This window comes from Silene latifolia, chromosome 5 (genome assembly GCF_048544455.1).
Source record: "Silene latifolia isolate original U9 population chromosome 5, ASM4854445v1, whole genome shotgun sequence".
In the NCBI taxonomy this organism is placed as follows: Eukaryota; Viridiplantae; Streptophyta; class Magnoliopsida; order Caryophyllales; family Caryophyllaceae; genus Silene; species Silene latifolia.
Genome location: NC_133530.1, coordinates 9,539,484 through 9,662,870, shown reverse-complemented (window position 1 = coordinate 9,662,870; position 123,387 = coordinate 9,539,484). Strand labels below are relative to the sequence as shown.

Here is a 123,387-nt window from a genome sequence, read left to right as displayed (position 1 = left end):
CTTTTATGATGGTAAGACACATAGTAAGCCGCGGAATTTTGGCTTCGTAATTATGGGAACGAATCCAATCATTCCATCTATGCATGTAATCATGAAAGTTCCCATCTTCACCCTGTAGAAACTCGATGGAAAACATTAGAACGGTCTCAAGGAACTGATGTTCCCTGAGACAAAAGACAAACTAAACAAAAACAAACAGAAAAATTGTTGCCTCCCCGGCAACGGCGCCAAATTTGATAAGGCTAAAGTCGTATCACCTTAATCAAAGTAAACCTAAACTACTACTAACAAAATAGCTAGCGGTAAGTCAGGGTCGAATCCACAGGGAGGCGGTGATTATCTAGTTTGTTTATATTTAAATCTGTCTTAAAGTAACCAATTGTGGGGGTTTGTTTTGTTTGTAAGCTAACCAACTAATTGCAAGTAATTTAAAGGGCAAATAACAATAATATTAAAGGTCTAGGATTTCCGGTTCACTAGGTCAATTATATGGGGTCTATTAATCAATTGCTAGATCTGTCAAGCTGTCTAAGGTCATAAGATCGGTCGACTCTATTATGCCCTTTAGATCGATTCTAACATGCGGTCGCTATAATTAGATACAATCTATTTGATTATCGCAGCCTATATTAATTCTAACCCGGTCGGTGAAATGATTAATTCGCTACACTAATTAACAACTCAGGCCTAAGTTAATTAACTAGAATAAGAACAATAATCAAACGGCAACTTAAACGATTTCACTAGCAAATAACCAATTTTCCCTTTCTAATTAACCTAGATCCCCTTTCATCCTAGATGATGAATTTAGCTACTCATAACTAAAGCAATAACAACAATAATAGTAATGAAAAGCATGATGAACAATAATAAAGATGAACAAGTAATTGAAATAGTAATTATTGAAAGATTAGAATAATACCGTAAAATAGCAATGTTTAGATCCGGAAGGAAGAACAATAAATAAACTAAACTAAGTATTTGAGAGAGTTTTCTAAGGTAGTTATATTAAACCTACTGAAAATAAAGCATCCCATAACTTAGGGTACGAGTTTTGGTATTTATAGCAATACATAACCGACTTAAGGAAAGTTGCGGGAATTATAAAACTGGAAGGTTCCTCGATCGAGTCGAGAGTGACTCGATCGAGGCACCAAAGTTCAAGAACACCCAACTCTCGACATTGCGAAATTTATTGATTAGGTTGGTTCCTCGATCGAGTCGAGAGTGACTCGATCGAGCATGAAGTTCCTCGATCGAGTCAAGGTTGACTCGATCGAGGCACCAATTTCCTGCTTCGCGCACTGAACTTCAAACGGCCGCCATTTCTTCGTTACTTGTCAGAAACAAGCGATTTTCGCGGCGTTGGAAAGATAAGAGGATAGGCTTTCACCTCCAATTGGAATCACTTGAAAATATGTTGTAGAACTCGAGATATGGCTCTTCAAAGTAGGCACTTGTAATAAGAAGCTCTTTTCTTCGTGTTTTCTTCTTAACTTCTCTTCCTTCATTCTTATGGATTCTCGTGCCATGCTTCGTGTATCCCTTAATGCTCACTCCACGATGCCCATTTCATTACTTTACTCCTCAAATGCATCATTCCTGCATCAAACATCAAAAGGCGGAAGTATCGACATTCTAACTTAAAAGGCATGTAAATGCTATAAACTAGCACGAAAACCGTATCAAAAGCAATTAAGGGGAGGCATAAACATGTATATAATTATGACTCATCATTTGCCACTTTGAGGGATTGCATGTTGCATCCTCTGGCAGCTATCTGGACGTTGACCACCTCGTCATTCTCGTCTTTGGAGACGAGCTTATGCGCTTCCCCCCGGTCCGAGACATACATCAGTGTTAGGGCCCGGATGGACATCACTGCGTCAGCCTCGCTCAGTGTAACTCGGCCTATGAGAACGTTGTAGGCGGACGAGCCGTCGATGACCACGAACTCAGCCAGGACATTCTTAGCCGCATTCTTTTCGCCGAACGTCACCGGGAGTCTGATTGATCCCAGTGGTACCAGGCCGGCCCCAGAGAAGCTGTATAGTGGGTTGGTGCAGGGGCTCAAGTCCTTGACTTTCAGGCCGAGGCTGAGGAAGCACTCCCTGAACATGATGTTCGTGTATGCGCCGGTGTCAATCAGGTACCTCTTGACCAGGTGGTTGGATATGTCCAAATTGACTACAAGTGGGTCGCTGTGAGGAGCGATGACTCCTTCGTAGTCCTTCCTTCCAATGGTTATATCGGGGATGTTGGAAGCGGGGATCGCTGCGTTGGGCACAAAGTTGATGGCCTGATATAGTTCGTTCAGATGCCGTTTGTGCCCATGAGCGGACCCTCCGTTCTCGTTGCCCCCGATGACAACATGGATCACTCCTATCCGCTCGAAGACGGATTTCTTACCTGAACTGTCGGCGTCGGTCTTTTGGCCTTTGGCAACGTACTTGCCGAGGCTTCCTTTCCGGATCAGCTCTTCAATGGCATTCTTCAGATGCCGGCAGTCGTTGGTTAAATGGCCGGTGTGGCCGTGGTACTCACAGTACTGGCTCGTGTCACCGTCGCTTTTTGGCTTGGGGGGTCTTTCCCACTTCTGGCCCTCGTTTTTGCTCAGGGCGAAGACCTCGGCGGCTGATACGACGAGAGGGGTTTTGTCATGATACCGCCTCTGGTGGTACGTTCCTGAACTCCACCCGGCGCCCGTCGAGTCCTGTTTCCTGGCAGACTTGTCCGACCGTGACCTATTATTCTCACGGCGTCTTTCATCGGACCGTGACCCGTTGTGGTCACGGCGTCTTTCATCCGGGTTGTCCTCCCGGTGGCTCTTCTCTTCTGAGTGCTCGGCCTCGCTGGGGCCTACCCAGGTTTTGTGATAGTCTTCTACCTTGATTGCTTGGTCGGCCATCTTCCTGGCGGCATCCAAGCCCAGGCCTCCGCATTTGATGAGCTCATTTTTTAAGTCTCCCCTTGGGAGGCCCTTCATCAGCGCGAAGGCCGCCAGTTCGGGATTAATTTCTCGAATCTGCTGGACCTTTCCATCGAACCTCTTCACATAGCTCCATAGAGACTCGCCCCCCTCCTGTTTGATAGTTAGGAGGTCTGATGTCTCCACGGCCCTTCTCTTGTTGCAAGAGTACTGGGCTAGAAAGGCGTCCCTTAGGTCGGCGTAATAGTATACCGAGCCGTCGGGAAGCCCCTTGTACCAACTTTGAGCCATCCCATGCAAAGTTGTTGGGAAAACTCGCACTGAGACCTCATCGGGCTGCTCCCATACCGACATGTAAGACTCGAAAGCCTCAGCGTGGTCGGCTGGATCACCTTCTCCTTTGTATGATATGGGTGGCAACTTGAGCTTAGTTGGCACCTGGACTTCTAGGACGTAGGCGTTGAGGGGCTGTCTGACCACGTGCCGAACGACACGTGGCGATCGGCTCCTTACGTTCCTAATCCGGCTCCTCCCCTCGCAGCGGGAAGGACTCCTTCTTCGACTCGGACTTCTTCTCCAACTCTGCTGAGTCGGACTCCTCTGGCTCCTTTGGGGTAAGCCTCGTTCGTGCTGCGGGGACGCTGTCCTCCCACGAGTACGGGAAGGACTTAGGTCTACCACGCCCACTTTGGGCTCCCCCGGCGACTTGGCTGGGTCAGCTTCTCCTAGTGCTCCGTTCAAATTTCTCGGAGTCACATTTTGGGCCCTGGTTTCCTGGACGGTTTCTGCCGCTCTTGTCGGCGTGACAGTGTGAGCGGGCGTATTACTGATTAAGTCCAGGACCATTTTCAGTTTTGCTACGTCGACCACATGTCCCATGATGGTGACCTGGTTGGGTGGCAGCGGCGTGTCCGGTATTATTGGCATCCCGAACTCCGGTTGGATTACTCCGCCGGTGGAGGGCTGCACGACTCCAGAATTGTTGAAAGTATCATCGTGGTAGAATGCGGTTTCGTCGGTCACGACTGCGTCTTGTTGTTTCGACATCTTAGCTTTTTGGGTGGGTTTTTGTTGTTGTTTTGGGGGTCACGACTATGTGATTTTTTTTCTAACATGTACGAATTTAGTCAAATTCTTGAATATTTTATCCCGTGCAATTTTTGCACGGGTTTAAAACTAGTTAGATAATCAAAGTTAGGTACATACAGTATGTTTTTAGAGTTTCTCAGCTTTTAAAAAATTTTGAAAAATCATACAGTATATAATTTTTTATTTTGTAAAGAACTGTTAGGAAAATATATTCATTTCTTTTATAAAACATAAATATTTTGTTTTTTTATAAAATAATTTAAAATATTCTCTAATTGATATTAATTCATTTTAAATTTCGATTCATTTGTTAACTTTTTTTTTTCTTGTATATTCTGTAAAGGGTATTGCTTTTTCACATACGCATTTTACTCTTTCACATACGCATATTACTTTTTTAACCCTCTTATTTTCACAATCAATTTTCAATTCTCTCATTCTCCATACCAAAAGACACCAACCACCAATGACCCACGACTTACCACCTCTCACACCCACCATCAAACCATATACCAAACCACCTCTACCCAGCCACCCTAACTCCGGCTATCACTACTGGTCACATATCTGTCTAAAGCCCCTTCACACACGCACAATTCTCATCACCTACGCACAATAATTAAACTCCGCCACCTCCGACTCGCTGGTAAACACCCTCATTTCCGCATGGGGTCGTATATGCGGTCTCCTTTGATTTTACATTACCGAAAATTAACCACTTCTTAATCTCTCTTACTCATAATAAACTTGAAAACCTTAAATAAAGTTGAAAATATTAAATTGTCAAACAGAACAAAATTTGTTCAAAATTATCAATGATGATTACAAAAACTTCTTTATTATCTAATTGTAATTATATTCATAATGAAAAATATGTTCAATTTGAGTGCTTTATTGATAAAGATGGAGATGTGCTATGCTTTTTGGGTTTTTCTAAGGATTTGCAGCCCAATTTTTTAGGGGAAAAAGTATTCTATGGAGTAAAATAAGTAATAGGTATGATTAATTGATAATGGGGATCCATAATTGCAAATTATAGGAATAATTTGATCTGATTTTGAAGAAGGAGAAAAAACCCAATTTGAGTATGTTTTGGTTGAGAGGAGGGGTAAAGTATGGAAAATTTATGAGAAAAAGTATGCGAAAGAGTAAAATGCGTATGTGAAAGAGTAACACCGTTCTGTAAAAAGTATAATCACTTTAAATTTTGTGATATTATATATTGCATTTCTCATGAGATTTTGATTAAGGTGCTTAATTTCACTTTTTGTAAAAATAATGGAGCCTAATCACCACAATTTAAACTTAAGGGGTTTAATCTCATGACTAGTTTAGACCGCGTGCGTGCATTATATGCACGGTGCTTAAAGTTTAATATTCTTATAAAATTACTTATATAATAGGGTTATTTCATAACAATAATCCATCCTATTGGTGGTCTGCAATAATCACTTCATCCTATCAATAATCCCAATTAAATCCAACCTAAACACCATACCTTCTAATAACGAACCAGTTGATATTTTTTTTAAGTTTATGTTGGAATATTTGATAGTTTTTGGACAATCTAGCTGGTATATGTGATATTTATGTGTAATATTTTCAAGTGATGAATCATGTACTTGGTTTATTTGATACACATAAACATAAAAAAATATCAGCTGGTTCGTTATTAGAAGGTATGGTGCTTAGGTTGGATTTAAATGAGATTATTGAAAGGATGGAGTGATTATTGCATACCACCAATATGATGGATTATTGTTATGAAATAACCCTATATAATATTGATACCTTATAATTGTTTACATTTATAATCATTGTATTTTGCTTTAATAAATAAAAGTTAGAATTGAAAATTAGTTAAGAGAATTGACTAATGAATTGAAATATATTTCAATGAAAATATTTTTATAGCATAAAGCTAATGAGTTTCAACTTTATATATTTTTTTGTCTCGAAAGTAATAACAACAATTTCTAGTTTTGGTTTTATACAAATATGGGTCAACTCATCTAATAATGGGATCAATATAAAAAATTTAACAATTTATAGTTTTTTGTCAATTTTATATTATTTTAATTAAAATATTATTTATACTTTAGACTTTAGTGAAAATAATATAATTTGATGAAAAGATTAATTTTAATGAAAATATAATAGATGAATTAAATTGTAATTGCTAGTTTCCTTATTTAATGAATGAAGATAATTATCATTAGTTTCCTTTTTTTTTTAAAATGCTTTTTGGCGAGAAAATGATAAAGACCACTTATTCTTTTACTAGATAGGGGATTAACCAAAATAAGAGGGGTTCAATCACCACTTTCGCGTTCCACAAAAATACAAAACGTAAACAAATAACCACTACAGACTTATTCACTTTGTCACAATTACTTATTTATCTTTAATTAAAATACCCCTCCCAAAAGATACAAAACGTAAATAAATAAATATGACAAAGAGAGTATATATTATGGATTTCAAAAGAAATTACTTAAATATTACAAAATGTAAAATACAATTATAGATTTGTAAAATATGACAACAAATTTGGATGGCATTAATAGTACCATGCCTAATTTCAAGATCAAGTCCCAAACCAAGATATAATAAGGAACTACGAAGTACAAAAGATAATGTTGCGACTGTAAATTAATCAGTTTGATGTAAAAGTGCAGAGAAATAACCAAAGTACTCGCTTCATCTCAATCATTTATTTATATTTTATTAAAATATTTCTCAAAAAGAATAAAAACGTAAACAAATGATAAGAAAGTTCATCCTAAATTTCCCGAGCTGGATAAATTTAGAGCCCGCAGGTGTGATTATTTACCTGCAGGAGCGCGCGGGCCATTAAAACGTCACAGACAATGCATAATTTCAGCAGTAAACAAAACAGCAGAAAATTCTCTATGACAGGAATCAAACCATGAAGAATATTACTCAGCTCGGCAAATCATAGATCACACTATCACAGATTCACAGGTATAATAATATCTCATGCCAAAATGCTGAGTAATGCCCAGCATCAGGGTATAGACCAAATGCTAACTGAACAGTTACATATTTTCATGAAAACATTACAACGCTAGACCGCCTACAAGCCAAAAGCGAAACAAGATAGAAGCGGATATTGATAGTGCTATCACTCAAAGTGTCGCCTTCGAATTCGGACCAACATGAGAGCAACCAGCACGTAAAGCTTATCATAACCATGAATCCAAGCACGAAAATAGGCAACCCTCCAGGATCTCTTTAACACCAGCACACCACAAAACGCCCAAAAGCCTGTTATAAAACCCAGTGCAATACTGATGCATAACCCTAGATCAAATGCATGGTCTTTACGTTTTTTATCAATTTCATTTATGCTAGATCCTTTTCCGTCTCCATCACCAGGACACTTATTCGGAAGTGGTTCACCACAAAGCCAAGGATTCCCAGCAAATGCAGAAGCATTGAAACCTTGAATCTGAGTTCCTGCCGGAATACTTCCTGAAAAGTTATTGTTTGCCAAGCTCAAGGTCCCTAAGAAATTCAAGTCTGAAATGGTTGACGGGATATTTCCAGAAAGATGATTATTCGATAAATCCAAGGACTCTAAAGACTTCAAGCTACCTATCTTGGAAGTGACAGACCCAGTTAAATTATTTCCTGAAAAGTTCAGAGAAATCAATCCTGTCAGACATGAAATTTCACCTGGAATGCTCCCTCTTAAATTGTTGCCTGAAAGATCCAAGCTTTTAACAAGTTCCAGATGATTAGCATCATTGTACAAGTATCCTTTCAGTACAAGGGAGATATAATCTTTGTATGGAGCGCGGATGGTTGAAAATGTCCCAATAGAATCATACCTAACAATAAGAAGGCTCTTTTTCTGTGTCATTGCTTGAAGCATGCATAAGCATTGTGGTATGACACCAGAAATATTATTCATAGATAAATCAAGAATTTGAATAGAGGGATGGCAGATTTCTGGAGGTATGCTTCCTGAGATGGAGTTGTGTCGAAGACTGAGAACAGTCAGATTGTTTAGCATACGCCCCAAGCATCGCGGTATCTCTCCAGAAAATAAGTTGTCTCCAAGATCTAAAAATGACAACAAAGTTAACTTACACAAGGACAGAGGTAGCTTCCCTGAAAACTTATTATGTCCCAAATGCAAACTCTGCAAGTAAGATAGCTTAGCCAATGAGCTAGGAAGCTGTCCCGAAAAGCTGTTATTTGATAAATCCAAAACAGAAATACGCCCAACGGCCTCAGACCAGCAATCAGGAAGCTCGCCTGACAAGTTGTTATGTGAGAGGTCGATATCGAACTGAAAGGAAGGTTGACATAGAAAAGAAACGGGACCAGAGAAGCCATTTCTTGAGAGATTCAAATATTCTGCCTTACTGAAAAAAGATGGGATGGTTCCTTCAAGAAAGTTACAGCTCAAGTCTATGGCAGGAAACATGTCAAACACAAATGGGAAATCAGTAGGCAATTCACCGTGAAGTCGATTATGGGAGAGAATGATAAAAGTAGCAGTTGAGGAAAGGTTCCAGAACCAAAACGGAATTGTGTCTGAAATCCCGGTATTTGACAAATCCAACATAGAATAGTTAGTTTGCGTTCTAAGCCATCCTGGAAACCGAGAACCTAAGCCACAAGAAGCAAGACCTATAGTGTCCAAATGAAATGGAGGAACCCAACTAGAGCCCACGTCCAAGGTCAACGAGTTTAAGGAAATATCAAAGTAACGTAAGTTAGAAAGATTTGCAAGATGGCTAATACTAAGATGCCTTTAATGAGTTGGAAGAAATATCCAAGTCTCGAGCATCAAAAGTGACCTAGGCCTCGGGATGCACACTACCATTTTAATTTGTTGTTTTGAAGTTGCAACACTTTCAAAGACCTAAATCACGAAAGATCGGGAATAGGTCCGATTAGTTGATTGTTGTCCACATCAAAGATGGAGAGACTTAAAGGTCTCAAAAATAAGATGGAAGTGAACCATTCACTTGTTTGAGTGGAGTCTAAGTTTACTAAGGCTAGAAAACTTAGTGAAATCAGCGATGAAATTGAAAAGGTTCTTGTACATGTAGAGGGTTGTAAGTGACTCGTTTGCACAGGACAAGGACCGAAAAATGCTCATAAGATCACCCTGGAGGCGATGATTTTGGGACACATCCAAACTACATAAGCGGCAACAACCCCCCAAAGAACTGGGAAGCCGACCTTCTAGTTTATTATAAGAAAGATCAAGATGTGAAAGAGAACGCATTCCTCTCAATCTATTTGGGATTGAGCCATTTAAGTGATTGTTAGATATGAACAAGCTGATCAGAGAGCTATGATTGAAAATCCAAGACCAACTAGGCGAAGATTCAAGATTGTTGTGCGAAAGATCAAGGTACGCAAGCGACTTGGAGGAATTAACATTGAGTTGAGAGTGACGTATAACATTAGGGAGACTGCATTCACTCAAGTCCAGGTGCTCAAGGTGAGGTAGGTTGCTCACAACCTGGAGCCAATCTGTGGCTTTACTGAGATTAACACTATTGAGAACTAGGCGCTTTAATGAAGTGAGACGTGAAAGCATGCTAAGTGAACTTGCGTCTATTGAGTTGTAAAGGGTTACCTCAAGTGTTTCCAGTCTTGTAAGATTTCTGAGTTCTTGAGGAATCACCCTTCCTGGGTCATTATAAGAGAAGAGATAAAGATGTCTTAAATTGGTGAAAGATCGAATGAAACTTAGGAATCCTTTAGTGAAAGATACTACATCCAAGTCCAAAGAAGAAAGGCTAGCCAAGTTATCTATAAAGCGGTGAAGGTTCTCGTAAACGGAGAGAATGCGTCAACACATAAATTAGAGTCGAATATATTCATAGATAGATCAAGGCCGATTATTCGCGGTGAGGTTTCTTGCATGAAATGCCAGGCCTATTATTCAGTGATCAAGGTAAAAGGAGTAAGCTATGCGTCTCGTGCACTCTGGAAGCATTTCGAGAAGAAATTTCTATCATTCTCATTACACATTGTCGTGTTAAGCTTTGAGCTAAAACAAGGGTTAGTTGAGAAATGCAGGAGCATTCCAACCAGAAAAAGCAAGCAAAAAAATCGCCTTCCATGAATATAAGGGATTTCTAGCATTTTTTAAGGAAATATAATAATATATAAGTATTTGCAACAAGTGAGAGATGATTATTTGCAACAAGTGTTCTTAAGGCCATTTATAAAAAAAATGAAGAAGAAACAAACAGCCTCCAACTTGGAAAGATGAACAGTTAAGAGATAAAAAAATCAGTGAAGTGCAGTTGACTGACTTGACCCATCATTTCAAAAGGCCATGGCACTGAACGGCACTACCACACTAATGTACTGTAAGAGACATTTTTTTCTACTCAATCAACCCCCTTCCATACGTTGCACTTGAAACATCCACGGTCCACCCAATCCCGCCGCGTCATCTTCTCAAAAGGTCAAAGTCAATTATCCAACACAAGTTTGGTTCAATGTCACAAGATGTTACATGTACATTCACTAAAAGGTTACAATGTACATTCATTGGATTAGCTATGGACAATGGGGACTAATATCTTTATTAAATATGTTAGTACATGAAAGGATGGATTTGATTTGGAAAATAACACATAACAATCTCACAAAATATAATCACACAAGGTGACTTGACAAATAAAAATACAGTCGGGGGGGTTTGAGGGTGAGTGGCAGTATAACGGGTGTTTTTATACAATATACTCGTAACTAGAGGCGGATCAGCTACTGGCTGTATGGGCTACAGCCCAACCCATTTTCAGAGTTAAAAAATTATAGTTCATTAGACATTCAGCAAAATGGAGTAGTATAGTTGGTAAAATGTGCTGCCATAAGGTTGTCACTGGTTGCGGGATAGGATGTTAGGCGCTAGTTCGATACCTATAATACTCAATTTTTGCTTATTTTTGTCCTTTCAAAACTCTTTGTATTTAACTTGTGTTTTTCAAAGCTTTATGCACTAACACTGTCCACATTTTCCTATTTTTTTTGTTGCTACATTAATTAAATCGTAACAATATGGTCTTTGTAAAGAAAGATAATGATAAATACTTGCATCACTAAGTTGAATTCCAAAAAAGTTAGTATTAGTCATTTTGACAATTAGAAAAACACGAGTACTCCGTATTTCAAAAAGGTAGGCGGGATCCTAAGATAAGATGGTTTGTTAATTTAATTTACTAAGCAACTATTAACAAAATTGTGGGCAGCATTGAAAAATATTTTTATACGAGTAAATACTTTTTAAAAATTTGCTCGGATATTTTTATAAGAAAAAATTAGTATCCTGTAATTCTAATTAAAGTGGTTTAGGCTACAACAATAAACTAGGTGGAGTTTACATACATACAACCATATAATTTCGCATGACAACTGACCACCGACTTCGACCTAACCCTACATACTTTTAATTCCTGGATCCGCCCCTGCTCGTAACACTAATTAATAAATCAACCTTGACAATATCAGAAGCTAGTACTTCAAGTCCAAACTTACAAAATTCTACTCCCTCCAGACGGGATACCTTCATCTTAAGGGAAACTAATATTGCTCTATGCTTAAAAGCATAATAAAAGTCTAACAATTTGCGCAAACTGCCGCAATCAGTAAAATCACCTGAATTGGGTCGATTAATAGACGAAGGATAAATCAATTAAACAGGCAATTAACAGAAGAAAAAGTAATGAGAGTAACTGAGTACCTTAAGCTTAATTAGCTACTTCATCACCGGAAGAATAGTTTATTTCTTCACCCTTCGAGAAAGCTACTCCGGCTATTAAGAGATAATGAGTTACCGTGACGGGCCTGTAGAGTCGAGCACGAGTCGGATTAGTTTGAATTGGATCGATCAAGTCCAATTATTTCAGATACGGATCAATTAGAACCGTGTTATTTTCAAGTTAGGGGTTTAAGGAGGGTATCGCGAAATACAAAACGTAAACAAATAACCGCTACAAACTTATTCCCTTCGTCACAATCACTTATATATCTTTAATTAAAATACTCCTTCTAAAGGTTACAAAATGTAGGTAAATAAATAAATACAACGAAGGAAGTATATATTATGGATTTCAAAAGAAATTACTTAAATATTACAAATGTAAACTACAATTATAGATTTGCAAAATATGAGACTAACAAATTTTGATGGCATTAATAGTACAATGCTTAATTTCATGATCAAGTCTCAAACAGAGATATAATAAGGAATTACAAGAGATATGTTGCGGACTGTAAATTAATCAGTTTGATGTAAAAGTGGAGAGAAATAACCAAAGTACTCCTTTCATCTCAATCACGTATTTATATTTGATTAAAATATCTCTCACAAAGAATAAAAACATAAACAAATGATCAAGGAAGTTCATCTTAAATTTCCCGAGCTGGATAAATTTAGAGCAAGTGTGATTATTTACCTGCAGAAGTAAAGTAAACAAAACAGCAGAAAATACTGAATAATGCTCGGCAAATCACAGATATAAATATCACAGGTATAATATCTCATGCCATAATGCTAACTGAATAATGCTCTGCATCAGGATATAGACCAAATAACAAAACACAAAATCCCAAGAAGCCTTTCGAAAGTTTATTGATTTAGATGTAAAGTAACATTATAGTTACATATTTTCATCAAAACATTACAAAGCTAGACCGCCTACAAGCCAAAAGCGAAAATAGATAGATGCGGATATTGATAGTGCTATCACGCTAAGTGATGCCTTCGAGTTCGGATCAACATGAGAGTAACCAGCATGTAAAGCTTATCATAAGCGTGAATCCAGGCACGAAAGTAGGCAACCCTCCAGGATCTCTTTAACACCAGCACACCACAAAACGCCCAAAAAGCCTGTTATAAAACCCAGTGCAATACTGATGTATAACCCTAGATCAAATGCATGGTGTTTGGGATTCTGATGATCTACATTTATGCTAGACCCTTTCCCGTCTCCATCATCCGGACACTTATTCGGAAGTGATTCACCACATAGCCAAGGATTCCCAGCAAATGCAGAGGAGTTGATGACCAACTTAGTTACCGTAAATGTTTGACTACGAAAAGTGGTGGAGCTAGGGGCAAACAGGACAGTTTAGTCCCTGAATAACGAAAATTTTAGTACTTTCAGTCAAAAAAATTCAGAATGTTTCTCTGCTTTAACATTACAAATTCTGTTCCCCTGAAAATTTTCACCTTCTAACGACAAAATTTGGATATGCCAATAATCACGAAGTTTACTATATCCGTATATTCAAGGATCCAGCCTTAGACCTCTACGCAACGCCACTACTTGACTGACTTCATTCATCATTTCAAATAAGGCCATGGTGTAAGAGACTTGGTCTACTTTAATCCCCCCTTTCATACGTTGCACTTGGAACAACAACACAATCCCGCCACATCATCTTCCCAAAAGGTTAAAGTCAAGGTCAAAGTCCACGATGTAATTAAATGTCATTGCTACCCAACAAAGCTAATCAATAAACTTATAAACTAATAAACCAACACTGACAATGTCAGAAGCTAATATTTGAGGTCCAAAATTGACATGCTAATTTTTAAGGATAGTTTTCTTTCTTTTTCTTTTCAATGTCCGATAATTTAGGACGGTAAAATATGAAACAAGATAAAAAAAAAAAAAAAAACCTAGGTACACCCTCTTTACTACGGGATTATACTTCCTAACCAGTTGAAATCATAAAATACAAGAGGAAGAAGGAATTCAAACTTACGAGTTACGACCTAATTTCAAAGTTAAGGAATTTGTCCGGGAATATAAATTTTTTTGATATAACCACATTAGTTTGTATTTTGTACAGTTTGAGTTTGTTATATTAGTAAGGTTGTTAAAAGAACGACCACTGCAAATCTGCAATTGCTCAAAGCGTAAAGGCATAATAAAAATCTACACTTTGCGCAAAAAGAAATTAATTTGGAAAGTAAAATGAACATTAGGGACAAGATAAATAATATAGGGGCGATCTTTAGTAATTTTGAAAAAAAATCAGTGAAGTGCAGTTGACTGACTTGACCCATCATTTCAAAAGGCCATGGCACTGAACGAGTGAACGGCACTACCGCACTAATGTAAGACACATTTTTTTCTACTCAATCAACCCCCTTCCATAGGTTGCACTTGAAACATCCACCCAATCCCGCCGCGTCATCTTCTCAAAAGGTCAAAGTCAATGTCAAAGTCGTTTACGGTTTTTAGTTAAATGTCTAGCTATTTAAATCATGCTTAAAAATACCTAACAAACTAATTGTTGGTTAACACCCAATTATCCAATACAAGTTTGGTTCAATGTCACAAGATATTACATCTTTATTAAATAGGGTCAATTAATTTTTACATCCTTACAAATATCAGTTTTCAAAAATTACTACCTTATTAAAAAAAACTCCTAAAATTACTACCTTATTAAGTATTAGTGCATACAAATTAATACCAATTCCCTTTTTTCGGTCACTTAAAAGAGAATATTCCGTCAATATTTAAAATTTCCCTCCAAAACTTAAAAATTATGAACAAATTACTCCTCTTGTTATTTCTATTTATTTTTGCCATCTCTCTCCTTTCTTATTCTTACTTTACCTATCGTCTTCATCTGCTTGTTTATTTTCTTCCACTAGACCCTTAATTTTTAATTGCACAAAAAAGAGGATTAAATTGCAAGAAATTAGGGATGCGTACTTTATCGGCAAATTATAGAAGAAATCCAGACCTTCATTTGATTATTTAGTGGAGATAGAGAAATTAGAACGAGGAGTGCGTGAGTTAAAAGAGGAGAGACAAGGTTTAAATGAAGAGGAGTGTGTTTAGTGAGTACGAGAAGGGACCAATCTACTTAATTGAAAGGGTATTTTCGTCAGCTAAAATAAAAACACACCGGAAAAGGGAATTGGTAGCAATTTGTATGCACTAATGGTTAGTAAGGTAGTAATTTTAGGAATTTTTTTTTATAAGGTAGTAATTTTTGAAAACTGGTATTTATAAAAGTGTAAAAATTAATTGACCCTTAAACCTATTAAATATGTTAGTACATGAAAGGATACATAATTTCAGCAGTAAACAAAACAGCATAAAATTGTCCATGAGGACAGGAATAAAAAACATGAAGAATATTACCCAGCTCGGCAAAAACATGTAAAATAGTACCTGAATAATGCTCTGCATCAGGTATAGATTAAGAAACAAAATACGATATTCCATATTATACAAACAATAACAAACATACAAGCCGTTCGAACGTTTATTGATTTAGATGTAAAATAACATTATAGTTGCATATTTTCATGAAAACATTACAAAGCTAGACCGACTACAAGCCAAAAGCGGAACAAGATAGAAGCGGATATTGATAGTGCTATCACGCTAAGTATCGCCTTTGAATTCGGACCAACATGAGAGTAACCACCACGTAAAGCTTGTCATAAGCATGAATCCAGGCACGAAAATAGGCAATCCTCCAGGATCTTTTACCACGACGCCACAAAACGCCCAAAAGCGGTTATAAAACCCGGTGCAATCTTGATGTATAACCCTAGATCAAATGCATTGTCTTTGCGTTTATGATGAATTTCATTTATGCTAGATCCTTTTTAGTCTCCATCACCAGGACACTTATTGAAGTGGTTCACCACAAAGCCAGGATTCCCAAACAAATGCGGAGGCATTGAAACCTTGAATCCGAGTTCTGACGGAATTCTTCTGAAAAGTTGTTGTTTGCCAAGCTCAAAGTCCCTAAGAAATTCAAGTCTGCAATGGTTGAAGGGATCGCTCCAGAAAGATGGTTATTCGAGAAATCCAGGGACTCGAGAGACTTCAAGCTACCTATCTTGGAAGTGATTGACCCACTAAGATTGTTCCCTGAAAAGTTCAGGAAATCAACCTGTTAGGCATGAAATTTCACTGGAATGCTCCCTCTTAAATTGTTACCCGAAAGATCCAAGCTTTTCACAAGTTCCAGATGATTAGCATCATTGTACAAGTATCCTTTCATTACAAGGGAGATATAGTCTTTGTATGAGCCGCTCATGGTTGAAAATGTCCCATTATAATCATCTGTCACAATCGGACGGCTCTTTTTCTCTGTCATTGCTTGAAGCTTGCATAGGCACAGTGGTATGACACAGAGATATTATTCATAGATAAATCAAGAATTTGAATAGAGGGTTGGCGAGTTCGGAGGTATGCTTCCGAGATGGAGTTGTGTCGAAGGCGAGAACAGTCAGATTGTTTAGCATACGCCCCAAGCATTGCGGTATATCTCCAGAAAATAAGTTGTCTCCAAGATCTAAAAATGACAAGAAAGTTAATTTACACAAGGACAGAGGTAGCTTCCACGAAAACTTGTTATTTCTCAAATGCAAACTCTGTAAGAAAGATAGATTAGCCAGTGAACTAGGAAGTGTCCCGAAAAAGTGTTATTTGATAGATCGAAAATAGATATGAAGCGAAACACGGACAAAGAATCGGGGAGCTCACGAAAAGTTGTTATGTGACAGTCTATAGCGAGCCCTGGATTTTGACACAAAAGGAAACAGGACCGGAGAAACTATTTCTTGAGAGATTCAAATATCTGTATTCATGAAAAAAAGATGGGATGGTTCCTTCAAGAAAGTTCTGACTCAAATCTATGCCAGATTCAAGTCAAACACAAATGGGAAATCAGAGGCAATTTCCGTGAAGTCTATTATGGGAAAGAATGATATAAGTAGCACTTGAAGAAATGTTCCAGAACCAAAATGGAATTGTGTCTCGAAATCCCCTGTATTTGACAAATCCAACCTAGAATAATAAATTTGCGTTCTAAGCCATTCTGGAAAACGAGAACCTACGCCACAAGAAGCAAGACTTATAGTGTCCAAATGAAATGGAGGAACCCAACTAGAGCCCACGTCCAAGGTCAATGAGTTAAAGGAAATATCAAAGTAACTTAAGCTAGACAGATTTGCGAGATGGCTAATATTAAGATTGCCTTCTAATGAGTTGGAAGAAATATCCAAGTGTCTGAGCAACGAAAGCGACCTAATTTGAGATGCACGCTACCATTCAATCTGTTGTTTTGAAGTTGCAACACTTTCAAAGACCTAAATACGAAAGATCGGGAATTGGTCCGATTAGTTGATTGTTGTGCACATCAAATATGGAGAGACTTGAAGGTCTCGTAAAATAAGATGGAAGTGAACCATTGGCTGTTTGAGTGGACACTAAGTTTATTTAGGCGGAAAAACATAGTGAAATCGGGAAGTGAGCCCGAAAAGGTTCTTGTGTAAGGAGATGACGTAAGTGACTCATTTGCGCAAGTTAAGGACATGAAGATGCTAGAAATATCACCCCACGGACGCGATGATTTAGGGACACATCCAAACTACCTAAATGGCAACAACCTCCCAAGGAATCGGGAAACGGACCTTCTAGACTATTCTCGAGAAAGGTCAAGATCGAAAGAGAGTGCATTTCTACGAATCTATTTGGAATTGAGCCATTTAAGCGATTGTTAGATATGAACAAGCGATCGAGATTTGTGATTGAAAATCCAATACCAACTAGGCGAAGATTCAAGATAGTTGTACGAAAGATTAATGTACGCAAGTGACTTGGAAGAATTAGCATTGAGTTGAGAGTGACGTATAACATTAGGGAGACCGCATAGACTCAAGTCCAGATGCTTAAGGTGAGGTAGGTTGCTCACAACCTGGAGCCAATCTGTGGCTTTCTTGAGACTAACACCATTGAGAACTAGGCGCTTTAATGAAGTGAGACGTGAAAGCATGCTAAGTGAACTTGCGTACATTGAATTGTAAACGTTTACCTCAAGTGTTTCCAGTCTTGTAAGATTTACGAGTTCTTGAGGAATCACCCTTCCGGATCCTCATCGGTGAAGAGAAAAAGATGTCTTAAATTGGTGAAAGATCGAATGAAACTTGGGAATCCTTTAGTGAAAGATACTACATCCAAGTCCGGTGCGAGGCTAGCAAGTCATCTACCGAATGCGGTGAAGGTTCTCGTAAGACCAGAGATAATGCGTCACCACATAAATTAGAGGGGAATATTACAGGTAGATCAAGGCCGATTATTCGCGGTGAAGGAGGTTTCTGCATGAAATGCCAGGCGATTCGGCGATCGGGAAAAGGGAGTAATTGTAGCGTCTCGTGCACTCGGAAGCATTTCGAGAAGAAACTTTCTATCATTCTCATTACACCCTGTCATGTTAAGCTTTGAGCTAAAACATGGGTTAGTTGAAATGCGGGAGCATTCCAACCAGAAAGAGCAAGCAAAAATACTGCCTTCCATGAATATAAGGGATTTCCAGCATTTTCTAAGGAAATATAATAATATATAAGTATTCTGAGAGATTATTTGCAACAAGTGTTCCTAAGCACATTTATAAAAAAAATGAAGAAGAAACAAACAGCCACCAACTTGGAAAGATGAACAGTTAAGAGATAAAAAAATCAGTGAAGTGCAGTTGACTGACTTGACCCATCATTTCAAAAGGCCATGGCACTGAACGACACTACCGCACTAATGTAAGACACATTTTTTTCTACTCAATCAACCCCCTTCCATACGTTGCACTTGAAACATCCACGGTCCACCCAATCCCGCCGCGTCATCTTCTCAAAAGGTCAAAGTCAATTATCCAACACAAGTTTGGTTCAATGTCACAAGATGTTACATGTACATTCACTAAAAGGTTACAATGTACATTCATTGGATTAGCTATGGACAATGGGGACTAATATCTTTATTAAATATGTTAGTACATGAAAGGATGGATTTGATTTGGAAAATAACACATAACAATCTCACAAAATATAATCGGACAAGGTGACCCGACAAATAAAAATACGGTCGGGAGGGTTGAGGGTGAGTGGCGATAACGGGTGTTTTTATACAATATACTCGTAACTAGGGGCGGATCACCATCGGGTGTATATGGGCTCTGACCAACCCATTTTTGAGTTAAAAATTATAGTTCATTAGACATTGACAAAATGGAGTAGTATAGTTGGTAAAATGTCTTGCCATAAGGTTGTCTTTGGTTGCGGGATAGGATGTTGGCGCTAGTTCGATACCTATAATACTCAATTTTTGCTTATTTTTGTCCTTTCAAAACTCTTTGTATTTAACTTGTGTTTTTCAAAGCTTTATGCACTAACACTGTCCACATTTTCCTATTTTTTTGTTCTTTGCATTAATTAAATCGTAACAATATGGTCTTTGTAAAGAAAGATAATGATAAATACTTGCATCACTAAGTTGAATTCCAAAAAAGTTAGTATTAGTCATTTTGACAATTAAAAAAACACGAGTACTCCGTATTTCAAAAAGGTAGGCGGGATCGTAAGATAAGATGGTTTGTTAATTTAATTTACTAAGCAACTATTAACAAAATTGTGGGCAGCATTGAAAAATATTTTTATACGAGTAAATACTTTTTAAAAATTTGCTCGGATATTTTTATAAGAAAAAATTAGTATCCTGTAATTCTAATTAAAGTGGTTTAGGCTACAACAATAAACTAGGTGGAGTTTACATACATACAACCATATAACCGCATGACAAGCGACCACCGACTTCGACCTAACCCTACATACTTTTAATTCCTGGATCCGCCCCTGCTCGTAACACTAATTAATAAATCAACCTTGACAATATCAGAAGCTAGTACTTCAAGTCCAAACTTACAAAATTCTACTCCCTCCAGACATGATACCTTCATCTTAAGGGAAACTAATATTGCTCTATGCTTAAAAGCATAATAAAAGTCAACAATTTTAAAGCGCATGAATCGGTAAAATCACCTGAATTGGGTCGATTAATAGAGCGAAGGATAAATCAATTAAACAGGCAATTAACAGAAGAAAAAGTAATGAGAGTAACTGAGTACCTTAAGCTTAATTAGCTACTTCATCACCGGAAGAATAGTTTATTTCTTCACCCTTCGAGAAAGCTACTCCGGCTATTAAGAGATAATGAGTTACCGGTGACGGGCCTGTAGAGTCGAGCACGAGTCGGATTAGTTTGGATTGGATCAATCAAGTCCAATTATTTCAGATACGGATCAATTAGAACCGTGTTATTTTCAAGTTAGGGGTTTAAGGAGGGTATCGCGAAATACAAAACATAAGCAAATAACCGCTACAAACTTATTCCCTTCATCACAATCACTTATATATCTTTAATTAAAATACTCCTTCTAAAGGTTACAAAAAGTAGGTAAATAAATAAATACGACGAAGGAAGTATATATTATGGATTTCAAAAGAAATTACTTAAATATTACAAATGTAAACTACAATTATAGATTTGCAAAATATGAGACTAACAAATTTTGATGGCATTAATAGTACAATGCTTAATTTCATGATCAAGTCTCAAACAGAGATATAATAAGGAATTACAAGAGATATGTTGCGGACTGTAAATTAATCAGTTTGATGTAAAAGTGGAGAGAAATAACCAAAGTACTCCTTTCATCTCAATCACGTATTTATATTTGATTAAAATATCTCTCACAAAGAATAAAAACGTAAACAAATGATCAAGGAAGTTTATCTTAAATTTCTCGAGCTGGATAAATTTAGAGCCTAGCATGCAAGTGTGATTATTTTACCTGCAGAAGTAAAGTAAACAAAACAGCAGAAAATACTGAATAATGCTCGGCAAATAACAGATCACACTATCACAGGTATAATATCTCATGCCAAAATGCTAACTGAATAATGCTCTGCATCATGATATAGACCAAATAACAAAATCCCAAGAAGCCTTTCGAAAGTTTATTGATTTAGATGTAAAGTAACATTATAGTTACATATTTTCATCAAAACATTACAAAGCTAGACCGCCTACAAGCCAAAAGCGAAAATAGATAGATGCGAATATTGATAGTGCTATCACGCTAAGTGATGCCTTCGAGTTCGGACCAACATGAGAGTAACCAGCACGTAAAGCTTATGTAACACCCCAAGTTATTGAGAGTAAGGTTGTTCCACATCGGGGAATTGAGGAGGTTGTGATATGTTTATAAGGGATTCCACCTACCACTTAGTAACAAGGCCTCGTGCTTTTGGGCTTAAGTGAGGACAAGTAATGGGTCCAAAGGTACATATCCCATCTTATATTTATAACAACCCGACCCACCACGGTCGTAACACAACCCAATAAGATGGGATATGTACCTTTGGGCCCATTACTTGTCCTCACTTAAGCCCAAAAGCACAAGGCCTTGTTACTAAGTGGTGGGTGGAATCTCTTATAAACATATCACAACCTCCTCAATTTCCAGATGTGGGACAACCTTACTCTCAATAACTTGGGGTGTTACAATCTCCCCCACTTAAAGAACACAACGTCCTCGTTGTGCCTCCAACTTGACCGCAGCCAAGCCCAGAATCCTCCCCCGCTAGGTGTGTGACCCGGGTACTCCCAACCACGGGTTCACCACACAGTGGCAGGGTCGCTCTGATACCATTTATAACAACCCGACCCGCCACGTCGTAACACAACCTCAATAAGATGAGATCTGTACCTTTGGGCCTATTATTTGTCCTCACTTAAGCCCAAAAGCACAAGGCCTTGTTATTAAGTGGTGGGTGGAATCTCTTATAAACATATCACAACCTCCTCAATTTCCAGATGTGGGACAACCTTACTCTCAATAACTTGGGGTGTTACATTGTTGGTGCTTGAATTCGAACCACTTGCTTCCAATGTGTCGTTTTTTGACCAAGATAACGATTTGTTCAAGTCACTTGTTCCATATTCTGCCCTGCCCTGTGCTTCAACTTTTAAACTCAAACCGCAAAGAGTATCAAAATCTGAATATGGCTGTAACTCCACAATGTGAGCAATGTTTTGATTCAAACCCCCATAAAAATCGTGCCATCTTGACTCCTCGTTTTCCTCCAACTCTCCCATCATAGCCAACTTCTCGAACTCATTTATATACTCCTCCACGCTCAACTTTCCTTGCGTCAAATCCGCTATCTTTCGATATAAGTCCAATCTATGAGTAGTGGGTACATACCTCTTTCTTAATTTACGTTTCAAAGAGTCCCAAGAAGTGATTTTCGCCTTGTTTGACCGTGCCCTCTGGGATTTTAGATTCTCGAACCAAAGAGATGCTCCTCGACTCAGCTTGAGTATAGCATATTTGCAACGCTTCTCGTCCTCCAAGTCTTTAAAATCGAACATCCGGTCTATCTTCCGTTCCCAATCCAAGTAGTCTTCCGGATCAGTTCCGCCAACAAACTCTGTGGGAGTTCTGTAATCTTGAACTCATCCACCGGCCCGGATGGTTCACCTCGTCGTGGCTGCCGCCGTGGATTAGCCTCATGAATACTCTCCAACGCCCTACGGACGCTATTCATAAATTCAGGATTGGAAAAATCCATATCGTTGCCGAAGCTCTGATACCACTAATGATACGAGTAGCGGAAGCTTAACGAATTTTAACGAACTTGAAACTTGTCACGTGATAAGCGTGACAATCTAACAGAAAATAACGAACACAAAAGGGGGTATTTGCTCAGATTAGACCTATAATCCGAACAATGGTGAATAACGATGGCGGAACGAAAACACGTCGAACCTGTGCTTACAATTGTAAACGTGCAAACTGGCTTTTTATTTATCACTTGAATACCTAATTGAGATACAGGCAGATGATATTTATAGCTAATTAAAACTGACTCCTAATTGACGTATAAAACTCCTACTGCTAAAAAAACATCCTACTTAGGACTCCTAACCAACCTAATAACAATTAAAATAATAAACTTTAATAACTAAGATTAATCTAACAGTTAATTAATCTAATCTTAGGATTAGTTTTATTTGACTAAACTACTAAATAATTAACTAACATGCTGCTTCGAAGACGGGTAGTTATTTTACTTAGTCCCGAGTTCGAGCCTTGCCCCCTGCAACCATGTTCTTCACGACACTTGTATCACAAACACCATGCATTTGATCTAGGGTTATACATCAGTATTGCACTGGGTTTTATAACAGGCTTTTGGGCGTTTTGTGGTGTGCTGGTGTTAAAGAGATCCTGGAGGGTTGCCTACTTTCGTGCCTGGATTCACGCTTATGATAAGCTATAACAACCCGACCCACCACGGTCGTAACACAACCCAATAAGATGGGATATGTACCTTTGGGCCCATTACTTGTCCTCACTTAAGCCCAAAAGCACAAGGCCTTGTTACTAAGTGGTAGGTGGAATCCCTTATAAACATATCACAACCTCCTCAATTCCCCGATGTGGAACAACCTTACTCTCAATAACTTGGGGTGTTACAAACTCCCCCACTTAAATAACACAACGTCCTCGTTGTGCCCGGAGGCTGACCGCAACCAAGCCCAGAATCCTCCCCTGCTAAGTGTGTGACCCGGGTACTCCCGACCACAGGCTCACCACACGGTCGCAGGGTTTCTCTGATACCATTTATAACAACCCGACCCGCCACGTCGTAACACAACCTCAATAAGATGAGATCTGTACCTTTGGGCCTATTATTTGTCCTCACTTAAGCCCAAAAGCACAAGGCCTTGTTACTAAGTGGTGGGTGGAATCCTTTATAAACATATCCCAAGCCTCCCACTTTCCCGATGTGGGACAAGTTTTTCTCTCAAACTCTTGGGGTATTACAAACTCCCCCACTTAAATAACACAACGTCCTCGTTGTGCCTCCAACTTGACCGCAGCCAAGCCCAGAATCCTCCCCCGCTAGGTGTGTGACCCGGGTACTCCCAACCACGGGTTCACCACACGATCGCGAGGTCGCTGACGATACCATTTATAACAACCCGATCCACCACGGTCGTAACACAACCCAATAAGATGGGATATGTACCTTTGGGCCCATTACTTGTCCTCACTTAAGCCCAAAAGAACAAGGCCTTGTGCTTTTGGGCTTAAGTGAGGACAAGTAATGGGCCCAAAGGTACATATCCCATCTTATTGGGTTGTGTTACGACCGTGGTGGATCGGGTTGTTATAAACAAGGTTTTGCCGCAATCACCCGAGCGGCTCTGCGGCAAAAACAGTTGCACCTCCAAGAGAACAAAGTCTAATGAAGGTTCGTTGTTTTAAATGTCAAGGTTTCGGGCATTACAAAAACGCTTGTCCTAATAAACGAAACATCACTTTGCGTGAAGCGATTTCTGTTCGGGATGAATTAATGGAAGAGGAGGCAGTAGGTGGAATTTTTACATTCAAGGAGGTTGAGGAGGAAGAGGAGGGCGTGGAGGTTTATGAGGCGCCTATTTACGACACGACCTTGGTTGTTCGTTCCTTACAAGTTGTACCAGAGCCTGTTATTAGCGCGGAACAACGAAATCAACTCTTCTATACAAAGTGTCAGGTAAATGATCGTTGGTGTAGCCTGATAATCGATGGCGGAAGTTGTACCAACGCAGCTTCAAGTGAGATGGTGTCTAAACTGTCTTTGCCAACCACGGCTCATCCCAAGCCTTATGCTTTACATTGGCTCGATGACGGAAGCAAGGTGAAGGTATCAAGGCAAGTTCAAGTGGGTTTGACGATGGGATCATACCAGGATGAGGTTTTGTGCGATGTCATACCAATGGAAGCTTGTCACATTCTTTTAGGTCGTCCCTGGCAGTTCGATCGTGATGTAGTGCACCGAGGTAGGAGCAATGAGTATGAGCTACTAGATAAAGGAAAGAAGGTCATCTTGAAGCCTATGACACCCGGGGCAGGCCGTAATATGCATTCTGACCGTGGGAAAAAACCTAGTCGACATTACCGACAATGGAGGATGAAATTGAACCATTCTTTGGATGAGGAGATAAAGTTTGAAAATGACAAAGATACTGTTTTAAATAATATACCAGATAGCAGGAAGGGTGATAAAAACCCATTAGGTTCCTACTTAGTTCGAGCTTTCAGAGTGGAGAGTGATGCAATGGTTAAAAGACCGTCTTATCAATTCAGTTTTGTCTACACGGTTGGTGACAAAATTTCAAGACTTGTGCACGGAGGGTGGAGGGGTGGCTGGCACAAGGGGAGTTTGAAAATAAAAGGGGCGAACAAGCTGCAAATTAACATCAAGAATGGTTCAACGTGTTCAAAATTGTTGCTAATTTTCGTCATCAGTTACGCGCCGATATCTGTCAGATTAGTCTTTGATCCCGGTGGGTTGGGTCTTCAAGAATTGAGGACAATTCCTTCTCAAGAGGGAGGGGATGATACAAGTGTCGTGAAGAACATGGTTGCAGAGGGCAAGGCTCGAACTCGGGACTAAGTAAAATAACTACCCGTCTTCGAAGCAGCATGTTAGTTAATTATTTAGTAGTTTAGTCAAATAAAACTAATCCTAAGATTAGATTAATTAGCTGTTAGATTAATCTTAGTGATTAAAGTTTATTATTTTAATTGTTGATTAGGTTGGTTAGGAGTCCTAAGTAGGATGTTTTTTTAGCAGTAGGAGTTTTATACGTCAATTAGGAGCCAGTTTTAATTAGCTATAAATATCATCTGCCTGTATCTCAATTAGGTATTCAAGTGATAAATAAAAAGCCAGTTTGCACGTTTACAATTGTAAGCACAAGTTCGACGTGTTTTCATTCCGCCATCGTTATAGTTTGACGCGTTTTCAAACTTTAACACGAGTTATAGTCAATAGGTCTTGACTATAATTCACCATTGTTCGGATTATAGGTCTAATCTAAGCAAATACCCCCTTTTGTGTTCGTTATTTTCTGTTAGATTGTCACGCTTATCACGTGACAAGTTTCAAGTTCGTTAAAATTCGTTAAGCTTCCGCTACTCGTATCAGTTTGGGATTCTGATGATCTACATTTATGCTAGACCCTTTCCCGTCTCCATCATCCGGACACTTATTCGGAAGTGATTCACCACATAGCCAAGGATTCCCAGCAAATGCAGAGGAGTTGATGACCAACTTAGTTACCGTAAATGTTTGACTACGAAAAGTGGTGGAGCTAGGGGCAAACAGGACAGTTTAGTCCCTGAATAACGAAAAATTTAGTACTTTCAGTCAAAAAAATTCAGAATGTTTCTCTGCTTTAACATTACAAATTCTGTTCCCCTGAAAATTTTCACCTTCTAACGACAAAATTTGGATATGCCAATAATCACGAAGTTTACTATATCCGTATATTCAAGGATCCAGCCTTAGACCTCTACGCAACGCCACTACTTGACTGACTTCATTCATCATTTCAAATAAGGCCATGGTGTAAGAGACTTGGTCTACTTAATCCCCCCTTTCATACGTTGCACTTGGAACAAAAAACACAATCCCGCCACATCATCTTCCCAAAAGGTTAAAGTCAAGGTCAAAGTCCACGATGTAATTAAATGTCATTGCTACCCAACAAAGCTAATCAATAAACTTATAAACTAATAAACCAACATTGACAATGTCAGAAGCTAATATTTGAGGTCCAAAATTGACATGCTAATTTTTAAGGATAGTTTTCTTTCTTTTTCTTTTCAATGTCCGATAATTTAGGACGGTAAAATATGAAAAAAGATAAAAAAAAAACCTAGGTACACCCTCTTTACTACGGGATTATACTTCCTAACCAGTAGAAATCATAAAATACAAGAGGAAGAAGGAATTCAAACTTACGAGTTACGACCTAATTTCAAAGTTAAGGAATTTGTCCGGGAATATAAATTTTTTTGATATAACCACATTAGTTTGTATTTTGTACAGTTTGAGTTTGTTATATTAGTCAAGTTGTTAAAAGAACGACCACTGCAAATCTGCAATTGCTCTAAGCGTAAAGGCATAATAAAAATCTACACTTTGCGCAAAAAGAAATTAATATAATTTCTTCCCTGATTATGGCAAGGCTCACTGCAGCAATCACGCCAATCAGTGAAATCGCTGAACTAGGTCGATCAAGTGAAAAATTTATAAATTATACAGGCAATTAACAGAAGAAAAAAGTAGTGGGGTAAGGAAATCATAAATTATAAGGTTGAAAAATTGCGGAGAAAGGAAATTATTAGAATAATAAAAGTTTGGGGTAAATGTAAAGTACCTTAAGCTTAGCTTCACCCTTTGAGAAAGCTACTCCGGACATTAAGTTGAAAATTAGAACCGGCAAATGGGTTAGTCGGATCGGGATCCAATCAGATTAGTTTGGATTTGTAATGATGGTGATGAAGTAACTTGATCAAAATATTTGTTCATGGCCCTATAGACATGATTTAAAACTTCTGTTAAACCAGATCTAATTTAAACTATCAAAGATAAGGCTCGCGGATTGTAAATTTATCAGTTTAATGTAAAAATTGAGAAAATACCAAATTATATCATCAACTTCCACTCTTCCAGGCAGGAAAAACAGAGCAGTTAGAAAGTGTGATTATTCACCTGCATGCCATTGAAATGTCATTGAATGAGACAACACATTACTTATGCAAAAAAAAAACGAAGATGTCTTAGTTTAGTGGTTAAGTTGGAGTATAATGGACATTATCACAGGTAATGCCTTCGTGTCTCATTTTACACCAAAAAGTAAAAAACACGAAGATTGAAAAATATTACCTACCTCAGAAAATCAAGATCACACTATCACAGGTAATCAGGTAATAATAGACCAAGAAATAAAATCCATATAATCGCAACAAGCCTTTCAAATATTTACTGATGTTTATTTGAAGCAACATACAGGTTCCATATTTCCATAATAACATTACAAAGTTAGACAGACGAAAAGCCAAAAACTAGTAGAGATGGACGCGGATAAGATAGTACTATCAAGCTAAGTATCGTCTTCGAATTCGAACCAACATGAGAGTAACCAGAACGTAAAGCTTGTCATAAACATGAATCCAGACACGAAAGTAGGCAATCCTCCAGGATCTTTTTAGTACCAGTACACCACAAAACGCCCAAAAGCCGGTAATAAAACCCAGTGCAACACTGATGTATAACCCCAAATCAAATGCATTGTCTCTGGGGTTCTGATCATCTTTATTTATGCTAGATCCTTTTCTGTCTCCATTACCCGGACACTTATTAGGGAGTGGTTCACCACAAAGCCCAGGATTCCCAGCAAATGCAGATGCATTGAAGCCTTGAATCTGAGTTCCTGTTGGAATTCTTCCGGAAAAGTTGTTGTTTACCAAACTCAAAGTCCCTAGAAAATTCAAGTCTGAAATGGTTGAAGGGATTGCTCCAGAAAGATGGTTATTTGATAAATCCAAGGACTCTAAAGACTTCAACCTACCTATCTTGGAAGTAATAGACCCACTTAGATTGTTTCCGGAAAAGTTCAGGGAAATCAACCCTGTTAGGCATGAAATTTCACCTGGAATGCTCCCTCTTAAATTGTTACCCGAAAGATCCAAGCTTTTAACAAGTTCCAGATGATTAGCATCATTGTACAAGTATCCTTTCAGTACAAGGGAGATATAATCTTTGTGTGGGACACCGATGGTTGAAAATGTCCGATTAGTATCATTCATAACAATAGGAAGGCTCTTTTTCTGAGTCATTGCTTGAAGCTTGCATAAGCATTTTGGTATGACACCAGAGATATTATTCATAGATAAATCAAGGATTTGGATAGAGGGATGACAGAGTTGTGGAGGTATGCTTCCAGAGATAGAATTGTTTCGAAGACTGAGAACAACCAGATTTTTTAGTGCATGCCCTAAACATCCTGGTATCTCTCCGGAAAACAAATTGTCTCCAAGATCTAAATATAACAAAAATGTTAAGTTACACAATGACAAAGGTAGCTTCCCTGAAAACTTGTTATTTCTCAAATGCAAACTCTGCAAGTAAGATAGATTAGCCAGTGAGCTAGGAAGCTGTCCCGAAAAGCTGTTATTTGATAGATCGAAAACAGAGATGAACGATAACACAGACCAGCACTCAGGGAGCTCACCTGATAGGTTGTTATGTGACAGGTCTATAGCGAGCCCTAACGGATTTTTACACAAAAAGGAAACATGACCAGAGAAATTATTTCTTGAGAGATTCAAATAGAGTGCATTACTGAAAAAAGATGGGATGGTTCCTTCAAGAAAGTTAAAGCTCAAGTCTATGGCAGGATTCATGTCAAGTACAATTGGGAAATCTGTAGGCAATTTACCGTGAAGTCGATTATGGGAGAGAATGATAAAAGTAGCAGCGGAAGAAAGATTCCAGAACCAAAATGGAATTGTGTCTTTAATCCCTGTATTTGACAAATCCAATTTAGAATAATTGGTTTGCGTTTGAAGCCATCCTGGAAACCGAGAACCTAAGCCACAAGAAGCAAGAGCTATAGTGTCCAAATGAAATGGAGGAACCCAACTAGAGGCCACGTTCAAAGTCAATGAGTTAAAGGAGATATCAAAGTAACGCAGACTAGAAAGATTTGCGAGATGGCTAATACCAAGATCGCCTTTTAGTGAGTTTGAAGAAATATCCAAGTGTCCGAGCATCGAAAGTCTGTCCTAGGCCACGGATGCACACTACCATTTAATTTGTTGTTTCGAAGTTGCAATACTTTCAAAGACCTAAATACAGAAAGATCGGGAATTGGTCCAGTTAGTTGATTGTTGTGCACATCAAAGATGACGAGACTTGAAGGTCTCCTAAAATAAGATGGAAGAGAACCATTCAGCTTGTTTGAGTGGAGTTTAAGTTTGCTTAGGCTAGAAAACACGGTGAAATCGGGCGGTGAACCACCGAAAAGGTTCTGTGCATGGAGAGGGTTGTAAGTGACTCATTTGCACAGGACAAGGACCAAACAATGCTCATAAGATCACCCTGGAGACGATGATTTCCAGACACATCCAAACTACGCAACCCACAAAGACCACCAAAAGAATTGGGGAGATGACCTTCAAGTCTGTTATAAGAAAGATCCAGATGTGAAAGAGAAGTCATTCCTCTAAAACTATTTGGAATTGGGCCAGTTAAGAGGTTGTTAGATATGAATAAGCTGACAAGAGAGCTATGGTTGAAAATCCAAGACCAAGTGGACAAGGTTTCAAGATTGTTGTACGAAAGATCAAGGAACGCAAGCGACTTGGAGTAATTAACATGGAGTTGAGAGTCACGTATACCATTAGGGAGACTGCATCCACTCAAGTCCAGGTGCTCAAGGTGAGGTAGGTTGCTCACAACATGGAGCCAATCTGTGGCTTTAGTGAGGGTAATACTATTGAGAACTAGGCACTTTAATGAAGTGAGACGCGAAAGCATGCCAAGTGTTTCTCCGTATGCTGTGTCATAAAGGTACAAGCCGTACAACTCAAGTGTTACCAATCTTGTAAGGTTTCCAATATCTCCCGCAATTACCATTCCTGGTTGTTCATTAGAGGAGAGATAAAGATGCCTTAAATTGGGGAAAGAACGAATGAAACTTTGGAATCCGTTCGTCAAAGACACTTCATCAAAGTCTAGACGAAGGCTAGCCAAGCCTTCTAATGTAAGAAGTGTAGAATTTAGAACGACCGGCGACTCCTCAAAACAAAAATTGGAGTAGACTAACACAGATAGATCAAGGCCGATTATTACGCAGTGAGACTCTTGCAAGAAATGCCGGGCCAATTGCAGCAGTCGATGGTAGAGGAGTAATTGTAGAGTTTCGTGCACTCCGAAAACATATCGAAAATAAACTTTCTATCATTTTCATTACACCTTGTCGTGTAAAGTTTTGAGCTAGAGGAAGGGTGGGTTGAGAAATGCAGGAGCATTCCAACCAGAAAGAGAAAGCAAAAATACCGCCTTCCGTGAATAGAAGGGATTTCCGGCATTTCTAAGGAAATACAAGTTATCTGGGAGATTGTTTGCCGCAAGTGTTATTAAGGGCGGGCACTTGACATCTATATAAGGAGCAATCACACTAGCAAATATTTTAAAAAAAAGAACAAGACAGAAACAGCCATCAACTTGGAAACATGAGCAAAGATCAATAACAAATTCACAATTAATTTAGTTAAGTGTGGATAAGAGTGAAGACTCTTTTTGGTCAAAGCTATTGTGTATAAAGGTGATGATAAAAGTGACATCATACCAATTTAATCACAGTAATGTTTGACTACGAAAACTGGAGGAGCTAGGGGAAAACAGGAACGGTTGCTTCCCGAACAGTGAAAATTTTGAAGTTTTTAGTTAAAAATTTAAGAATTTTTCTACTACCAACTTATTCCATTAAAAATTCAATTTTCCAGGAAATTTTCACCTCCTAACAACAAAATCTGGATCTGCCAATAACCACGAAGTAGAGCTGATCAAGTGCGGGCCGACCCGTTCGGCCCGCTAAAATAGCGGGCTTGGACAAGAAAAATAAAAAATTATACGGGTAACGGACAAGAAAACTAGGCCCGCTAGAATAAATGGACGGGCTTGGACTAAACAAAATTGCCCATGGGCGGCCCGCTAGGCCCGCTATTAATAGTAACCTCATAAAAGTCCTCAAACCCTCAATCCTCGTACGTTCTCTGCTCATTTTATTTGCAATTTGTACACTAGACCAATTAGGTAGCGCAAAAAAATACTTATGCCTTACGTATAAGTGGAAGATTGTCGGTATTTACACTTGTCATATAAAGATTCTCCGAGAATGGACATGCTAACGGGATTGTCGTATAAAGATAGTACCTTTCAAATATATACACGGGAGTGTATGTACCCGCTAATAGTGCCGCACAAATACTGAGGCAAAAATGAACTTTTGATGTTTGTAGTAGAACATTGCCAAACTTGTGTTTTTTTCCAAAATCTAGTATACTTTTTTTAATAAAGACAATTGTTAAGATTTAGGAGGATGTAGCGATAACAAACTCGTGTTTTAATAGAAACACTGAATTTTGTATTTATTTTAGTCAGGCCCGCGGGCCGACCCGCTCTCTTGAAGTGGGCGGGTACGGACAATGAAAAATGGCCTGCTTAGTGGGCTCGGGCTATAAAATACGGCCCGCCGGACACTTTTTTAGCAGTTAAGCCCGGCCCATGTCCGGCCCAAGCCCGCTTTTAATCAGCTCTACCACGAAGTTTACTACATCCGTATAGCCAAGGATCGAACCTTAAACCTCATAGCTAAAAGACAAGGTTACAAAACCTCTGCGCCGCACCTATATTTAGTTATGCATGTGCTACTTAAATATTGTCCCCACCGGTAGTTGACGGACTTGACTCATACGTTGCACTTGAAAATCAACACAATCTAACCAAGGTCAAAGTCTACGGTGTAGTTAAATGTCATTGCTCTAATAAATGCTGAGGTCCAAATTTATGACATTCTAATTTTCAAGGATAGTTTTTTTTTTTTTTTTCTTTTCGGTGCCAGAGAATCCACAAGGACGGTAAAATATGAGAAATTCTTAAGTATACTGGGTGTTCAGTTAGATCCCCTTTGTTATTACTCCGTAATAGAAAATGTTTCAATTCTAAGTTTATCATTTGTCGAGGTGCATGATGGCATACTAGTGCAGCAGGCATACCTTAGAATTTCTCGTAAAATACAAGGGAAGAGGTAATTAGGGAATTAGCTACATCATCAGCGGAACAATAGTTTAATCTTGGGCATAACTCTTTTATATACATGATTTCTCAATCATCAGGTACAATACTAACCATTTCATATATACATATATATGAAATACTTGAATCCATCTCCCTTCAATATACCACCTTCCTAAGTCCCACCGCCTTATCCCCTTACCTCACCCGCCTTATCCCCTTACTCCACCCGCCTGCCGCCCTCTTCAAGATGTGATGTATAGTTGCAATAAAAAGACTTCACAACCAAAAATTGTAAGTGAGTAGTTTTGTGAAAATTTAAGAGTTCGTTTAAAACAATCTATAGGCCTTGTTTGGTTGTCACTCAAAAAATGGGGGAATTGAAAAATCCCATGAATTGGTAAAAATAGTGTTGTTTGGTTGCCTAAATTCCCATGATTTCTTTTTTCCTAGGAGTTGTCAACTCCTCCATAATTGGGGAGTTTAATTACCTAGCCCCCTCTAGGTAGTTGGAAACTCCTATGTCCATTTAATTCCGTCATGTCTACCAAACGAGTTTCAAGCAATTCACATGAATTCTTCAATTCACGTGTTTTTAAAATTAACGGGAGATTAATTCCACCATGGCAACCAAACGACACCTAAAATTCTTGGTCAAAAAAATGATACCATAAACAAACTCTTGACAATTACAAACTATTTAAAAAAACTTGAAAAACTACTACCTTGACAAATGCTCATGCGAAAATCTGGTACCTAACTGTAATCCAACGTCAATTATTCGGCCATTTTGAATTCCCCCTAAGAACATAACGCAGTACCATTGCTAGCCTTACCATAAACTTATAACATATCACTTCCAAAAAAAAGGGCAGCCCGGTGCACGATGGCGTCCCCGCTAAGCGAGGGTTTGGGAAAGGGTCCCAGCACAAGGGTGTAATAGGGGCAAGCCTTCTCTTGCCATTTTGGCAAGAGGCTGCTCCAAGGACTTGAACCCGTGACCTCACGGTCACAAAACAACACCTTAACCGGTGCGCCAAGGCTCCCCTTCAACATATCACTTCCAGAATTAAGAAAATTTTGAGCTTCATCCATCAATTGTTCCCAAATCTCATTCTCATTCTACATGTATTTTCGTTCTGTATAACTCTTCTTACTTTTTGGGTCGATTAATTGTATAGTGACTGCTAGTACGACACAATATTAAAGTGTCACTCAAAGTTCCCTGTAAACATGATTTAAACCTTCTTCAATCAAACCAAATCTGATTAACCGTCACAGATAAATTCTTGCAGAAAGTAAAAATGGAGAGGAATTACCGAATTATATCATAAACTTCCGGGCAGGAGAAACACAAGTAAGAAAGCGCGATTTCACCTGAAAGCCATTAAAATTTTAGTGAATGAGAGACAACTCGTTACTTCAGCAAAAAAAAAAAAAAATACAGAACAGCAGAAAAGACTCCATTACACAAATCAGAAACATGAAGATTGAAGATCACACTATCGCCGTATAATATCTTATGCCAAAATGCTAGCTAAATAATGCTCAACATCAGGATATAGACCAAGAAACAAATTCCCAAATTCAATATTATCCAAACAAGCCTTTCAAACATGTATTAATTCAGATGTGAAGCAAGTAAGAAACAACACAGCTCCATACTTCCATGAAAACATTACAAAGTTAGACCGACTACAAGCAAAACACGAGAAGATACGGAAGCAGATATTGATATTGCTATCAAGCTAAGTATCGCCTTCGAATTCGGACCAACATGAGAGTAACCAGCACGTAAAGCTTGTCATAAGCATGAATCCAGGCACGAAAGTAGGCAACCCTCCAGGATCTTTTTAACACCAGTACACCACAAAACACCCAAAAGCCTGTAATAAAACCCAGTACAACACTGATGTATAACCCTAAATCAAATGCATAGTCTTTGGGGTTCTGATCGTCTTCATTTATGCTATATCCTTTTCCGTCTCCATCACCCGGACACTTATTTGGAAGTGGTTCACCACAAAGCCCAGGATTCCCAGCAAATGCAGAAGCATTGAAGCCTTGAATCTGAGTTCCTGTCGGAATTCTTCCTGAAAAGTAATTGTTTGCCAAGCTCAAAGTCCCTAAGAAATTCAAGTCTGCAATGGTTGAAGGGATCGCTCCAGAAAGATGGTTATTCGAGAAATCCAGGGACTCGAGAGACTTCAAGCTACCTATCTTGGAAGTGATAGACCCAGTTAGACTGTTTCCTGAAAAGTTCAGGGAAATCAACCCTGTCAGACATGAAATTTCACCTGGAATGCTCCCTCTTAAACTGTTACCCGAAAGATTCAAGCTTTTAACAAGTTCCAGATGATTAGCATCATTGTACAAGTATCCTTTCAGTACAAGGGACACATAGTCTTTGTACGGGGTAGCGCCGATGGTTGAAAATGTCCCATTAAAATCTTCCATAACCACGGGAAGGCTCTTTTTCTGTGTCATGGCTTGAAGCTTGCATAAGCATTTTGGTATGACACCAGAGATATTATTCATAGATAAATCAAGAATTTGGATAGAGGGATGGCAGAGTTGTGGAGGTATGCTTCCTGAGAGAGAATTGTTTCGAAGACTGAGAACAACCAGTTTTTTGAGTGTATGCCCCAAACATCCCGGTATCTCTCCGGAAAACAAGTTGTCTCCAAGATCTAAATATGACAAAAATGTTAAGTTACACAATGACAAAGGTAGCTTCCCTGAAAACTTGTTATTTCTCAAATGCAAACTCTTCAAGTAAGATAGATTAGCCAGTGAGCTAGGAAGCTGTCCCGAAAAGCTGTTATTTGATAAATCCAAAACAGACATACTCGCAAACTCAGGCGAGCAATCAGGAAGCTCACCAGACAGGTTGTTATGTGAAAGGTCGATACTGAGCTTAGAGGAACTTGGGCACAAGAAAGAAACAGGACCAGAAAAACTATTTCTTGAGAGATTCAAATATATTGCATTACTGAAAAAAGGTGGGATGGTTCCTTCAAGAAAGTTAGAGCTCATGTCTATGAAAGGATTCATGTCAAACACAAACGGAAAATAAGTAGGCAATTTACCGTGAAGTCTATTATGGGAAAGAATGATATAAGTAGCACCTGAAGAAATGTTCCAGAACCAAAATGGAATTGTGTCTGAAAGCCCTGTATTTGACAAATCCAACCTAGAATACTTAGTTTGCGTTCTAAGCCATTCTGGAAACTGATATGCTAAGCCACAAGAAGCAAGACCTATAGTTTCCAAATGAAATGGAGGAACCCAACTAGAATTCACATTCAAGGTCAATGAGTTAAAGGAGATATCAAAGTAACGCAGGCTAGAAAGATTTGCGAGATGGCTAACACCAAGATCGCCTATTAATGAGTTTGAAGAAATATCCAAGTGTCTAAGCATCGCAAGCTGTCCTAGGCCTGGATGGACATTACCATTTAATTTGTTGTTTCGAAGTTGTAACACTTTCAACAACCTAAATACAGAAAGATCAGGAATTGGTCCAGTTAGTTGATTGTTGTGCACATCAAAGATGGCGAGACTTGAAGATCTCGTAAAATAAGAGGGAAGTGAACCATTCAGCCTGTTTGAGTGGAGTCTAAGTTTACTTAGGCTAGAAAACACAGTGAAATCAGGCAGTGAACCACTGAAAAGGTTCTTGTGCATGGAGAGGGTTGTAAGTGACTCGTTTGCACAGGACAAGGACCAAAAAATGCTCATAAGATCACCCTGGAGACGATGATTTCCAGACACATCCAAACTACGTAGCCTACAAAGACCTCCCAAAGAATTGGGAAGCCGACCTTCAAGTCTGTTATTAGAAAGGTCAAGATGTGAGAGAGAAAGCATTTCTCCGAATCTATTTGGAATTGAGCCAACTAACTGATTGTCAGATATGAGCAAGCTGATGAGAGAGCTATGATTGAAGATCCAAGACCAACTAGACAATGATTCAAGATTGTTGTGCGAAAGATCAAGGTACGCAAGTGACTTGGAGGAATTAACATTGAGTTGAGAGTGGCGTATAACATTAGGGAGACTGCATCCACTCAAGTCTAGGTGCTCAAGGTGAGGTAGGTTGCTCACAACATGGAGCCAATCTGTGGCTTTACTGAGGATAACACTATTGAGAACTAGGCGCTTTAATGAACACAGACGCGAGAGCATGCTAAGTGTACTTGTGTACATTGTGTTATAAAGGGGTACCTCAAGTGTTTCCAATCTTGTATGGTTTCCGAGTTCTTTTTGAATCACCACTCCCATTGTGTTATAAAGGGTTACCTCAAGTGTTTCCAATTTTGTAAGGTTTCCGAGTCCTTGAAAAATCACCATTCCTGGTTCCTCGTAAGAGAAGAGATAAAGATGTCTTAAATTGGGGAAAGAACGAATGAAACTTGGGAATCCTTTAGAGAAATATACTACATCCAAGTCCAGTTGCAGGCTAGCCAATTCATCTAGTGAAGGCAGAGAAGGTTCTGGAATGAACAGATCCGCCCCATGAAAATTAGATTTCATTAACAGAGATAGATCAAGGCTGATTATTCTGCCAGTGAGGTTGCTGCAAGATATGCCAGGCCAATTGCAACAGTCAATGCTAGAGGAGTAATTGTAGAGTATCGTTCTTTCTGATAGAATACCGAAAAGAAACGTTCTATCATCCTCATTACACCCTGCCGTGTTAAGCTTTGAGCTAAAAGATGGGTTAGTTGCGCAATGCAGGAACATTCCAACGAGAAAGAGCAGGCAAAAATACTGCCTTCCATGAATGAATAGAATGAATTTCCAGCATTTTTAGGGAAATATAAGTTATCTGAGAGATTATTTGCCAGTTGCCACAAGTGTTCTTAAAGGCACTTTAAATGTTATGACCACAAAGTGTTCTTAAAGGCATTTTTAGGGAAATATAAGTTATCTGAGAGATTAGTCTGACTTCACTCATATATCATCATTTCAAATGGCCATGGCACTACTGTAAGAGACTTGGTCTACTCAATTGCCTTCATACGTTGCAATTGAAAAATCAACATAATCCTGCCACGTCATCTTCCGGAAAGGTCAAAGTCAATGTCAAATACTGTAATCAATAAATCATGCTTAAAAATACCCAACAAAGCTAATCAATAAATCAACCTTGACAATGACAGAAGCTAGTACTTGACAAATCTACAGAATAAACTACAAAAAAATTAGGCCGAATTCTAGGCAGTAGAGTTTTAGGCAGGAAAATATATAACTCCGCCTAATATTTTACTGCTAAAAGTTTGATCACTGCTATTGCTTTAAGCTTAGGAGGCACAATAAAAGTCAACAATTTGCGCAAAAGAAATTACTACCTCCGACTCAACGTACTCTTTAACACCTTTATTCATTGCGAGGAGTATTTTAATAAAACGTAAAGAATCTGTTGAGTCGGAGATTTCCTCACTAATTAAGGCAAGGGTGACTGCTGCAATTAGTAAAATCGCTGAACTGGGTTGATTAATAAACGAAGGATTAATCAATTAAACAGACAATTAACAGAAGAAAAATTAATTGGAGTAAATCGTAAGACTAAGATTTTGGGGAAAATGTAGAGTACCTTGAGCTAAGTAAGCTACATCATCGTCGGAACAATAGATTATTTCTTCACTCTTCGAGAGAGCTACTCCGGTAATCAAGAGAGAATGAGTTATGGTAACGGGTCCGTAGAGTCGAGCACGAGTCGGGTTAGTTTGGATTGGGTTAGTTGGTGAAGGTTATATATTCTTGATCGGTCAGGTTGAGTTATTTCGGATTCAAATTAGTTAGAACCGTATTACTTATTTTTTAAGTTATGGGGTTTTAAAGTGTGTCATACTTAGTACCAGTTCATAGATTATACATTTAAGTAGTACCTCTTATTATTTATTTTCTGAATTTTTTAAAAAAATTGAGTTATGCTTTAGGGGTTGTTTGGTTACCCATTAAATAACACAGGAATTCCAATTCATGTGAATTGTAAAATGGGTAACTTGTTTGGTTACCCCAATTCACATGAAATAGAATTACCTTGGAACTCTAATTCCTCCATAATGGAGGAAGTTGCTTACCTAGGTCCCCCTAGGTAAGTGGGAATGCCTACATGAATTGCATTTCCTTTATGCAACCAAACAACTTTTCCTAATTCACATGAATTCTAAAATCATGTGATTTATCACTTCCTAGGTAATGCAACTTCCTACATGCAACCAAACGACCCCTTAGTATAAAGTTTTTAAGCACATTTACTAAAATAGTACACTAAAAAATATAATATTGCTCAAAAACTATATTTATAAATGATAACATGTTCAGAAAAAATGTGTATATTCTCAAAAACTACAATGTCTGAGGTATTATCTCAGATGCGTAATACTTTTTCTCTACTTCGTACTTGTATAATTTATTTGGGGGTGGTAAATTGGGTGATAGGGTGTCACGTAAGTCGGAATAATATCGAGATTGAATATTACCCAAAGTAAAATTTCATTAAGAGAGAATGATTGTTGAATTGTTCACAACCAAGTGAACAACAATGATGAATTCCGGTGATATTCTTAAACTATATTGTCTTTACTCGATTTCTTCAATTCTAAATTTTAACCTATTTTCAATTTTTCGGCTACCGTCTCCTTCCATGTTGCAACAAAAAATTGGGTATTTGGTAACAATAATTTTATTTCTTATATTATCCTTTTACGTGAAAAATTCAAAATAAAAAAATAGAAAAGGAAAATGAAAATGATATGTACAACCCTACAAGTACTTTACTAAATAACTCTGATGGTATTGAAGATGAGTAAAATTCGGTGCTATAACTGTAATCTCATTTTTCATTTTGTTATCTCTTTCTCAAAATTCGAGATTACTCAACTCTTGAATATCGAATACATCACTATCTTTTACCCATTATTCAAAAATTTATACAGAACATCAAAACACATTATGTTGATTGCCACAAACCATTAACCGATGGTAGTTCCCTAATTCTTTTTTTATTTATACAAAAGATGGAATTAATCTCAGGAGCAAACATTAACTAAGGCTGTGTTCTTTTGAACTTAATTTCAGCTCATTTTAGTTCAATTCAGCTTTATTCAGCTCCACTAAATTTAGTTCAGTTAGTTTCAGTCCAAAAGAACAGGGTCTAAGTATTATACGGAGAAGAAAACTCTAATAGCATCCTCTCGGAGAATAGTCCTAACTCCTAACACGTACTCCTAAGCTCTTATGGAGCTTGACCGGAAACCCGAATTATGAATGTTTACTATTGTGAACATATTATTATCCATGAATAATTTGTTAGTAGTCAACCCGAAAATGACCAAAACTCGAAATAACCCGATCCAACCCGAAGACAGCAAACCAAAACTAATCCAAGAAACCGATTTACTAGGCCTAAGTATACCCATCTTAAATGAAAATCTGCCGACCTAAATATACCTTCATTTGCATAAATTGTTGTCAATTAAGTCACACATGCCAATATTATCCGTTTTTATGTTAGTGACGATTCATTATTCTCTTAATTTTCCAATCCCTTCCTAACAGTTCCGGTTCCCTAGGGATGACAATGAGTCAGGTTGGATCGGTTTCTGCAAGATCCAAATTCGATCCACTTACTTATTGGATCATTGATTGATATCCAAACCCTATCCATATTGAAAATTTTAAAATCCATATCCGATCCATTAAACTTTTTTCAAATCCATATCCACTCCAAATCCATACCCGACCCACCATATAATCCAAAATCCAATCCGAAACTTGATTTACTATATAAAAAATACATCTTATATGAAAAAAATTGAAATTCCAAGCTTAATAAAGCCTAAATTTTCAAAAATATATGATTGGATTCGGTTCGGGTATAAATGGATCGAGTTTTTCAATAGTAGATTTGGATATGGGTTATTAAATAGCGGATCGGTTATGGATTTTTTAAAGGTGGATTTGGATCGAATTTTCATCTTCAGTTCGATTCGGGTTCGGTTGGTTATGACTTATGACCACAATTGCCATCCCTAAGTTCCCCCAATCATTTTACGGTTTTACCCCAATTGATTACTCCGTAAATCGTAATACATCAATCATTTACAATTCTGAACTTTTACTCATCCAATTTTTCTGGGATTCACAAATTTCAATCATCAATTGCAAATGAAGGAACTTGTGAAAATCTAATTATTTATATGATTCAATTCTGAATTATACTTCTTTTATTCTGTGTAATTAGTTATTTATGAAATCATCGTCGTCGTCTTCGTCGTCAATGAAGCTGTTGAATAACCTAAGATATACAAGCTTAATATTAGGGATTTCAAATTTAACTGTAATTATTCTGGGTTTAATTCTAATTGTTTTTGGTTACCTCAAATCATGCACTCGTCCCCAACTTGTGCCTTTCTATTTACTTATCTTTGCTTCTGCTATTCGCATTTTCGCCATGATTCGTTGCGCTATTGCTCAACAAGCTGCTGCTATTGCTATTATCGGTTCCTCTTCTTCTTCTTCACCTTCTCCTGTTTCTGCCCTTGATGATGACCGTTCTCGTCGCCAAAGACAGGTATTTCTTCAATTCTTCCTTGTTTTTTGGCATTGAATTGTGAATTTGGCATTGTAAGTTGCGTATTTGGTAATCTCGTGATGAATTCATGATTGATTGCAATCTCAACCACTTTGAATTAGTCCAATTTTGCTATATTAGCGGACGCAATGGGATTTGAGACTATGGAGTAGTGAGCAAATAAGTTCACCCTCAAATATGGGCGGGCACCCTCCTTTCCTCTCAATGCGCGGGGCACTGAGCAAATAAGTTCACCCTCAGGGCGGGCACCCTCCTTTCTTCTCAATGCGTTGTGGCACTGTGCAAATATGTTCACCCTCAAATATGGGCGGGCACCCTCCTTTCTTCTCAATGCGTTGTGGCACTGTGCAAATAAGTTCACCCTCAAATATGGGCGGGCACACCCCTTTCTTATGCGCTGGGGCACTGAGCAAATAAGTTCACCTCAAATTGGCACATTGATTGGTCAAACATGCTAAAAGCATTGAATATGCTAAAATTAGCACAAACATGCTGTTTACCAAATACCCCCAAAGCCTAAAATGTGTAATTTCCGAGGTTTGAGTCTATTGAGCGAAGTGGCTGTTATGATAATATACACCACTTCTTGTATAAGTAGTAATTTTTTTTTCGAGAATCAAAGAGGGCACTTACCCCGGTTCCCCCTAAATCTGCCCCCTTTGCTAGGAGAATTTGCCCAAATTTCACTGTTATTTGTCAAGGATCATGACCGAATATCTATTTCCGCTTAAGATAGAGGAGTCTGGGGTAAATTGGAAGCATAGTTGAGTTGATGAATTGCTTGCATTCTAATGATCTGTAAAATAGCTCGAAGAAACCTAATTGTAAGTTGTAGCCATGACTACATGCTCAACTAGGCCACCTTACCCTTAAATGTTGTCTCGTATTTTATCAAAAATCCTTATATGTTCCAATAATAAAGTCGCAAGCTAGATTATCGGATTAAAATAGTAAATATAAGAAACTCTATAAAAGCATATTACGAATTGGATGTTACTTGTATCAAATTACTCTAGCGTGGATTCAAACAGTAAGTTTGAGCACGGTCTATTGTTTAATGCTAGCTTAATCATCTTCTATTTGCAGTGACAAAGGTATTGGTATTATACGAATGTAGTGTGGTTTATTTGTTTATGACGCTCGATGAGCTTCTATATGCAATGACCAAATTGAAACTGTTATTATAATTGTGCACAGCTTAGCTATAAAAGATGGGTTTGGTGGACAAGATTTTCAACAATTATCATAGTGGTGCAATTTTTACTTGCAATGTACCTTGTCTATGGGTTGGCTAGAAAAGCTTCTCAGGATGGCACATCAAATTATTGTGGTGTAGGTATGATTCTCTTGTAATACAACATATGTTTGTTATTCTTGCTTGTAAAACCGGTAAAATCCTGAGCATTCTCAGAAGTCAATGCTTCGTAAGAAAACTTAGGTGTCGACAGAGCAAGTAAGCTATGTTAATAAACAGTTCAGTTAGCCACTATTATGTTTTTCTTTCTCAAAACTAATGTTGTTCGAATATTGGAAGCCGGAGTCTGGTTAATTTCCTAATGATGATATGTATCCCATAGCTTTTAGTTGACTGGCTATTACTCAGTAACCTGTGCCACATTGGTTGATACACGCATTGTTAATTTTTTTTTATGACTACACCTTTTTCTTTACCCGACGTGTGGTGGAGAATATATTTAAGCTTTCTGTCAAGGGATTCTTACATTATATTCTTTAAGTGATTCAAAAGGGTGGTCAGGGGAGTATGCTTTAGTTTCTTTTAACTGATTTACTTTCCAGTCCGACTCCATTTTCAGGTGACTATTTTAACAGAAAAAAGTAGACCTTTCTGAAGTTCTGGTTCTAATTGTAGGAAAATTAATCTTGAATTCTTGATCATAATAGACTTTGCATGCATGAAACATTTACGCTGCATAGGCTCGCAAAATCCAGACTGGAAGACGAATCATGTAGTGGGTCGTCAGAAATTTATTTTAATTAGGGGTCGTTTGGTTCGCAACCGGAATTGGAGTTCCAAGGAAGTACCAATTCACATGTTTTTGCAATTCACATGAAATGGGGAAAATTTGTTTGGTTGGAATGTGGGAAGTGAATATCATAGGAATTCCCTTTACCTAAGGGGGGATAGGTAAGCAACTTCCTCCATTATGGAGGACTTAGAGTTCCTATGAAACTTTAATTCATGGGATTTTGGGTAAACAAACAACCCACTTATTTTACAAATCACATGAATTACAATTCATGTGTTTTAAAAGGGGTAACCAACCCACTTATATTACAAATCACATGAATTAGAGTGCCGTTAAGATGCTCAATTTTGGCAAGCTTATTTTTCCCTATGTTTCATGCATTTGTTCTCAAAGTTCTTTTCAAGCTACTAATTGTTAGAGTCGAGGACTCATCTGGAGTGATTGTTCTTATACAGGATCGATTTCTTTTTTTTTTTTCTTATACAGGATCGATTTCTAATAATAAATGGTGGAACCAACATCTGTTGATCATCTTTCTGACAGTGGCGTCCTTCATAGCAATATTCCAATGCTTTTCTAGTTCTGATGTCCTAAGATGGAGATCCTTCTATGACGTCCAAGATAATGCCTGGAAAGCTCATTATCAGGAGGTATTCGACCACGGGATTCGCGAGGCTTTGTGCTGTCTGGGTCGTTTTAAATACTGGTAGGCATCCTTGCATATGATTTCCTCATAATTTTTCAGTCGTAGCAATTACAATGCCATTTTGGTTGGAACTATTCAGGGAAACAATGGAAGAAGATGAAGTTTACTCAGTGGCACAATTATTGGGCGATCTTGTAACCTATCGTGCGTCAGGAACGGGGCATCTAGAACTTTTGGCAGGTACTTCTTTGCTTTCTTTTTTTGTTGCTGGTTACCTTTCTGTGACTGAAGTATCTTTTGTTAGGCCACGATATAGGAAGTACACCATAGTTATGTGTTAGAGGTGTGAAGCTGCCAAACCTTGAACTAACAGTAACCAATGACAAAGGTAAAAATTATTTGCAATTGCAAATGCTGGCGTAATGTTGAGAGTTCCTTATCATAACAAAATACTGTTGTATTATTAGGACAAACCTATAATTATTGCTCCCAATTTCATCACATTAAAATAATAATGTCATACTTTTTCCCCTTCGGAAACTGCTACTCTCAATACTCAAGTTATCAGTATATAAAATTTGAGAATATTCGTAATTGCTCAAATCACAGTGTCAAATTTTTAAGAGTTAATCTTTTAGGATTCTTGTAGAAGACTAGTGACTACCTTAATGTAGATGACCACTTATTATATTCAAGTGACAACTTTTCATTGTTTTAAATCTCTTTGAGACCAATCTTTGAATCAATCATGACAGCCTGAGCTTGATTGTTTTGCCATAAGTGTGGTGTATCTCCTTAAAATTGCAATCACGATAACATACAAATTTTTCATATGACACGATTACGATTCGGTATAGGGGATTAGATTTAATAGCATACGAATTGCTCAAACCTCCATTAATAAAAATACACCTCAGTGCCTCAAGGAGTCCACCCAATGGTAAATAAAGGGCGTTGATTGTTTTGCCATAAGTGTGGTGTATCTCCTTAAAATTGCAATCACGATAACATTCAAATTTTTCATATGACACGATTACGATTCGGTATAGGGGATTAGATTTAATAGCATACGAATTGCTCAAACCTCCATTAATAAAAATACACCTCAGTGCCTCAAGGAGTCCATCCAATGGTAAATAAAGGGGGTTGAGGGTATGCACATTTACCTCTTTGTTCACAAAATAGGAAATGTTGTATCTGAATGACCCATAATGAAAAATTGCATAGAGAATTGCAACAATGACTACAACACAATAAAAAAGAATTCTACTAATTTTGTGAATTTTGCTTTCTTCCATTATAATCTATTGTGAGAGTATCGAGTCTTTGGTCTAGTGGAAATAATAACCTTCGGTAATCCCAATGTGGTTTTGCAACCTTGAGGTACCAAAGAGGATTTTTTTTGTTGTAAATAGTGGCGACTGCATATGTGGAATTGTACACACAACACATATAGTCTTTTCTTACTTCTTCCTTATTTCAATTTTGGTTTAGAACTTTATATTTATTTATTTTCATTTATGTGTAACAAGATGAGTCAGCTTCCTAAGAGTGTTATGGCTAACATTTAACAAAATTGTCTCCTACCCTAGATAACGGAATTATTTTTACTCATTGCTCTCTTTTCACTAAAACAATGTCTAATTATAATATATCTTGAAGTAGTGATTAAGTTGAAAAGATGTCCCCTATATTGCCCTTTCTTATTTGACCACATCATGCAGGCATCTCTTCACTATTTTCTTCAACATTTGTCAATAATGTAACACTGTCTTTAGCAAAGAAGAGGTATGACCAATGAATATTTGAAGTGATAAACCCTTACTCTATAATGTAATCTTTTCTAGAGTTTGTGTTGAACCAGTAGCTAGACAATATTAGTACAGCAGCAGCATCAACGTTATTATCTCAGCTCATGACCATGGCGGGGATGGGGATCAGATACACGCAACCGTACCCCTTAACAATAAAGAGAGGCTGTTTCCAGTATCTTTTTATTTTGTACTTTGACAAAAATTGTAAAACAGCCAATTCTTCTAATTGAAAACGACCTCTTTGCTTGCCTTCTAGGATTAAGGCGAATATGCGCTGTTCCTATGAGATCCCCTTGGGAAATGCTGTCACTTTGCAGTTTTATGTTCTGATGTTTGTCCTTCCAAGACTTTTTAACTACCTGATACTAACAGTACTTGCACATATAGGTCTAGCCTTGTTGCAAAGCCATAACCAGTCCCCCAAAGTGGATGAATGCTGTGCTGATGCACCTCTGGACAAGATCCAGGAGGCGACTACTTTTCACCCCTTTGCTGAGGCAGCATACACTGTATGTAGTGTACAATTGATGTTTCCGAGTATTGCCTATTTATTGATGAATATGAATCCTATGGTTACCTTGTATAGGGCCCATTACTCGATGTCGGAAGAAATCCATTATTATTTCCTTGTGCGTGGCTCTATAGACAAGGGGTTTTTACTTCGTGGAGTCGTAACAGGTCTATAATCTGCCGGGTATCTTGCTCGATGCAAATGTTCTCGATTTACTTTAATATCTTATTTGCAAATATTTAATGTGATAGGTCTTACAAGGGTCCATTGTTTATTGGTTTACTCTAGGCGACCAAAACTTGAAGGCGATAATTGGTGGAGGGGCCATGCAGCAGCCTTTCTTAGATATGCAAATTTACCCCCCGAGTCCCTTCGACGAGGTCGTGTGAATCAGGTCAGCTATTCTCTCTCTATTTATTATTATTTTTATTTCTTTTCACATTGATAATAGATGTGTCATGCACTCAAATCAAACAATGAAACAACAACGATACCTAAGCTAGGGGTAAGTCGAGTCGTGTCCATGGAGACGGGAGAGTCAAATTGCTGCTTGAGATTTAGTTCTAGTTTATGCTAAGACCCAATTGTTTGGTTTTGGATTTTGTTAAGTCTAAGACTAAGGATAATTAAATTAAATCGCAAAGAAACTACAACAAAACAAAAGCGAAACAAATGAATGACAAGAAATGTGAGATATAAGAATATAGGAAAAGCCTAGGATGGATCAGGTTCACAAGAATGTAATGGGTCAAACGAAAGATGATGTTAAAACTAAAGCATCGTCTAGCTAGCTTGAGTCCTCTTGGTCTTAGAACCATCATAGTTCAACGATAATGGGCTCTCGCAACTTATTGTGTTTCTCTGCCAAGTCTAGCATTTTCTATCTCCGAATAAAGCTTTCGATCTTATGTAATATAGTTGAGTTGAATGGAAAAGTCAAGCAAGACAGTTCAGCAAACATGTAATGAGCAATAACTTGGAGACAAAACTATAATTAATCACACAAGAAATAACTAATAAGCAGGATTAAGATAAAACAAAAGGAAAGAGAAGAATATTATACCTAACTCAAAGGGAATAACAAGGATTCAACCTAGCCAAGAATTAGAGTTGTCAATTTAAAATTTATAAAGTAAAACTCTCTACATATATCATGCATACGTTGCACGAGATTTATACTAGTCCTTTAATGTTAGTAATTACTCCGTGTTACAGACAATAAGCACCGGGAGTCTGGGAATATTTTATAGTCTGTAATATATACAGTATGCAAATAAGTTTTTTTGGAATGCTATATAAAATTACCTTTGAAAACATGTTCAAGATGAAATAGAATTGCTTTTCTTAAAGACAAATAACTCATGTGTTCCTTGTTTGGACAGAAAGTTACTTTGCATTTTACTTGTGATATTGCTCTTGCACATAATCTATGTTTTTTGTTCAGCAAAAGCCATTGTTATGTATTCAGTGTTGTTAGTGGTTCATTTCTATACAGTATGTTTTTTGGTTTATGATTAGTTCATTTAATTTGTAGCAGGCAAAGTGCCAGGCTTCATATTTTGTCGTGGTTCTGCACCACCTAAGTTCTTTAGTGATTGCAGTACGAGGTACTGAGACGCCTGAGGATCTTATAATTGATGGGCTATGCAGGGAAACTTCTCTCACGATAGAAGACTTGGATGGAATAATAAAGTAAGTTTTCTCCCTTTTCTTAGTATATCTTTCATCACAAGGTTTTCGGAGTGACGGTCTCTCAATAAGTTATTAAGAGACCATTTTTCGTATCCCTTTATGTATCTTCCGTAACTCTTTTATTTACTATTGATGGTGGCTTAAAATGACACTTTTATTTGGTACCTATTAAAAAAAAATACCCATTTTATCTACACCATTTTCTGTCATACATACCCATTTTATAACTTTGGTACCATGTTTACTTCAAATTGGATTGGTCTCTTCATAAATTTATTGAGAGACCGTCTCTCAGAAGACCGGGGAAGTGGTGATTGACCCCCATAACTTTGTGCAATTGTGAAATTAACCCCCACAACTTTCAATTGGAGTAATTTGGCCCCATAACTTACATAATAAGTGAAATTAAACCCCTTTATCAAAATCTCACGAGAAATTCAATTTATCATATCAAAAAAGTAAAAATGGTTATGTTTTTATGAAAATACAAAAAAAAAATAGCATAAATTAGATAGAAAAAATTTAAAATACTTTACAAAAATCAAACAATTTATTATTTTTATGTAAAGCACAGATTTTTCAACTTGTTTTTGCAATTTTTGTAAAAAAAAATTCAATTGCAAAATATTTTTTCAATTTTTTTTACATACGTATGTAATTCGGTATGATTTTTTGAAAAAAAAAACAATTAAAAATTTTTTGTGAATTTTTTTGAAATGTTGAAAAATAGAGTATTTTGAATATTGGTTTGCCCTTTTATTATATTGTTTATATTTTTTGTCATGAAAATCTTCTATTCCGACTTTTGATTTTAACACAACTACCTAACAAAATATTTTCCAATTGAAATTTTTTTACAAAAATTGTAAAAAAAAAGTTGAAAAATATGTACTTTATATAAAAATAATAATTGTTTGATTATCGTAAAATATTTTTAATTTTTTATCTAATTTATGCTTTTTTTAATTTATTTTTTGTAAACTTTTATTTTGTATTTTTCATAAAAACATAACCATTTTTACTTTTTTGATATGATAAATTGAATTTATCTTGAGATTTTGATAAAGGGGTTTAATTTCACTTATTAGGTAAGTTATGGGGCCAAATTACTCTAATTGAAAGTTATGGGGGTTAATTTCACAATTGCACAAAGTTATGGGGGTCAATCACCACTTCCCCCAGCTCCGCAGACCTACTCTTCTTTCGTTTTGTTCAATGTGAATTATATATATGACAATGACATTGGTAGTTATGCCCTATGTACGTAAATAAGGAAAAGAAAAATATAACACAGTAGAAGAGAAAACCTACTGTCCATTTTTATCATTTATTTTAAGGGGATGATGATAGGAAATTAGGAGTTATTTCATCTTGAAGCTATAAAATACACTTTAATTATAGATCAAAATTGACGAGATACAAGATTGTAAAAAAATCAAGCAAAAACATAAAAACAATGATAATGTTGTAGAATGATCCTATTCTTTGAAGAAAGGGTTTCAATAAACTGAATACCAATGGGAAGAACTTTATTTTAGAAGTTCTTATTGACAAACTCGAGACTAAGAACCTCCGTTGAACTTGATCTAAGGAATCACCAATGTGGATGTGACTGTATGCTACATCTTTAATGTTTACAGTGACCCAACTATAGGTGCTTCCATGAGAGAACATGTCCTTTCATCTTTCCCTCATTATGGACACTCCGGAATAATTGATGCTGCTCGGGAACTGTACAACCAAATTGAAGGGAACAACTCACGTGACTGTATGACCCTTACCATGAATCTTATTTGTTTTGTTTTACACTTCCATTTTTTAATTGCTGCAATATTTTTCATACTTTCTTCTCCGGGTCATTCATCTTTAGGTTTCCAAATTTCATCTGTCCACCCTTCGAAGGGTTTCATTGGGGTAAGATTACTAGATTAGTACTACAATATTACCTCAATATCTTAAGGGCTCTTCAAAATATGAGGTAAGGGGGATAAGGGAGGTCGAATATACACAACCATAACTTTACAATAAAAAGAAGCACAATTAGTTTAGTGAGCTAGTTTCATTTATTCTATCATAATCCAAATCCAGAAAATAGGGAGTCTGGTCGAATATACGTGGTAATGTGGATTAAGTATCCTTAATTTGAAAATATACAAATTGAAGCATGGTACTAAAACTCGATTTGACATGGTTATATCATTGGTCTTCAGGACTTAATTATGTCGTGTCATATACCGCCTCAAAATGTGTCGTGATAACTTTCAAAATGGTAAAGATGGCAAAAAATTCTTTCTTTTAGAACCCAATTGGTTTCTGGTTTCTATTTTTCGAAGATAGAAAATTAAAATCGCCTCAATAAGCTTACTACATGTGTTATTGCTCTTGAGGTAACACAGTATTATGTGCTTGAAGGTGAGAATGGTGTGGCTGGATCAGAAACTGGCGGTTTTCTTTCGTCTCTTATGGGAACTGGATGCGAATGCGAAGGTTATGCCATTCGGATAGTTGGGCATTCTCTTGGGGGTGCTATTGCAACTTTGCTTGGCATTAGGGTAATTTGCTAAATTTTTATTGTCCTTGCATTATGTTTTAAATGCTTTTGAAACTATGACTGATTTGTAAAGTCGAAACTTTGAAAATAACATGCAGTTTTAAATAGGTTTAGAACAACATTGTGATGCAACCTAGCATGGGAGAGTTTTATGGCTAGCAAGTTTAAATGAGAAGGCCCTTTTTTTTTTAATGGTAAAGAAGGCCTAAATTTTAAGTTGCCTTTGAAGTTATGTTATTTGGCTTTGAACGGTATAATATTGGCTCTCTTTGAGGTCGGTCTAAGTTTGTATGGATGAGTTTCTGCATTTTCTGACTATATGTAAGTATTTAGGTTGTATAGTCGTTTATTTATTCTTTTTCTTCTCTGACACCTTATGAGTCTTGTACTCTTTTGTAATAGAAGTATTATAAGCGGTAGTAGTTTTCTGTAATTATTATCTTAGGTAGTAATTTGTAAAAAAAGTATATGTGATAGGTAGTAAACATCATTTTTTCCTTGAAAAAACACGAGCATAAGAGAAAGTATGAAGAACAAACTCTTCTTAGATTCTGGACTTTAAACATGTGTTTGTGACCTCTAAATACCATTTTTTTCTAAAATCACAAGAGACTCTCTTGTTTACACGACACTCGTTGCCTCTTTTTGTATGTTTGAACAAGTGTTGAAAACTCTCTTCGATTTTCATCTTGAACTTGACGGAAAGTATAAATATCTTTTGCTTTGTTTTCATTGTTCGACTTCACTTGATCACAGTTACATGGTCGCTTTTCGGATTTGCACGTCTATGCATATGGGCCTCTTCCTTGTGTTGATCTAGTGATAGCAGATGCATGTTCAGGTTTCATCACAAGGTAAACTATTCATATAAATATATTTACATCTTATGTGAGCGAAGTGTTTGGGTTGGGTTTGTCTCTAAGTTACGGCAAATTCTTGTTCACACGGACTATTTTCGTCTGAAATTAAGACGGACTAAATGTCACCATTTTATATTCATGAAAACTAAACCGGACTGACGACTGTTCACCCTCTCTTTCAGCATTGTACACCACAGTGAGTTTTCATCGTATCTGTCGATTAACTCGATCTTAAGGCTACGAGCTGCTGCACTAACTACTATGTCACAAAGCAACTCAACCGATTCAGCTTTGATTTCCAAACTAGCACATTTATTCCTTTACCTAAGCAAATATCAGAATGGGAAGATGATGAGGCCTCTTTCAAATGCAATGGTTCGTAGTGAGGAGGAAACTTATAATAGATCTCAATATGAAACATCTGAAGGTACCTTTTTTTGGTTATTATATGTTATCTTTAGTTCATAGTTGATTAGTTCTTGCTCTCTTGTTGACCTCGTATTAATTTATTACACAAAAATTTAAAGAAGATGAATTTATGTGTGAGAACAACCCATTAATTATATAACTATATGAGAAATACATAGATATACGTTGTGGTTTTGAAAGGTACCTCGCAAACACACATGTCAGTGACGATATTAGCAGTAAGTGATTATACATCCGATGTACTACCACCAGTTTATACTTTCTGAGCATTATAATAAAGTTTTTGAGCTTTGTTTTAAAAATTATGAGTCTTATTATAAAGTTTGCGACCACAAATCATTGTTGTTGTCGTCATTAACCATATGGGTCAATGACGATATTAAAAGAGTTGCCATTGATATATATATATATATATATATTGGGTGTCTGAAGATTTTAAAAGAGAGAATATTGATATAAATAAGGTCAATGACGACATTAAGAGTTATTGATATATATAGGGTCTACCATCATAAATGAGAAATTTTCGTATATATTTGGATTGGTGATCTGTCTTATGTTAGAACATCTCGTACAAGATTTTGAGCTCATGAATTGGCAGGGCCTATTCAATCTGATGAGTACTCTTTCCTTCATGACAAGGATCGCACCAAAGAATCAGGCAGAACAAGCATGTCCAGTGAGTTCATAGACGATTTTATAAATCCTTTCGCCTCAAATGAAGACTCGGTAGAAGATCCCGTCTCTGAATTCTTAGAACGGGTCCCATCATCGGTAAGGGAGTCGAGTGATGACCCGTCCGAAGTCTTCCTTCCAGGCGTTATCATACACCTAATCAAGGTACACCGAGGCCTCAATTTGCCAATTTTGAAAGGTTGGGGAGTTCAGGCGAAAGAACCACCATATAGGGCAATTCTCGCTAACCGGGATGATTTCAAGGATATAATAATCTCACCTTCTATGTTCCTTGATCATCTTCCCTGGCGGTAGGTGTTTTAGCATGATTCGTGGTGAAAACTGTGTTTACAAGGAAATCTTTGTTAATTTTCATTTTTTGCCATTGTTTATCAAACTTTCAGGTGTCAGTATGCCTTGCAGAAAGTGTTGGAATACTGGAATGTTGAAAGAAGCCACGAGGGATTACAAGTAGTTTAAGCTCGGTAAAACGACTCAAGATCCTCTCCATTTCCTTTCTCTATTACTTAATCAGGTATTTTTAATCTGTATTAGAAGCGTGTAATTTGCATTTGGACATTTTGGGATCGTAAATATTAATGAGATGCAACTTTAAAAGTACTCTTAAATGACAAGTGCTAAGATGAAATTTAAGCAATATTTTGCCACAAAAAACCACAAAATATTTCGCGTTTCTAACATGACTTTTACCGCTATAAAATAGATCGTAAAAAACAAAAGGTTAATCGCCACAAAACATAAATAGATATTACTCCGTATTCTATAAAATGTGATACGTAGTTGCGATATGAAGATTAACAGCAAAATGTTGGTCATTAGTCTTGTTAACAATTTAACTTTCTAAGAGTTTTTTTTTTTTTTTTTTTTTTTTTTTTTTTTTGACAGTATGAAGAAACATTTTAAGAGTTTATCAATTACTTGAAAAAAGAGTTGATCCTAAAAATAATCTACAATTCTTAGTTAAAAATAAGAAAAGAAATCCTAATAATAATTTCACCGCGGTGACATGGTGGAATGACTACAAGTAGCACGAGATGAAGGATTTGTATTAATGGTGATGAAGGAACTTGAAACATCAACATCTCTTTTCATGGCTCTATAAACATGATCTAAACCTTCCTCTATCAACTCCAAAACTGTTTGTGGCATCGGTGGCATGTTGATATCGATTGTGCCTTCGAACATTTTCACCACTTCTCCCATCGAAGGCCTTGTCGAAACTTCATCTTGAATGCACCAAAAGGCGATTTTCAATGCCCTTGTGACCTCTTCCTCATCAATGGCTCCTCCAAGTCGCTTGTCGACGACTTTCATGCATTTGTCATCCACCATTTCCTAGAGCAAAACAATGGTTGTGTTAATTAGAGGTGTAATATTTATGAATTATATGATCTATGTTACTCAGACTCGATTCCAAGTGTCGTCGTGACATATACGAGATGAAGGATTAGTACTATGTACCTTGTAGGCCCAGCCAGGGAAAAAGAAATCCTCAGCACCATAGGACATGTCAAGGTTCCTCCTTCCACCAATGATCTCCAACAAAAGCATTCCATAACTGTAAACATCGGCTTTAACAGTTATCGGACGATTGCTAATCCACTCCGGAGCCAAGTACCCACGAGTACCTCGAACCATGGTAACAACTTGCGAGTTCTCCCTCGCCATCATTTTTGCTAGTCCAAAATCCGAGACTTTAGGGCAGAAATTCTCGTCAAGTAAGATGTTTTCTGGTTTTATATCACAGTGGATTATTCGGTTCCTACATTGCTCGTGGAAGTAGGCTATCCCTTGCGCCGTGCCCAAGGCTATGTTATATCGTGTTGGCCAATCGAGCACAATCTCTTTCGAGTAATTTGGAGCAAAGATCCATTTGTCCAATGACCCATTTGTCATGAACTCATAAACCAACAACCTACACACATATGAGCATTATTTCATGTCATTAGCTTACATGAAGGCCGGTGATATAAATTGACCCGTTAAATATCCGAATTTTGAATTAAGACGGATTTTATACCTTCGTGATCCCTCCGAGCAATAGCCACAAAGACGAACCAAATTCATATGATGCATCGAACCAATAACATTAACTTCGGTAATGAATTCTCGCTCTCCATGAGGCAATACTTTATCGAGTTTCTTAACTGCGATAAATGTCCCGTCTCCTACGTCTCCTTTGTAAACCGTCCCAAACCCGCCTGCCAATAAATCACACAACCATCATTAGCCAAAATAATTAACACAAGCCTCTAAAACAAAAGCACAAAACAGAGTCCCCTGTTTTTAGGGCTAATGAGTAATAAAAGAGAAAAAGGATTACGCATCTGAGGTAGTACCTCAGACCTTGTAATTTTTGAGCATATACATATTTTTTTCTGAGCATATTATCATTTATAAATATAGTTTTTGAGCAATATTATATTTTTTTAGTGTAATGTTTTAGTAGATGTGCTCAAAAACTTTATATTAAAGCAGAACTCAAAAACTTCAAAATAAAACTCAGAAAATAAATAATAAGAGTACTACCTCAGATGTATAGTCTATGAACTGGTAATAAAAGAAATTCATTACCTCTTCCTAACAATTGGGAGAAACTGCAAGTACAATGCTGCAAATCGCGGTAACTGAAACTAACCGGAGCACCCGAGAATATCAATGAACTCTCCATTGCCCTCGTTAACGATCTCCTCCGATGAACATTATAGTAAAGCAATAAGCATAGCAAGCCAATCAACACCCCCATGCTTAGGGTTATAGGAATGATCAACGCCTTCTCGTGTGCACTTTTATCATCTCCATCGTCACCACCATTTCTCGACAACTCTCCCCAACTCGACTCATTAGCCAATCCCTTAACAAAAAGAGTTGAACTCGGGTCTTGAAACCCGCCAAAATCCAACCTTCTTAACACCCAACAATAGGGTTTCTCCTCGCTTAACCCGTAAACTGAAGCAACACATTCACAGTCACCTAAACAAGCATCACCACATTTTGAAATTGTAGGCATGTCACTATAATTAGCAATAACCGACTCATCGGAGAAGTAATAATTCGCTTGTTGGACCGCGTTCATCTTGAAATCAGCCGTGTTATACTTACTCCCTCGTTTTCCATTACATTTCCCGGTCAATGTCGAGTTTTCAAAACACCTATCATCATTATTCCCTGCCCTTACTGTCCCAACTAAACAAGAACAAGAAAAATTAGTCTTAGTCCTATCTAAGACACATATACCATTCCCACATATTCCGGCAATGTCACACGGGTTAGACACCGCGGCCCACTCCGACACCCACTGGCGGGACCCATTAACATCGTTATCCCATTTATACAATCTCAAATTACCATTTTCCTCTAAAACCAACCGCCTTAAGGCGGTCACATAAGATGTTGACAACGACCTATTATACAATAGTCCGGTGTCATCCCGGTCATTCTTGTATACGTAGACCGCCCCATTAGACGACCCTGGGCCATACACGACACCAAAACTCCCTTTTTGATCCAAGACCGCGACTACATCACCCGTCACATTTGAGATATCCGGCCCAGCCCAATAAGAATAGTTTGATACAGAGTCCTCAGGAGGGTCAGGTAAATTGTAAGTTAATGCTAGACTAAGAGAAGTCGGTTGTTGAAGCATCTTTAAAGAGAAGTACCCTCCATGGGAAGGCGACCGCTTTGATGATGTAAGCTCCATTGATACATTCAAGGGTTGTCCAGGTAAAAGAGTATCTGAAGGGTAAGAGAAACTTTGCCATACAGGTTGTCTTAGACTGTTGTAAAGTATAAAGTTGCCGGTTTCCGACATAGTTGCACCTTGTATGCCAGTGTTTGAGGTGTTTGATGCCCATACTGTGGCTCGTCCGTCTGTCAAGACGAGGTTTCCGGTGTTGTCGAGGTTTACGACTGCGTTGTTGCTGACTGGAGCATCTCTAGAGATTGAGATAGAAGGAAAGTATTTGGATGGTTTAGTATATTACAGATGATGAGCATGATCCCCTGCAACAGCTTATTGTAAAATGTCTAGGGAGATCATGGACATAAATGAGAAGTACTTCGTAGAATCGAACCTGTGACCTATTATCACGATACCTTAACTAATCACTAGGTTAAGGGCTCTTCAGTATTTTAATTTAAAATTTAACTTTAGTTAATTTGTCAATGATTTATTGACAAGTTCGTCTACATATTGTAAACTATGTAAGACTTAACCCGACTTAAGTACTTAATCGTACTCAATGACTGAGCGATAAGTATTTCAGACTAAATAATTAATAGGGCGAAAATCATACATGTCTAATTTTTACTACAAGATCCGGCACAGAAGAAATATATTGTACTCCGTAATATAGTTTGTGTAATAATATCGCGGGTTTTTACAAAGGTTCTCTTTTATGAAAATATAAGAAAAAAGAAAATCGAATATACATGACTTTTACCTCTTTACCTTAGAATCTTACATGTAAGACACACAAATACACAATGGGTATATCTACACAACCTTAATGAATAACGTTATTGTTTGTACTGCACTTGCGACTCATTTGAAACAAAAACAAAAATAAAAATGAAAAACGTTAATACATGACTTTATTTTACGTCTTTACCTTACAATCTTACATGTAAGACACACAATGGGTATATCTACACAACTACACAAGACAGTGATACAGATACAGATCCATTCGACTCTTCTTACCTCGTCATTTAATTTTTCCTTAACGAGAGTCCATAACATACCGGAAAAATAAATAGATGCAAATAATATGGTAAATAGTAGTGAGAATTTACCTATTAGCAGACCAGACCAAAACTCGATCACCAGGAATATGAGCATACCAAATACCAAGCTGAAATTGATCATTTCTTGAATACATACTAGTAAACCCAAATGCAAACGTCCCATTCTCCGATACCCATGCTACATTATCCCTAGCTACCAATCTCGACCCCACCCTTACTTTGCAGAAGACTGTCCCAACTAAACAACTTAACAATATCGTCAGCATGTAACTTAAAAGAATGCCCTTTAACCGAAAAATAAAACTATTGTTTTTATCCATTATTGATATAAATTTTGCTTAATATTGTATATGTACATATATGTACAACTTTGGTTTATATATAAAGTCGTAGAAAATAATTGCATGAAAATGTATAATTGTATAATTTGTAACACGTGGAGGTGGTGGGTGAGCTAAAACGTTGAGAAAAATGTAAAATGAGAGTGAAATGTGGATATGGTCGGTCCAAAGTTTATGTACTTTTGGTGGCTGTGTTACGTGTTTACTTCTGCATGGTTTGTGTGATTATAATATGGTAATTAATGAACAAATATAGGTACATAATCCTAATGTTGGTGTGTGCTTAGGACATGATTCGTAGGTTATACCAAGTTACTTGTCAACCAAATTGTTTGGGGTATTCACATTTGTTTTGTAGATTTGATTTGGTATCGATGGTGAAGTTTGAGAAAGTGGTGGGATTGTGACAAAATTTTAAATTTGGTACTTTTTGAGTCTTACTTACTTATTTATTTATATTTTTTATTTTTTTTATGAACATTTTATTCAAAGATAAACAACTGAATGAAACCGGGCAGTAAGTGGATTATTTTTTTTGATGAGGATAAATTGGTGCAAGTTTGTCCATGATAAGTCTGATCTGAGCTATTCTCATATTAAACGATCAAGGTACTAGTATTTATTTTAGAGAATTTTCTTTAGCACTGTCAAACAAAGGTGATTAAATGCGAGTTTAAATCACACATAGCCTAGCCAACTTGAATTGGTTAGTTTTGCCACGAACAAATTAATTAGCGGATTTGAGAAGTGGTTAATTAGCAGGTCAGGTGTACTCCGTATGTAAATTTCTTTTATAATGGATGAGACGACTTCTAATTCTAAACGACTCGATTTATCAAGTGATCATCAATTGGAATTTCGACGATTTTTTATTTATTTTTTCCAAATGGGAATCTCATAAAGTTGAGAGGACTTAACTTGATTCTTAGAGAGCGGGACTCTTGAATATATTGAAGCCTTGTATTTTTCGTGCATAAGAAGTGCATGCTCCAATGAACAACACAAGGGCCAACTCTTTCGAATTTTTCATCGTGCACCGCGTTGTAAGGTTAGCCGTGCGTTCATAAAAGGATGATGCGTGCATATGTACGCTAGTCAATTCTATTCACGTTCTTACGACTTACATATAATCCGTATACAATTGAACTTGGTCAAACCTATAGGCTATAAGTAGGGCGGAGTAAAAAATCCGATTATCCAAATTGATCCGATATCCGATCCGAATCCGCTCCGAATTTTTGGATATCCGATCCGAAAGTTAAGTTTGGTTTGGATATCTGATCCGAAATTTTTGGTTTTGGTTTGGATATGGATATTAGAATTAAAACATTTGGATATCCGATCTGATCCCAAACAAATAGTTTTCTAGTATAATTTCGAGAAAATAAAAATTTATTTGATACAACAACTTAATTAATGTTTAAAATATTAGAGAAATATCTAGGTGGGTACTTAAATTTTATAGCGAGAACATTGGAATAAGAATACGAAAGAAAATCATCATGTAAAACTATGAATATAATCGTGTTTCAAACTTAATTTTAAAGTAAATTCAAAAGTATGGATATCCAATGGATATTCGCATCCGATCCGATTATTTTGGATACCCGAACATTGGATATCCGAGACATTTGGTTTGGATATTGGATATCTAACTTCAGGATTTCTAATATCGATATCCGATTCGAACTAACACTTTGGATTAAATACCCGATCCGTACTCTACCCTAACTATAAGGTAACAAGTCCGTATTTTTAAGTAATAAGCCGATGATAGAAGTCACCTACCAATATGAAAGACGGTTACACATTTTGGCAATGCTAAATTGGCAAATCACCACGTATTGCAACACATTTTAAGCTAGCAAATACTTTATCTTTAACTATTTGGTCATGAGTCGTGACTCGTGAGCCAAACAAGCTAAATCTGTAAAAAAAAGGATATGGTTAATTAGACATACTAAAACATTTTATTATACTCCGTACACAATTAACAAGTTTATAAAAACGAGTAATTCTTTAATTCTTTTGTATGGAAGACAACAAATCCGTTTGAATTGGGTTTTAGATTCAAATTAAAAACTTTACAGTTCATATCCAATTCAATATATTTTATAAGCGATCCAAATCCATACCTATTCCCCTAATCCAGAACCGGTTTCAAAACCTTAGTATTTCCTAATCCACAGATATAATATTACGGATTATATGGTAAAATTTGGAAATTTATGTTTAATAAAGCCTAAAATTAAAAAAAAAAAAAATTGTTTGGATTAGTATTAGGAATAAGTGGATATGAACATACATCGGATTGGATGTAGTACCTCATACCTCATTTGTTATTGAGTTTATGTGTATTTTTTCTAAGCTTTTTAAAGTTTATAAGTTAGATTTTAATTTTTTGCCGTTAAAACTCATATTTAACTGAGTTTTTTTTTTTTTGGTAAAATGTGAGGGTATATATTAGAATAAAAACAAGATTCCAAATTTACACACCAAAAACACCTTAAGGCCATAGCAAGACAACTCGTGACAAACACAACTAGAAGCCTATCCTATTAAGCCAGTGTTTCTCCTTCTCCTTGCGCTATTTAACTGAGTTTATATGTAATGTTTTTAAGCTTAATGTTTAAGTGAATGAACTAAAAAAATTTATAGTAAAAACTCAGAAACTTTACAACAAAACTCGAAAACTTTATTATAATGCTCAAAAACTACAAAACTGGTGATAGTACACTTATTAATTAGTAATGGACTTGGTTAATTATTTTCAATAACAGATTTAAATATGAGTTTTTAAATTAAGAGATTGGGAATGTGTTTTAAAAATTGGATTTGAATCAAATTTTTCCTTCTAGACAATTCAGTTTCAATCTCAATTGATGACATCCCTACTCTTTAAATTTCGTATAAAATAATCTCATATTTTTGTCTGATTCACTAAATTTGCCATATGATATGCCATCTTACGTACTAATTGTTTAAATTCAAGATATTACATCATATGATCACAATTGAAACCTCATTTCAAAAAAGATTCAACAAGTAGTTAATGATGTGGGTCTTTACTTGACAAAATACACAATTTGTACATAGAAGTCCACTTATACAGTTATACTTAGTAAACGACTAAAACAAGGGACCTATAAATTGCATATTTTTGATGTCATGCTAATGATTAAGCTATAGTTTCAACTACTTGATTGGGTTTGTAGGTAGTTTCAATCATTGCACTTGGTAGTTGGACGTTAGTATACGATATGTACTAACTTCGGTTATACATCATATTAGGGCTGGTCAAACATTTCGGTCCGCATGCATCTCTACTAGGGATGGCAATGGGTAGGGTCTGCCTAGACCCGGACCCGACCCAAGATTTTCCCTTTGGACCCGTACCCGACCCAGACCCGCAAGGGTCTAAAATTTGAGGACCCATACCCGGACCCTATGGGTAAGGGTAGGGTCTGGGTCTACTCATGGTCCGAGTTTTCACCACTTTTTAGTAAGGTTAACGGTATGGGGTCTATAATATTAAAAAAAAAAAAAATTCATACTACTTTAACATTATGAGTTTATTAATCTGCCGTTAATGGTGGTTGTCGGTCGCCGGCTATTAGAGAGGTGGTTGTCGGTCGCCGGCTATTAGAGAGGTGGTTGTCAGTCGCGTATCAGTGCTGTGGTGGTTTTATTGTGTCAGTGGTGGAGTGGTGGTATTGTCAGAAGAGTTTGTTTGAGTTTTATCACTTTATGGGATGAGGGAAGAGAAAGAGACTTTAGTTGGGATTCTACAGTCTGCCAATATGAATTCAGAAAAGTTGTAATTTTGATTTTTTTTTTTTCTTTAATAAAGGGTCTAAGGGTCGGGTATGGGTCTCATAACTTAGACCCGGACCCGGACCCGAAATATTTTCTTAAGACCCATACCCGACCCATACCCATTGGGTCTGAAAAAATGAGACCCATACCCGACCCATTAGGGTCCGACCCTCAGGGTCTGGGTCGGGTCCCCGACCCACTGCCATCCCTAATCTCTACCCGACTCACTGATATAGGACCATTTTGCACCCTTTTTCCCCCTATTTTCATGCATATTCAACTCCATTTGAGGCGGTTTAGCACCCCCTTTCCTCTTGTTTCTTGTCCCGATTCCCTTTACTATGACATTGTGGCCCCCTTGCGTAAAAACCGAGGCGGGGAACAGGGCAAAGTGAGGCTAAAAAGACGGGAATGCTAAGCCACGCATAAAAGATGAAGGAAATGATCGAGGAGTACTCTCAGTAGGGTCAAGGTAAAGCCACCGGCCATTGGGAGCACTCAGATACAAGAAATGAAGAAGGAAACAAGGAAGGAGTGTTCCCGGTGGTGGCCTTGGCGCTAGCCGGCCAGCCGGGGGAAGACGCATTGGTGAAGAAACAAAGAAATTGGAAGAAAGTTACAGAATCTCCCGGTAGGTCAAATGACCCAATGGCCTACCGGTGGGAGTTCCTCCAAGGCCAAAAGTCAAGTTCCAAGTCAAGTTGTCCCGGCCGGTCGGGACCCGCGACGTCCGTCGACCGGCCGTGCACACCGATGACCTCCAAACTTGTTCAAAACTTCCAGAGATCTCCGGTAGGTCAAATGACCGGCACGGCCAGGATTGACCACGGAGTGCACTTACGTGTTTCAAAGCCCATTTCAATTTCTGTCCTAATCCTTGTGGAACCTATAAATACCCCCTCTTAAACGCTTTTGTACACACAACCCTAGATCCAGAATATTTACCCTTTCAAGCTTAAAACTTTGTTAATCTCTTTGTTAATCTTTCCTTAATTAGAGAAATTCTTCAATCAATTAGTGATTGAATTTGGGTTTGTAAGAAGATTGAAGGATTTCCTTCTTTATTATTTCTATCCAAATTCCTCTTTCACTATTTTGTTGGTATTAATTCTCTCCCTATTTTCATTTGTTTACATTTTTGTACCTCTTTTATGTTTGTTTGATTGTTTATGTTAAAATTGTTGTTGATTGTTGTTTGTTATTGTTAATTTCATTATTGTTCATCTTTCTATTGTTCATCTTTCCTTTGTTTCTCTTTCATTTGTCCTTCCTTGGGTAGTTGTCCTCAAAGACTTAATCTTTGAGTTGATTTGGTTAAAGATTGTGTCTTTTAGTTTAATCAACCTTGTTATTAGATTAAATCATCTTTCCTTACACCTATTGTTAGATTGTTGCATGTTTAGTAGTGAATTTCATCTTCCCACCATGTTTGTGACCAAAGTTTCCATCTTTATTGTCTATTTTGCAATTAGGACCATGATTAGTGAGTAGTCTCCCACTAGGGCTCGGTTTGACCCAACATGAGTAATTTCACTAATTGAATTTCATAAAGGCTAATTATTTGGGGAAGTTGGTGAGGGTAGTTTAGAGGATTGACATGGTTTATGGGTTGACTTTTGGGTAGTGTTGACTTACGACCCTTGACCACCAACGAGAGTTGGTTAGGTTGTGATTTGGATACCCGAGACTTGACCCTATTGTTATCCTTGGTTGAGACCGAAAGGGAGAACCGGGGTAGGACACCTCTAAGCTAGCGTTTGAAATCGACCCTCGAGAGAGGGAGTGGGATGACCAAGGGAATTGACGGGGCTTAATGACCTTAGCAAATATTGGACTACCTTGGGAATAATGCATGTTTTTGGGGTAGTCGGGTATTGACTTAGGGATTCCGACCTTCGAACCCGAGAGGGGGGTTGGTGGGTAGTACTAGTGTCCTATTTCGAACCCGAGAGGGGGGTCTTAGGCGAATTAGAGTTGTCACCTCCTCACCTTCCTACCCTTGTGATTAGCCTAGAGATTTGATTGTGTGGAATTACGAATTGTTTGGGAAGAACCGAGTCTTAGGCCTTTTAATTATTTGATTTACAACTTAGTTCTATCTTGCTCACTTTTTATTCTCTTGTTTAATTGCATTTCATTTTATTTTGTCTAATTTAGTTATTAGATTAATTCTCTCTTCCCTTATTTTCGACTTAGCTAAACGATAGGATTAGAACAATTAGTAGTCTTCTCAACTCCTTGTGGGATCGACCCTTAATAGTGTACAACGATAAAATCGTGCACTTGCGAGGTATAGCTTGATACCATCAAGTTTTTGGCGCCGATTCTTGCCGGGAGTTTGGCTAGATATTAATTGTTTTCGTTCTTGTTTAGACTAAGTCTTTTGTTTCTAATCCCTCTCTTGAGTGTGTAGGATTTCTTGCATGGTTAGGAGAGCTCGAAGAGGTCAACCAATACGTCCGATTGACCACGAGATCGAAGCAACCGCGAGAAGACTAAATTCGCTCCGTAGAAGAGGACTTATAGAAACACCAATTCCTCAAGAAAATCCAGTAATTGAGAACCTTCAAGGGGAACCACGGGTCTTTGAAACTTTCGAAAATCCTTTTGCAACACCGGAAACGGAAGTAACAATGGCCGCGGTCCCTATGAGAGATAACTTGGCTCCGAAAAAGGTGGTGAATCCGAGTATTGTGAAGCCACCTATTCAAGCCAACAATTTTGATGTGAAAGCCACCTTGCTACAACTTGTCCAAGGGAATCAATTCGGAGGGGGAGCCACCGAAAACCCCAACGAGCATCTCAATGAGTTCTTGGATAGTTGTGACATGTTCAAGGCCAATGGAGTCACGGAAGATGCCGTACGCCTTAGGCTTTTCCCTTACTCTTTGAGGGGAAGTGCCAAGGAGTGGCTTAAAAGTTGTGAACCCGACTATCTTCGGACTTGGGACGATGTCTCTAAGGCTTTTCTCAACAAGTATTTCCCACCCCAACGAACCGCAAGAATCAAGAGTGAACTCCAAGGGTTCACCCAACAAGAAGATGAGACCCTTTATGAAGCATGGGAGAGGTACAAGGGCCTCCAAAGGCTATGTCCTCACCACGGTATTGGGGATGATGAGCTCATCAACAATTTCTATGAAGGGTTAAACAATGAGATGAAGATGAACCTTGATTCCGGCTCGGGGAAGGGAGCTTTGGATAAGATAGACCACAAGACGGCGAAAGAGCTTATTGAAGAAATGGCTTCTCGTACCTTTCATTGGAACAATGATAGGCACAAGAGTAAAGGGAAGTCAACGGTCGAATCGGCCAACAATGTTGAGGTAAAAGAGATGATAGAAGAGCTTAAGCAACAAGTTGCCTTGATGAGTTCAAGCAACACACCTAGAAAATCTTCTATGAGGAACCAAGTCTATAGTTGTGAGCTTTGTGGAGACCAAGGACACCCACCCAATGAGTGTCCTTTGGTGGTTGGAGATGGAAGTTGTATGGAGCAAGTGAACGGGATATGGGAGTCTAGTCCGGCCAAGCAAGCATTTAACAACAACCAATATCATCCGGGATTGAGAGCCCACCCAAACTTCTCCTATGGCTCTCAAAATGTCCAAAACCCAACCTTCCAACAAAAATCACAACAACCAAACTTCCAAACTCAAAAACAAAACACAACATTTAATCAAGGTCCACCGGGTTTCCAAGGAAGAACTTTCCAACCTAGACAACAATTTCAATCACTTAACCCACCAACCACCCAACCATTCCAACAAACCACCCAACCTTTCCAACAAAATTTCCAACCATTCCAACAACCCACCCAACCAAAGTCAAACATGGAACTCATGATGGAACAAATGATGAATCATCAAACACAATTCATCAACCATACCACCCAAAAACAAGAAGAGACAACCACATCCATCAACCAACTTAGAACCCAAATGCAAGCCTCTCAACGAATGACGGACAACCAAATCTCCCAACTGGCTACCCAAATGAGCCAACTACAAGCCTCCCAAGGTAAATTCCCGGGTAAAACCGAGGAAAATCCGAAAACCATGAATGCTATTCACTTGAGGAGTGGTAGAGATTTGAAGAGGAATTTGTCAAGAAAAGGAAGAGTAGTAGACCGGGTAATGTCATTGAACCTCAAATTGTGGTTGAACCTCCTAAGGTAATTGACGAAAAGGAGGGAAAAGATGAGCTTGTGGAAATTGTTGTGGAAACTCCAAGAGTGATTGATGAACCAACAAGGGTAGTTGAAGAGCCTCAACAACAAGTGGTAAGAACTTATGTACCACCGGTTCCCTTTCCACAAAGGTTGGCAAAAGCCAAACTTGAACAAAAGTATGGGAAGTTCATGGACATGATGAAGGGTATCAACATTACCATGCCTTTCATTGATGCCGTAAAGGAGATTCCAAGCTATGGCAAGTTCTTGAAGGAGCTTATCTCAAACAAAAACTCTTTGAGCCCGACAACTACGGTGAACTTATCCAAGGAGTGTAGTGCAATTCTCATGAATGAAGCTCCTCAAAAGCTTGAAGACCCGGGGAGTTTTTCCATACCTTGTAAGATTGGGACCGTGCACATTGAGAGGGCTTTGTGTGATTTGGGGGCTAGCATTAGTCTTATGCCCCTCAAAATTTTCAAGAAGTTGAAAGGTTATGAGCTTTCACCAACAAGGGTTTCTCTCCAACTCGCGGATAGGTCGGTAAGATACCCGATTGGTCTTGTGGAGGATGTCCCGCTCAAGGTGGGGAAACTTGCATTTCCATGTGACTTCTATGTAATGGACATTCCCGAAGACTCAAATATTCCCATCATATTGGGGCGCCCATGCCTTGCTACGGGGGGTGCCATGATTGATGTGAAGAATGAGAAGCTTTCTTTGCAAGTGGGTGAAGATAAGGTTGAATTCTCCTTGAACAAGGCTATGAAAGAGCCTTCGGAAGAAAAGTCTTGTTATATGATTGATGTGGTCGAAGAATGGGTTGATATGAAGAAGTTTGATGAAGACAAGGGTTTGCAAGGATTCCTTGAGGGCAAGGTAAGGGATTGCAAGGAGCACCGGGAGTATGCTTTAGCTATGGAAGCAACAATTGAAGAGGACCCGGACAAAGAATTTGAAAGCTTGAGAGGAGATGGTAAAAAAGAGGAGAGATCCACGCCTCCTCAAGTGGAGTTGAAACCTCTTCTCTCTACTCTTAAACATGCTTTCCTTGGCCCTAATGATACTTACCCTATTATTGTCAATAGTGCACTCAATGACACCGAACTTCAAAAATTACTTGATGTTGTGAGAAAGTACAAGGATGTCATTGGGTACTCAATTGATGATATTAAGGGGATTAGCCCTTCTTTTTGCACCCATCGCATTCACTTGGAGGATGAGAGTGCATCTTCCATTGAGCCTCAACGCCGCCTTAACCCCGCTATGAAAGAAGTGGTTAGGAAGGAGGTGTTGAAGCTCTATGATGCAAGCATAATTTACCCTATCTCCGATAGTGCATGGGTGAGCCCGGTGCATGTTGTGCCAAAGAAGGGCGGGGTCACGGTGGTCACCAATGATAAGAATGAACTTATTCCAACAAGAGTCACAACCGGGTGGAGAATGTGTATAGACTATAGGCGCCTCAACAAGGCAACTAGGAAAGACCATTTCCCCCTCCCTTTCCTTGACCAAATGTTGGAAAGACTTGCACAACATTCTCATTTTTGCTACCTTGATGGGTTTTCGGGGTTTTTCCAAATCCCGATTCACCCTAATGACCAAGAAAAGACCACATTCACGTGCCCATTTGGCACTTTTGCTTATAGGCGCATGCCCTTTGGGCTTTGCAATGCGCCGGCCACATTTCAAAGATGCATGCTAGCTATATTTTCCGAATATGTTGAGAATATCATGGAGGTGTTTATGGACGACTTCTCGGTCGTAGGCACCTCATTTGATGGATGTCTAGCTAATTTGGGTAAGGTCTTGAAAAGATGTCAAGAGAGTGGTCTAGTCTTGAATTGGGAGAAATGTCACTTCATGGTGACATCCGGGGTTGTTTTGGGTCATGTAGTGTCAAGTAAGGGCTTGGAAGTTGATCAAGCCAAGATTGAAGTGATCAAAACTTTGCCCCCTCCCACTAATGTTAAAGGAATTAGAAGTTTTCTTGGGCATGCGGTTTTTCTAGGAGATTTATCAAGGATTTTTCTTTGATTGCCCGACCCTTAACTTTGTTGCTTGGAAAAGATGTGCCATTTGAATTTACTAATGAGTGTTTGGATGCATTCAATAGGTTGAAGGAAGCTCTCATCACCGCCCCAATTATGCAACCTCCCACTTGGGGAGAACCTTTTGAGTTGATGTGCGATGCTAGTGATGTAGCGGTGGGAGCGGTGCTTGGACAAAGGAAGAATGGTAAACTTCATGCCATATATTATGCAAGCAAGACCTTGGATGAAGCTCAATCACACTACACCACCACCGAAAAGGAGCTTTTGGCGGTTATATATGCCATGAACAAGTTTCGTTCCTATTTGGTGGGCTCTAAGGTAATTGTACACACCGATCACACGGCATTGAGGCACTTGCTAATCAAGAAGGAGTCAAAACCACGCTTGATTCGGTGGATACTTTTGCTACAAGAGTTTGATATTGAAATTCGAGACAAAAAGGGTGTGGAAAATGTGGTAGCCGATCATCTTTCTCGGCTACTCCATGTCAAGGGGAAGGATGGATTGCCAATTGACGATTCCTTGCCGGATGATCAACTATTCGCACTTGCTTTGATGGATGTCCCTTGGTACGCGGACTATGTAAATTATTTGGTATCCGGGGTCATCCCGCACGGTTATGACTCCCATAAGAGAAAGAAATTCTTCCATGACCTTAAGCAATATTTTTGGGAAGAACCGTGCCTCTACAAGGCTTGTGCGGATGGCATAATTAGAAGATGCATCCCGAATGAAGAAGTCCAACCCATAATCTCTCATTGCCATGACATGCCAAGTGGAGGGCATGGTAGTTCACGGAAAACCGCCGCGAGGGTGCTCCAATGTGGATTCTTTTGGCCTTCCCTATTTCACGATGTGGCCACCTACGTCAAGAAGTGTGACAAATGCCAAAGAAGTGGCAACATTTCAAAGAGGCATGAAATGCCAATGAACTACATACTTGAAGTGGAAGTATTCGATGTATGGGGCATTGACTATCAAGGCCCTTTTCCCTCATCAAATGGGAATGAGTATATCCTTGTAGCGGTGGACTACGTGAGCAAATGGGTTGAAGCAATTCCAACAAAGACTTGTGACGCAAAATCAGTGACCAAACTCATGGAGACAATCATATTCCCACGGTTCGGAGTTCCACGAATTGTGATTAGTGACCGTGGAACTCATTTCCGGGAAAGGACTCTTGATGCTCTACTCAAGAAGCATGGGGTGCAACATAGGCGGAGCCTTGCCTACCACCCACAAGCTAACGGCCAAGCCGAAATCTCTAACCGTGAAATCAAGATGATCCTTGAAAAGACCGTGAGCCGGTCAAGGAAAGATTGGTCTACCAAGCTTAATGATGCATTGTGGGCTTACCGGACCGCTTTCAAAACACCAATAGGAACTTCACCATTCCGGTTGGTGTACGGGAAGCCTTGCCATTTGCCGGTTGAGTTGGAGCACAAGGCTCATTGGGCCATCCGACTCCTTAACTTTGACTTGAAAAGCGCCGGGGAGAAGCGGCTACTTGACCTCAATGAGCTTGAAGAATTTAGACTAGAGGCTTATGAGAGCTCTAGGTTGTATAAGGAAAGGACCAAGCGATTCCATGACAAGGCTATTATAAGGAGGGAATTCAAGGAGGGGGATTTGGTTCTCCTCTTTAACTCGAGGTTCAAGCTATTTTCGGGAAAACTAAAGTCAAAGTGGTCGGGGCCTTTCACCGTGGTCCGAGCTTTTCCCTATGGGTCGGTAGAAGTATCCGATGGAGATCAATCCTTCAAGGTGAATGGGCAAAGGCTTAAGCACTACATTGCCGGAACCCCTATCGTCAAGAATGTGAGCTCCATTGCTACCTACCTTCAAAATTATTGATTGTTATTCATAACTCCGTCGAGCCTACGACAATAAACAAGGGCGCTACATGGGAGGCAACCCATGCAACTTTGTATATATCATGCATTTAGGTAGAATTTGAGGAATTTTGGATGGATACTACTTGTCAATTTGATTGTTGTCGGTCATGATTGTTGAAGATTTGGGGTTTTTGTTTGATGAACAAGCGTTTCACCATTTATTGGCCTTTATCCGACGTCCCGAGTCGGGTTTGAAAGTCGAAAACACGGTAGACGAGGCCAATAGATGATGGGAATTGGGATAATGGTATAATGGAGAAAACATGATGAAAGGGAGTCCCAGCCGGGTGACCGGCGGCCGGTCTTCTGACCGGCTGGGAAGTTCCTGTAAATTTAAAGGAATTTTGAGAATCTACAAGGAAGAGTTGTCCCAGCCGGCAGGCCGGCAGCCGGTCCACCGGCTGGGAGAGCGTATACTAGGAGAAGTGTATCAAACTGGGCTGAAGGAAGTCCCAGCCGGTAGGCCGGCAGCCGGTCCACCGGCTGGGAGTACATATATATGGGTTTTTGCCAAAATATCCCCCTTGAGAGAAGTCCCACTGGCAGGGCAATGGTCCACCTACTGGGAATGCATATTTGAAGAAAATGGGGATTGGGTGACCTCCCAGCCGGGTGACCGGCGGCCGGTCTTCTGACCGGCTGGGAGTCTTCTGATACTTTTTGAAAATTCTGAAAATTACCCGAACTCCCAGCCGGGTGAGCGGCGGCCGGTCTCCTGACCGGCTGGGAGTACTCTGATCGTGTTTTAACACAAAAGTCACCCAAAAATCCATCAAATTTTCGACTCTTTCTTCTCTCATCTCTCACTCTTAACCCTAACCTCCCTCCCTCATACCCACCAACAACCATTTCCACCACCCCCTACCACCACCTCAACCACCAACAACCATTTCCACCACCCCCTACCACCACCTCAACCTCCTTCCTAACCTTTCACCCACCATCAAAATCACAATCATGGCCCCAAAGAAAAGAGTGAGGAGAGGGGACTTGGCACTTCAACAGGCGGAGGAGGTAGCGGCGGCGGCGACCGACATGAGCTCCGATCCCGACTTCCCGGATATCCAATTCGTTTCAATCACAATGAAAGGTAAGTTTGTCTTATTCAAGAAACGCCCTATTGCCCCTACCCGATTTATTGATCGACAATCCATGCGGGAATTAGGATTAGATCAAGTTACTCTTGAATTATTTGATGGGGTGGGAATGAAAATGATGTATGGAATTCATGAGCGAACCTATGCCCGTCTTACATGGGAGTTTTTGAGCTCCCTTCGTCTTGACAAGCATCGCCAAACCCAAAAGGTTGCCTTTTTGCATTTCCGGTTGATGAACAAGGACTACTCCTTGACCCTTGCGACCTTTGCTTCCCATTTCGGGCTTGATACTAGCCCTCCTCACAAGGCACCCGAGACATTTGACCATGGGGCCTTATGGAAGGCTATTACGGGTTTAGATGATGTTAAGGGGGTCAAGAGAGCCGCCAACACCGTCCACAATGCGGCTATCCGGGTTTGGCATAGGTTCATGAGGTGGACCGTTTTCGGCCGTGAGGAAAATCACAATTTCCGAACGGAAGAGTTGGAAATTCTCGGCTCTTATCTTCGTTCCAACCCCACTACTTTCAAAATTGACATTGCCCACCACTTGGCCCTTACATTACAAAGGCTTAGCAATTCTCCGGCCTCTAATACGGCCGTTGTCGTGGGTGGACTCATCACCCATTTGCTAAAGAGGCTCAATCGGAGGGTCAACTTGAGTGGGATGCGGTACATGATTGGTGATACAATGTTGTTCAAGAACTATATCCACCACAACCTCGGTTGGTTGAAGACCAACCCGAATGATGGCCTTGACTATTGGCAAATTCGGGTGGATGGAGTTGACCGAAATTCTATCCCTCTTCCCAATGCCGACAAAATGAAAGTAGTGCCTAACTCGGAGTACTATTTGCTAGAGCTTGAAAATCTTGAAGACACCTCTATTCCCCAACAAATCAACCCAAATCTTCGGTATACTCGTGACCGACCCATCATTCCCGCAAGGTCTACCTTGCGGTATGTCACACCATCTACCCCTTTTGTCCCCGGGCCTTTCCAACAAGGAGAGGGGTCCTCCAGTCAACAACAACAGCAATCGCCCCCTCTCCACGCCGACCTCATTTCCTTCATGGAGGAGATGAAAATTAACATGGCAAACGCCGCCGGTGAGCGGCTTGGGCTTCAACAACGACTTGACCGGATTTACTATGACCATTCTATTGGTCAATTCCCGGTCTATGACGACTATATGAGGAACCAATACAAGCACCCCTCCAAACTTCACCCCTCCTACTATTTATTCCCGGATGGCGGACATCCGGAAGATGGGACCTTCCGCTACGGAGACATCAACTTGCGGCCCGACTACTTTAGCGCCCCGGTCTTTCCCACCCCGCCTAACACCCAAGGGGAGGGACATGACGCGAGGTGGTTCAGAGGAGTCCCTTCAATCTTCCAAGAGGGCGGGTCTAGTGGTGCCGGAGGGCACCCGGAGATGTTTGTTGGTATGAGCTCGGGCATGGAGAATGTTAGCTCGGATGTCCACTTGAACACGGACGATTTCATCCGTGAGTCCGAGTTCGGGGCTATTCAAGGTGATGGTGATGGTAATGATGATGATGGAGATGATGATGGAGACGGTGATGGTGATTATGATTTTGAGTAGAGCCTAGTAATGAGGGCTCTTCTTCTTCTTCCCTTTTCAATCCAAAGCCGTCGGTATGCTCCCCTTATTCAATCCAAATGACAAGTATGACCCCTCCCTTTTATCCAAATTTCTCATTCATGTTTCAATTTTTCGCATGCATTTAGTTGATAATTCATTTAGTTGCATCATATAGGATTGCATTAGATTTCAATTTTGTAATATATTGTCACATTTAGTAATTGCATTCACTTAGCATAATTTGCATTGTCATTTCAATTTTGCATATAGAATAGAGCATGCATTGCATTTTCAAAATCAAAACTAACTAAAAAATTGAAAAAATGAAAAAAAAAAAAAAAAAAAAAACCACCAAAAACATGTTACTTTACTTCCCTAAAATGCCCTCCCATGTCTATAAATAAGTGTGGGGAGGGCCTAAAAAAAAAACAAAAACATGTCTTTAAATTTGTACTCCCTCCACACATTTATTTCCATTTGGAAGTAACGTAAATAAATAAGTGTGGGGAGGGAGTTCTCTTATCAAAAACCCAAAAATATGTCTTTTCAATTTTTCAAAACCAAAAATCACAAAAATATGTTATTTTCCCTTTGAAAAATCAAAAATAAAAAAAAAATGTTCATTTCTTTTTCTTATTCACTCCCTATGCTTTTGTCCATTGAGGACAATGTACATCTCAAGTGTGGGGAGGGAAATATCACTCTTGTGAATATTTGTTTATAATTGTAAATGTTTATTAAATTAGATAAAACGCCTAAAAATTGAAAAATTTCTGAAAATTCAAAAAAATTTGCATTGTATATATATGTTTTGTCTAACCTTTTGGCTTGGCACATTGACCACTTGAGGCAAAAAGGGGCTAGAAGACCGATCGGTATAATCCTTCCTATCTATTGCTCCTTTTACTATTCTTTCTTTTTGGTATCTTTGATATTTTGAAGGAGGATGGGAATTTTGTTGCTTTGGGTGTCTCCTTGGGAGACCGTTTGGAATCTTGGTGTTGATGTGCTGTTAGGTTTAGCCAATTTGTTGCACGTTTCATTTCATGTTTGTTTAAATTTCCGCATGCATTTGTTCACATGTAAATACTTGTTGCATTTCTTTCTTTTGCATTTGAGTTTGTAAATAAGTTTTTAAGGAAGAACATGGTCAAAGGAAGGGAACCAAGTACCCCCATGATGAACTAATGTGCCCAATAATGCCTTTCCCCTCCTCGTGACTCGCGCCCGTGGCCTCTTAGTTAGCCGAGGAAGGAGGGCTTGACCAATGAGTTTAGACCGATTTTGTGAGACCTAGGGCCGTAGACTAGACCTTTGGCTCGACTTAGCTACTCAAAGGTAAGGGTAGAGCCTCCTAGGGTGGGTACATTCATACCCCGCCCTCATCTAGGTTCGAGAGTAGGTCTCCTCGCGAGGCGTGTCACATCATTACGCATAAGTGTGTCGCATCGTCCTTAGACCTTGAAATTGAATTACATTTTTGTGCATATGATATGAAGCAAAAATCAGTTTTTATGAGCCTCACATAGCCAAATAGCCTTGTTTTTTCCCCTACATTGTTCCCCTTTTTGATTCACCCCCTTTTGAGCTTAGCCTTTTCGTTTGGCAAACCCACCTAAATAGCTACATTCCCATAACCACCCTTCCTTAATCAAGAATTGGTCGGTTTAGTAGTTGTGTTGTAGGAGGTTGATAATTAGCATTTTAGTCGTATTTTGTCCCGCATTTATACCTTATTCTGACTCAATTTTGTGTACTTAATTGTCTAAAAAGCTCATTTAATTACTAATTTATAATAATTAGTCCTCGTAATAATATTTAATATTTAGTCGGGTTTTATATATTATTAGTATTATTAGTATTATTTTATTATTATATTAATTATTTTATCAATTATGATTTGTAGGTGAGACGGAATCATAAGACGGAGTCAAATGGGTGGGAGTGTGAATTATACTAGAAAGGAAAGTCAAAGTGGGTCATTTCATTTGACCAAAATTCTATTTCCTTGCTAATGTCCTACTGCTAATCCGTTGATTTCAATACCAATTGCCATCGTCATCACCATTCATATTCATATCACCATTGCCATCTTCTTCGTCTGAAAACCCGACATCGAAACCGCGTCAACAAGAAATCACCATTCACCCACAACCACGATTACCTCCTCTCCACTGCATCTTCATCATCACTCCGTCACCACAACAATCAGTCACCGGTGAATTCATCAATTTCGACCTCAGATTCGAACTCGGGATCCAAACTGAGCTTTTATGAAGCTATGTTGCTCCGTGCCGGTGCCCCGGCAGTCGACATCCTCAACCGGTAGCACGCACACCCATTTATCCTCCTTTTTGGTGAAGGTCTCGCTGCCGGTATAGGGACCGGCAGCCGTCTAGCCGGCAAAACGCACCAAATCAACTACCTCGCATCACTTTTGTGCTCCGTGCCGGTGCCCCGGCAGCCGGCCTACCGGCATAACGCACACCCACTTGATTCCTGCTCTTTTCTCAATGACCTCGCTGCCGGCACAAGCCCCGGCCGCCGGCGGGCCGGCAACACACCCCCTCTTGCTGTTTTTGCCTAGTTTTTGACGGGATTAGAAAAATGTTGTGCGTGATTAGTTTTGGTGCATTTAGTTAGTGGGTTAGTTAGTGGATTATTACTATTAGACTAAGATTATTATTATTATTAGTAATTAGTGGTAGCATTAATTAATAAATTAGTATAAAAAGACTTACTCACATAACACTAACACATTACCACATTACACACAATCACTACCTTAAATTAATTAGTTCATCTTATTCTCTCTCAATATTGAAACCCTCATATTTCTCTCTTATTTTTATTCAATAAAAAGTTGTTATCTTTCTTTAATTATTAGTTTAATTCTTCTTTTGTTCATTCAAGTTCTTTCCTTTTCATTAGTTTTACAATTAGTAATTTTGGGTTGTATTTGGGGAATTGAAGAATCCTTCAATATTTCAATCCAAGTTCCTTTCTTTCTTTATTGAGTTGGTATAATTTCTCTTCCTAATTTCATTTGTTTACATTTTTTTTTCTTTCAAGTTTAATATTAATTGTTTATGTTAGATTGTTGTTATTCTCTCTCTTGTTCATCTTTTCTCTATTCACCATTGTTGTTTACAAGATTGAATCTTTGAATTTCTCATGTTAAAGATTGAGTCTTTGAGTTTATTGAGTTAAAGTTGGTGTCTTTTTGTATTAATCTCTTTCCATCTTAGATTAATTTGTCTTTCCTCATAATTTTGTTGATTAATTGCATGATTAGTAGTAGAATTTATTCTTCCACCATGTTTATGATTAAAGTATCCATCTTTATTGTTTCTCTTGCCTTTAGAAACATGATTAGCGAGTAGTCTTCTACTAGGACTCGGTTTGACCCGACATGAGTAATTTCACTAATTGATTCTCATAAAGGTTAATTGTTTGGGGAAATTGGTAAGGGTAGTCTAGAGGAATGACTTGGCTTATGGATTGATTTTGGGTAGTGTCAATTTGTAACCCTTGTCCACCAACGAGAGTTGGTTAGGTTGTAAATTGGGTACCCGGAAGTTGGTCTTATCACTAACCTAGGTTGAGACCGAAAGGGAGAACCAAGGGAGGGTACCTCTAGGCTAGCGTTTGAAATCGACCTCCGAGAGGAGGAGTGGGATGACCCGGAATACGATGAGTGCTTAGTGACCTTGACCAATTACTTGACCACCTTGGAAAAATGCATATTTTTGGGGTAGTTGAGTGTTGAGTTAGGGATTCCGACCTTCGAACCCGAGAGGGGGGTTGGTGGGTAGAGCTAGTGTCCTATTATGAGCCCGAGAGGGAGTTAGTAGGCGAATTAGAGCCATCTCCCCCTTGCTTGTCTACCCGAGAAATTAGCCTAGGGAATCGTGACGTGGAATTATGAATCGTTGTGGGAGAACCGAGTTCTAGGCCCTTTTAATTATTTGATTAACTCTTAATCTATTTTAGCTTGTCTTTACTTCTCTTGTTTATTTGCATTCCATTTTGCTAGCTTAGTTGTTAGAATTTTATAATTACCTTGTTATTGTTCACGTAGCTAACTTATAATTTGAGACAAAACTAATACTCAAACCTTGATCTCCCTGTGGTTCGACCTCGACTACCCTACTACATTAGTTGAGTTATTTGTTTGATTTGGGGAGTGCGACAAACCCACTATCAAAATGGCGCCGTTGCCGGGGAGATTAACGGATTGATATTAGTTGAGTTTTAGATTTGTTAGGCTACGTATTTGTTACTTGAAACTTGTTGCATGTTACTTAAGTGTCGCATTACTTGTTTTCTTGTGACTTGTCTCTTATTTGTCACTTCTTTGAGCACACATGGCAATGTCTTGCATACGCGATTATTGTAGACCAAACCTTACTCATATTAACCAACCTATTAATATTGGGGTGGTGGAAGTTGATTATGAGTTTGATATAGGTCTTATTGAGTTGATTCGGCAAGATGTCTTTTGTGGTTTGGATAGTGATGAAGCAATTGACCATTTAGAGACTTTTGAGGCAAATTGTGACCTTGTTAAGAAGGAGGGATTATCGGACCAAACCATTAAACTCTTACTTTTTCCCTTTAGTCTTAAGGGTGAAGCTAAGAGATGGTTACGCTTACACCCTTCTAGCACCTTTTGCACTTGGGATGACTTAGCTCAAGCCTTTTTAAACAAGTTTTACCCTTCCTCTAAAACCGCCTTTAGGAAACGTGAAATTTATAATTTCCAACAAGGTGAGTTTGAGACTTTGAGTGAGACTTGGGATAGGTTTAAGGGTTTGTTGAGAGCTTGTCCCCACCATGGTATTTCACCTTGCCAATTCATGCTTATTTTCTTTGATAATTTGCTTCCTTCTCTTAAAAACTTTGTGACTATATCATCCGGAGTTGGGGCATTTGATAAGTTAAGTGTTGATAAGGCTAAGGATTTAATTGAGAACATGGCTCGTGTTGATGAGGATCGGAATTCTATTTGGGCTACATTTAAGAGAGGACCACGAAGTAGTGTTAAACGTAATGATTATTCTTTGTTTGATGCTATAAGTGGAAATGTGGACTTCTCTTCTCCTATGGATGTGCCTTATGTTCATGATCACCATGTTCCTCCTTCCCCCATGGATGTGGAATCTATGCATGAGTTAACATTGTCTTATGAATCTTGTGGTGATGACCCTAATGCTTGCCTTTCTTATGTATCTCCACCACTTGTGAATTTGAATGTGATGAATGATGTTGATGATGATATGCATGCCTTTGAACCTTCTTGTGAACCATCTAACCCTTTTCCAAGAGAGCTTTCACACCCCTTATTCCAATCTACACCGTACTTAGTGAATGTTGTTGATGATTGTGAGTTGGAGAGGGTGAAATTTGATGATGATGACGATGATGATTGGTTGAATGAGCCAAATAATGTTCTTAGTGAAAGTTTTGAGGAATTAGGTTTGTGTGAGTTTGAGAGAGTATCTTTTGAGGTGGACCATGAGGTAGTGGAGAAAGAGTTGATTAAAGAATGTGTTGAGGAGCCTATTTTGGAGAAATTTGATGTTTTCCTCCTTGTTGATGATAAATTCCTTGAACCCATTGATTCTTTAGACCTCATTTCTCTTACCCCTTTGCTTGAGATCATGATTGTTGATGAGGAGTATGAAGCTCCTATATTTGATAAAGCTTACATGGGTGAATTGTTTGAAACCTCTCTTCTTGATAAATTTAATGAATATGATGTGTCATTTAATCTCTTTGAGGATCATGTGTTTGAAAAAGTTAAGAAAGTAAGAGTGAGGGACAAGGTGACTAATCGAGTCTCCTATGTTGTTGATTGTCCCTTAGTTGTTGGTTTTGATCATTCTCCTCCAATGAAGGAGGAAATATTTTATGTGGTTGAGTTTGAAAATGATGAGGAGAATGATCAAAACCAAGGAATTTGGAAAGATTTGAGCTTCTTTGACAAGATAAAGGCAATGAGTGGCCTTGGCCATAGATTTTGGGATCCCGGATAGTTTTGGGACCAAACTTAGGTTTGGCGGTTTCCTTAAAACCGCGCTTCTTGGGAGGCAACCCAAGCTTTTTATGCATTCTTTTTTTTCTTTTGATAAATTTTTCTAAAAATCCAAAAACATGTTCTTTTCTTTGAAAAAAAAAAAAAAAAAAAAATTTGAAAAACCAAAAACATGCATTTAATTTCAATTTCCTCCACACATTTGTTTCTTTTTGAAACACGGCAAATAAATAAGTGTGGGGAGGAAATCTTATATTTCAAAAATCTTCAAAAACATGTATTTCATTTCCGAATTTCCTCCACACATTTATTTCCATTGGAAATTATGTAAATAAATAAGTGTGGGGAGGAAAATTCTATTATTTAAAAATACAAAAACATGTCTTTTATTTTTCCTATTTCTTCCCTACATTTCGTTCCATCGAGGACGATGTAAATTTTATGTGTGGGGAGGAAAATATCCACCTTGTGTATATTTGTTTATATTTGTATATACTTGTTAATTGAGAAAATTACAAAAATTCCTAAAAATTGAAAAATTTCAAAAATCCCAAAAATATTGCATTGTTTATATTATATATATTGCATTTGTCCTAACCTTTTTTATTGACAACACATGCAAGTATCGGAGAAGACGTTTGGTAAAATTCTTCCAATTCTTTCTCCTTTATCCTTCCTTTTCTTTTTGTATATATAAGCATGGAGGAGGACGGGATATGTGATGTGAGTGTTCCTTTTGGGAACCGTTTTGGATATGCGTGTGTTGTTGATGTGTTGTTAGGACTAGAACTTGTATGCATTTAGATTAGACATGAATATATGTGTTCACTCTTGCATTCACGTAGTTTGTCCATATGTTTAGTTGCATTTCATACACGTTGCATCTCGTATGTAAATAGTTGCATAGATGGTCTAAATGTGGAGGGTATATGTCGTCAACGATGATAATTGTTTTGTCCGTGTCATTTCCCTCTTGATAGCTCGTGCCTTTTGATGACACATGTTAGGGTTTTTGCTTGCAAAAACCCGGAAGTCTAGCTTAACAACCAAGTAACGACCACCTTGTGAGACCGTATTAGGCCCGAGACTTGACCTAGGTCCGATATAGCTACTAAAATGTGAGGATAGAGCCTCCTTATGGCCGGTCTATCAAACCGGTCTCGTTTAGGTCATGTGAGTAGTTCTCCTTACGTGGTATGTCATGTCAAAACGCACAAGTATGGTGCTTATTCCTTACCGTAGAAGTGTCGGTGTGCATATTGAGACATATTTGTTCAAATAAAGTAACCTCACAATAGCCAAATAAGCTTTTGTTCTACCCTTGAGTCAATTGTTTCCTTTTGTTAACCCATTTTGAGCCTAAGCCTTATCATTTCTATTGCCAACAAATTAACTACATCCCATAAACAACTCACCTTGGTTGAGTAGTTCGTCATTGTGGTTCTTTTGTGGAGTATATTTGGGTTGAAATTTTGACTCTCCTTGAGGTGTATGATCGAAATGCCACATGAGTGAAATGCAACTTTGGCTACTTTTGCTAGAATAAGAGGTGAACAAGTCATGAAAAATGCAAGAAAGAAAATCAAATAGAAAAGAAAGAAAAAAATGAAGAGGAAAAACAAATAGAAAAAGAGAAAAATGAAATGAAAAACGAAAAGAAAAGAATGTCGTTTTTGTGCCAAATAAAGGGGTGATGGGATTACAATTGTGTCTTGTTTTGAAAAGAATGAATTGAATAATTTTTGAAAATGACAATCTTGTCATATTTTGTGAAGGAATTCATTTGCATTGGTTGAATTTAGTGAATTGGTCAGATGTGGCGACTACTCGATCCGATAGCCTCACATGTCATAAAACGGTGTTTGCACCGATCCCTTTTCACCTAACCTAAGCCCCATTACAACCCGGTTGTCTCTCTTGTATGTACATCATTTGACATTTCTCTTGCGGATATTGGATATAGTACCATATTAGATTGCGGGCATGCTTCGCAAGTCGAGTTAGGAGAGTGATTTTGGTTACTTTTTGTCACAAAAATCACCCCGTTCTATCATTGAGTGACTAGTGAAACCCGTGAGAGTCGGGCCTTGGTCTCCTTTTGGTCAACGGTTTGATATGGAGTCGAATCTTGCGTGTGTCGTGTCATTCTTGGGAGTATAGCGAAGTACTTCCCCTTTCCCGCCTAGAATTTGTTTCTTAGGCACCCGTGTTGTCAATATTGGTTACTTGAGCTTGAATTAGGGATTTGACACCTTGGTAAGACTCGGAGACGACATCCTCCACTAATGACTCTCTCTATTTAATTTTTGAAAGAAAACAGTACCGCTTAGATGAGGAAAGCGGTTTGACTTTTTGTGATGCATCTTATATGTTGATTCGTGCTTAAATGTTGGATGTGTCGAAATTTTCCGCAAGCCCCCACTTGCCTTGCAAGGGAGCACATACCTCATTGTGTTTCGTTGTGAGTTGAAGGGACGGAGAAGGCCCGTTAATTGCCTTTCGTCGGATATTATTAGTTTAGCTATTCTTTTATATTATGGGTCTCGGTTTAGTTTAAATGAGCTTACTCGAGGACGAGTAAGGTTTAAGTGTGGGGAGATTTGATAATTAGCATTTTAGTCGTATTTTGTCCCGCATTTATACCTTATTCTGACTCAATTTTGTGTCTTAATTATAAAAAGCTCATTTAATTACTAATTTATAATAATTAGTCCTCGTAATAATATTTAATATTTAGTCGGGTTTTATATATTATTAGTATTATTAGTATTATTTTATTATTATATTAATTATTTTATCAATTATGATTTGTAGGTGAGACGGAATCATAAGACGGAGTCAAATGGGTGGGAGTGTGAATTATACTAGAAAGGAAAGTCAAAGTGGGTCATTTCATTTGACCAAAATTCTATTTCCTTGCTAATGTCCTACTGCTAATCCGTTGATTTCAATACCAATTGCCATCGTCATCACCATTCATATTCATATCACCATTGCCATCTTCTTCGTCTGAAAACCCGACATCGAAACCGCGTCAACAAGAAATCACCATTCACCCACAACCACGATTACCTCCTCTCCACTGCATCTTCATCATCACTCCGTCACCACAACAATCAGTCACCGGTGAATTCATCAATTTCGACCTCAGATTCGAACTCGGGATCCAAACTGAGCTTTTATGAAGCTATGTTGCTCCGTGCCGGTGCCCCGGCAGTCGACATCCTCAACCGGTAGCACGCACACCCATTTATCCTCCTTTTTGGTGAAGGTCTCGCTGCCGGTATAGGGACCGGCAGCCGTCTAGCCGGCAAAACGCACCAAATCAACTACCTCGCATCACTTTTGTGCTCCGTGCCGGTGCCCCGGCAGCCGGCCTACCGGCATAACGCACACCCACTTGATTCCTGCTCTTTTCTCAATGACCTCGCTGCCGGCACAAGCCCCGGCCGCCGGCGGGCCGGCAACACACCCCCTCTTGCTGTTTTTGCCTAGTTTTTGACGGGATTAGAAAAATGTTGTGCGTGATTAGTTTTGGTGCATTTAGTTAGTGGGTTAGTTAGTGGATTATTACTATTAGACTAAGATTATTATTATTATTAGTAATTAGTGGTAGCATTAATTAATAAATTAGTATAAAAAGACTTACTCACATAACACTAACACATTACCACATTACACACAATCACTACCTTAGAAATTAGACTAGTTCATCTTATTCTCTCTCAATATTGTAAAACCCTCATATTTCCTCTCTTATTTTTATTCAATAAAAAGTTGTTATCTTTCTTTAATTATTAGTTTAATTCTTCTTTTGTTCATTCAAGTTCTTCTCTTTCATTAGTTTACTGATTAGTAATTTTGGGTTGTATTTGGGAATTGAAGAATCCTTGATATTTCAATCAAGTTCCTTTTCTTTCTTTATTGAGTTGGTATAATTTCTCTTCCTAATTTCATTTGTTTACATTTGTTTTTTTCTTTCAAGTTCAATATTAATTGTTTATGTTAGATTGTTGTTATTATTCTCTTGTTCATCTTTTCTCTATTCACCATTGTTGTTTACAAGATTGAATCTTTGAATTTCTCATGTTAAAGATTGAGTCTTTGAGTTTATTGAGTTAAAGTTGGTGTCTTTTTGTATTAATCTCTTTCCATCTTAGATTAATTTGTCTTTCCTCATAATTTTGTTGATTAATTGCATGATTAGTAGTAGAATTTATTCTTCCACCATGTTTATGATTAAAGTATCCATCTTTATTGTTTCTCTTGCCTTTAGAAACATGATTAGCGAGTAGTCTTCTACTAGGACTCGGTTTGACCCGACATGAGTAATTTCACTAATTGATTCTCATAAAGGTTAATTGTTTGGGGAAATTGGTAAGGGTAGTCTAGAGGAATGACTTGGCTTATGGATTGATTTTGGGTAGTGTCAATTTGTAACCCTTGTCCACCAACGAGAGTTGGTTAGGTTGTAAATTGGGTACCCGGAAGTTGGTCTTATCACTAACCTAGGTTGAGACCGAAAGGGAGAACCAAGGGAGGGTACCTCTAGGCTAGCGTTTGAAATCGACCTCCGAGAGGAGGAGTGGGATGACCCGGAATACGATGAGTGCTTAGTGACCTTGACCAATTACTTGACCACCTTGGAAAAATGCATATTTTTGGGGTAGTTGAGTGTTGAGTTAGGGATTCCGACCTTCGAACCCGAGAGGGGGGTTGGTGGGTAGAGCTAGTGTCCTATTATGAGCCCGAGAGGGAGTTAGTAGGCGAATTAGAGCCATCTCCCCCTTGCTTGTCTACCCGAGAAATTAGCCTAGGGAATCGTGACGTGGAATTATGAATCGTTGTGGGAGAACCGAGTTCTAGGCCCTTTTAATTATTTGATTAACTCTTAATCTATTTTAGCTTGTCTTTACTTCTCTTGTTTATTTGCATTCCATTTTGCTAGCTTAGTTGTTAGAATTTTATAATTACCTTGTTATTGTTCACGTAGCTAACTTATAATTTGAGACAAAACTAATACTCAAACCTTGATCTCCCTGTGGTTCGACCTCGACTACCCTACTACATTAGTTGAGTTATTTGTTTGATTTGGGGAGTGCGACAAACCCACTATCAGAGGTGATTTGGGTCGTGGCGGTGGATGGCTTGCACATCCACTTGGGTCGGATTTCGAGGAGAATTTGGTTTGTAAATAAATAAGAGGTTGTAAAATTGTAATGAAAAGCAAAATAGAAAATTGAAAAAGTCATGAAAAATTCAAAAAAAAAAAAAAAATGAGTTGTGTGTTGTATATATTTGTCTGTTGTCAAGAAAAAGAAAAAGGCAAGCAACACCCCTACTCATCATTTAAAAGGGGTAGAAAAAGCCGTTGCTAAATAAAAGGGGCAAATTGATGTTTTTCCAAAGATGAGTCGGGTTTGCACATTTTTTGCATGGCTTGGGAAACCGAGTTGTTGTTACGGTGTAGACGTTACCATTTGTTGAAATAAAAGGAGTTTTATCAAATTTTTCCTACTTGAGTTGGGTTTTTGCAATTTTTGCATAGTTTTGGGTCATCATTGCTATGTTAGGGCATAGACGTGTCTCACGTGTTGCAATAAGAGATGGGATGTGATGTGTCGACGATTCTTGATTTGAACCCCACATGTCCAAACGGTGCTTGCACCAATCCCGTTTCGACCATTCTCCTTAGCCCCGTTGTAACCCTTGCTTCATGTTTTGTGCATTTTCCCTTTGTTTGCATTTCATTGGACATAGGACGATTTTACACATTAGATTGCGGGCACGTTTTCGCTAGTCGAGTTAGTTGAGTGATTTTGGTTACTTTTTATCACAAAAATCACCTTGTTCTTTCATTGAGTGACGAGTGAAAACCGTGAGGATGTCGTTGCCTTGGTCTCCTTAGTCATGGGTCCTTTGGTTGAATCTTGTGTCGGTTTTGTAATTCTCGGCGGACTTGCCATTTCTTCCCTTTCCCCGCTCTTGAATTAGTTTCTTGAGCATTGGTCACACAAGGGTTGCTTTTTGTCACATTTAGGGGGTTGGCACCTCAATTGGCACTTCTGAGACGGTACTCCCGACCAAGACCGTGTTTTGTCATTTGAAAAGTTCGGCCACTTAGATGAGGAAAGTGGATCATTTTGTTAGGTGCATTCTATCTGTTGATTACGTGCTTTCTTGATGAATGTGTCGAAAGTTTTGTAGCAAGACCCAACTTGCCTTGCAATAGGGCACTCTTCCCTCATGAGTGTCAAATTGTGAGTTGAAGGGGCGTTGAGTGCGCTAATACTCGATCGGCTTAAGTAGTAGTAGTTTAGTTGAGTGATGCTTACATTGTGCATCCACTCTCTATATCTATCATAATAATGCTGTGTACATTGGTTTTGGGGCTTACTCGGGGACGAGTAAGGCTCAAGTGTGGGGAGGTTGAAATAGGACCATTTTGCACCCTTTTTCCCCCTATTTTCATGCATATTCAACTCCATTTGAGGCGGTTTAGCACCCCCTTTCCTCTTGTTTCTTGTCCCGATTCCCTTTACTATGACATTGTGGCCCCCTTGCAGAAACTGAGGCGGGAACGGGCAAAGTGAGGCTAAAAAGACGGGAATGCTAAGCCACGCATAAAAGATGAAGGAAATGATCTTTGAGGAGTACTCTCGGTAGTAGGCAAGAAGCCGGCCATTTGGGAGCACTGTATACAAGAAATGAAGAAGGAAACAAGGAAGGAGTGTTCCCGGCCGGTGGGCGGCTGGGCTAGCCGGCCGGGAAGACGCATTGGCTGAAGAAACAAAGAAATTGGAAGAAAGTTACGGGAATCTCCCGGTAGGTCAAATGACCAAGAATGGCTAGCCGGGGTGGGAGTTCCTCAAGGCCAAAAGTCAAGTTCCAAGTCAAGAAGTTGTCCCCGGTCGGGGACCGCGGCCGGTCGACCGGCCGTGCACACTGATGACCTCCAAACTTGTTCAAAACTTCCGAGAGATCTCGGTCGAATGCCGTGGGAGTTAATTGACCGCCGGGAGTGCACTTACGTGTTTCAAAGCCCATTTCAATTTCTGTCCTAATCCTTGTGGAAGCTATAAATACCCCCTCTTAAACCCTTTTGTACACACAACCCTAGATCCAGAATATTTACCCTTTCAAGCTTAAAACTTTGTTAATCTCTTTGTTAATCTTTCCTTAATTAGAGAAATTCTTCAATCAATTAGTGATTGAATTTGGGTTTGTAAGAAGATTGAAGGATTTCCTTCTTTATTATTTCTATCCAAATTCCTCTTTCACTATTTTGTTGGTATTAATTCTCTCCCTATTTTCATTTGTTTACATTTTTGTACCTCTTTTATGTTTGTTTGATTGTTTATGTTAAAATTGTTGTTGATTGTTGTTTGTTATTGTTAATTTCATTATTGTTCATCTTTCTATTGTTCATCTTTCCTTTGTTTCTCTTTCATTTGTCCTTCCTTGGGTAGTTGTCCTCAAAGACTTAATCTTTGAGTTGATTTGGTTAAAGATTGTGTCTTTTAGTTTAATCAACCTTGTTATTAGATTAAATCATCTTTCCTTACACCTATTGTTAGATTGTTGCATGTTTAGTAGTGAATTTCATCTTCCCACCATGTTTGTGACCAAAGTTTCCATCTTTATTGTCTATTTTGCAATTAGGACCATGATTAGTGAGTAGTCTCCCACTAGGGCTCGGTTTGACCCAACATGAGTAATTTCACTAATTGAATTTCATAAAGGCTAATTATTTGGGGAAGTTGGTGAGGGTAGTTTAGAGGATTGACATGGTTTATGGGTTGACTTTTGGGTAGTGTTGACTTACGACCCTTGACCACCAACGAGAGTTGGTTAGGTTGTGATTTGGATACCCGAGACTTGACCCTATTGTTATCCTTGGTTGAGACCGAAAGGGAGAACCGGGGTAGGACACCTCTAAGCTAGCGTTTGAAATCGACCCTCGAGAGAGGGAGTGGGATGACCCGGGAATTGACGGGGCTTAATGACCTTAGCAAATATTGGACTACCTTGGGAATAATGCATGTTTTTGGGGTAGTCGGGTATTGACTTAGGGATTCCGACCTTCGAACCCGAGAGGGGGGTTGGTGGGTAGTACTAGTGTCCTATTTCGAACCCGAGAGGGGGGTCTTAGGCGAATTAGAGTTGTCACCTCCTCACCTTCCTACCCTTGTGATTAGCCTAGAGATTTGATTGTGTGGAATTACGAATTGTTTGGGAAGAACCGAGTCTTAGGCCTTTTAATTATTTGATTTACAACTTAGTTCTATCTTGCTCACTTTTTATTCTCTTGTTTAATTGCATTTCATTTTATTTTGTCTAATTTATTTATTAGATTAATTCTCTCTTCCCTTATTTTCGACTTAGCTAAACGATAGGATTAGAACAATTAGTAGTCTTCTCAACTCCTTGTGGGATCGACCCTTAATAGTGTACAACGATAAAATCGTGCACTTGCGAGGTATAGCTTGATACCATCACTCACCCTCTATCTTGGACCGATTTTGAGTCCAAAATATTAAACCCAACTCTCCCCCATGGTCGGGCGACCCGCCCTGGTCCTAGCTTAGGCCCACAATAAGCCCACCCTCACCCCCTCGAGTAAAAATATAAGTCATATATATTAATTAAAAGCTCATAAGAGCAAACACCATTACAACCTCCAATTTTGTGAGTCCTGAATTCAGGATAACCACAATTAAAACATCAAAGCGTCTTGCTTGTGACAGGTACATTTCGTCATAAGTTGAAAACGGGGTAAAATGTGACCCTTAAGACGAAAATGTAACCATTTTAATTAAAAAGTTACCAGAACAAGATCCTAAGCTATAATAATTTGTCATTAAAATGGTACATTTTGTCGTTAAAATGGTGACGTTTAGCCCGTCTTCAGCTTATGACGAAAAGTGTCCGTCTTCAATGAGAATTGGTGTTAAAACATCAATTAGTCAAAAGTCTCGACACTCACAATTCATTACCAACAATTAGAGTAAACTCATATTAAGACACCAGCATCTGAAGACATTTCTTGGTAAAGTCACATTCTTGAAATAAATGAACATTATTTGTTGGAGTAGGTGTCCTCCAAAATAATGCGTTTACTTACTAAATCTCATTAGAGGAACAAACGTTACTCGAGATATATCCTGGAAACCCCATAAGTGGAATTTCAGTACAGGTACGGAGGAGCATGTGCACTAATCACTCTTCAAGCTCAATAGGCATTCGAGTGAAGGGGCGTAATAGGATATAAATATAATAGTCGGGACTCAACCATCACCATAAGGGCTTGGTTGAAATGGTTCATCTATCATGGTATCAGAGTCAGTGTGACCGAGGTCACGAATTCAAATCCTAGCAGCCTCAATTACTCACGAAGAGAATTTCAGCACATGGTATGGGGGAGTCTGTGCACTTACCACTCTTCAAGCGCAATGGACAATCGAGTGAGGGGCTAATAGGAATAAATATAATAGTTGAGCTCGACAGTTGATCAACGTATATCGATAACGACGTCAGTTGATCAACGTATATCGATAATGATTAACCGAGTAGGGTTTGATGTTACTGTCGTATGACAACATCGTACAACCAAGTTATATTTAACCGAGCTTATGTGTAATTTTTCCGAACTTTCTGAAAGTTTAATTTATTCTATTTTGTGTTTAAGTTGGTGAGTTCAGAAACTTTATGATATAAGTCAGATCCCTTAAAACAAAACTCGAAAACTTTATTATAAAGTTTTGATTTTAAACCATCAGTTGTACAACAACTAGTTGTAGGATTTATTAACTGTATTAACATGAGATGTCGTGAAGTAATAATATTAACAGCGGGATTAGTGAATGGGTCTCATAATTTTTTTGATAAATTATACATTTCAGTATAAATGGTAAACGTATGACTTAAGTTAGTTTAACGTGTAGTTTTATTTCCTATAAAATAAAATTTGACGGTAAATAGAGTTAGCTCGAGCAGGACCAGACACGAACCTTTAGTTAAGAATAATCAACGGACCGATCAAACTTGGGATTATTGTCGACAATTTTTCTTCTAATTAGTCTTATTGTAAATGAGTATATCCGTCTAAAGATGTAGACGAGTCAAATATGTCACCACTTTCATAATCAAACAACCTCAACATCCACAGGAATATTGTGTTTTTCTTTAGGGTGTGTTTGGTTGACAAAAAAAGGTATGAGGTATGAGTTTGGAATGGCCAAATCCATTCCAAGTGTTTGTTTGGAAAATATAAGGGTTTCATACCCATACCTCAAACCCATGAGTTATGAGTTTCTCATACTCAAGGTGAGGGTAGGTATGAGATTGATACCTAGGGATGTCATTGGGGCGGGGCGGTGGTGGATATAGGCTCCCCCGTACCCGTACCCACCAAGAAAAACTCGTACCCATCCCCGCCCCACCACCCGTGGCGGGTACAAGTTTTCAAAACCATCCCCGCCCCAACGGGTGGAAATATAAAACCGTACCCGCCCCGCTTACCCGTTACACCATAATTTTATTCTATAAATTTTTTCGTAAAAGTTGGTTTAATCATTTTTAATCTCTATTTTTTTAATTTATCTTTATAATTTTAATTTTTCACCAAATAAGTTAGTAAAAAACTTTATAAAATAGTTGTTATTATTAACATTATATCTTAATTATAACTGTTCCGGGTGTAATTCCAGAGCAGTTATTTGGTACCACCCGTGCTTGTAGAATGACGTCCTTGATTGAATCCTCCTTTCGGTCTCCTGAAACAATGAACAAACTGAGGGCTCGACTTTGGACCGAGCGAACTCACTCCGACGCTCAAGTCAGTAAACTTAGAGAGATAAGTTGTTGTTACTTGGCGAAGCATATTTTGTAGAGAGATAAGGAAGATATTACCAGATGAATAGTGATTCTTAGGTTAAATTGTGGATCCTTTCCTCAATGAGAGTTGAGGAGTATTTATAGACTTTCACCTTTTGTCACGTAGTGGCCAAGTGGCTAGCAGGTGGAAAGACTTATCTACCCTCGGTCGAGGGACCCATGGCGGGCCGGCGGGCCCTGTTGACTCGCCGCCGAGGGGTCTTGGATATGAGTTCGCGGATGTGTGCCCCGGCTGGCTAGTTGTCCCAGCCGGGACCCAAGAGACAGCCAAACGGCTGCGTCGGTTAAATTTGTCTAAGTCGTTGACTTCTTTGTGGATATCTTTGACCTTGCTCAATATGTTGACTCGGTCGGCGGGTGCGAGAATATGCCCCATCAATTTGCCCCAGGCGTAGTCATGCCGTGGTATGGGCTCCGATGTATGCTGAGCGTATATTCTGCGTAAGTTTGAAAATTTTTCTGCCCCGGCTTCTTCTTCCTCGGCTTGGTTCTGCTTAGGCCGTACCATATCCCCCCTCCACATGGATGTGTAATGGACATCAGATGTGGAAAAGAAAGTGGTGCTGGCCGAGACCGAGGTTGTGAGTGCCGCGTGCTTTTGATTGCCCCCAGCCGGTGCTGACAAGCTTGGTTGATCATGTGGCCGGCGGAGAACAGATATTTAGGAATTTGTTGAGGAAGATGAATAGGCAAAGAGATATGAAAGGGGCGTGTTGAAGACGCTTGGTCACTGTTGTATTGATTGACGTTCAACTATTGCAACGATTGACATTCCGCGGTTGCATGTCCGACACGTGTCTGTTCGCTGATTGGCTGACGTTTCATGGGCTGTGCCCTGATTGGTCTTTCTTCATGGGCTTTCCCTTATAAATAGGGCAGTTAGTCCCTGAAATTGGCCACCAATTTCATTTTCTCTAAAATTTTCTTCTCTCTAAACTTTCAAGGGTTTCTTTCTCTTCTAATCTTCGGAGTCGTTACTTCGGCTAGTGCTTTTCTTCAAGATAAACAAACAAATTTTTCTCAATCTCTTATTTTGTTAAGTAATTGTTGCTACCATGTCTTCTGCTGATGCTGGACCTAGTAGCCGCGCGCCGGGGGGTTCCCCGTCGCGTCTTGATGAGGAGGAGATACTAGACGCCGTCCCGATAAGGTCTGGGGGCCCTAGGTCTCCTTCTCCCGAAGTTGATCCAAAAGCTTTGGAGGGTTGGGAGGATGATGATGATGTTGATGATGACGATGATGACGCTGAAAGGGCTCGTCCTAATGAGGGGAGGCAGTACATCATGGATCACGGCGACCCTTGTAAGGTCTGCCCTGACCGTGCTTGGACCCATAAGTTCGCCAACTATTCCGTGAAACACTTTTCGAGGGCCATTTCTACTTCGGCGGGGGTACAAAATTGTTATCCCCGAGGAGGGTCGGCCGTCTGTTGCCCTCCCCGGGTTGCACCGGCGTGTACATCCGGCACTGGAGTACGGGCTCCGGTTTCCGCCTGAATGATTACGTTATGGCCATCATTAGAGCCATGAACGTCGTCGTGGCTGACTACACCCGTTGGCTATTAGAACCATAGTCGGCTTTGTCCGCTCTGTCTCTTCAAGGGGAGGTCCCAACGGTTAATTTATTCCGTCGGCTTCACCACCTTCGGCCGTCATTTCCTGGCCGCGTCGGATGGTACAGCGCGTGCAAATGGAGCGGGTTATGTCTCCGTTGATAAGCTTTCCTCCTGCAAGGACTGGAAAGATCGGTGGGTGTATGTTGAGGTCTTGGGATGACTATCCCGCCCGGTCCTTCCAGCACCAAGTTAATTTGCGGTGCGAGACTAAGGCGGAGCATGACAAATGGGTCACCCGGAGTAAGCTTAAGATGGACGCCAGCAAGGTCCCTCTTAATGAGGATGAGAAGCTGGCGATGAGGCTTTTTGAGGCGGACAAGAGTGGGGTGCCGAAAAGATGGATTCCCCCAACGCAGATCATTCTTCAGGATGAGCTGCTCTGCCATGTCGGCCTCATACCGGCCCTAGCACAGGGTGAGTGGGGTCGGTGTGAGGCCCATCTCGGCTCTCAATGTTTCTGTTTCTTGAATTTTGATTTACTTCTTCTACTTAACTCTTGCTTTGTTTCCTTTGCAGACCACTTTGGACCGGACCTGTCTGAGGATATCCTCCGGAGAATGGGGCTGCACAAGGATAAGACCGTTGCTGATTTGCATCCTAAGGCTCTGGCCCGTGATCGCAGGACGTCGCCGAATAATCTCATGGATCAGCAGCTGAAAGGCTTGAATGTGGAGGCGGCCCAGGCAAAGGTTGCTAGTAACATGCCGCGCCGAACGCGGAAAACAAAGTCTTCGGCGGCGACGGCGTCGACATCAGTTCCACCTCCCATTCCTTCAGTCCAGAAGGAGACGGTGGTGATTGTTGACATTACCAATGGGGGGGACTCCGATGCGGAGGGATCTCCCCTTGTCCGTAAGAGGAAAGAGCCTGCTCCTGCCGCTAATGCTTCTACTGCTGCCGGCAAGGATATGCGTCCTCCGACCAAGAAGGCCAAGCATGGTACGGATCTATCCGTGGCTCGGACTTAGCGAGGTTCATTAGGCGTTCGATGACGGGCTCTCTGGTATGTCCATGTATGTTGATACGGATGCTTTAATTGAATTTTTTGTAGATCAACCGCTGCCGTCTACCGGTCACACTATTGAACGGCGTGCCGAGAAGAAAACTGCGCAGGCAAGTGGTCAAGATGCCGCCGTTGTCACCTCCTTCCCGAAGCCTACCCCCTCCAGTTAAGTCGGAGGGCCCGAGTTTGACCAGTTCTTGTCGAAGTGGGTTGATACGGCGGTGCTCTTATTGTGGAGCAAGAGAAGACCATTGCTGACGCTGCCCCACAGCTCGAGCGGCTAAGGCTTGAACTCGACGCAGCGAACAAGGAGGCTAAGAGGGCCAAGGCCGAGGGAAGAGGCGTCCGTCCGAGAGAAAACTTAGGGAGGACGCTGAAAAGGAGGTCCTTGCTGAGAGAGCCAAGGCCGAGGCTGCGGCGGCGGAAGCTGCTAAGCTGGTGGAGGGGCGCGATCTCGTTCAGAAGCACGCCGACCTTTACCGTACGCAGAGGGACGAATGGAGGGGCATGTTTCAGGCCAAGGGGAAGGTGGTTCGGAATAAGGATGCTATCATCGCCCAAAGGGAGGAGGACATTGAGACGCTCCAAACCGTTATCCTCCCTAACATGTGCGCCCAATACCGGGACCTGGCCGAGGAAGCCGCCAGGGAAGTGATTGGGGAGCTCTTCCATCTCGATGGCTCCTTTCCGTGGGACAAATTTGACGAGCTGTTTGATGACAAGCTTGAAGCTAAGGAGAAAGCCGCGGAGGAGAAGGCCAAGGAGGAGGTAAGGGTGAAGAAGGAGGAAGAGGTGGCCGCGGAGAAGGCGACCCTTCCGAGAAGACTAAGGCGGCCAAGGAGGAAGCCGAGAGAATGAAGGAAATTTGAGGCGCCGATTTGAGGGTGCCAAGAAAGGCCGAGGCTTGAGAAAGCCGAGGCCGCCGAGAGACGACACGGGTCGCCCATCAAAGACGATGCTGCTAACGCTGCTGATGACAAGCAACAGGCATATGGAGACGGGCGGTCGTCACCAGACTCACCCGGCGTCTCGGATAGCTTCAACTGTTCGGGGGCCAATTATTAAGCCTTTCCTCCTTGCCATCTTTTGGCGCTTCAAATGATATGTCTGTAACCTTTTGCTTTTCTTTTCCTTGTATTTTGTACAACTTTGGTAGGTTGTGTTTTGGCTTATCCCTATGGGGACGGCCGTCGTCTGTATTCTCCTTACTTGTAACCCGTTATCATTTTTAATAAGAGTTTGCTTATTTTGCCTCTGGCTTGACCGAGGTCTTTCCTTGCCTTCGTCTGAGTTGTCCTCTTACGTTATTAATTGAGCGCTTCTTTTGTTTCTACCTCGGCCTGGCCGAGGCAGTTTAGAATGCGTATCTCAACTGTTTAACGTTTTTTAAACATGCTAGCGTATCGACCGTTGTGTCCCCTGCCAGGCCTTCGGTTGGCCGAGGCGACTAGGGGTTACGGCGCGACAGCGTTCGTATCTGTCGACTCCGCTGGTAGTGACTGCCGTGACGTCTGCTTCCTGATAGTGACTGCCGTGGCGTCTACCTCTTGGAGGTCGCTAGTGGCGTCTACCTCTTGGGGTGGCTAGTGGCGTCTACTTCTTGGGGTGATTTGTCGTGGCGTCTATTTCTTGATAGTGATTTCTTGTGGCGTCTACCTCTTGGAGTGATCTGCCGTGGCGTCTACCTCTTGGGGTGGCTAGTGGCGTCTACTTCTTGGGGTGACTAGTGGCGTCTATTTCTTGATAGTGGCTTTGTGGCGTCTACCTCTTGGAGTGACTGCCGTGGCATCTACCTCTTGGGGTGACTCCCGTGGCGTCTACTTCTTGGGGTGACTGTCTATTTCTTGATAGTGACTATGGGGGGAAATGAACACTTTGATGGAAAACTTGGACGATTCTTCATTAGATATAAACATGCGTCGGGGTGCCCACAGTTGTCTTGGGCACCTCCGCCGCTATACAAAGTATTTCCTGAGATTGTCAGTGTTCCAATGGCTCATCAAAGGCACACCCTCCATGTCTGTCAGCCGGTATGTACCCGGCCTCATTTCTTCAACCACTTTGTAGGGACCTTCCCGATTAGCCGTCGATTGCATCCATGAGGTCGCCCTCCTGTTGTAAGGATGGGCTTTTCCCCTTCTCTGACTTCTTTGCCACTTTGAGGGATTGCATGTTGCACCCTCTGGCAGATATCTGGATGTTGACCACCTCGTCCTTCTCGTCCTTGGAGACGAGCTTATGCGCCTCCCCCCGATCCGAGACATACATCAGTTTCAGGGCCCGGATGGACATCACTGCGTCGGCCTCGCTCAGAGTGACTCGGCCTATGAGAACGTTGTAGGCGGACGAGCCGTCAATGACCACGAACTCAGCTAGGACATTCTTAGCCGCATTCCCCTCGCCGAACATCACTGGCAGTCTGATTGACCCCAGGGGTACCAGGCCGGCCCCGGAAAAGCTATACAGTGGATTGGTGCAGGGGCTCAAGTCCTCGACTTTCAGACCGAGGTTGAGAAAGCACTCCCTGAAAATGATGTTCGTGTAGGCGCCTGTGTCAATCATGCACCTCTTGACCAGGTGGTTGGATATGTCCAAGTGGACTACAAGTGGGTCGCTGTGAGGGGCGATGACTCCCTCGTAGTCCTTCTTTCCAATAGTCATGTCGGGGATGTTGGAAGCGGGGATCGCTGTTTTTGGCACAAAGTTGATGGCCTGATACAGCTCGTTCAAATGCCGTTTGTGCCCATGAGCGGACCCACCGTTCTCGTTGCCCCCGATGACAACATGGATCACTCCTATCCGTTCAAAGACGGATTTCTTATTTGAACCGCCGGCGTCAGTCTTTTGGCCTTTGGCAATATACTTGCCGAGGCTCCCCTTCCGGATCAGCTCTTCAATGGCATTCTTCGATGCCGCGGTTGTCGATAAGGTGACCGGTGTGGCCGTGGTACTCACAAGATCGCTCGTGTCACCGTCCCCCTTCGGCTTGGGAGGCCTTTCCCACTCGGCCCTCGTTCTTGCTCGGGGCGAAGACCTCGGCGCGCAGACACGACCAGGGGGTATGATCATTGTACCGCTTCCGGTAGTACGTTCCCGAACTCCCCGGCGCCCGCCGAGTTGCATTTCTGGCGGACTGTCGACCGTGACCTATTATTGTCACGGCGTCTTTCATCCGGGTTGTCCTCCCGGCGGCTTTTACTCTCGAGTGCCGGTCTCGCCGGGGCCTACCCAGGTTTTGTGGTAGTCCTCCACCTTAATGGCTTGATCGGCCATCTTCCTGGCGAGTCTAGGTTGGCCGCCGCACTTGATGAGCTCATTTTTTAAGTCTCCTCTCGGGAGGCCTTTCATCAGCGCGAAGGCCGCCGGTTCATTGCTCACTCACGAATCTGCCGAACCTGGCGTCGAACCTCTTCACATAACTCCAGGGAGAGACTCGCCTCCCTCTGTCGATAGTCGGGAGGTCCGATGTCTCAACGGCCCTCCTCTTATTACAAGAATCTTGGGCTAAAAATGTGTCCCTTAGGTCGGCATAACAAGATACCGACCCATCGGGTAGCCCCTTGTACCAACTTTGTGCCATCCCGTGCAGGGTTGTTGGGAAGACTCGGCACCAAACCTCATCGGGTTGCTCCCAAACCGACATGTAAGACTCGAAAGCCTCGGTGTGGTCGGTCGGGTCGCCTTCTCCTTTGTATGCTATGGGTGGCGGCTTCGACTTAGTTGGCACCGGGGTCTCTAGGGACGAGGCGCCGAGGGGCTGTCGACCACGTGTCGAACAACACGCGGCGATCGGCTCCTCGCATCCCTAGTCCGGCTCCTTTCCCCGTGGCGGGAAGGGCTTCTTCTCCGACTCTGGTGAGTCGGGCTTCTTCTCCGACTCTGGTGAGTCGGACTTCTTTCACTCCTCCGGGGCGTGCCTCGTCGGTCTTTGCGGCGACGCCGTCCTCCCGCGAGTGCGGGAAGGACTCAGATCTACCACTAGCACTGGGCTCCCAGCGTCTTGACAGGCCGGCTTCCTCCAGTGCTCCGTTCAAGTCTCTTGGAGTCACATTCAGGCCCCTGGTCTCTGGACGGGTTCCGCCGCTCTTGTCGGTGTGACAGTGTGTGTCGGCGTACTACCAATTAGGTCCGGGAGTAGCTTCGGTTTTCTTTGCATCAACCACATGTCCCATGATGGTGACCGGTCGGCGGCGGCGGCGTATCTCGGTATTATTGGCATCCCGTACTCCGGTTGGATTACCCGGCCGGTGGAGGGCTGCGCAACTCCAGAATTGTGGACGGTATCATCTTGGTAGAATTCGGTTTCGTCAGTCACGAATACCTCTTGTTGTTTCGACATCTTCCTAGCTTTTTGGGTGGGTTTTTGTTTTTGTGTTTTTTTTTTGTTTGGGAATGAATGTGACTAGCTTCTAGTATCTTTCCCCACAGACGGCGCCAATTGTTCCGGGTGTAATTCCAGAGCAGTTATTTGGTACCACCCGTGCTTGTAGAATGACGTCCTTGATTGAATCCTCCTTTCGGTCTCCTGAAACAATGAACAAACCGAGGGCTCGGCTTTGGCCGAGCGTACTCACTCCGACGCTCAAGTCGAGTAAACTTAGAGATGAGTTGTTGTTACTTGGCGAAGCATATTTTGTAGAGAGATAAGGAAGATATTACCAGATGAATAGTGATTCTTAGGTTAAATTGTGGATCCTTTCCTCAATGAGGGTTGAGGAGTATTTATAGACTTTCACCTTTTGTCACGTAGTGGCCAAGTGGCTAGCAGGTGGAAAGAATTATCTACCCTCGGCCGAGGGACCCATGGCGGGCCGGCGGGCCCTGTTGACTCGCCGCCGAGGGGTCTTGGATATGAGTTCGCGGATGTGTGCCCCGGCTGGCTAGTTGTCCCAGTAGGGACCCAAGAGACAGCCGACAGCTGCGTCGGTTGCTAAATTTGTCTAAGTCGTTGACTTGCTGTGGATATCTTTGACCTTGCTCAATATGTTGACTCGGTCAGCGGGTGCAGAATATGCCCCATCAATAACTAAATACGATTTATAAAATTATCATAATCCTACTAGTTTTTTTAATGATTGACGGGTAGGCGGGTATTAGGTGGGTAAGATACAAAAACCAACCCAGCCCCATGACCCATGGCGGGTACAATTTTCGTACCCGCACCCGCCCCACCATCCGCCAAAGCTCTACCCATCCCCACCCCAATTGGGGCGGGTGTGGGGCGGTACCCACTTGTACCCGCCCCGCTGACATCCCTATTGATACCTATGGGTATCAAATTAGAATGGAAAAAAATGTGAAAATAAAAATTATGCCATATTGTAAACCGATTTTTGATGTACTTATTTGATTAAAAAAATATTTTCACAATTTTATAATGTAAAAAATTATTGTTTAAAATATTTTATTTTACTAATTTTAATCTTAATTGAGTTTGAAATCATACCACTCAAAATTGAAACAAACACACATTAACTATAAGGAATCAAGTTTCAACCACATACCACGCGATTCCTGATTCCAAACCTATACCCATATAGCCCCTCATTGTTTTTACCAACCGCCATCTTTTTTTCACCAAGGTGGTAGTTTGCACTTTCCCAGTAGGTTACCCAATGAAGCAATGAACAAACATTTTGGCGCCAACTCTCTCTGCCATTTCCGCTTCAACAATTCCTTCCTTTGTGTTTGGTGTTTCTCTACAATGGCGGTCGAAATCGCAAAAGGTTCTACCCTAATTTCCATCATCTTGATTAAATATTTCAATTGAATTTACTTTGCTTGAATTCAATGTTTCGATAGAAATTCTACTGTTTCGCATTGTCGATTTCGATTAAGTAAAGTGTATTAGGGTTTATGCTTGCAATTTTTGAACAATTCGAACAGTAATTTAGGGTTTCTTGTTGTAATTTTGGATTGTGAGGTTTTGATTATGCAATGCTCTTGTAGGAAAATCTCAGATTGAGTCGAATTTAGCGATTTTAGCAGAAACCCTAATTTTAGACATTGAAAAGAGGTGAAATAATCTGTGACATTCAGCTTTAAGAAAGATGTTCATAAGGATGGTAAAATACTAGGATATTGTCCGATAACACAAGCGTAAGGCTATGTACATCCGACTTCCCCTTTCCCCACCTTTTGCGAGAGTCCTCGGGCACTGTTGTATTAATATTGTTGTATACTGCAGAAGGTTTTAAAACTATTTTGAAAGCTAAATTTTAGCTTTCGGTCATGGCTCCAGAATCACTGAGACGGCTTTGAGCGCAAGTTCTTAACTGTATGGGATGTATTGTATTTTGAGCTAAGGATTGTGAAAAAGACATTAATTATTACTACCTCCTATTCATTGAAATGGCTACCTTTGTCAAAATAAACGAGGAGAATTTTTATCAAATATAGCAATTCGTGAATAGGAGGGAGTAGTGGCTGAAGTCACATCGGCTCAACTTATGTCCCTGCAGCCCTGTCATTTCCCCGTATGGGTTGTGCAGGAGGAAGAAGAAAGGCTAAATGCATTAAAAGCTTCAGTTGTTGGGCACTTTTCAGTCAATTATCGGGTCATCTATTATTTGTGATGTTGCAGTTAGCTCTCTTATAATTGTAGGACTTTCATATGATTCCCCACTTTGCTTTAAGACATGTGCCTTGTCCAATCATTTAAATCATCTTATTAGGATGTGGGGGTACCCATCTAAATCGGTTGTTGATAACTCAATTAAAGCCCTTATGGATCTCAAACTTGTTTAATGTCTTATGTTTTTTTCGTTTCTGATAGGGTTAAGGCAACAAACAGCTGATAAGATTGTTCATAATCTTTTCAATTATAGTTGTCACAATTGTGACTGATGCTATTTTAGATGGCAAATATCTAATGGAAGCATTTGACTAGACCAGCTGCTGTGCATTTTTCTCGTTTCAGTTTGTAGTTTTCAACTAACGGGCGTTAGGATTTGTTCGTACATGCTTTGCGTACTTAATATTTTGTTTGATTGAACTGTATCAATTATATCAACGCATCTCATGTTACAAGGGGAAAAAAACCAGGGTACATTTCTGCTGTTAATTTTACCCCAATAAGTGGAAGTAATAAGTTAACTGATTAGTAGTAACAAAGATTCTCAGGTGTTCTATGAGTTAACAGTGAGACAGGGCACATGCTGATTTGATTACCTACTAAATGGCATAGTCATGAGAGGGAGTCTCACCCTCTTTTCCTTGAAATTATTTTTGTTCATTTCTGGTCCATCTCGAAGGAATTGGGTTTTTGATCACTCTATTGTATTAACTGATGTTTCTTTGAAGCCTGATTTCTGTAATAAGCCGAAGTTTGGGTGACTTCTACCCTTATAACCATAATCTTATGACTTATGAGCATGAACTCAAATGGATCCAAAGTGTATATCTTAATAGTTAGGTTTACACAGTTGTTTGTCGCTATTCATGCTTATGGTCGTTATGGACTTATGGTTATTGCAAACATCATTTCAGAGCTTATGACGGTCAAACTTATGTGAGTAATGTGACAATTGTATATATTTGTGAACTTTGACTTGCATGGATTCCTAATAGAGTCTGGAATGTTTGAATTCTCTTACAAAATACAAAGAACATTATGTGTTTCAGATTTGCTAGGATATGATAAGTGGCCTGTGGCTGCCTTGTTTAAACTATGGTTTGGTTCGAATTCATCTCTTATACAGGACCATTGACATGAAAGAGATCATATCTGCACATATGTAGCAAAGATCCAATTGCACGAGACATATAAGGCAGGGAAATGAGATTTGAGAGGTATGTTTACTAGAAATGCTTTATACTCAGCCATTTCTTCATGTTCTTCCTATGCACTCACATATTTTAAAAAATGGTGAAAACACGAAATGGAGGTTAATATATGATTATTGCACTGTATGCTGCTTGTTTTTGTTTAGACTTGGTATATGATCCTTGTTTCTTGATTTTACACTATTAAAACTTAGGTTGTAGGGTACTAGAGTTGTCAAACGTTTCATCTGTCAATATGTCATGTTTCAAACGAACATAACATACTGTTAACAGAAATTCTTTCATGAGAACTAAGAAGGTAACATTAAATTGATTTTCTCAAGGCTTTTTGTTTTGTTTTGTTTTGTGTATCCCTTTACTTTACCTCTTAGAAAACCTTCTTTTGAGAAGAAACAAACTAAACTTCATATTGTGTTAAGGCTTTTTTTTTGTTCTTTATCCTTTCCTATTTACCCCTCTTATCAACAAGCTTCTCTTTAAGTGTTGACTTCACATGGCCTTTCATTCGGGTTGAAATTCATGGCCTCATAAAGGTATACGACCTCAAAAAAAAACATTCTACAACTAACCTTATGTTATGTTCCTATCTCCGTAGATTTCTTGTTGCATGGATAAGAAGGTCACTTAGATCTCCTCCTTGAAATTGTTTTAAGTCACTTTCTTTTTAATGGTCCTCATCTAAAGGCTTGGCCACTGTTCCTCTCTTTACTGGACAGCTAGGGGGGACCCCTGTCTGCTGATTTTGGTGTTCTAGGTTATCTTCGGGTACAAATAAAATAAAAGCCATGTTACCTAGACCGGCTTCAAGTGTCGAACACGGGTGCATATCAAAGTGTCAGACTTGGCAATTTTGTTATAAAGAAAATATCAGTGTCTTTGGTCTAAAATGAAAAGTCAATACACGACAAGCGGGCAAAGTGAAGTGTTGAAGTAGAATAAACGTATTCTCTTCGTTCATTCTTTTTATGATATGTAATCATCTGGAATCTAGACTGAGTCTCCGATTTAGAAGGAAATCTAGAACCACACAAACAGCTTTGTGGATGGTAAAATAAAAGCATCTCTTGCAAAGACAAAAATTGATATTTCTTCCTTTACCTTTCTCATATTGTTTTGTACATATTCTGGTCGGTGCAGCTGCATAATCAATGCCTACACAGTCCAGAATATTATCTTGTTGGTTTTTTTATTGTTCATTCAGCATTTGGGGGTACTATGTTCTTAGTTTTTACTTCTAAAAATAGTCCATTCACTTTTGTCGCATTCGAAAGCGTGTTGGCTTTCAATCTTGCAGTACAAATTAACCATATTTGAGCTTGAAACTCTCTGTTGTCTATGAAATGATCACCAGCATACCACAGTTGCACTGAATTATATTTGTTTTGAAGTTATGCGCGTAATTTAATTCTTATTCTTCAATATCTTTCTAAGATGAATGCATATGCCACAAAATGAACATGAATTTATATTACCTTAAGATTATGCTGCTAAGTAACAAGTGACCTAATCTTCATTTTCTTTCTAAGATGAATGCCTATGCCGGAGTCTCTTTTGAGGTTCTGTTTGGATAAAGGCGAACATAAGTTAAGTTGATATCTTTAACCATTTCGTTCCACGTTAGGTGAATTTCATTAACTAGGTGAAGTTAGGTTGAGCACTAATAACCTAGGAAAACGGTACGCAATAAGGTGAACAAGCACCTTTACCATGGTTAACCTAGGTTCTCCTCAAATCAAAGATGCGTTAATATTAGTCGAGTTAGTTGATGTCGGGCATTCTTTTTTCGTAAATGCCTGATTGTTTTAATTACTGCTCGAATTTTCTAATACTTAAATTTCTTATATGCAAGGTTGAGTAAATAACAAGAGGATTATTCAAATACATGCCAGCGCCGGGCTTCATTCTTAAAATTATTCCACCTAGACCACCACTTGTTGCTGCACATTATCTTTTGTCATCCAAATTCAAAGTTCTGCAGCAGGTGAAGTTTTTAATGATGGTGAGATCATTCTTTTCCTAATTATTCATTTTTTTTCCCCGTTTTCTGAAGAAATTATATTAGTGTACTTGAATCTATGATCATAACAAAACAAAAATAGGTGACTCAAGATTATCTATATTGTACAGAGTAGTCAATATTTAGGAAAAAATCAAAAGCATAAGACTTTGTACAAGAGTCTTTCCTTACTTTTGGCAAGAACAGCATTATTGAAGCATAATTATTAACATACATGAACCTGTTTCCATCTTCGCCTAAACATTGCTACACTAGTTGAATAGTTTCTAGCCATTCTTTTGTGTAAGGAGTTGCTTTAGTGGATGCCAAATAATTGGTGTTCCTAAACAATTGGTATATGGTAGGGAGTGTAAAAAATGGAGAAATTGTGGTCAAACCAGATGAGAGTACAATGGGTGGTCGGTGTAGTTTGGTGTGAAATCCTCTACAGGTTTGTGAGAGAATATAATTATTTTTAAATTTTTTAATAAGAGAGAAGGTATTCGGGACTTCGTGATCTGTTCACGTATGAGTAGGTAAAATTAAGCTGGTAATCTTTGGCAGTGAACGAGGGAAAAAAAAACAGAAGGAAGACCAACGTAAAACTAGGCGTTCCTTAACTACTTCCTTTCACATACTCGAAGGGAATGTATGACATTATAAAAGATACAAAAGTCGATGACTTTATAAGTTAAGAAAATACTCGCCCTTTTGCTCATTGATCTCGGAATGGAATCTTTGTTGAACTTGTCAAATGAACTCTTTCTCCTCCCTACGACCTAGGCAGAACCGACTTTATGGAATTTAACATTCGTATTTCATTTTAACTATAATTAGAACATCAAAGCGGATCATACGCTGCATGAACTCGAATGTTGTTGACTTTGAGTCGTAAACAAAAGCAGCCATGTGTACATTATTATTGCCAACCCTATATTCTAATTCCCTAATAACCATAACCCTCAATTTAAAAGTAGTCTTAGAACATCTTATCTGGAAAACGTGACCCAACTGAATGTAGAAAGAAAAAAAGTGAGCTTAAACAAGAGTTGTACATCCATTGTGGGTGCATGTGGGGTTGCAATATTCTGTTTCTTTTCCCTTTCTTTTTCATATCATTTAATATCATTGTCTCTTGTCTTATAATTATTGTATGTTCTTGTTGTTTGGTTGTATATATGTTTGTGTATATATATGTACCTCAGACGAGTTCCAGACCATGCAATTCTGCTAACCTTATTTCCTAAACTCAAGTGTCCTTAACATTTCTGTAAAAATAAAATAAAAAAAAATCTTCCCTTTTAGAATGGCTTTGGCCGAAACATCTCAACCTCTTTCAATAGAAAGCTTCTCATATAGTTGGTTGATCAACTTAAACCCATCCCTTATTGAAAGCTTGAGTGAATCTTTCAGGGCTGCCTTAGATTCGTCTGATGAATCTTCGTCGTCCTTCATTGAGATGGACCCGAATATGCCCCCTTCCAGGAGGTTCATGAAACTCGAAAATGATTTCGATTTCAATGTTCCCTTCTCGGAACAATCTGTTCATGCTGATGAATTGTTCAGCAATGGTCTTTTGTTGCCTCTTGTCGGCTCTCCGAGAAAGGACCCTTTCCTAGATGCTCATAACAGAAGAGATTCCTCAGGTCAGCAAAAGAATTGTTCTTCCTTGAGAAGGTGCAGGAGCTTAATGTCTAGGAAAATGTTTGAGAAATACTTGTGTTTTTTGTGTCCTTTGTTGGAGAAAATAAGATTATTCAAATCGAAGTCTAGGCGAAGATCAGGTGATAATAGAATCTGTCCTCTGAGGAATAATAACAGGGTGCAATATTCATCTCCTAGAACTAGTGTAAGTTCTTCTCCGGGTGATTGGAGGCGGTCTTGCGACTCTGAAAGCTCAATTCATGAGGCTGTTCTTCACTGCAAACGTTCGTTTGGCAAGTAATCAAACACCCTAAATGTAGATAAGGGGAAACCCATAAGTATAGAGCAGAGTATATAGGAGCAAGTTAACTATGTATAAATAGTGATAAGGCACCACTAGATGGTACTGATTCGCAATTCTACCATTCACGCATAGAATATTATATTATATTATATTATATTATTGTACTATCGAGGGCTATATTATAGTTCGTATTAATATAATGGTCATTGTGATTATGTTGGTGTTGAGTTCACGACCCGCTAGTGACGCAAACTCGTGTTCCAGTATTGTAGAAGGATGCAGTGACAGATGCAGAAATGTCTGTAGTCTTTCTATTATCTAATCTTAATTATCTTCTGGACATTTGGACAATGGTGTATATTCATCAAGGCAGTGAAGAAGATTAGTGCAGTAATTGCCATACTCAGATCTGGAAGACAAAATTATCTATTTTGGACTTCGGTTCTATATGTAACTATGTTATGGTGTCCAGCATTTCTTGTATAAAGTTTACCTATAAATGTTACAGTAATGCTCAGTATTTTTTTTTTTTTTTTATTAGATAAGGAAACTAGGTTCATTATAAAATCAACCTATACCATCCGCAAGGATGAAAAAGTAAAGGAAATTCAAAAGAATTTTCATTCACCACCAGAAATCATAAATAAAAGGGTGCAAAGAAAGAGACTCTTCTCAGAAAAGTACGTCACTTTAAAACCCTAAAAAATAAAAAAAGAATTCATACTGATAACGGAAACAACAAAAATTTCATACAAAATTGAAATTTGTGCACAAAGATTACCAAAGGGGAACAAAGATACCCCCAAAAACTTCAATACATTTAGTCTAACACAAAATCTTATTTGTGATGGCACGTATCCGTCACTTTGGAGTGACAGATACCATTTTCCCTCATAAATGACCCAAATAGAGGAGAGAGGGAAGCACATGGGGGTGCCCCCACCTTGTCCCCCTATCCGTTTTGTGAGTGGCATTATCCGTCACTTGCTCCGACTCGTCTTCAGCAAGACTAATTGTTAGTCTAAAAGCATTAACAGCTTCAATACACATTCATTACAAAATAACAATTCTACACTAAGGAAATTGACAATAATTTGGTCAGTTTCTAAAGATAACTCTTGAAATATTGCTGTTAGACTTAAACCTTCTTTTAACTAAGACATGACTGAAATAAGTTCTCCTAGGTTATAATGGAGAGCAAATTAAAGTCGAGTCATTGAAGAAGGAGAAAATCAAGAAAGATATTGAAAAAAAATTCAATTAAAAAACTTAAGAGAAGAGACTAAAGATTTACCACAAGGAGGAAGAAGATGACAAGGATAGTGATTGGGGAAGAAGACACGAAAAAAGCTAGGGAAGGAGACTGGAAAAATGTTGCAGCTTTCCTAATTTTCTTTGAGATTTTGAGAGGAAATTCTCTATCATCTTTCTCTCTCTTGTCATTGCTTTTTCCAATGACCCAGCTACAGTAATGCTCAGTATTACGGTATGAATACGTCTCTTGTAAAATAGTTTTACAATAAAACATTGTAAAACCATCTAACAAAGACAATAATGCCCTTATCAAGAAAAATGGTGGCTGATAAAAGTTATTTTGGCGGGGTTTATTTAGGTAAAGTATGATTTGGTTTTACAATAGCACTTGTGTAAAACAATTTCATGCAAAATTTTATGTTACCGTGTATAAGCCTTCTAACTGTATGTGTTCGGAGTTCTGTGTATGTATATGTTTGTGTAAAGCATTATTTTGACAATGTACTGTTTCTTTTGTCCTCCGATAAGAAGTTTGATTAGACAATGCCAAAGAGGTACCTAAGGGCAGCAATTGAAGGTACAACACATACTAAGACCAATTAAGTTCAACCCAAAATTTCATTGAAGACGGGCGATATCCGTCACAAGTTTGTGACGCATAGCGTTTCCTTTTATAAAATGTCCATTAAGAGATTAGTGGGAAGCATATGAGGGTGACCCACCTTATCTCCTCTCCCTTTTTGTGAGAGGTCACAAACTTGTGACAGGATTAGCCCGTCACAAGCAAAACTAACTGTAATTTCAATATAATGAATTGGGTTCCACTAAACAATGTGGAACAATGCCTGGCTATGAGTTGTTTTTGAGTAAGATGGTCGAATTCTTCGATCCGCCAATTGTTGGCATCGGAGTTTCAAGTAATTAGAAAAAACAGTCTCAAGGAAAATATATGATTTTGAAATAAAAGCTATTCAGATTTACGTATGTATTCTACAAATATAATAGAACTAGTATTGGTGCCCGGCTTCGCCCGGGCTAACTCTACTTACCATTAAATTTTTTTTTTCATTGAATAAAATTACTTAAACTTGCATAATCCATAAATTTATCATTAATATATTTTTCTATAACATATCCTAAAATTACGATGAAATAGATTTTGAGATAAATTCACTACTCCCACTATTAATATTGTATTTTTATTAATGAAACAATAGTAATAACATTTCACTACTTGCCCGTAATCATTGTTACTTTCACTACTTCCGCTGTAATTATTGTTACTGTCACTACTGTCGCATTAATATTGATTATTTCACTACTCCCGTTGTTGTTTCTACCAATTTCACTAACCTCGCTGATAATATTATTACTTTTACTATTCAAGTGAGTGATTACTACCATATAACTATTTCCAATGTTACTACAATTTTTTTCTTTACTGACGAAATTACTTTTACTAATTAAGCATGCAATTTTAAGAGGATTATATATTTATATAAATATATTACATATATACATTAAATCAAATCGAAAGAATTATGCAATATTATATATTATGGAATCTAACTTGAATTATTTATAACCTACTTATTATATTTTTGTATCCTAAATAATTAACATCTCTATACATCAAATAAACTATTAAGTTTAATAAAATTGCATAGATTTTAAATTTAATATATAATTTTATGATGATAATAATTAATACCATAAGTGTGCATGTTAATACTAATTAATTATTTTATTTTAAGAAAATTGACCATCTTCTAGTCTTCTATAAATATTTTGGAAAATTACCAAGCATCTTCTTTCTTTTAGTCTACTTGAAATTGACCATCTTAATTAATTATTTTATTTTAAGGAAATTAACCATCTTAATTAATTATTTTATTTTAAGAAAATTGACCATGTTTTAGTCTCTTACAAATGTTTAGGAAAATTACCAAACTTCTATATAATTTAATTTTAACCCAAACTATATAATATTTGCATTGAGATCCCTTAATCGGGTCCATCACACGGTGCTATTGATTTAAAACTATATAATATAATTAATTTGTATAACTTTCTTTAATTACATTGAAGTCCCTTGGTTTCTGGATTTAATATATAGTATTGATTGATAACGGATAATTAGACAATTTTCAAATTGGATATGTACCAGAAGTTTGTAAAACGAGTTCTCGAGTAACTAAATAGCTATTGTTTCTGTTAAATGGGTCATGATATTTACATTAACGAACAAGTTCACATACAGTAGTTTTTTACGGTTAATGTATTATACAACCGGTTGTATATACCACTTATTCAGTGTTGTCGAGCTTTGTTACAAAGTTGTCGAGCTCTATTAACAAAATTATCGAGTTATGATACAAAGTTGTGGAGCTTAATAGAATAATTATTAAGCTCAATAACTTCGTAAAATAGCTCAATAACTTGTAAAATAACTCAACAACTTTGTGTGAGAACTCGATAACTTTGACGTGGTTGTACATAACTCTTATACAACTAGTTGTAGGATAGTATTTATCGGTTTTATGCAAGGCAACCCTAAAATTGTGAATTAAACAAATATGTTGGTTTTTTCTCTATAAGGCTATAATCAAGTGAAAAACATTTTCCCTCGGTCATATCAATTGTTTATCTTTCTATTTTAAGAATACTTTGATGAGTAACTTGAACCTTCAGTTTGATCTCCTCTTTTCTTGATATTTGTGCTTAAATCAAAGCTAAACAAATGACCGAGACAGACGAAATACACATTTGGCTGATATTTTCTTGAAACTAAAACCATATATAGCCATGCATAACCGTAACGTCACTGATTTTTTATATTCAGTTTCAACTTCTCGACCGTCCTACAACCAATGCTTTTCCCTCACTTTTCGACCGTCATAAAACCATACAAGTGTACTAAAACTCTATAACTTTGAGACGAAACATACAGGACTTAACAGAAACTTCTGGGTTGTATATGTTGCAATTTTACATCATACCTTTCTCTTGTTTGGTCAATTTTAAATGATAAGACATAACACAAGTTTGTATTTAATTGTACTCCATAAAATCATGGGCAAATTTACCTCTTGTTATATCATCTATAGTTTTTTATTTGGCTTCTTCCGGTTCTTTGTTAAGTTTTTATTTCAAACATGAGGGGGAAATAGCTTGTGATTTGCTTGATTAATTAAATCGACAAAAGTTGTTAGGTGTTGTCAGACTTTTCACTAGTAGCGACGTCTCGATAACTATTGATATTTACGTTTTATATACGTCAGTTAGCTTAATTAGTTTTTTTTTTTCAAATAAAAGCGTTAGTTTATTTAGAATGTTATTTGTTAGAACATGCAAACGAGTCTGGCGACTCTACAATCTTTCTTTCTCCAATAATATGGGAAATTCACATGTGAGATCAAATTATATTCCAACAGTATTTAAAATGATGATGCTTGAGTTGATCGATGTTGAAGATGTATTATTGGAAAATTAGATCGTTTTGAATAGATTTAGGATTCAATTATCAACTTGGATGTCTGGTTAAGATGATTCTCTTACAAAGAATGCAATGCTTTGTTATTACGGTTTTTCTATCCTATGCCCACTAGGCATATGATAAGAAACTCAAAAAGGAAAGAAATAAATGATATTTTTATGGGAAATTGCAATATCAATTACTTTTACTTTTATTTACAAGAAAATACATTTATTACTTTCTTTTTTGGGGTTTTTATCCTATGCCTAGTGTGCATAGGTTAGAAAAACCCTTATTATTAACATAAACTTTCAGCAAGGATAAAGTTAATATGTACTCCGTACATTATTTTATAGGGAAATGATAAATACTCCGTACGTATTTAAGCATTTAATACCTTTTTAAATTTGGAATTAATTTAAAAATTAAAGAGTAAATTACACATAAATCAATGCATTTAATGCATATATTAACTACTAGTTTGAATGCCCGTGCGTTGCAACGGGGTAATAAACTAATTTATAATGCAAAAAAAAAAAAAATGTTATAAGGGTTTAATGTTTACATTCTATGTCTAATGATTGGTTTACATATTATTAAAATTTCTCTTTCAAAAAAAATAAAAGATTAATATATACATGGGTTAACTCTTATTTATAATCATATAATCACCCTACCTTATACTAATCTTTCGATGTGGGACAATTCTATTATTTATATGTAATATATTCACCAAACTTGGATTATTTTTCTGATGTGGGACAATTCTACTATTTATACGTAATATATATTCATCAAACCTGCATTATTTTTCAATGTGGGACAAATAACATGATCAGAATTACACTATCTTTTTTCCACTTAGTTCGACATCCAACCAGATCCCGAATACCGAATATGGACAATTGCTACTCATTATATCTAATAGTTATATTTAAATTTAATAATATGATCAAGTACTCTCCATTAATATTTGTACATTGTTTTTCTTCAAAAAAAAAATTTCATAATTGAGATACGGAAATTTTTCGTGTTACCCCTACTTTTAAGAATCTGCCTACAGTACCCTTGAGGTTCCATTTTTTTGCCCAATGTACCCCCTAATGTAAAAGTTATTAAATGGACGTTAAGTTTGATGGCGTGACAATAAAATAACAATTAAAAAATAATTCCTCCTTTATTGTTTTATTGGTACGAATATCTCTCTCTTTTAAATGAAAATTTAATTAACTATATCATTATAATATTAGAAATTTCTCATGGTAACTTTGAACTTTGATAGATTACACATGGTACTCCTAATTTTAAATTTCTACAAATGGTACCCTTGTGTTCACCTTTTTCTTTCTCAGAATACCATTTGACAACTTCCGTCATAAGCCCATTACTCTTATGACTTGGGGACGCCTTTTCTTTTGTTATCTATTATACAAACACTTCATTATCTAATTTCTAAATCCATATTTTATTTAATAAACTAACATTTAATACCTAAATAACAAAACACAAATAGTCCAAAATTCGAGGGTATCATGAAAAATTTCCTTTATAATACTGACCATTTTATCGCTCTTTTCTCCCACCTAAAAAAAATGTTACAACTTTAAAAATTTAACATTTAATTCAAGATTATGTTTAAAGTCTCTTATATAATAAGTATACTTTGAGAGATTAATATATTTGGGGTGATACCTAAGTTCCAATGATAAATCCTATTTATAATCATGGGATCACCTCAGCTTATGATAATCTTCTGATGTGGGACAATTCAACTATTTATACGTAGTATATATTTATCACACCTACATTCTTTTTCAATGTGAGACGAATAACATATTTAAAAGTACACCATATTTTTTGAACCTAATTCGACATCCAACCCGATTTAATAATAATAAATACTATATTATCTATTAATATTCATACATTTGTTTTTTATTTTTTTTATCATAATAAAAATATGTGCAAATGATATGAACCTATACTCTAATGATAGAAATTTTTTTTAACACAATTCTAATTATAGTATTTAAACGTAGTATATTTACCACACCTACATTATTTTTTAAATGTGGGACATATAAAATCAATAGGTAGAAAATATAATGATATAAACTTTTAAATGCACTCCAAGACAGTACTTAAGATACTCAAATGATTTTGGGTTGATGCCTAAGTCCAAGGATGCCTTATGTTATATTTCGATGTGGGAAAATTCTATTTTTTATATGTAGTATATTTGTCACACCTATATTATTTTTCAATGTGGGACATATAACATACTATGAAATACACCATCTTTAATATGTGCAAATTATATGAAATCTATACATACTCTAATGATAGCATTTTTTTACCGACATTATTTCTTTAGTTTTGTACTCTGTCAGGAGACTACCATTAGTAAAACCTTTAGTTTTGCATTTTTTGATTTTCTTGCTCATGTTCTTAACTCTTTCCCGGGTAGTTCCTAACAACTTCCACTTTATTTACTTTATTTTTTTATATCATATCGTAGATAATGATTGAAAATAATCTTAAGAGCTCTTTAAAATAATATTTATGAGACTCAAATTTTTTTGGGTGGATCATAAGTTCCAAATATGCCTCCTATTTATAATGATAGGATCACATCACCTTGTACTAATCTTTCGATGTGGGACAATTCTACTATTTATATGTAGCATATTCACCGCACCTACGTTATTTTCCAATGTGGGACAAAACATACTAAAAAGTACACAATTTTACATATTACGAAGTACACCATCTTTAATATGTGCAAAGAATATGAAATCTATACTCTAATGATAGCATTTTTTACCACAAAGCTAATTATATTATTTTCATAATTTTTTTAACGATATTTTTTTGCCAAATGAAATGTAAAAGGTTGATATAAAAATTGGAAATATCACTTGAATATAATTTAGGAAATATACATATTATAATAATCAAAAGATTCTCCACTTTATTTTTTACATTAAAAATTATACTTTCCTAAATTGATTTTTGATGATGTGGACGCTCTCAGATCGCTCGAAAAAACTCTCTTATATATATATATATATAGATTTATTTCCTCTTTTAAGTTGCTTAAATATAATTCATTGAGTTGTATTTATCATAACCCTATTTTATATTATCAATTTATCATTAGAGAATATATTATGCATATTTATCTTATATTTTCTTCAATTGTTGTTGAAATTATAACTATAATGACTAAGACTAATTGTATATGTCATGATTGGCTTGCAAATAGTATTATAGTACATTAATAAACTACTCATTTGAGTATGAAAACACAACCACTCATGAGTAGGTCACAATTGCATGCATATGTCACATTATTCTTTTGAATTATAAGAATTGGGTAGAAAAGAACACAGAAGCTTGCTTAAGACCCACTATTATGAGACAATGTAATGCGGGCATCATATGTTTATGTACCTTACTAATGAATCCTTATCTTCTAGGAGTAGATCTATTCACATATACGTTCCTTCTATTTTTGGCCATGGAGTACCTAAATGATCATATTATGGAATGGTATAGTGACTCAAATTAAGATGAGTGGAATTTAATTTTTTTTATTATACATAAACACATTTCAAACAAATATTCAAGAGATTTAAGATTTAAGATTTGAACAATTAGACATAACATAATGTATATTGGTTTTTATAAAATGTGTCTAATTGGCATATTTTAGTGACACTTATATAGGAAAGTCGGCAACTAAAGGCATGTTCTTTCTCGCTAAATTTCAGTTTCGTGCAGTTTTATTCAATTCAGTTCAACTTAGCTCCATTAAAATTAGTTCAGCTCAGCTCGACTCAAATCAACTTTTATTAAACTCAATCTCATTAAGCTATATTCAACTCCGCTCCATTTAGTTCAGTTAAACTCAGTTTTATTCACTTTAGTTTAGCTCCTTTAAAGACCCGTTCTTTCTGGCTTAATTTTAGTTCATTTTAGCTATATTCAATTCAGTTCAGCTTCATCCAGTTTAATTCAATTCAGCTCATCTCTTCCCAAAATTAACTCTAGCTTATTTCAGCCTCATTCAGTTCAGTTTAACTCTCATTCAATTTATTTCATTTCAATTCAGTTCAGTTCAACTCAGCTATATTCGTTCAACTCTTATCAGCCGAAAAGAATAAGGCCTAGACCTAAAAGAAAATGGCCTATTATCTCATTAGAAAATGAAAAAAAGGACTTTATACTTGTCTTTTGATGCATGAATTTTTCTTAAACTATTTTTTAAAGTACCTATAAAGGCACATGTTAGAAAAATTGATAAACAATTTGAGGGAAAAGCTAAACTAATTAGAGTAGTAATACCTTATCTAGAAGAGTGTTAACTAAATTGGTGAATTATGATTTCTTAAGCAAATAAATGAACTAATATCAAAATTCAAAGTGTTGGTCTTTTTCTTCAGACCTTGGTTTGAAACAGTAAGACAGGGTTTTGTAACCATTTGATAACCAAATGCGACCATTTCTGAAAAATAAGTTATTATAAGTTGTAACATTAGTCGAATCATTGTAGTTACATTTGACCACAAGATAGTGACAAAATCCCGTCTTATTATTTCAGACCAAAATAACCGTCTGAAACAAGAATGTGTGAAATTCAAACCATGTAAAATTTGTAAAGAGTTCAATGATACCATGCTATAGGCCATACCCTCTTACAAAGTTGTCATTGATGACAACATCATTTGAAAAACCTAGATATCTATTTGCGTGGAATATAATTACTTAAGTCATTAATGGTCCCTCCTTATTATTTAGGAACAATCCAAAAACCAAAATTCATGGGTTAAGTGAAGTTTTGAAATCTATGAAAAGAAACAATAACATCACAAGCTAAGAGATGATGATGAATAAGGAGGGGGACCTCCCGACATTGGCGAATGGTATGACATTGTGTTTTCTAAATGGAGTGTCAAATAACAACTAGATTTTCACATGTAACAAGCAAAGTTGAAGGAAACATGGACAAATTTTGCTACCATATATTCCAAATTTGTTGGTGATGTTTCTTTTGTCTCTTCTTTCTATTTTATGTTTGATATGTTTAGTTTTTTCACAATGGTGTAGTTCGAAATTCAATGTAGTTGGATAATTTTTATCCTGGATTATTCGGAATTAGCCTATTTATGTTATGTTGCTAGCAAAATGGTGAGGTTACGTTAGACCTGTCAAATAAGTCGGGCGGGTCGGGTCGAATACGGGTTGGGTCAGATACGGGTCGGGTTATACTGATCATGGGTCGGGTTAGGGTCAGAATACGGGTCAAAAAATAATTTCTAACGTCTTTTTTAAACGTTTTTTTTAATTAAAAAAATATTTTTTAAAAATGTAAAACATATTTAAAATTAATATTTTAATCATATTCAACGTTTACATTAATTATATTGACATAATTATTAAAATAAAGTTTTTTAATAATTATTTTATTATTAAATATTATAAAAGTTATATAAAATTAACTTTTTAGTTGTTTTTGTTATTTTAAGTAATAAAAAAAATATTTTTTTAACTATTTTTTTAAATATAATATATAATAAATATTAATATTTTAATAAAATTCTTGATTTACCTTTGACCCAACGGGTCGACCCGTTCGGGTCGGGTCGAGACACTAAAATAACGGGTCATCTCGGGTTCGGGTCAAACGGGTCGCGGGTCGAAAATAACGGGTCTATAACCCTCAAAAAAATGGGTCGTGCGGGTCGGGTTTTCGGGTCGGGTCGAGTTTTGACAGGTCTAGGTTACGTACATTGAATATCTGATACCCTTATCCCACAGTTTGTAAGAACTTTTGAAGCACTTGGAAAATGTTATTATTGCTGTAACTAGTTTAAATACGAATTGAAATGTGTTTTTATTAGAAATTCCACAATTTACAAGAACCTTTGAAGCACTAGGCAAATTTAGTGTAAATACTTTCTCCACTTCTTTAAACAATACACCTTTGATGTTTTTCACTAATAAAGTTAATGAAACTTATTCACAAATATAGATTATGATGAGGTATTAGATTTGTCGATAATAGGTAGATGTTAATTTACGAGAGAATAATGGTCCCAACTAAGCAAGTATGCAAGTAATTCAACTATGCATGTATTCTGAGTTATAGACAAATTGATAAGTAATGTTTTTAAATGTTGTATGTTAGTTATACGTGATTTATCAACCATTATGTTGTGATCAATTTAGGCCAGCCTGTCAAGTCTAATTAAGTTGATAATTTTTTATTTGAGATTTTACTAAAGTTATCAACAAAATTACGGTTTAATTGATGTAAATGTTTATTCGCGAGTCAATTTCAATGACTCGTATTATCTTGAACAATTAGTTTTCTTGTCTCAATAGACTTATGAGTTATTGTGTTATAAACTGTCATGTGATCGATAATGTATGCCGAAAGCCTTAACAATTTAGATGAGAATTCTAAAATCAAGTCAAACTTTGTCATATATAGGAGCAATAATATACTGAAAGCTTGATGATAGAGAATTATTGAGTATTAGGCCAACGTAACAATGGAAATGCGAAACACAAACGCAAGATCCCATGCTAGATTGCTAGGAGTCTAGGACACATTCGTGGGACGACCGTTGAGCGCTAAAATTCAAGAAAGAATTGGAAGAACGAAGAAGCAATCAAACAATAAACGCCTCATATATTTTGCAGCATTGCATTCTGTTCAGTGGCGGAGTCATGTATTGCTTCCCGCGCTTCCAGCTAGAGTAGGCAACGGGCCGTGCTGGGCCGCCCGCGTACGGCCATTGTGCATTCCTCCAAAATTGGCCCGGCCCAGACACGAATACTGGGCTCCTCGGGCCGGGACGGACGTCTTGCCCATCGATCAAACCTACGCGCATGCCCGCTCAAGCGCACGGGTCATTTTCGTGCCGGGCGTCGTGCGCCCATGACTTTTTCGTCTTTGTCAGTAACCATTATGTGCTTTAATATTTGTTTTTTATTTTAAAAAAAATGTTATAGAATTGATATATTTTTAGTACTTTTTGTTTAATAATGAAATGATAATTAATTGTTTAAATATATATTTTATTAAATATTAATGTACTTTTTGTTTAATGAATGATGATTAATGGTTTAAATATATATTTTATTAAATATTAGTGTGCTTTTTGTTTAATAAATGATGATCAACGGACTATTCTTCGGGCCGGACCGTGCCAGACCCGCCGTGCCTAGTGCGTGACGGGCTCCACCGTGCTTGGGCCATGTCGTGCCTGGGCTCGGATTTCTGAAGAAAATCGCGTCGGAGCCCGTCTCAAGCCCAGTCGTGTCGTGCCCGTGCTTCCTCGATTTTCTCACCGGACCAGGTCGTGTCGTGCCGTGGGCCGTGCAGCCCACCAGCTCGCGGCCCTTTATGCCAACTCTACTTCCACCGGGAGTGAACGAATAATAGTTTAAAGAAAATTCGAAAAATATTAAAAAAATTTAACTAAAAACTTTACAATTTTTGACTGCCAACGCCCTCTCTAGCTCCACCACTAATTGTGTATTTGCTTCTTAGTTATGCTAGTTGGGAGTGTCGGCCAAAATTTGACAACAATGCAATTTGTGTAGATCATTGAGTTTAGCCCGAATTTGAACCGGGTAGGATCACTAGGACGGTAAAACTCTTTCTCACGAGTTTTAACACTATGGCATTCTCAAGGCTTGAACTCGAAACCTCTGATTATATTAGAACCAACCCCTTACCCGTTAATCTAAGTGCTTATAAATTTAAAAATAGTGATTATTTTGTTTTGTGGGTGCCACTAATAATAGTATACAAAATGTCACTATTTATTTCCAATTCTTTATAAATGTTTTTTTTTTCCTTTTTGCATAAAGATTAATATTGTGAAATTGGGCGACTAGTCTCGCTTATAAAGCAGGCCGAGTTTACTAAAAAAAAAGTCAAAAACATGCTCAAAATGAAAATGGACATTTTTAATGAATAGGCTAAAAATGAAATATGTGAAAATTCCTGAAAAATGGAGGAAATACTGTATATATAGTGTATAAGAAACGGTTATAGACTTATTTAGTTATTGTGTTATATGTGGACTTGGCGAACGGGTCAACCAGGTTGGGCCAGATCATTTCGGGTTCATGTCATTTTCGGGTTAATTATTATCAAGTTATTCTAGAATACCAATCAATTTGCAACTCAAATTATACTGATCAAGTCAATCCAGATTCGGATCAAACCCGGTCTTAAGTATGGTATCGGATTGGATATAAGTCGAGTCATTTGAGTTACATCAATTTTGCCAGATCTAGTTGTATGCATGCGTCCACACTTTGTTTTGTTGTATTTTTCATCCATGCCCATGCTAATAACATAATTGTAGCTACACAAGGTTAGGAATTAGGATACAAAAGAGAGAAGACCCACCAATACTAAGAAAGCCGTAAGAATCTGGTGCAATCAAATACTCCATTTCTATGTTTACACTTGGACAACTCGACAAACTACTATATCCCTCCCTAGATTGTTTATCATCCTATCTTTATTTTTCGTCGTATAAAGTGGCACCCAATTTTGATAATACCTCCAAATTCTATAAATTATCAACATAAATGGACTATATAAATTCTCGGTTTAAAACGGGTTATTATCAGTATTAAACTTAAACAGATTAAATATAATAATATGGAATGGATAAGACAAAAACAAACTACATTAAAAAAGGCAAAGATTTGTCCAATATATCCCCATGTAGGGTGATATTTAACCCGTCTCAAGTTTAAGACCAAAACGAATAGTACCGTCTTAAGCAGGAATAGCTGGATGGACTAAGCTATAGCTCATTTTTTCTACTCATAGACTCATAGTACAATCAGAGAATCTTGTTATCAAGTGCTGCTTTTCAAACAAGTTAGTAGAACCTAGTCACCTACGCATTGGGGAAAAAAATTACTGTAGTTCATTATATGAAATGATCTCGTAATAATATTGTTGTAAAATCGTCTTGTATGAGAGTTTATGCGACATTCCTCGGGTTGGGTTGAAGTAAAATAAAGAGAACAAAGCATCTCATGTATAGGGGCATTTTAAAATAAATGGAGGTCCGGTGTGACACAAGAACATGAGGCCCTAAATATGAATGCACAAGTCTATAAGCTAGTTGCTGCTAAACCATTGGAATACATTACTAGCTCAAACATTTTGTTGCTTAAAATGTGAGGTGTTAAAGGTAATATTGGATAGTTCAATGTTTGTATTGAACTTCATTTATAAAAGCTTGTAATCCGGTGACCAAAAGCGGAGGCCCGGTTCCCACGCCCGTGGTAAAATTAGGACATTATTAAGAATGGCTTAGCATTAGCATGATTTGGGACTGGTAAACCACGCCGGCGTCAACTCAAGTATCACGCTGGACCGCTGGGCGGGTCATGACTTGGAAATTCGGAACCTGTCTGGCTAGGAATGATGAACTTGTGTCACGGCCAACTTAACATGTTCATCAGCACGGTCCAAGCCCATACATTTGGGAATTTTTGACTCATTTTGAGAAACTAATTAATTCTTGAATACGGAGTAATTAGTTATGCTTGGGCTCGAATTAATCGTCTAGTTATCACCTACAGGCCTGTATGCCATTGTCTCGGTTACATCCTATGTTACTCCGTTGACACTTAAAACGGGGACATGAGTTTTTCGATCTAAGCCAAAAATATAATCGAGTCTGACACTTGGACACACACTCATGTCAGGAATTTAGGTTACCTCTACTTCTCCGTTCAATAATTAATCGATATTTGTGATCGAGAAACTCCACACAAATAACATTATACCTCCACTGGTACAATAGTATCATACAACCAAGTGTAATTTGTGTACCCCTAAACTTTTTCGTTTTCTAAGGTGTACCCCTAAACTTTTTCGTTTTCTAAGGTGTACCCCTCGAGCTTATGTGTAATTTTTTTGAGCTTTTTTAAAGTTAATTTTTTTTATGTTTAAGTAAGTGAGTTCAGAAATTTTATGGTATAGCTTAACTTTTTTAAAACAAAACTCGAAAACTTTATTATATAGCTCGGGTTCTAGAGCATACAACTGAGTACAACTGGTTGTAGGATCTATTAACTGTAAATTCATGGACTAATAACTTTTCAATATAAGTATTTCCAAACTTTACATATTAACCAACATACATCTACAAATGCAGAGATTAAAGCCTCTTTCTCCATATTAACCAACATATACAGAGACTTCACAGGCTCTCTGATCTCGAAAACAGACCTTCAAATTCCCTTTTGCGACTAAACATAATAATTATGCAACATTAGTATAACAATGTCTAGTTTTCGGGTTTAAGGTAACTACTGGCATTAGTACTAGCATTATCTTCCAAGTCGTGTCTATCAGCGGCAAGGATCCTCAAGTAACGCTCAATGTCTTTACTGTCAGTACTCTCGGTTCTTAACTGAAACCAACTGTTTGGCTTAGGTGGTACTCCACTAATGGCTATAGCAATGTCGTTAGGAAACAGATTTCGGAACACAAAAGCCTGTAGTAGTGTTGTTATCAGCAGAGCTGTCACTGTGAGTGTTGAAATAGCTGATAGAATGATTGCCAGGGTTTGAGTCACACGGTTGGTCACTTCGTTGGAGTATCTTATAGTCGCGATTGCTGCACCTGTCATTGGGAATGTGTATGCCCACCATGCTAATGAGAACCTGCACGTATATCACAAATTCTAATATGAGACGGTCTCATGATAGGATTTTCACGTGACTGGCCGACTGTCATCATTACCTGATGCCCCGGAAGAAATTGATCCTTACAGCCTGTTTCCGAAACATATATCAGGGACACGAAAATTGTCAGAAAGAAGGTGCATAAAATTAAAGGGATATTCTCTCGTATACCCCTAAACTTTTTCATTTTCTAAGATATACCCTCGTTTTTCACAAAAAAAACTTTGACCGTCAATAACTCTTGGCTACAAGTTCAGAATACGATATTTTTTTTTTTTTTTTCAAATTGACCGTCTTTAACAGGTATTCAGTTTGAAAAAGAGTTCACCGACGTCTCAACTCGTAGTCGGGAATTATGGTCGGTCCAACCATAAGTACCGGCTACGAGTTCAAAACGCTGTGAATTTTTTTTTCAAATTCAAAGCCTTGACGAGTTAATTGGTTTGAAAAAAAAAATTAACGTTTTCTGAACTCGCAACAGAGAATTATTGTCGGTCAAATTTGATTTGTGAAAAACGAGGGGTACACCTTAGAAAATGAAAAAGTTCTGGAGTACACGAAAATTAAAATAACAGGCAGTATGGATATTACAGGAAAAATTGTCAGTAATGAAGATACAGACCAGAGAAAAATAGAGGAACATGGCGATAAAGTAAGCAATCCGAGCACCATAGTTGAAAGAACCTTCAATCTTAGCCCACGCCATAGAAGCGACACTCGGTGCAGCCACAAACAGGAAAAAAACAGGATGAAGATCCTTAGGAAGAGTCTCATTTGTAGGAAGTCTCTGGTAAAGAGTTACAAACAAGACAGCATAGTGCGCCATTCCAACCGCGAAGAAAAACAAAGGTCCTTCTGTTAGTCCCATTGATGCACCCAATAAAGCCCCTACAAAATTCCCTACAACTGATAGATGGTTTGAAGGGTTCGCGACTTTGGACAGTCTACGTTGCCCTCCTGACATCCACTGGCCGTATATTTTAAGCTCGAGGCAGAGAAATGGAAACATAAATATATACCAGACTGAATGGTGTATGGTTTTAATGATCAAGGGTGGAAGACCGAGTAATAAGAAAAGGAGGGCGATGAATGGGGCGAAGAAGAAATTGACCCTGATTGGGTGGTAGTACTCTCGCCGAACTGCTTCAAAGAAGAAAAGCATCTTCAAACCATAGATAAATGCTACAACAATTACTAAGGCTACGGCAATGAACCATAAAACCAAGTTCACTTTAGGACTTATATGGAGGAAGTTCGTCGAGGGTGAAGTTGCTAGTGTTTTCCATAAGATAGCTTGGCTGCTCACTCCGAGACATATCCCAAATGAAGAGATTGGATAGCGGAGTAGAAACGGCCATGTCTTGTCGTTTGGGAGCATCAGTTCCTCTTCTGGCTGCATCACAAAACATTAAAACAACACTTGGTCAGTATAGCATTCTTACTGAGACGGTCTCATCCAGGGGCGTCTAAAATAAATGGAGACCCGGTGCACCATAAAAAATGAGGCCCTAATGTCGAAGCTTATAAATTCAGTGGCCAAAACTGGAGGCCTGGTTCCACTGCCCGTGGTCGCCCGGGGTATTAGACGCCCCTGTCTCATCAATGAGTAGTTTAATATTCCATTCTTACCCGAAGGGTGTCTAACTCAGGTCCTTCGAGGGCATCAAAATAACGATCCACAGGCAAAGCACCGTCACTATCATTAGTCCTGCGCTCTGACGTCTGTGGTGGTTCTAGTGGTTTTCTCCCGGTTATCTGTCGTTCAAGCCTGCCAGACCACGTCTTGAAAGAATCGTACCTATTATCCCTTAGATGATTATTTTGGGGAACTTTATTAGGGTATAGAGGCGGAAGAGTGTACATCCCAGTAGGAGCCTCGGGATATGCGACACCTTTAGGCATTGGTTGAGAGTAATATGCTGCTGTATTAGTAGTTTCAGAATTATGTGGAAGTTCATTAAAGGGTAAGTCTCGAAGATGATCGTTGAAGAAGACTCTTTTCGTGATTGTTCGTGCATGACGTCCTGTGGGAGATGCTGGCATGCTGATTGAAACTGATTGTATTCTGCCAGGAGCACCTTTTGGTGGTAGTGCTCCTTCCATCGCTCCTTGCGCGGTTATTTCAGTTTTCTGACATATATCAAACATTACATTCGGAAAAAAGCCTGCATGAGAGTTTTAGTAGAATGCAGAAAACATATCAAGATAAGGAAAGGCTGAATTACCGCGTCTATTGGAGTGAGGAAAGTTATGTCGCTCTCATCCTCCTCGACAATAGTATCGAAGCCAGTTATATCCCTAGATGATGTATCCCCCAAAAGTACTGGAATCACCTCCGAATCCTGTTCTGTGGAACGTGAGATTCCGCCCACCTCCATGCGAAATCCAATTACCTATTAAACCAGCAATTCTGTAATTAGTAGTAGTATGTAGCAGACTAGCATCATACAGTCATTTTTGAAAGACTGTAATTCTTCGATTACTGATACATTGATGCAAGTCATGCAAACACTCTGAAACGAAGTAGCTCGTTTGCGACAGCATCAAAATAACACAAAGCAGTGAAAAATTCAGAGGCCTGAGAGTTTCTCATGTCCGAAACAGAGGACTGTGATGAAGAAACTTCATTATTGGAGCATGATTCCTCAAAAAAGCCATCTTTTTTAAGGAAAATTAGTCGTGTTTAGAGTCCTAGGCCTTTAGATCGCACAACAACATTACCCCAACGTCTTAACTGGGTAAGGGGGTCAGAGGTACACAGCCTTACCCCTTTACTGCAACAGAAAGCGGCTTAGAAAATCATAGGAGATAAAAATGTGGTTAAAACGCTAAAGAAACTATTCCCAAAAAGCGCGTAATCCTATTAACACAAAATGTGTTCTCGGTTCAAAGTAGACAACGAATTTTGAACCATGCACTCCAGTACTTTACTCTGCTTAGGCTGAGCTAGCTAACATCGACAAAAAAACACATACAAAATTGCCGATGCATGATCAATTATATACATAATGTAACACAGAATTGCACAAACAAAAGATATCAACAGATAAAACAACATTATAAACTTACTTGGATTTGTCACTTATTTTTGTAACAATCTTTGCTCTTGAACCCGGAAATTTTTTTTAGGCAACAACATTGAAATTTTCGAAACCCAGAAATGATGAACAAAAATTGAATGCACTACGTTCCTTAGATTTATAAATATATACGTAACGAAATCTTAAATCTACGTTAAAAATGTATATTATTTACAACAATTACGTAAAATGTGCTTCACTTGTGACATAATTGAGTTTTTTTTTTTCTAAAGATTTTAAATGATGATAAATTACATGATGATTATATATATATAATTTATAAAACGCAGAAATTAAATAAGTGAAAGTAAAGGATTTAACGATTGTTTTAAAAAGATGTTACGTTTTTGGGTTAGGTTAGTAATTTAATATAGGTCGGGGTGTTAAGATGAGATCTTTAATAGTTAAAACCAAAATTAGGTTTATTGGCTTAATTTGGACAGACGTATCCCGTGTTCTATTATAAGCTCAACAACAACTTTTTCAATTACTTTTATTTATTTAAAGTCAACTAGCTCTACTTGTACCAATATTGTCACAAACTCAAATCAATTCGAGTATAAAAGTATAGTATAGATTGTTAGCAAACAAACGAGGCGGTTACCGCCTACCGGTTATGGTTTTAGATTTACATGTGAGGGTACGATTTTGATAACTTGTACCCGTTATGGGTAATTGGTCAAGTGTAAATATGAAACGGAGTATTTTCTTTGTGGGTACAGGTACGGGTAGAGCCGTAGAGCTGTACTCGAGCCGGGCAAGGCTAGATGATTGTATGACCCGGACCAGGCCTCGCGTATTTTTTTTCCCTAAAAAAGCAGGTCTAGGGTGGGCCGAGCTAGATTTTTGGAACCCGAGCCCGGCCTGTTTATTGGGCGGGCCTTACACGAGCTTGGGCGGGACATGCCAAAAATGGCTCGTTTTGCGATGTTGGGCCGGGCTGACCCGTTGCTTTGGCCAGCTCTAGGTACGGGGAGTCTACATACGCCTTCGGCCTACACAGTGAAGCCTTGTGGTTGAAGATTAAAGTTGAGCCAAATAGTTCCAAATACGATTTTCCTTTCTATTTAAATTGATTGTACTCGTCTTTTCGCCTTATATATTAGAAAAAATAACTCCATAAATATGATCTAGGTAGCACTAAAACGGACATGAATACGGACACGTGATACGATATTCTGTGAAATTTAGGACCGGGACACGTTATTTAAATTTAATAAAATATATATTTTTTAGTTATAAACGTTCGATTTTATTTTTGTAAAAGTATTTGATATTAAATTTAAATAAGTGAAAGTAAAACTTGGCCTTGATTAGAACTCGTTTTCATTTCCCAGCCAAACCCATAATCTAATCAATCTCTTTCGGTGGCTCTTTTCTCATCTAAAGAACATCATTCACCCCAAATGATGTCCAAATATCAAGGACACGCGTCGGACACGTGCCCAAATACCACGGACACGTGCCCGTATAAAAGTAGAAAGTTGGACACGGCTT

The 123,387-nt window shown here is 38.4% G+C and overlaps 6 protein-coding genes, 1 long non-coding RNA gene and 1 other non-coding gene across 9 annotated transcripts; 2 read left to right on the top strand and 6 right to left on the bottom strand.

The window, feature by feature from the left end:
* Nucleotides 1-7,163: 7,163 nt before the first annotated feature.
* On the bottom strand, nucleotides 7,164-16,156 carry LOC141654793 (receptor-like protein EIX2). The gene is made up of 3 exons (XM_074461909.1): nucleotides 15,997-16,156; nucleotides 15,741-15,927; nucleotides 7,164-8,712 (listed from the first exon to the last, which is right to left on the bottom strand). Exons 1-3 carry the CDS (start codon nucleotides 16,154-16,156, stop codon nucleotides 7,164-7,166), a joined length of 1,896 nt encoding a protein of 631 aa, XP_074318010.1.
* Nucleotides 16,157-27,835: 11,679 nt separating this feature from the next.
* Nucleotides 27,836-29,512, bottom strand: LOC141654792 (receptor-like protein EIX2). Its single transcript, XM_074461908.1, has one exon. The coding sequence runs from the start codon at nucleotides 29,510-29,512 to the stop codon at nucleotides 27,836-27,838; it is 1,677 nt and encodes a 558-aa protein (XP_074318009.1).
* Nucleotides 29,513-34,283: 4,771 nt separating this feature from the next.
* LOC141654791 (receptor-like protein EIX2) lies at nucleotides 34,284-37,286 on the bottom strand. Its single transcript, XM_074461907.1, has one exon. It carries the CDS (start codon nucleotides 37,284-37,286, stop codon nucleotides 34,284-34,286), a length of 3,003 nt encoding a protein of 1,000 aa, XP_074318008.1.
* A 3,299-nt stretch (nucleotides 37,287-40,585) lies between these two features.
* On the top strand, nucleotides 40,586-52,929 carry LOC141656661 (uncharacterized). Of its 2 annotated transcripts, none has more exons than XR_012548546.1 (14): nucleotides 40,586-41,124; nucleotides 42,343-42,481; nucleotides 43,620-43,839; nucleotides 43,919-44,019; nucleotides 45,981-46,102; nucleotides 46,180-46,271; nucleotides 46,393-46,498; nucleotides 47,642-47,796; nucleotides 49,437-49,564; nucleotides 50,209-50,348; nucleotides 51,104-51,201; nucleotides 51,390-51,634; nucleotides 52,279-52,622; nucleotides 52,716-52,929. XR_012548546.1 is itself a non-coding variant. In XM_074463636.1 (14 exons), exons 1-14 carry the CDS (start codon nucleotides 40,801-40,803, stop codon nucleotides 52,789-52,791), a joined length of 2,331 nt encoding a protein of 776 aa, XP_074319737.1. In that variant the 5' UTR covers nucleotides 40,586-40,800; the 3' UTR covers nucleotides 52,792-52,929. The 2 variants fall into 2 exon arrangements, 1 of the variants encoding a protein (XP_074319737.1); XM_074463636.1 differs by having other exon boundaries at nucleotides 52,238-52,622.
* Nucleotides 52,930-53,156: 227 nt separating this feature from the next.
* Nucleotides 53,157-57,703, bottom strand: LOC141656660 (G-type lectin S-receptor-like serine/threonine-protein kinase At5g24080). Its single transcript, XM_074463635.1, has 5 exons — nucleotides 57,130-57,703; nucleotides 54,907-56,270; nucleotides 54,353-54,533; nucleotides 53,794-54,247; nucleotides 53,157-53,667 (listed from the first exon to the last, which is right to left on the bottom strand). The coding sequence occupies exons 1-5, from the start codon at nucleotides 57,399-57,401 to the stop codon at nucleotides 53,326-53,328; spliced, it is 2,613 nt and encodes an 870-aa protein (XP_074319736.1). The 5' UTR covers nucleotides 57,402-57,703; the 3' UTR covers nucleotides 53,157-53,325.
* Nucleotides 57,704-64,240: 6,537 nt separating this feature from the next.
* LOC141658091 (small nucleolar RNA R71) lies at nucleotides 64,241-64,347 on the bottom strand. The gene has a single exon (XR_012548998.1). It is a non-coding gene; the product is annotated as a small nucleolar RNA R71 (small nucleolar RNA).
* A 32,823-nt stretch (nucleotides 64,348-97,170) lies between these two features.
* On the top strand, nucleotides 97,171-103,873 carry LOC141656658 (uncharacterized). The gene is made up of 4 exons (XR_012548545.1): nucleotides 97,171-97,341; nucleotides 99,316-99,406; nucleotides 101,250-101,399; nucleotides 103,609-103,873. It is a non-coding gene; the product is annotated as an uncharacterized LOC141656658 (long non-coding RNA).
* A 14,325-nt stretch (nucleotides 103,874-118,198) lies between these two features.
* Nucleotides 118,199-122,199, bottom strand: LOC141656656 (S-type anion channel SLAH2-like). The gene is made up of 6 exons (XM_074463628.1): nucleotides 121,880-122,199; nucleotides 121,036-121,203; nucleotides 120,440-120,940; nucleotides 119,433-120,203; nucleotides 118,869-118,900; nucleotides 118,199-118,789 (listed from the first exon to the last, which is right to left on the bottom strand). The coding sequence occupies exons 2-6, from the start codon at nucleotides 121,186-121,188 to the stop codon at nucleotides 118,411-118,413; spliced, it is 1,836 nt and encodes a 611-aa protein (XP_074319729.1). The 5' UTR covers nucleotides 121,189-121,203; nucleotides 121,880-122,199; the 3' UTR covers nucleotides 118,199-118,410.
* Nucleotides 122,200-123,387: the final 1,188 nt, after the last annotated feature.

What these genes read in the sequence shown, in the direction of transcription:
- LOC141654793 (XM_074461909.1), bottom strand. Translation starts at nt 16,156, where the DNA reads ATGACAGAGAAAAAGAGCCGTCCGATTGTGACAGATGATTATAATGGG. An exon ending in GAAAAGCTTGGATCTTTCGG is followed by an intron (nt 15,928 to 15,996) that starts GTAACAATTTAA and finishes TGAACTTTTCAG; the next exon opens with GGAACAATCTTAGTGGGTCA. An exon ending in CGTCAGAACTCGGATTCAAG is followed by an intron (nt 8,713 to 15,740) that starts GTTTCAATGCCT and finishes CGTGGGCTCTAG; the next exon opens with TTGGGTTCCTCCATTTCATT.
- LOC141654792 (XM_074461908.1), bottom strand. Translation starts at nt 29,512, where the DNA reads ATGCTCGGACACTTGGATATTTCTTCAAACTCACTAAAAGGCGATCTT.
- LOC141654791 (XM_074461907.1), bottom strand. Translation starts at nt 37,286, where the DNA reads ATGTTCCTGCATTGCGCAACTAACCCATCTTTTAGCTCAAAGCTTAAC.
- LOC141656661 (XM_074463636.1), top strand. Translation starts at nt 40,801, where the DNA reads ATGAAATCATCGTCGTCGTCTTCGTCGTCAATGAAGCTGTTGAATAAC. An exon ending in GTTCTCGTCGCCAAAGACAG is followed by an intron (nt 41,125 to 42,342) that starts GTATTTCTTCAA and finishes AATTGTGCACAG; the next exon opens with CTTAGCTATAAAAGATGGGT. An exon ending in GCATCTAGAACTTTTGGCAG is followed by an intron (nt 44,020 to 45,980) that starts GTACTTCTTTGC and finishes TTGCACATATAG; the next exon opens with GTCTAGCCTTGTTGCAAAGC.
- LOC141656660 (XM_074463635.1), bottom strand. Translation starts at nt 57,401, where the DNA reads ATGGATAAAAACAATAGTTTTATTTTTCGGTTAAAGGGCATTCTTTTA. An exon ending in TGCTCGGAGGGATCACGAAG is followed by an intron (nt 54,248 to 54,352) that starts GTATAAAATCCG and finishes ATATGTGTGTAG; the next exon opens with GTTGTTGGTTTATGAGTTCA. An exon ending in TCCCTGGCTGGGCCTACAAG is followed by an intron (nt 53,668 to 53,793) that starts GTACATAGTACT and finishes GTTTTGCTCTAG; the next exon opens with GAAATGGTGGATGACAAATG.
- LOC141656656 (XM_074463628.1), bottom strand. Translation starts at nt 121,188, where the DNA reads ATGGAGGTGGGCGGAATCTCACGTTCCACAGAACAGGATTCGGAGGTG. An exon ending in TCCTCACTCCAATAGACGCG is followed by an intron (nt 120,941 to 121,035) that starts GTAATTCAGCCT and finishes GATATATGTCAG; the next exon opens with AAAACTGAAATAACCGCGCA. An exon ending in CTGAGTTAGACACCCTTCGG is followed by an intron (nt 120,204 to 120,439) that starts GTAAGAATGGAA and finishes TTTGTGATGCAG; the next exon opens with CCAGAAGAGGAACTGATGCT.